Source organism: Herpailurus yagouaroundi, unplaced genomic scaffold, assembly GCF_014898765.1.
Source record: "Herpailurus yagouaroundi ecotype Mexico unplaced genomic scaffold, PumYag 221, whole genome shotgun sequence".
NCBI lineage: Eukaryota > Metazoa > Chordata > Mammalia > Carnivora > Felidae > Herpailurus > Herpailurus yagouaroundi.
This window is the reverse complement of record NW_024412452.1, coordinates 12,524,981-12,660,564: the sequence shown is the minus strand read 5'-3', so window position 1 is coordinate 12,660,564 and position 135,584 is coordinate 12,524,981. Positions and strand designations below refer to the sequence as shown.

The window sequence follows — 135,584 nt, the reverse complement described above, 5'->3', positions numbered from 1 at the left end:
TTCCTTCCTTCCTTCCTTCCTCTTTCTTTCTTTCTTTCTTTCTTTCTCTTTCTTTCTCTGTCCTTCCTTCCTTCCTTCCTCTTTCTTTCTTTCTTTCTTTCTTTCTTTCTTTCTTTCTTTCTTTCTTTTTCTTTCTTTCTCTTTCCTTCCTTCCTTCCTTCCTTCCTCTTTCTTTCTTTCTTTCTTTCTTTCTTTCTTTCTTTCTTTTTCTTTCTCTTTCCTTCCTTCCTTCCTTCCTTCCTCTTTCTTTCTTTCTTTCTTTCTTTCTTTCTTTCTTTCTTTTTCTTTCTCTTTCCTTCCTTCCTTCCTTCTTCCTCTTTCTTTCTTTCTTTCTTTCTTTCTTTCTTTCTTTCTTTCTTTTTATTTCTTTCTCTTTTCTTTCTTTCTTTCTTTCTTTCTTTCTCTTTCTTTCTCTGTCCTTCCTTCCTTCCTCTTTCTTTCTTTCTTTCTTTCTTTCTTTTTCTTTCTTTCTCTTTCCTTCCTTCCTTCCTTCCTCTTTCTTTCTTTCTTTCTTTCTTTCTTTCTTTCTTTTTCTTTCTTTCTCTTTCCTTCCTTCCTTCCTTCCTTCCTTCCTTCCTTCCTTCCTTCCTTCCTTCCGTGTGTCTTTTTGTTGCTGTTATTGTTCTCCCTCAATCACTGGTAAAATTCTTTTATGAAAATTGCAACTTCCTTCAGATGTAATTAGAGGGACTAAGGGAAGTTGGGCCTGCTTACCAAATGTTGAGACCCCCACTCTCACGCCCAGCCCTCTTCTCTCACTGGCCCCCAACCTGCTGGCAACCTGGCCTTTCCCTCCAAGCAGTGGACTGGGAGAAAGTTCTCTGGGGTATCCAACCAGCCCAGGAGAAGAATCTTCAAGGCAATGAAATTGACAGTTTTTCTGAAGGTTTTAAGAGGAATTTTAAGGGATTGGCAGTTTGAGGTTGGATTATTTCAAAGTACATAGAAAACTAAACAAATAAGAAAGAGAAAACAATTATTAAAAAAAAAAACAGTAGTGCCGGAAAGTATACTGTGAATAATAACGTTTATGTATTCATACTAATATAAATACTGAATTGATGTGCCAAATGCTACTTATTGGCTTGCAGTCCCCGTTTCCATTCCTGCTTTGTTCTCCCCCATATCACAGTGGGTGGATGGCTAGAAACCATATTTCAGACTTGCATAAAGCTTCAGATCTGATTGCGACTTCAGATTTGGTTGTTTTAGCTTGACCTAGCAACAACCTAGAAGTGTGATGCAGTCCCCCACTAGGGATGATGAATTTGTACATTTATTCCTGTAATTCCATCAGGTTTTGCTTTCTTGATAGAAGCTATGTTGAGCGCATGTTTAGAATTCTTATATCTTCTTGGTGAATTTGTCATTACCTAGTGTCCCTCACCATCCATAATGATGCTTTTTGCCTTAAAGTCCCATTGGTAGGATATTATTATGGCCACACCAGCTATTTATTTGTTTGCCTGATATATCTTTTTCCATCTCTCTCAGCTTTTTTGTGTCTTTATGCATTAGGTGTGTCTGTTTTAATAAACATAGAGCTAGGTTTGTTTATCTTCCTTTTTGGGTTCTTTCTCCAAAAGTGTTTTCAGTGCAGCTCATTCTACAGCACACACTGAGAAAAATGTTCACTGTGCCCCCCTCCTCTTTGAATGGCAATCTGCCTGGATATAAAATTCCAATTTCAAAAGTCTTTCCCTTGAATATTTAAAAACAAATTTTTATAACATTTATGTATTTTTGAGAGACAGAGAGAGACAGAGCGTGAGTGGGGGAGAGACAGAGAGAGAGGGAGACACAGAATCTGAAGCAGGCTCCAGGCTCTGAGCCATCAGCACAGAGCCCAACACGGGGCTCGAACTCACAAACTGTGAGATCATGACCTGAGCCAAAGTCAGACGCTTAACCAACCGAGCCACCCAGGCACCCCTCTCTTTAATATTTTAGAAGTGCTTTGTGATTGTTGTTTACATCCACCGCTACTATTGAAAACTCTGAGGTCAACCTGACCTAAGTGGACGTGACCTGCTCCTACTCTCTGGTAGCTTTTAGAATTTTCTCTTTGTCTTTGATATTCTTAAGTTTCATTATAACATATCTAGGAGTGAACTTTTTCCTCATCTCTCCTGTTTGGTACCATGTAAACCCTTTCCATTCAAGGTTGTTCGTCTTTTTAACATTTCAACAAATTTCTATTATTTCTCCAAAGGTGTCCTCTTCTGCATAGTTTTCTCTCTTTCTAGGACTCCTGTTATCTGGATCCTGGCACTTATACTTCTCCTGTCATACCTCTTGTAATCTAAGTTTCCTTATTATTTGTTCTTCACTGCTTCCTTCTGTGAGACTTCTCTAATTTGATCTTCCAACTCACTGTTGATTAATTGTGCCTCCTCCATTATAATTTACCCCATCTACTGTGTTCTTTATTTTGACTATTGCTCACATTTAATATTTCTCCCTGCTTTTTTATAATTCCTTGTTTTATATTATATTATTAATAACTTCCCCATCTCCTTACATATATGTATTGTGCTTATTTTAAATTATTGGCCCATCTATTCTAATATCTCAAAAGATACATATTGTCTCATTTGTTATTTGTTATTGTCTCATATTGTTATCTTTTGAGATACTTGTTCTCCTCAGGTGTCTAGTTATTTTGGCTTATGAAATCATATTCCCCACGAAATTCCAACCACTCTGTCTGGTAGTGAGTTTAGGGAAAGAACTGAAGTTCAAACCCTAGTCCTTGTCAGCCCTATGAGCACAAAAAAGAAGGGAGAAGATGAGCCTAAGATGAGCACTAGAGCATGAGTAATCACACCTGTGTTCTATCACCCCACTAGGCAACTTCTGAAGTCAAGACTTCAATTTCAGACCCCATGGAGAAGCAGCACTGGGTGGTGGTGGTTTTCCTAGGTTATGACCCACCAGCCCTGGGAGTGTAGAGGAGGAAAAGTAGAGAATAAATGCACGAGGCCAGTCAGTTCCCACTGATTTTCCCAACTACCCCAGCAAGGCCTGTTTTCTACTCTAATAGTACCCCATGGATACCTATCCAAGCTTAATGGGCCATTTTCACATATTAAGGAAGGACATGATGGTTTTCCCAAAGCAATAGAGTAGGCACAGGGCAAACAAAAATTAAAATACTATTCTGCCCCAAATTAAACTGAAACCTCCACCTCTTTGCGGCTTTTTAATGCCAGGGTTTGGGGGAATCGTTCCAGGTACACCTCAAAAATCACAGGCTCCTATTCTCCACTTCAGTGGAATTGCTTCCAGCGTTCAGCCAGTGAGCTCAAAGAAGCTCTTCACATACTGATAAGGAACCATTGTCAAAATATAAGTGAACAAGCAGGGTAGAGACCAGTGCAATATACTGCCGTTTGTGTAGAGAAGGTGGCTTTTGTGGGTGTGTGTGCTTTTACTAGTATACGTACAGAATATCCGTGGAAGGTTACACAAGAAATTAAAACTACTGAATGCCTCTGTGGAGGGTATCTGAGTGATGAGGGATGGCAGCTGATGAGGGAATTTAAGCTGTTAACACCTTTTTGTGTTATTTTATTTTAAAACATATTTTTAAGTTAACAAATATCTCAAATATGCACACGAATTACCTTCAGGTTCCAGGGTTCTCTCCCAGCCTGTGACTCTAATGTCTAGGTGGGTACAACACTGCCCATGTCAGCCTATTGGAATCCTCCTCATTTTCACACGCCATCAAAAAACGCCACTTCCGGGGCGCCTGGGTGGCTCAGTCGGTTAAGCGTCCGATTTCGGCTCAGGTCATGATCTCACAGTCCATGAGTTCGAGCCCCGCGTCAGGCTCTGTGCTGACAGCTCAGAGCCTGGAGCCTGCTTCGGATTCTGTGTCTCCCTCTCTCTCTGATCCTCCCCCCGTTCATGCTCTGTCTCTCTCTGTCTCAAAAATAAATAAACGTTAAAAAAATTAAAAAACAAAACAAAACGCCACTTCCTTCATTAAGCCCTCTCTGAACACCACAGCAAGAAGATATTCTCTCCTCTGAACTCTCGGCCCATGTTGGGGACAACCATCTTTATGTCCTGATTACTTTCTATGACACAATTTCATTATGTGTGTACCTATCATATCTCCCCTGCTCATTCATTTGGCCTTGAGGAATGCTACCTTGATGAAATGGGTCCAGTATCCAAACACCAGATTCCCAGTGGCATCCTCCACGCTCATTTTTAGACAATTCTAATTCACACACAAGTCACACACTTGCCCTTATGAATGTCCCCTAGTAGCCATTGTCCTGAACAGGGGTCCACCACATCCTAGGCCAGTGGCCTGAGGAGCACCAGAATCCCACATTCAGACAGGTGGATAAATTAATGGCCATAGGCCATTTCCTCCAACTTTACATATACGACAAAACTGAGCCACAGAAACCAACAATCCAAGGTGGCCAGATTTAGAGATGAGAGCAACAGCCTCTGACTCTCTTCTGTGACTGTTTTCCTAGAAAACAGTCCTCAGTCAGGGAAGTGCCTTCCATAGGACAGAAGAGGAGGCTAGGAAAGGCCTGTTCTCTTAATCTTTAGGGGGACCCACTTTCCCCAACATATTTGGTATTCTTGTTGTCATGTTTTTACCTGTTTGGTTAAAGATAACGATTGTCCTCTTACTTAAGTTGGCAAACACAGTAAAGAACTGTCGCCCGTGGTCGGAAAGGATCTAATCTCCTGCCACCTGTCAAGATGTAAGACGGGAAGCTCAGGAAAGAGACAAGTGTGACCTGGAACAAAGCAGACACAAATGCACACATCAGAACTGCTCCCCCTCCCCAGTCTCTCTTCCCAGGGCCCTTTTGCACAAGAAGGTTCCACCTGGTGGGCTTTTAGGGTCTACAATGCTCGTGCAGGTGCAACCTTTTGGTGACCTCTGACCTTCACGGTACCAGGCTTGTGCTTTACACTGCAGTTATTCTCGTATTGTCACTCTGTGTTAGTTGCTCCTATGTCTGTTTCCCCTACCGGACACCGAAAATGGAGACACTGAGGGGAGGAGGGCGGTGACGTCAGGCCACAGAGCAGCCTGGGGTGGGGGCTGCCATTGTTCACTAACGCAATGTGGGGGTATTCATCATCCTGGTACCGTCAAAACTCAGGAAGGACTTCAGAAACCAATACAGGACGCCTCTGTGGCCCCGACCACAGCTCTCTGGGATCCGTGTCTGGTCTTAAGGGGGCCCACGGTCCCGCCCCATTCCTACCCCAGAGGGGTGCAGAGGGACCGGGGTTAGGGAGAGCAGACTCCAGCACCCGGAGCAGACAGGTAAACCAGAGAAATGACACCCGCGATTAGCGTCTCGGGCCTTGTCCCCCCCCACTCCGGACCTCCACCCCTATCCTGGACCTGCACGGGCAGGATCGGAGAATCAAGAGGGCGGGCGCCCGTCACCCAGGGCGCATGCGCAGAGTGGGCGGAACGAGGCGAAGACCCATCGTCGCTTAAGCTCGCAACCAGCAGGGGGCGACACGAGGACGCCTCCCTGCTTGCGGCCGGGGAGCTAATGACTTCGCCGCTGGCGGGTGGGCTGGCACCGGACTGGGGGCTCAGGAAGAGAAGAGAAGCGGCCAGCCTCCAGGTAAAATTAGCGGAAAGATAGGACGTGGCAGTAGAGAGCATGCCTGGTGCGCCCCAAGTCGTCCCTGATACCCCGGACTTAATACTTACATGCTCGCCCCACCATGTGTGTGGTGCAGTAGTGGAGTCTCAGGCTTTGGCCTGAGACTGAAAGACTTTCAGCCTCACCGTTTACTGTGTAATTTGGGGCAAGTTATCGAGCCTGACTGAGCCTTGGGTTTCCTATCTATTAAATGGGGTAGTAGACCCTACCTCCTTGGTTCATTATGGAGCTCACAAGCACACAAGCAAGTGCTTAATAAATGTTAATCCTTATCAGCACTTTTCTTATTACATCACTATTGTCTGTCTGTGCATCTCCCTCCTCCCCTGGTATCCCCCCCCCCCCCCATAGAAGCTGATGCTGTGAGCTCCCCTGGACAGATAATGTGAGTCAGTCATCATGGTATTACCAGTGCACAGCACCAGCCCCTATAAAAAATAAAAATAAATAACTGCCCAGGGAGCCAGGGAGAAGCCAAGGAACTGAGTTGGGATGAAATTGTGAGGGGTCCACACAGGCACCTACAGAGCCCCTGCTCAAACATCCCTCCAAATCAGACCCTCAGACCCCAGCCCCATGGAGCCGAAAGGGTTTGCTCTATCCCAGCAGCCTGACCTCCCTGCCATGTGGAAGGATGGGCTGTTCCCTCCTCAAGTCCCCAGTGGTCCATCTAGCGCATCTTGGGTGTTTAGTCCACCTGAGAGAGCTTTGCCTGAGCCTGGGTCTCTACCCACTTATATCTCTGGCTCTGTCTGACTCTGTCTGTGCTATGTCTGTCACTGGGGCCGTAGATCAGAAAGGAAGATGAGGGAACACCACCTCTTTCTAGTTCCTGCCTCAACTGTCAGAAGTTGGTATATATAATTAGCCCTCCTCAACTCTCTCCCTAGAAAACAGCTGGAAGCTCAGCCCTTACCCCAACCTGTAGCCTGTGAAAATTCCTCTCTTCCGTTCACTGCACAGCCCCACTCAGGCTCAGCCCAAAGAGATAAGGAGTAGAATCTCCCCCAGAGAGCCTGGGCTGTCCTCCTTGAAGGACTGCTGGGAAGGAAAACATGTCCTATTCCGGAAGAGATGGCTGGTGAGAGAGAGGTCCTGGGGACCCTCCACTGGACAGTTTCCTTGGGGGGCCTGAGGCCAGGGAGCCCTGGGCTGTTTTCTTCCTTGTGACCCAAATTTAAGTCCACCTGTATAACCCATGCAGCACCCTTGTGAAAATTAGCTCAGGCTGGTTTTCATTCCCTACTTCCCATCTGGGCCACAACCTGCCCAAACTACATGAAAGAAAACTACATCCTGCTAGTCCCCATGGAGAGTAGAAACTCAGATTGTGAATAAGTCTGTGATCAGGCAGATGTCCACTTGTCTGCTCCTATACTCCAGGACCATGGTAGAGGCAGTGACTGTTCCTATGAGAACATAATGCTTCTTACTCCCATCAGGAGACCCACAACTCCCTGTGTCTCCCTCCAAAGCCTGACTCTGAAACTGATGGAGTCTATAGAGTAGCTTCAAAAAGCTGTGGCCTCCTGCCCCACTCTCTAGCATATCCTAGCCAAGATGGCTGACTACTCCTCTGTGCTCAGCTCTGTCTCCTGGGGACAATCCTCACTGCCTAACTACACCTGCAATGCTCTTTGTATATATCTAAAACCAGGAGCACCTGTCAATGATGCCTTCTTTCTTCCTAAACTCTTATCTATGACTGAGTCCCTGGTCCTCACTACCGACTTGAGGACCCTGTTATGTGTCCTCAAATGTGCATTCTAAATTAAAGATACCACTTCTATGACTTTACCTAAAGAAATTCTGCCACAGGGGCACCTGGGTGAAGTTGAGGGTCCAATTTCAGCTCAGGTTATTATCTAGCGGTTTATGGGTTTGAGTCCCACGTTGGGCTCCGATGACAGCTCGGAGCCTCGAACCTGCTTCAGATTCTGTGTCTCCCTCTCTCTCTGCATCTCTCCCGCTTGTTCTCTCTTGCGCGCTTGCTCGCTCTCGCTCTCTCTCAATAAATAAACATTTTTTAAAAAAGAAATTCTGCCACAAGTGCAAAGTTGTGTGTTCAAAGATGGTTATGGGAGCATTCGTTGTGGTACCAAAACCCCTCAAAGAGCCCAAATGCCCATTAATAGGGAAATGGCATAATACTTTATGGGTGACCCATACTGTGGACTTCCATGCAGCTAATAAAAGGATTTTCGAGATGTTTAAGTGAGGGAGGAAAATTGGAGGACAATATGAATAGTCATATCCATTTAGGATGTAAGGAACTAGAGGGCAAACATCTAACTAAATGCATAGGAACAGACCTAGGAAAGCCAAAAGGCCAACAAGCACTTGGGGAAATGCTTAAGATCACTGATAATCAGAGATGTGAACATTAAAAAAATAAAATATTCCTTTATGCTTTGCAGACTGGCACCCAGTGAGTGGAACACACCAAGTTCAATTCTGGAGCAGCCATTCTGGACAGCAAGCCAGCAGTGTTTCGGCAAGTTAGACATTTCATACTATGTGACCCAGAAATTCCACTCCTGGGTATAGATCCCAAAAGTATTTCCCACAGGTGCTTATAGAAACCTGTATGCGGAAGTTCATTGTGGCATTACTTGAGGTAGTAGGGGAGTTGAAGCCACCTAGGTATCTTTCCCTGGAAGAACAGACGAGTAAAACAAGGTGGTCACATACCATGGAATCTGAAGCAACAGATTGATGTGCACAAAGTAACAGGGATGTATCTTTACAAAAATAATGTAGTGAGTGCCACAGTGACCCAGCATGGGTGTTGGAATTTAAGCAGAAAGATGTTTACCATGGTTCAATACTAGATGTCCAAGCCCTGACAGGGTGAGAAGGGGCCCCACATTTGGGCCAAAGGTGGGGGAAAAGCAAGACAGCAACATAAACTGGTTACACATCAGGGGATTGATCACATAAACCTTCTGAGGATTATAGGAGCCAGGTTTCTCCCTGTCAGGGAAGGCAATTATGAATACAGAAAACTAAAAAGAGCCCTGTGATATTGCATTGTAATTGGAGTTCTTGGTATGAACTTATGGGTCTCAATAAATGTAAGTGTAAATGTGTTATATACATATTCATATGAGTATGTTCATATTCCCTGGCTCTGTCTACTAAGAGAGTCTTGTAGCTGCGACCCCTAGTAGCAATGGCCATAGCTAGAACCCAGATCTTGGCTTCTAAATAACATTATCCACTAAAAGGACCAGAATACCTTAGGGGGCAAAATGGTTGATTCAAGGGCTAGCACATGGAAAAGTACAATGGGAAATTGAAGTATCTTATGCCAGAAATGCTCAAATGATAAGGACATGTCAAAAGGAAAGAGGAATTTTTGACAAGGGTGCCAAGACAATTCAATGGAGAATTAACAAAGGTCTTTTCAACAAATGGTGCTGGAGTAACTAGATGTCCACAAGCAAAATACTGAAGTTGGACCCTTCCCTTACACCATATACAAAAATTAATTCGGGGTGCCTGGGTGGCTCAGTTGGTTGAGCGTCCGACTTCAGCTCAGGTCGTGATCTCACACTCCATGAGTTCGAGCCCCGCGTCAGGCTCTGTGCTGATGGCTCAGAGCCTGGAGCCTGCTTCAGATTCTGTGTCTCCCCCTCTCTCTGCCCCTCCCCTGCTCATGCTCTGTGTCTCTCTGTCTCAAAAATAAATAAAAAAAAACATTTAAAAATTTTTTTAAAAATTAATTCAAAATGAATCAAAGATCTAAATGTAAAAGCTAAAATTATAAACCTCTTAGAAGACAGTATAGGGCTAAATCTTCACAACCTTTGACTTGGCAGTGGTTTCTTAGATGCAATACCAAAAGCAACCAAATACCATAAGCAACCAAAAAAATAGATAATGACTTATGAAAAGTAAACACTTTTGTATTTCAAAGAATACTATCAGGAAAGTGACAAGACGACACACAGAATGGGAGAATAGATTTGCAAAGCATATATCTGATAAAGGACTTGTATCTAGAATATGCAAACAATTCTTACAACTCAATAATATAAAGACAAGTGACCCAATTAAAAATGGGCAAAAGTCATGATCTCATGGTTCGTGGGTTCAAGCCCCATTTTGGGCTCTGTGCTCTGTGCTGACAGCTCAGAGCCTGGAGCCTGCTTTGGATTCTGTGTTTCCCTCGCTCCCTGCCCCTCCCCCTGCTGGTGCTCTGTCTCTCTCTGTCTCTCTGTCTCTCTCAAAATAAAAAATAAATAAACATTAAATTAAATGTTTAAACAACCCAAATGTCCAACCACTGATAAGTGAATAAACAAAATATGGTATGTCCATGCAATGGGACATTCTTTGGCATTAATAAGGAATAAAGTGCATGCTATAAGGTGGATGAATCTTAAAAGCATCATGCTAAATGAAACAAGTCAGTCACAAAAGACCACATAGTGTACACTTCCATTTGTATGAAATGTCCAGGAAAGGCAAAGCTATAAGAGACAGGAAGTAGACTAATAATTGCCTGGGGCCTGGCAGCATGAGAAGATTGAGAGTAGAATGGTTAAAGTTTCTGGTTGGAGTGATGAAAATGTTCTAAAATTGATTGTGGGGATGGTTGAACAGCCCTGTGAGTATACTAAAAACCACTGAATTATACACATTAAATAGGTGAGTTGTATGGTATGTGAATTATATCTCAACAAAGCTGTCACAAAAAAAAAAAAGGGACTCAGAAGCCAGCTGAAGGGACTCCCACTGACTACCTGTGGGACAATTTGTAAATTACGTAAATAGTTATAGTAACAAGTTATAACCCATTGAATAAAATAGGAACCCGTTGTACTTATTGATATAAACAATGCATAGAAAATTTGATGAGTAGCAGGAGATATATGTAGTCTTAAATCCCTCCCTGAAAAACATTTATTAATTACAAAGGTAAAAAATACAAATTTTACAGAAAGAAGCTTAGCAGACACCATCTCACTCAAATGATCAAAGGTGACATCGCCACTAATGGGATAAATAAAAATCATGCCCCTTCTGATAGGATACAATGAAAGAATTCAGCACCATTTCAGTGGTGTTCCTGCCAAAGATGCATAATCTTAATTGAATCATGAGGAAATATCAAACAAACCCCTGCTGACGGACATTATATGTAATAACTGGCCATGGAAGTCAAGAAAAGACTGAAACTGTTACAGATTGAAGAATAAGGAGACAATGATAACTAAATAAAGCACCTAATCTTGCCTGGATCTTTTTGCTATAGAGATGTTGTCAGGACAACTGGCAAACCTTAATGAGGTCTGAGTAGTCCATGGAGAAAATGTTTACTTTATTATTTTGACGATTGTATCATGACTATGAGGGAGAATGTCCTTACTTGTTGGAAACAGAAAAGAAAGCATATGTCAGCAATTTATGCTCAATTGGGTCCTGGGCAGGGTGAGTTCTTTATACCTGACAATTTTTCTATAAGTTTCAGATTACTTAAAATAAAGCAAGAAAGCATAATACATATAAAACAACTGGCTCGTATTCTTCAAGAAATGTCTATGTTACAAAAAAGCAAAGAAAAGTTGATGAACTGTTTCCAGCTAATGGAGACTAACAGGAAGTGGAAAACTAAATACAATGAGTGATACTGGGTTAGATCCTAGACTAGAAAAAAAAAATGATAAAGGATGTTATTGGCACAATTGGCAAATTTTGAATATGATCTGAAGATTATATAACAGCACTGTTACCAATGTTGTTAAATGTCCTGATTTTGGTCATTGCACTGTGGTCATGTAAGTAAAGGACTTCTTTCTCTGGGCATGATGTCTGCCACTTATTCTCAAGTGCTTCAATAACCATAATTTAATAAATACATAGAGAAAGAGAACGATAAAGCAAATGCAGCTCAGAAACAGGTTTACTGAAGTTCTCTGTACTGTTCTTGTAACTTTTCCATAAATTTAAAATTCTTTAAAACTACACTTTTTAAAGTAACGTTTAAAAAACAAAATGAGGGGCGCCTGGGTGGCGCAGTCGGTTAAGCGTCCGACTTCAGCCAGGTCACGATCTCGCGGTCCGTGAGTTCGAGCCCCGCGTCAGGCTCTGGGCTGATGGCTCAGAGCCTGGAGCCTGTTTCCGATTCTGTGTCTCCCTCTCTCTCTGCCCCTCCCCCGTTCATGCTCTGTCTCTCTCTGTCCCAAAAATAAATAAACGTTGAAAAAAAAATTTTTTTAATAAAATAAAATAAAATAAAATAAAATAAAATAAAATAAAATAAAAAACAAAATGAAATATAAAACCCAATGTGCATGAGTGAAAAGCACACACACAAAACAATGCATATTTTGTGAGAAAGCATAACACAGACATACACACTAAGCACAACTCAGTGGTTCCTTACTGAGGGGGGCGGGAATGGGAGCGAGCGTGCAGGCTAAAGAGAACAAATAAAGCGATTCTTTTAAAGACTGGAGTTGTTGTCTAGAGGAACAAAAGCCAAATTTCTGACCTCAAACTTCTGAGGCATCAGGTGGGATAAGAGTGGAGGCAGGCATGAAGAGGGGAAACCAGACAAACACACTGTTTTGTGTTTTATTTTTATGTTTAGTATTGTTTGAATTGTTTTGTGATATAAAATTCATTCACGTATTATTTATGTAATTTTTGAAATAGAGAAAAAATGGAACATCCATATAATGCTATCTAGACAGCTATTAAAACTGAGATAGAGTGACGTCCACTGATATGTAAGAATGTGATGGCCTCTTGTTAAATCTGTTTTCCAATGGCAATTTGCAGAGTAGCGAGAATAGTGTAAACCGTTGTTGAAAAACACATAGCACATGCAACGCTGTAACTATCAGCTGCGCTACTTACGAAGGGAGGATTAAGAGAAGAACTTCTATACATCTCAGCCTGATTATTTTACAGTGAGTTTGTGTTAACTTATAATTTTTAACCACAAAATGCATGAATATATTCTCGTTATGGAAAATAATAAAATATGTATTGCTTTTAAGATACGTGTAATACTGTAGCTAAGGTAAGGAATTGTTTCTTAAAGGATAATTGGCATTTTTTTAAAGGAAACGTAACCTCCTTTTCAACAACACAACTTAAAACAATAATGATTATGTAATTACGCCTCTATTAATATAGCAACAGTTTAAAATCGTCCGAATGCCCCATGAGGAGATTGTCGGTTTCCAATTTCGGTTCCCGATTTCGCCACCCTCGCTTGACACTTCGCAAAGTATAAGCCACTGCGTGCCCCTGCAAACCCACAAAGCTCTCCAGATACCCAGCACATGAAGGTCCCTGTGTCCTTCCCTTAGTGTCTACCTAACAAACTTCAGCCTGAGGCTGTCGGGTCCTCACCTCCACTGGAAGGTCTTACCTTTCTCCAAGCCGGGGAAGGAACCTCCGTCCTCCTCTCCCCGAACCCCAACCTCACCACTCCACCCCACCAACCCCACGCCTTCCCCGACCTTCACAAGGCTTCCATTGTCTCACCTTCCCTCTCCCTAGAGGGCTCAGCACTTTGCGCGGTAACTCTTGTTCCGGAGACCAGTTTCAGCAGAGGCTTAGGGTATGGGGAAAATGCTTTAAGGCAGTTTGGCGCGATATTAAGAGCAATGAAAATGTCCCTACCCTGTTGAGCCAGTAACGATCCTAATGAAATAATCCTCCCCAAATAATTTGCTCCCCAAAGGAGCAAAGGATGCATTTGAAGATTTTTGTTTGAGCATCATTTTAATGCTGAAAAACTGGACACGGCGGACTATTTAACAATTGAACAGCTAAAGTAAATTACACTAACAAAATATCTCTCGGCCGTTGAAAAGTACGTATGAGGATCATAGCACACGGCAAATATTTAGGTGAGGCAAGTGGAAACTGCAGAATACAAAACTGCATGTTCACCATGACTGAAACGATGCAATTCAAGTGTGCACCGAAAATAAGTCTGAGTGATTATTTTTTTCGTCTTTTTTTAAGAAGAGAAAGTGGTGAATTTAGGTTTAGGCACTGGGATTCTTTTCCTTCTTTCAATTCTATTATTGTTCTGACTGTATGACTAGTGTGCAAAGACTGGAAGCGGCGTTAAAAAGAGCCTCAATATTGTCAATACGATTTAAAAACTGAGAAGTTATTTTCAGCAAGAGGACCGCATTTCTAATGGAGGGACTCTGGCACCTAGACCTGCGAGTGGGGGCTGGGAGCTGGGAACAGGAGTCGGGGTCTTTTAGAATAAAGCCACGACCACCGAGTGAACCTGGACGAACCGGTACGAAAGGGACCCGCGAAGGGTCGCCCACTACCCATCTTCTCCGCACCCGCGACTCGGGTCCGGCTGAGCGGAGCCGATTGCCCGTTCGTTGGTTGAGTGAGTGTATTTCTCCAGCGATCCATCCCTTTAGACTACCTTCCCCATTAGCAACCTGCACGTCCCCACCGAGACCAGCCGCCCTGCTGACCAAAGCGAGGGAATCGAGGGAATCCAGGGAAATTGCGGGAAAGGCAGATCACTCTCGGTGGAGACCCTGCGGCGCTTTGTTTGGGTCGCGCTTGGCCTCCCCATTTCCGGCCCCGCCCCTTCCCACTCTCCCGCCCCCTCTCCCTGACCCGGCTTTCCCTCCCGGGCTCCTGGCACCCTGCTTTCACGGCTTCTGTTCCCCTCTCCCCGGCCTCCTTCTTCCCTCTCTTTCCCTTTCTGCCAACGCCACACACACACACACACACACACACACACACACAGCGCCCTCATCACCACTACCTCCTGCACTGCCTTCACCACCACTGTCTCCCCAAGCATTTGCAATATTTGCCCCAGAGGAGCAGACTCTAAAGAGGGTTCCCCGCGGAAAATCAGCAGGACCCAATCCCAAGGGGCGGGCTTTCGCGAAGACCTGGACGCCTGCCTGAGCCTCCCGCCTCCATCACTCCAGGCGGCGGCCTCGCCCCCGGGGAAGGGAAGGCGAGAGGCAGCTCCCAGGGGAAGGAACGACCAAGCATCATCAAGGCCACTAGAGACGGCGACCAGGGTGGGGGCCACCTCCACTTAGTGCCGTTGAGCGCTATCCGTCGTCTGTCCGTTTATTGGGGTTTGGGGGTCACCTACCAAGGCCAGGACTTCAGACTGGCGAGCCCCCTTGGCCTATCTCCGAACTCCCAAGTTCTCCACGAGTATCAGGGGGAGGTGAGGGGAGAACGAGCTCAAGCAATACATTCTTGTTCTAAAATTCGTCGGGTCGGGCTCACAGAGTGACACACACTCCCCCAGCGCTCACTTCTTTCGGGGGAAGGGCTGTGCTTCCAGCTCTCCCTCCACACACGTACAGGACTCAGAGACGTGTGAAGGGTGGGTCGTGAGTATGTTTACACCAATGGTGTGACGCTCCCCTATTGCCCCACGGCGCAGGCCGAAGATGTCTGCCTCGGGAAGCGAGAGGGACAAGCCCTTGGCAAAACAAATTCCTTCTCACTGTCCGGGGCAGTCTGTTGAATTATTTGTTTGCCGAAGAGGTGTTCCTTGCCAAAAAGAAAAAAAAAAAAAAACATATATATAAATAAAAGGGAATGGGATTCAAACCTACAAGAAAAGTAGGTAAGCCTTGTTCCTCAGACACACAGGCGCACGCACGCGCACGCGCGTCGGGAGCTCGGGCACTTGTTCTCTTTATCCATTGAAATTGCCTCGGACTCGTTTCGGGGCTCACGTCGCTGTCCCCTCCTTTCGCGTGGCTGAGGCCCAGAAGCGGAGGTGTCTCAACGCCACGGCCGCCAGAACAGACGGCCCTCGCTCCAGAGCCTGCCGAACCCATCCACGCGCTCGGAACTCGGTCCGGCCTCCCGCGATCGCAATCCCCCTGCTGCCGTCCCCGCGCGCGGCGCGCTGCTACCAAGGACCTTGACCTCTCGCGGACCCCGTCGCCTCCTTTAGCTCTCCCTGACCTGCTTTTGAACCCGCTAATCCAGTCCGAACTCTCGCCCCGCAGCGAGCCTTCGCCCGGGCCCGGCGCGCTAATTCCCACTGACCCCCGCCGCCTCTCACCGTTCTGCAGGCTTTGAAGGGTGCGGCCTTCGCGTGCGGCGCTCTCCGGTGCACGGGCTCAGACCGCCCGGCCTCGCTGCAACCCACGTACACGCCCTGGGACCCAAACTAGCAGTCTCGAGTTGCAAACATTCTTTCCTTTCCTTTTTCTTTCTCTTGTTTCCCCTTACTTTAATTCGTTTCTTTAAGAAACCTACCAGACCCACAGAGATCAAAATTGTAGGTAACATACTGAGTTGGCGAGGCTGTTGGGGAAGCGGACACTTTCACACGAGGCTGGCAAGCAAGGAGGGCGCAGAAAGGGTAAGAGGAGTCGGGCTACCAAGGAGCAAGCACCTAGGGTGACGGCGGAAAGGGCAGGAGGGAGAACAGAGGACAGTGGTGACTTCATTCCTGTTTTTAGACGGGAGCGGGTATGTCCGACATGCGGCAAGAAATTGGGGCCTCTGTGATGGGGCTGAGGATCTGGAAACACACCTACTTGTCATTTTATAATCCTTTGTGCTGGTTAGAATTTTTTCCCCCTCAGATGAATGTTTTCCTTTTTTAAAACAAAATTAAAATATAAATTAAAAGTTAATGAAATTACTGGGGCGCTGGGTGGCTCAGTCAGTTGAACGTCTGACTTCAGCTCAGGTCCTGATATCGCTGGTGAGTCCCAGCCCCCGCATCGGGCTCCCTGTTGACAGCGTGGAGCCCGCTTCTCTTCCTGTCTCTCTCTCTCTCTCTGCCCCTCCCCAGCTTATGCTTTCTCGGTCTCAAAAATAAAAACATCAAAAAACAATTTTTTAAGTTAGTGAAATTAGTGCTCAACAAACACACTTACAAACAAAAGCCCCCCACCCCCCCCCCCCCCAAAAAAACACACACCTAAGGCATGGGTCTGCATGTTTGTTACGGGGGTTTTTTGTTTGTATGTTTGTTTTGCTTTTTTTTTTTTTCCCAGCCAACTGAACAGGAAAAAATGTGTTTCCTTTCTTAGATTTTTCTTTATTACAGAATCACTGAGGCTGCAGGAAAGCACCTCTTTAATGGAAGTTATTTTCAAGGGCCATTTTCTAGCCACCAAAACAAACCTGTGCTTAGGCACCAGGTGGTCTGTGTATCTCTTGCAAACCATCAGAGGTGGAGTGGCACCTCAAGATCAACTTCAGAGGTTCCCTGCCATGACTCCATTTTGGGTTTCACTATCCAAGAAGATGTTAGCTGTCTCCAGTAATGTAGGCTCCCTGACTGTGGGGATTTAGGTCTGTTTGGTTCACAAATGTCTCCTAGTGCCTGGCATCCTATTCAGAATATAGTAGTAGCTCAATAAATATTTGTTGGAAGAAGGATGTTCCAAAGAGTGCAGCAGCTCCCAGAGAATAGTTCCCAGTAGATATAAATTCTTGACAACATCTTGGGGGTAATGGAATAGGTGCCCTAAGGGACTATCTGGAGGGGACCTTGGCTAGTGCTCAGGGCCTTCCCAGCATTCCAACAAAGGCACACCAGTCACCCAACACAGGCTACCACACAGCTTCTTGCCCTTCCACTTCTGAAGTCCTTTCTCAAGGTCAGAAGATGGAGAATTCCTTCCTACAGGCTCACTCTCACAATCATCCCCAATTAACTCCCTGTTTGCGTGGCAGCAGGTGCCCGGCCACATAGTGGAGGGGCAGAAGACACTCTAATCTGGACCAGTCTGACCCAGAGAGCAAGGAAGCTTCTTTGGGTCGAAAAGTAGGGGAGTCCCCAGAGCCACGGTAACCACTGAAGGGGCGCCAGACATCATGCTTCCTGGCTTCCCTTTCCCCAGCTTAGTCTGGAATCCACCTTCGGGTGACGCTGATGGCAAATGACCCTTCTTAGGACAACAACATTCAAGACTAGCGAGTTCCCTGGCCCTGGGGACTTGGGACTGGGGTAGTTGGTGACCCTGAATGTGCAGTGTGGCAGCAAGCATAGCAAAGAGAAGAAGGAACCAAGTCTACAGGGTAAGTCGCTGTGGCAAGCTTTTCTGAGGCACAAAGCAGGGGAAGAACAAATGAGCATCTGCCCTTGATGCAGGCATCAGAACAAAACGCCTCTTCAAACTTATTCTAACAACATTTAAAAAATTATTTTACTAGATTCATTTGAATTGCGACACCCCAAAATTCAAAAGGCATGAAACGATATAAAAGCCACCATTGCTGGCCTCCAGGCCACTCCCCAAAGGCGGCCCAACGAGCCGCTCGGCTCTCCTGGCCAGGCCTGGGGGGAAATGCCTGGGAAAGGTGGGAGGCCAGGACACTGCCTGTGGGGAACCCCCTGTCCCCAGGCTGCGGGACGCAGATCCTTCTGGGGCTTGAGTTGCCATTCCTTCCACTCCCAAGCCATGGACCTACACCTTGGGAAGGACCATGGGCTGGCTGGGGTTCCCCAACAGGGAAGGGAAAATCTGGCTTGGGGTGGAAGCATGAGTGGCACTTTAAACACGGAAAACTCAGCAGTGTCCAGCAGTGTCCAGGATTGGATGACTGAAAGCAGGGTTCAAGTCTCGGCTGCACCGCCCACTGTCTTCACTGAGCTCGGTGTTTGCTTTCAAGAAACACGAGGTTGGATGAGAGCAGCTGATTAGCTATCCAGAGGCTTTGGCAGTGAAAAGCATTTCTCCTGCACCCCCACCCCCACCCCACTTAGGCAGCTGGAGTTGAAGGTCTGGAATCTGGATATGCAACCCCCAGGCCAGACAACCTTTCCCTGTCCCTTGGGCCATGGCTAACCTTTTCATTCTTTCATCCATCCAGGTGGAAGGGAAAGGGGGATGAACTAGTGCTACCTGTGAGCTCTGGCTCTAAGCCCTAAGTGATGAAAGCTTAAATTTACCTCCCTCTAGCACCCATTGAGGGCCAGGTATTAGATAAAGTGCTCCACACAGATTAACCTACTCCTCAAAACAACTCTGGGAGTTTGGTACTAACATTATCCCCATTTAATGGGTGAGGATGCTGAGGTACAGAGAGGTTAAGCAACCTATTAGCAAGTAGGTAGTGGTAGAACCAGGATTCTAACCCAACCTAGCCAAGAGTCAGGGCACTGAATTTTTACCACAGAGCCTCTAATTCCTACAAACCTCCCAGTCCAACCGTCTCCTCCTCACTGGACAGGAGTGGAAAGGGGGCTTCTAGAAGGTGACCTATTAGCTGGGGACAAATAGCCAGTGTGTGCCCTGTCCCTGAGCCTCACCATGCTCCTCCAGCTGCTCCCAGAAAACTTCCTACCTCTTCTGAGCTGCAAGTGGAGCACCCCAAACTAGGGGTACACCCACACTCCCACACAGATAAGGTAGAAACCACCCAAATGTCTATTAATAGTGAATGGATAAGCAAATGTGGTATAACCCATACAATGGAATGTTAATCAGCCATGAAAGGCATAAAGTACTCATATATGCTATAACATGAACGAACCTTGAAATATTATGCTAAGTGAAAGAAGCCAGGTGCAAAGGCCACTTATTGTATGATTCCATTTATATGAAAAATCCAGAATAGGCAAATCCATAGAAACAAAGTGGTTGGTTAGGTTGCTTGGGGCTGAGGTTGGGGTGGAAAGTTGGGTGATCGCTAAAGGGCACGGATTTCCTTTTGGGGTGATGAAAATGTCCTAAAATGTACTGTGCTGATGGCTGCACTGTACATCTGGACATAGGCTACATATTTTAGTATGTCGGTGAAAATACTAAAAACTTTTGAATCGTACAGTGTGTGAATTGTAGGATATGTACGTTATAGCTCACTAAAGCTGTTACCAAAACAACAAAAGCAAAACAACACATAGTGAACCCAGCCACGGTAAACTCAGGTTCTGCTCTTTGAAAGTCTGCATCCTCACAGTCCAGGTTTGTTTTGGTTTCTAGAGAGGCCACAGCTCCCCCTTGAATGTGCCAAGGTACTTCGTCACTCAATCTGAAAGTCCCCACCCCAGCGTCTCTGCGAGGAGCCAGGAGCCGCCAAGCAGTGCCAGGCTGGTGGAGTCCATCGCTGAGTGTGTGTGTGGGGGGGGGGGGCAGCCCAGTTCTCAGAGTGAAGTGGGAGGGAGGGGGAAGAGATTTTTGCCTTAGTAGCACCTTGGGAGCTGGCACCTGGGTGTCAAGCCACACAGACCAGGTTTGTGACCTTGGTCTGTTTCCTCCTCTGCACAAGGAAGCAACCAAGTCCCATCCTAAGGGTTGTCATGACTATTTCATGACAATGCAGCACCTTTTGGGGGCACTTAGGCCTGTATCTCTCGCCAGAAAACAAATAAAACGCTGATTTAAAGAACGATCCAGATAAAATCAGACTGCAGTAGGAGTGAGTGAATTTTGTTTGTTAAGAAAGAAGGAATATGTTTAGAAGATTCTTTCAAGTCTTTTCGTTGGTTCAAACTCTGCACCTGGATGGGATGGTAATGTCCTAAGAAAGACAAATAAAAGAGAGTGCTTCTGCCCCAGCACGGAGAGGGCTGATGGGAAATGGGGAATGTAGGAGCCAGCAAGGGGAGTCAGAGGGAGAGAGGATGGAGAGAAACAGCCACGGAGGCTGAGGGGCTGGGTGGGAAAGACCGCGCAGGGAAGGGAGGAAGGCTGGAGAACCAGAAGGAGAAAGGAGGCAGAAGGAGAAAGATGCGGTGGCAAATCACCAAAGGAGAGAAAGTTAGAAGATTCACAGGGCACTACCAGGAAGAGGAACAGGAAGCCAAGAAAGCTTTGGGGGAAATCTGTCTGGAGGAAAGCAGGTGAGAAGATCACCAAATTAGGAGTCCCCCCACCCTTCACACCAAGTCCCTGTCCTAGAACCTGGGGGCACCCATTCCTGCGCTAGTGGCTGACTCTACCTCCAGCCCTGCCCCGCCAGCCACTTCCTCTCCTCAAGAGAATCCCGAGTCCTATGGGTGAAGGGAGCTTTTCAGATCAGGTTGGACACCTTTGAGTTGGGTCCAGTTGTATCCTGACCAGGCCTGTTCACCCTCTCTGATCCTCCCACTGCCAACCTGCTCCCACCTTCCAGGTCTCTGCTGGTTTCCCTCCTCCCCCACCCACCCAAAAGCCTGGCTGAAATAACCATATCTCATTCCCTGGATTACCACATACTGACCACCCAAGACCTGGATGAAAGCTCCTGGCTTTCATCCAGCAATGCCTTCTTCCCCTACCCTTAGTCCAATACAAAAATTCCTTCGCCTGGAAGCCTCTTAACTATCAGAAACCCACTGGGGACCTGATTTGAAGTCATTAGACCTAAACTGAAGCTATGTGGTCTGCAGCCCAGCACTACTGATTTTTTTCTAAGTTACCCAGGTGATTTAATACATGGCAAGTTGAGAAATCCTTTGCCCCCTCCTGTAAGCCTTCCTGGCACTGGTCCAAAGCCAGAGGCAAGGCAGGAGTTGCCTACTGGTAGCCACTGGGTGGTTGGTACCTGGAAAATATTGTCAGCCCTGCCCTGCTTGCAGCTGTCACCCCAGTGTGGCCCTCTTTACAAACTAGACCCATAGCCTCCCCTGGGCAGCTCTCCCCATAGGCCTCAGGACTCACAGGCTCAAGAAAGTTACCAGCAGATTGTACCAGACTTGGCACTGGCAGATCTTGACAGCCCTAGAGCTCGGAAAGCCCGCCTGGGATCCTTGCCTAAGAAGAGGAGGCAAAACAAAGCAGGGGAGTGTTGCCTTGAGAGGCAAAGAGGTGGTGCCGCAGCTGGTGCCTCCCCCATCTCACCCTGTACCAGCCCACCCTAGCCCAGCTAACTTGGGTTCCCTGCTCTGCTCGAAGAGCTGACCTCTGCCCCCATGGTGGGCACCCCTAGGGCCCAGAGCGTCCTGTTCCCTGCAGAATCCTCAGAGGGCAACACTGGCATCCCGCAAAGACAGGCCTCGGGCATCTTGTATTGCCCGAAATTAGTCAGTGACTGACTTGCAGTGCCTGAGCCTGCAGGTGGTTAGCTACCTAGGAGGGGCCTAAACGCTGGGATCTGAGGAGCCTCACTCTGCCCCAGCACCTCTCCCACCAACCCCAGGAACAGGTGTCTCACCATTAGAGCACCCCTGCTCGGGTTTTAGCACCATTACTCTTCTTAGAAACGAACACACTGTATTGTCTTTTACAAAAATAACAAGGCTCATTGTAAAAATCAAAACAAAACAAAAACTCCAACAGCACCCTAGCTCCTTTTAAAATGCCAATCCCTTCCTATCAGAGAGGGGGACAATAGGTACCCTCTGAAGTGCCAGTACAGAGATCTGGCTCCCAGGCACATAGGGGTGCAGGCAGGGTCAGGGGAGGAAGTGATGCATGGATTTTTTTTTTTCTGCCAGCTTGGTCTTGTGCTCCCCAGCCGAATCTTCAAGGAGTGTCCTTCCCTATTCACCCAAACCCCTAACTCCCTTTAGCTGCAGGAGAAACCCATCCCAGCAGTAATAGCGGGGGGCCAGAAGAATGCCACCCAGCATCTCCCAGGGACCCTTATATGGGACCCCAAAACCAGAAAGAAGAAAGATAGACAGGAGACCCAGACCAAAAAAAAAAAAAGGATGAGGCAAGGCAGAAGAACCCGGACCTCCTGAGTTTCTAGGCCTTAGGGAAAGGACCGGGGAGAAGCACGGGGTTGAGAGAGGGGAGTAGGGAGGTAGAGACAGAGAGGCCAAGGATGAGTACAGGAAGGAAGCCAGCTGGGGAAGGCACCTGCAAAGGCTGCAAGCTCAACCCAGGCTTCTACCATGAGCCTCAGCAGAAGGAAGAGGCACCAGAAGGAGCAGGGCTGATCTGGGGCCAGGGCTCCAGGCCTGGAGGGCTGGTCTGATGCGCTTGCCAGAGCACTGTAGGGATACAGAAGAAGGGAGAATAACCAGACACAGAATGGGAACTCCAGCATTTCAGGTCCTGAGCACCAGAAGGCGATACTGAAGGCTCCAGCCAGAGCTGCAGGATCACTGTCAGTGAAGGACCAAAGGGCTTGACTGTGAGATACAGGTAGCATGTGGGGGAACCTAGGCCCCAACTCTCACCCAGCCATATGCACATGTTGGCTCCCCAGGATGGGTGGCACACTTCTGATCCTAGAGGACCTGCTGCCCAGCAGGGTGGAGGTAGGAGAACTATTTACCCCTAGGTGCTGGGGACCTAGCTCTCACAAGGACTCAGGCTTAGGAAGTCAGTCTCATTTGCTGAGCTGCTAGAAGGCCTGGTGAAGGTGGATGGGGAGGGCCTGGAGAGTCCCTGAATCTCTACACCAGGGGAAACCTCCCTCCACACCAGGGAGACTGAATCAAGTCCACACCAGGGGAATGAGTGGCAAGAATTGGAGACAGCAGTTAAGCAAGGTGCTAAGCAAGGCAACACCTGAGAGAGGACAGCCTCTTACCTCAACTCATGCCATTTTGGGGAAACCCTCTGGAGACCTAGTCCTAAGGAGTATCTGTGCAGAGGTGGGTTGGTGGAGCTCTTTCCTGACTGACGGTCTCCCTACTCCTGCAGCTGAGTGGAGGACCAGGACCACCATGTGGCCAGGGAACTCCTTGCAGCAGAGCATCATGGGACTCCAGCCCAGGATGCAGCAGTTCCTTGTGACCAGACCTGCTCATCCTGCAAAGCAGAAGCCCACTAATTCCCTGGGACCAGCAGAGGCCGGGACAGACACTGCTAGCAGGGATGGACCTTGGGCCACGAGCTGCTAAGGCCCTATGGGACCCAAAAAGGGCCAGATCAACACCTGGAGTTTGTCTACACTGGAGCCCTGGGAGCGACAGAGCCACTGAGAAAGCAAGTTTAGGCCATAGCCCTGCCCCCTATCTGCTGGGACTCCCTTACCGCCTGCCCCCCCCCCCACATGCCTCCCTGCTAAGGTTCCTGAATCACTTTATGAAAAAGGAGAGACACAGAGATTTTCCAGATCCCTGGGATCTTGCCCCGGTTGAGATGACTGTGAGACTGCGAGTGTAGACTGGCAGTGAAAACATAGGATATAGGACACATAGGCCATCCAATCCCGGATCCCACTGCGGGGTGAGGAATCCCAGATCCTAGTGAATTCTGGCCAGGCGGACTGCACCCCTGGAGCTCTGTGTCCAGCTTACCCCGAGGCAGGAGGATCTCCCAGAGCCAAATGGCATCCCAACATGTGAGCGCGCGCACACACTCAGCAAGGCCAACCCTGTATCTCGCTGCCACGTGGTCATACTCAGGTACTGGCGCGCCCAGCGATCCTCACCCAGCACACTCAGGAGGTAGACCCGAAGGATAAAGTCTCCAGAGAGAAAAGGATGCGGGTGGGAGCCCAGTGGTCCCGCACAACCTGCCTACTGGCTTGGCAGTGGGCCACGAGGCGCTAGGATGTCCTGGCAGGCATCTCCGTTGGGCCAGAGCCCGGGGCTGGGTGAGTAGATCCGACACGGCCAACCCCCTCTCCCCTGGCCCACATCCACACAAGCACACCGCACAGGTTCTCTGCTTCAGCATGCAGAACCCCTGAGTTCCTTACTCGCTGGTCATGGGTACAATCACCAGGAAGGGAGACCCACCTGCCAGGCCTGCGGAGAGGAGAGCGCCCGAATGCCCTCGGGACACCAAATCCCACCCCGCAAAGAGGGAAAGTGAGAGGGAAAAAAAAATAAAGGGCTGGAGAAAGAGAAAGAGTGGGACCTCCGGAGAACCAACCCTCCTCCTGTTCTCCCAGCAGGGCTCCCCGAAGCTAGGGAAGGGGAGTCCCCAAGTGCCTGGGTCCTGTCTCTGTGGGATTCTGCCTCACCAGACAGACTGGCCTGGATCACCCAGGAGGGTGCAGATGCCCGAAAACTGATCCCTGGACCTCAGAAGAGTTCGCTGGAGGGAGACTGGAGTTACCGGCACTGAGACCACTGAGATATGCTGTGAAATTGAAATTTAAAGGGCAAGAACAAACAAAACCCAGCAGGGCTCAGCAGGTGTCCTTGCCTTTTTCTTTGAACACAAACTCGGCCGTGAAAGTGGCAGGGGAAGAGTGAGGGCTGGGGAGCCGGGAAGGTTCCAGTCCAGTTTTTGCTTTCTGCTTCCTACTTGAATAATAAAAACAAGTAAACTTGAGAGAGGGGGCCAGAGAGGAGAAAGACAGGTGCAGAGCTGAGGCTGGATCCCGAGACCAGCATTCCACTGGTTTGTGGTGGAGGGCGTGCTGGCCTGTGTGGGTGGGGGTCTCTGAGGAGTTGGGCCCCTCCAGTGTGCACTGCAAGGGTCCTTCCAACCGAGATCGGTCCAGTTGGGTCACACTCCCTAGGTTCTCCTGTTACTATGAATTTCCTTTCTCCCAGCCCCCCAGGTGCCACCAACTGGCAGCACCCGCAGCTGGTCCAGACTGCTCTCCCTCTGCACAGCCTGTCCAGGATCCTGGCCACCAGCCTGTGCTCCTCTGCCCCACCCAAAGTACCTAGTGGCCAAGTTTTTTTCCTTCCTTCCTTCCTCCCCCCACCTTTCTGTTAGCAGGTAGCAGCAGTCCTCCTGCACTCTTTACCCTCCCCTCTTCCTAGTTCTCAACTCCTTCATTATCAGCCACCCAATTAAGTAATTGGGGCATCCAGCCCACCTGGCCTTCTGCAGGGGACATTCATGACTGGACACAAATACATGCACACTGGACACACGCTAAGGCAGTAACACACACACACATTCATACACTGGCTCACCCAAATCATGGAGGCTGCACCAGCAGCACGCTCAGCCCGGACAGTCACTTACCCCCTCACCTCACTACCCCCCCCCACACACGCACATCATGGGCCCTGCCCCCACAAACACTCAATCAGCCCCCCAGACAGACCGAAGCAACCTCGCTCACCCGGGAATGCGAGCCAGAAAAGAGAAGCAAAGTCTGCAATCAGGTGCTTTAGGGGAATGGTCATCGGCACTCCCGCCCACAAACAAGTTGAACACACATCTTCACTGGGGTCTCTCAATCTCTGTTCGAGCCCCTTTCTGAGTCAAAGTAAGGGAACGAAGGGCCCGGCCTCTCTTGGCGCTGGCAAGGCAGAAGCTAGACTCAGGCGGGCACGGGCTCCTCTGAAAGCGCTGGGGACTCGGAAGCCTCGGAGGGCCGAGCGCTCTGCACAGGAACCCCCACCACCTGGCTTCCCAGCCCAGCTGGCTTCTAGCCACGCTGACCTCCGCGCCTCGATTTTCCAGGGAAGGTGGGACCTGGGACCAGGGCTGGCTGGGGTAGGGGGCATCTCCACAGTAGCGGGGTGAGGCTGGCACAAGGAAACGCCCATCTGCTTCCCAAGTCTGAGGGTGCGGGCCCCGCGTGAGGGCCTCCAGGCCGTGGGGGAACCGGGCGTTTGCTGCCTACCACAGTCTCCGCCTCACTCGACCCTCTGGGCTCCTGGCCCCTCTCTGCACGTGTTTTCTCAACCCCCCGCGAGTGCGGGTCACTCCGTCAGTCCCCTGGCCTCTCTCGGGGTCATTTACCACATTCTAGGCCTTGCTCTCCCAGGATCGCCGGGACGCGCCTTCGGTCCCGCTGCGAATGCGGGTGGCGGTATGAGTCTGGGGGCAGGGGTGGGGCACTGAACCCCAGACCTGAGGCCCTGCCTCCAGCCTCCCCCCCCCTACCAGCCGAGCGCCCGAGCAAGGCCAACCTCCTGTTTTCTGCTGGGTCTCGCCGGGGTCGCCTTCCTGGAGCACTTTGGTTATTGATCCCGCCGAAAGAGCTGGAGCGCGGAGCCTGAGCGTCCCCGGGGAAGGAGGGAGTGGGGAGCACAGAAGGCAAGGGACTGGGGGAGGGAGTTGATAAACTTTAGGGGTGGCCGTAGGGCTAGGCCAGCACCCCCAGAATACCGCCCCAGCCTCCCTCTGCCGGACTGGGAGTGGGGCTAGATCGGGGGTGGAAGAGTGGGACCACCCTCCCATCCTTCGGCGCTGCTCCCTCGTGAGCCGCTGGGAGTCAGAGAACCCCGACTCGCGCCCAATCAGCAGGGATGGGTGGAGCAGCCGGGTAGGGGCGGGGCCCGAGGAGTAGGGGCCGGGCGGGGGGCGCGAGGGGCGGGGAGCCACGGGCTTGGCCAGCTCAGGCTGGCGGGGCGGTGGAGAAGGCGGCGGTGGCGGCCGGCATGGGCGATGGGGGCGCGGAGCGCGACCGCGGCCCGGCACGCCGGGAGTCGCGCGGCGGGCGCGGCGGGGACCGCGGCGGAGCGGAGGACTCGGGCGCCGATGCCGGCCGCCGCAGCCCAAGGGAGATTGCGGGGACCTCCGCCTCTAGCCCCGCGGGCTCCAGAGAGAGCGGCGCCGACAGCGACGGCCAGCCCGGGCTCGGAGAGGCAGACCACTGCCGCCGCATCCTGGTGCGAGGTAAGCGGACAGTTCTTGGTTCTGGCCCACCGGACCCCCACCCTAGCCCTTCGGCTGCCTCCACCTCCCAGTTCACACAGACAGCCAGTCATCAGTCAGTCATTCATTCAGCAAATACTATTTTGAGCTTCTATTGTGTGCTGAACACTGAGCTGAGTGCAGGGGACAAAGCGGCGAACGGGACCAAAGAGATGTCCGTGTCACTGCCTTACAGTTCTCAGCCTCTCGGGCCGGCCGCTCACCCTAGGCCCATCCCAGCTGGGTACGGCGGCGGGGACCGGGATACAAGTGCGGGGTGCGGACAGCCGGGTCCCCGCCCCGCGTCCCTCACGGGTGGTGCGGAGAAAAGCGTCACGAGCGCTCCGCGGGGTCAGGACGAGGAAGGACCAGCGTCCGGGACCGCGGGAGGGAAAGGCCGGCGCTCCGCTCAGCGGCCGGGACGCTTCCCGGCCGCCTGCCCAGCCTCGTTTCCCGTTCCCGGCGACGCAGACCGCACCGGTTGCTCGCGGGAGAGGGCATCGGAACGCGGAGGGCGGCGTGCGGCGCTTGCCCGCCTGGGCTTTGCTCTTTCGGCTCGCGCTTCCTCTCGGCGTCTGGGCCCAGCCGGCTCTCGGTGCGGCCTTCCCCCGGCCTGGCCTTTCGCGTGTCTCTCCCGTTCTCCCTCGCCCTTCGCCCTCCTCTCTTCTTTCCTGGCTTTTCGCTCCGCCGAGCTCTCCTTCCCAGCCCTCTTTTCCTGCAAGCGCTTCTGGACTGCGCTCGAGTACCCAGCTCTGCCTGGTCTCCTCGCCGCGAGGCCGACCCCTAAAGCCACCCTCACGCGAAGCTCTAGATCAGCTTTCGCCGGATCCGGGCCTCGCCCAGAGAGATGGAAGGAGAAAAGGGGATTCCGGGCACTTGCCTTCAGGCTGCCCCTAGGCCGCGGCCAGAGCCTGAGATCTGTTTCCCCCACTGTCTCTGAGCGCCGGCACCCGGAGACCGAGCGCCCAGAAGAGGCCACACGCGGGGAACGGCTCCCCCGACCTCCTTCTGCTACTGCCTGGCTCGGCTTCCTCCCGCTGCCCTTTTACTGCCTCAACTTCCGGAGCGCCCGCCTGCCAGCCGCGGGGCTTTGGGAGTCGACCGGCTAGAGCTGATTTCCGCAACCACCGCGGCCGCCTGGAGAAGAGGAACCAGCCTGAGACTGGCTCCAGGACCCTCCAGCGCCAGGATCCCGAGTTTGTCTGAGCTGAGCTGGGCCACCCACACTCAGACTGAGATACTGTGGCCCGGTTGCCCACGGCCTCCCCACGGCTGCTGAGTTTGGGTAGATCTGGGAATGGGGGACAGGGCCAGGGCAGAGCATGGAGGCAGCCCAATCTAAAGTCGGCTGATGACCGTCTTGGACACAGACTCAGCGACCCATGTCTTCCTGAAACACTCCTGGTGTCAGGTGTGGTCACCTGGAGATGGGGCGGTAATCGATGTTCAGGACACAGGCTGGGGTATGAGGGTGGTCCCCACCCGGCAGCAATTCCATCAGGTGTGTGGACCTGCTGGGCACCTGGGATTAAATCAGATCCCTTTTCATAGACTATGGGGAGTCCTGAATGCAAGATGTCAACAGCCACCTTGGAGCTCTATTGAGAAAATTTGCCTGGCTTCCAGAAATGGAGAAATCAGTCCCTTAAATTACCCACACTCCCTGTTTAAGACCCTCAAATCCCTGCCTGTGACACTCACCACCTCATACCCCATCTATGGGTATTTGTGAGTTGTGGAAAACTGAGAGTTCTGTGCCCACCTACTATCCCTTCCACTCTACTAACTCTGCTTGTATAACAAATAAGTTCTGTGTACAGATGTCAGTTTAGTAACTCCCAGGTGTAGACTTAGCGGAGGTAGGAGTCAAAAGTGACCCTCCACCCTGTGGGATGGGAGCCACCCATGCTAGGAGCAATCTAGAGCTGAGTAGAGATGGACACCACCCCCCCCCCCCCCACTGTATGTGAGATAGCTTGTGTGCATTGTCAGGAGATATACTTTTATAAATGCATGTATGCATACACAGCAATGCCATTATATTTGTACAATATAATGGTAATATAGTATAGAGGGTGTATTTACATGCCTAAAAGAAATAAAAGGTAAACAGGGCCCTCTGCCCTTTCTCATTTAATGAAAAGGCAGTTATTACAGGCCTGAGATACCAGGCATGTCATTTGGCACTAATCCCTCCCAGCCAGGGTCACCTGTGTCACTCCTGGCCCCACAGGGACTCAGGGTGGAGGCTCTGACAGATGAAAGGCCTGGTACTGGTGAAGGGAAGTCTGCAGCGCGTTGGCCTCCAGATGAAATGTCCCTCCAGTGTGCTCTTAGCAGAGAGTACATTTCACCCTTGGTCTCCCAGGACACATCCTCCCAAAGTACTTCTGGAGGAAACCATAAAAAGGTGGAAGGGAGGTTTCTGCCATCGCATCCTGTCAGGTTGTAGGGAAAGAGCCCCACTTCCCTTGGGTCTTTGCACTTCTTTCTGCCTCTTTTCCACTAGGGACTTGCTACCTGAGGGCCCCACCCCAGCATAGCCCATCTGTTGGGGGAGTTCCAAGGCACAGGGGAATAGAAGGAAAGTGTGGGGGGCTGGAATAAAGTGAAGTTGGTTTAGAGTCCTTTAAACTTGAGCCAGTTCCTTTGCCTCTCTGTGCCTCAGTTTCCACATCTGTACAGAGGAACCTATAGCTGTTACCTTGAAAGTCAGTGCTAAAGGTCAGAGGTGATGTCTATAAAACTGCAAACACCCAGCGGGACCTCTATAAATATTCTGTTGAATGAAAGGGGGTGCTCTGAGGTGACCCACAAACCACTCTGGGAATGGGCCCCCTTCCTCAGAAGCCTCCCCCAGCTCACCCCCGCCCCTTACAGACTCCAAGGACTCCACGCCTTTTCCCCTTGGCTAAATGCTGCCCTGCGTTGGGAGGTGGGCAGCCCTGGGGGGTTGAGAACAGCTGATGAAAGGAGGATTAGTGCCACCTTGCAGACCACGAGGTGTGGCCTTCCTCAATCCCCTTGGAGGAACCCCTCACTCCACCAATCACTCAAGTTTCCGGCTGCCTCCCCGAAATGCGGGTCAGGGAGCCAGGGAGGCCGACCGTGCTGCATCCCCGCCTCAAAATGGAGGCCACTTCGTGCCACACATGGACACAAACAAGGCCACAAGGATGACAGGGGCGTGTGCACACAGGCAGGCCAGCGCACCTCACCGCACACACAGCTAGGCTTCTACGGGACCAGACAGTGGCTTAGGCCACCCCACACCTCTGCGTGCACAGCCCATTGGCCAGTGACGGGTATGGATGGGGGTCCTTTTGTTTTATATTTAGGAAGGACGCACCAACTGCGAGGAGGAGGAGGAGGAGGAGGAGGAGGAGGAGGAGGAGGAGGCGGCGGCGGCGGCAGCCGGAACAAACAGGCCTCCTCCCAGCTGTGGCTCTAACCGCCCGCCCGGTGCAGCCGAGGTCAACGGCCTTTTCGGTGGAGCCGGGATACCGGCGGTTAGAAGAGGTGGACCAACTCTCACCCACAACTTCCTGCAACCTCAGTCTCTGCTGGCACCCGCGCACTCAGATGCGCCTACCTGATTCCCAGATTAATCCGGATGCAAATTCAACAATCCACCTGAATAGAGCCCGTAATGGCCGCCTGTTGGTGTTACCGAACTTTTATGAACAATGCACGGCGCTGCTACCTGCTCTCTTGAAACGGTCCCTCAGGCCTACGCATCTCAAAACGCCATTTGGGCCGCATCCTGTGTCCTCAGCCCTGTGGCCACCTTGACCCTGGTGAAGCAGGATCAGGCTGCCTCCAGAGGGCTCTCCCTTTTAAGAACTGCGGCCAGAGCTCCCCTCCTCATTTCCACACTTCTCTGGGAACAGGAGGGCAGGAAAAATTAGGGATCCCTTGGCTGAGTGAACAACCGGCCACCACACCACCACCCATTATCCGGAGTGCTTTCACCTGGGAGCTTTATGGATGCACCTGGGAGCTAAGGACGTAAGAAAGCCCACAAAGACCCAGACCTCCGGCTCTCTGGCAATTCTCCTTGTGGATGTGGGTGTGGGGAAGGGAAGCATTTAGCGGGGTCCACCGCTCCCCACCCCCATCGGAGAGCAGTGCTGGGGCAGTCCAGAACCGGGAGCCTCTGAACACTTACAGACTGCACAATGGTATACACCAGGCAGGGTCCTGGCAGCCAGACTCATCGGAAGACGCTGGGCAAGGGGCCAAGACTTCTAGGGCTTGAGCTGAGAGAGGCCTGGGGAAACAGACTCTCCCTCCCACTCCAGCAGCCAGATCTGGGTTTAGCGTCATTCCGAATCTGCTGGCTTTCTGCTTGGATTTACTGAAGCCACTGGACCTACAGGAGCTCAGCTGGGACTTTGCAGGCCTCACCCTGCAAGTCGCACGCAGTGGCTCTACAAGGGCACACCTACCCACTTGCCCAGTAGGCATTTTGGCAACTGTGAAGGTGGGGCAGATTGTTGTATCGAAATGAGCACTGGATTTGGGGTCACAGCTCTTCCACCCTGGATGGACCTCTGACCATAACCTCAATATGAGTCTCTTAATAGATACAATAACCAGGACCAGGCCTCAGGCAGCAGTTGAAAGGTTTGAACGGTTCATGCAAGGGACTGCACTTTGGAATTTTGTTTTTTATTTTCATTTTTGGTTTTGGGATTTGTGGGGGTATTAGGTTTCTTTTTTTTTTTTTTAAATTTTTCTGGGTTTGTTTTGTTTTAGGTTTGTTATGTTTTTCCTTTTGTTTTGTTTGTTTTTGGCAGAAGGACCCACATTCTCAGCAAGGGTCTGACTGGGCTCTATCGCTTTGGTCTTATTTTTTTCCCTTTGTTTACATGCGTGCTGCGCCCCCCTCTCCCCCCCCCCCCCCAACTCGCAAGCAGCCCAGCAACCAAATGTGTTGTCTTGTTGGTGTGTTTTGTGTGCACTGTTTTCATTTTCAGGGAACTATGCGTGGCTCCTTGTGTTCTCATGCTACTTTTGTTGTTCTGGGCAGTGGCTTGGACTCCGGTTCCGTGCACCCACTGCAGGGTCAGAGCTTCTAGGTGCCCCCCTCCACCTTCACCCGCTTTGACCCTGCTGGGCAAGGAGGCTGATTTTCCCCGAAGCTGGGGCGATGAGTGAGTACATGCACTGGCAAGGAGGAAGGGGACCACGGAAGCGTGTGTCCTTGGGCTTATATAGGTCGTTTGGATGTCGTTTGGGGCATTGGCCCACGGTGCACCACCTGTAGGGAGAGAGAATCTATGGGTCCTGTTGGCTCTATACCATTTCCTCAATTACCCCTGACTGAGCCTGGGGTCAGAGTAGCCCTGAGCTCCCTCCCTATATCTCTCCGATTTGTATTGGGGGTGGGGTGGGAATACGAATCATATTAATTTTGTTTCTATTTCCTGTTTGCTTAATATAAAATAAAGATTGGCCTTACGCTTCGTAAAGCCGGTAGCGGGTTACCGGCAGTGTATCCCGCCGAGTTCCCTACCCCAGTTTGAGAAACTGATAGAGGACACCGAGGCTGAGCGGGCCTGTCCAGGAATCCAATCCCTGGGAGCTGGGTAGTCTAGGCGCCTGGTTCGTCCCCCACCGCATCCAGGAGGGAGGTTGGAGGATCTGAAGGTGCCAGGGTGGCACTGAATACTGCGGAAAGAAATCTCGGCGCCAGGCCCGGATCTTGTCCCCAAAGCAGAGGAGTGGGCGGACCTGGGAAAGCCCGGGTGGCGAGCGCAGGAAGTGGGGAGTCGGTTGCAAGGTCCTAGTTGGGGCCCCCCCCCGCAAAGGCCTCTCAACCATCTCTCTCTGTCACCATGTTCACCCGCGGTCTTGCCGTCACACGTTGATTCTTTCCACAAACATTAATGAATACCTACTATGTGCCAGACCGACCCAGCAGGGGCTGCTGGCTCCCAGCTTCCCAACCGAGATCCTGTCTCTCTCTGAACACTGCAGGGTGCGGGCTTTCTGGTCACCCCCCCCCCCCCCCCCCCCGGGGCGGCCCGAGGAAGTGGCTGGGGAAGGGATGCCTGCGCTAAGTTCGAAGGGGGCAGGTGCCCGAGGCCGGGTTCCCTTGATGCCGCCCCCGCACCACAGAAGAGGCTGTCACCGCGCCCAGCCAAATCCATGATCTCCACAGATATGTTCTTGGCACAGTATACACTCACTAAATATTTGTCGAATGAGTGAAAGGAGACAAAACTGTCAACATCTCTCATTAGGTAAAAGACCGCAACGCCCTTTCCCCCCGGGGACGACGTTCGTCCGAGAGGACATCCTCATTTTTTGACGTTACAATGTTGTTCCTTACAACTGTTACAATATAAATTTGACCATGCCACATTTTTGGCATTTTGTGCAGTCCTCACTTTGGGAACCCCCGAAATATAAAACCTCAAATATGGTTCTTTTACTGGACGTGGAAAACCTCAAACACGGTTCTTTTACTGGTAGCTGGGTCGGCAGGGCCTCCAGCTGGGACTGGAGCAGGAGGTCGCTCCAGGAGCAGGGCGGCGAGCGGAGGGTAGTGAGGCTCCCGCCTGTCTGCGGCTGCTTAGTGGCTGCTTAGTGTGTGGTTCCACCAGCAAAGCCAGCCAGGGGGCGAGAAAGAAATAGCTGGATAAAACTGCGCCCCTCCTCCCCGCTCAATTCACAGGCCTCCAGTTATCCGCTGGAGCTTGAAATCACTGGGTGACTAAAGCCTGGGTTTGTTTGGTGGTTTGCTACCGCGGCCGCTGCCCAGCCACCCACCCTCGCGGGGACCAGTCGACTCGTGGAGCTGCGGGGAAGCCAGGGCTGGGCGTGCAGGGCCACATTTACAAAGTAGATAGGTAGCTAGAGGATTGGATTTCAAAAAGTTATGCGTGCTCAACATAAAACAAAACAAAACTGAACCCGAAGCGGTAGAAGGCTCCCCCAAGTAGCCACCATTCTCAGTTTCAGGTGGGCCCTTCCAGATTTTCCCACTCTCATATGTAAACATTAGCAAAAGTGGAATCCGTTTTGCAACTTACCTTTAAACAAAATTTAATCCGCAGGGGTCATCTTTTCGGGTCAACCATTTCGCGCTGTTCCGTGACTGTGACCGAACCGAAAGTATCCCTTTGGTTGGGGAAAGCCGAATTCTCCCCACCTCTGCAGGGAGGGTCCAGTTGGTTTTCCTTAATATAAACACTGTGGAATAAACTTCCAAGGCACAGGTCTTTGCGCACTTGAGTATTTCCGTGAAATAGATTCCTAGCAGTGGAATTGCTGTTTCAAAAGGTTTACCCACACTACAGTTTTTAAAAACGTGTTTTGCTTAATTTGAAAATGGTAATTAGCTCCTGTGATTCTGACATCACAGGATGTTGTTAAGTACACCGTGAAAAATCCCTCCCATCCCTGCCCTCTCTCTTCCAGTTCCCACCTGGCTCTAAGGCAGCCATTTTTTACTTTCTGGTTTGTCCTTCCAAAAGACATTCACGCTTATGCAAGTCAGGGCTGCTCTGTTGTTTTCTTGCTTTTATTTATTTATTTTTTACTCATATGTGACACCTCCCTATATTTTTCTGCACCTTGCTATTTTCACTTACCAGTACATTTGGGGATATAAAGAACGTCTTGTCCCTTTTTTCACAGATGTATAGTATTCCATTTATATGGACTGGGTGGGCCATAATGCATGTTGGATAACCCATGTCCTATTGGTGGAACAGTTAGCTTTTTTCTTATATGTTGCTATTATATACAATTCTGCAATAAACTTGTTCCTTGGTCATTTCCACGGGTGTAGGTATATGTCAGAGAAGTTCCTAAAAGATGGAAGAGTATGTTAGTTTGTAATTTAGAAGATAATGCCAAATTCCCTCCATAGATGATACACCACCCGTGCCTTATCTACCCACCTCTGCTCCCCCACCCCTCTCCCCAGTTCCAGCAGCAATGCCTGAAAGTGCTTGTAGCCCCAAATCTTGCCATCACAGTTTAGGCTTTATATCTTGAAAGATACTGTCAAGTTGCTCTTTGCGGGGGAAAGTTTGCAGTTTATATCCCCATCTTTTTCCTCTGCCCATATTGGGCATAGATATCTTTTCTACCTTTGCCAGTCATATAGGTGATAAGTAGTACCTCATTGACATTCTAATTTTTATTTCATTGATTATTAGTGAAGTTGACTATCTTCTCATATTTGCCGGCCAGGGTATTTCTTCTGGTGTTATCTAACAACTCATTTCCTTTGACCACTTTTAATTTTCAAATATTCCTTTCCTTACTGATTTGTAGAAACTCAGCATTAAGGATAGTAGCTCATTGCTTTCAATATGTGTTGCAGTTTTTTAAAGTTCATAATTTGCTTCTAATTTGTTTCTGGTGCCTTTTGTTTTCTAAAGTGTAAAATAACTTTCTAATTATAAATCTAACCATGTTTGTTTTGCCATATCATGTATAAACGGAAAGGTCTTCATTTTTTCCTGCATAAAGCATGTACACTCCCAAGATGGAACCAACCAAACACTCATTAGTAATTGAAAAAGATAAATATTTTCTTTTTGTAATATGTTGCAAAAGTGGGAAATTTTTTGCAAATTTTTTTCCATTTAATAAACATTTGTAGAAACCTTGCTTGCTGTCTAAAACTGCCTCATTCTTTTAACAGCTACATGGTATTCCATTCTGCAGATATCATTAATTTCACCAGTCTCCTATTGATGGGTATTTAAGTTGGTTCTACTTTTTCGCTATTACAAGCAATGTCTCAGTGAACATCTTTGGATCCTAATTTGGACAGATGGTTTTTTAAAGTCTCATTTATGAGACAATCTGAAAAATGTGTAACCAAGTGGGACTTTTTTATATTAAGGAATGATTGATAATGTCTTTGGTTGAGACAGTATTGTTGTTATTTTGCAAAGGAAGTTTTTTTTTCAGAGACACATATAAAAATTTTCTGGGTGAAATGATATGATGTCTGAGATTTGCTTAAAATTATGAGGATAGAGAAGACACAGGATTATTCATGAATTTATAATTGTTGAAGTTGGGGGATAGGTATGTCAGGGCTCATTATACTACTTTCTCTAATTTTGTGTATGTTTGAAATTTCTCATAATAAAATGTTTAAAATAATAGGCATTATTTCACACATATGTTAAAGTTGTGACAGATATTTCTGAATTCCATGCCCAAAATTTATACTCCCAGCAATTGTGTATAAATGTGTCATTTCACCTCACCCTCCCAACCGGGATATACTGAATCTTTTAGAGTGAGATCTTGTCAAGTGAAAAACATTTTAATTGGCATTTTTAATCACTAGTAAGGTTAAGCATATATATTCATGTACTTATTCTTCATCTTAATTTCCTCTTCTGTGAATTTTTTATTCATGTGCTTGGTTATTTCTCTATTGGTTTATTGTTTTCTTATAGTTGTGAATGCTACTTTTATACTAAGGAAGTAATCCCTTTTTCTGTGATATGTGCTGTAAACATGCCCAAATATTTTTCTTTTTTAATATTTTTTGCTTAATATTTTTTAATGTTTATTTATTATTTTGGAGAGAGAGAAGCAGACAGAGTGAGAGTGGGAAGCAGAGAGAGAGAGACAGACAGACAGACAGAATCTGAAGCAGGCTCCAGGCTCCAAGCTGTCAGCACAGAGCCCCATGGAGGGCTCGAACTCATGAACCATGAAACCATGACCTGAGCCAAAGTCAGTTGTTCAATCAACTGAGCCACCCAAGCAGCCCTCTTTTTCTTTTTTTAAACTTTGTTGTGAGGTGTTTTTTTTTTTTTTTTTTTTTTTACTGAACTCAAATTTAAATTGTAATCACATCTAATGGTCATTCCTTTTGGGGATTGTAGTTCTCTGTTAGAAAGGTCTTCTACCAAAGATAAAACTGCATTTTGCTACACAGTCTTTGTGACAAACCAAACAATAAAAATGTACACAAGGTAAGATAGAAGAAATCTTTCCTCCCTGACCAGCTTTCACTCCTAAACAGTGAAGAGAAGAGAGGTGTTCATCCTGCAGACTTGATCCTACACAAGCACAAGTTCACACACACACACACACACACACACACACACACACACACACAGTGTTGTTTTACTCGTTGTTCTTTAGAAAAATAGGTTTATACATACTTGCCGTTTTTATATAGCAGTATGTAATGGACATCCATCAAGTCAGTATATGGGGATGTACCTCATTCTTGTTAATGTCTACATAAAAACCAAAGGCATCACTAATACTGTTCCATTGATAAACATTCAACTCTTTCTTTTATTTTTCTCTTAAAAAACTATTCCACAAACAGTAAATCTATCTTTATCAAGTATATCAATATTTCTCTGGAGTCAAAACCTTTATAAAATTTCTAGGACAACAGAACTATGCCATTTTTAATTTAGCTAGGCATTGTGAAATTGCCCTCTAAAAATATTCTCAACAACAGAGCTTGAGAGAATCTTTATTTCCCCCAGCTTTGCCAGCACATTTTCTCTAGTCTGATAGGTAAAATACGGCATCTGGAAAAAAGAAAAAACTAGCTGTCATTTGCTGTTCTAACTTTTCATTTTCTCTGATTCTCTCTAAGCTTGAGTACCTTTTCATAGTTATTAGACACTTACATTTCTTCCTCTCTGAATAACCCAACCCATTCATATAATTTGCTCAGTTTCCCACTGGGTTGCTCGACTTTACTCCTTGGTCTATAGAGGCTGTGTATTTAGACATTAAGGCTCTGCTATGCATGTAGTATGAATATTTTCTCCTAATCTGTCCTTTGTCTTTTAACTGTCTCTCATCCTGCAGAAGCTTTTATTTCTAGGTGCTCAAATCTATCATTTATTTTTTAAAAATTTGTCTATGTGGGGCACCTGGGTGACTCAGTCAGTTAAGTGTCCAACTTCGGCTCAGGTCATGATCTCGTTGTCCAAGAGTTCAAGCCCTGCATTGGGCTCTGTGCTGACAGCTCAGAGCCTGGAGCCTGCTTTGGATTCTGTGTCTCCCTCTCTCTCTGCCCCTCCCCTGCTCTCTCTCTCTCTCTCTCTCTCTCTCTCTCTCTCCAAAATAAATAAATATTTAAAAAATTGTTTATGTATTTCTTTAATTTTTAGAGCTTATTTTTTATATTAAAATTTTTCTTCTATATTGTGTTTATTTTTACATGCAGTGTGAGATGAATTATTTCAAATAACGAGCTAATTGTCCAAAAGCCAGGTCTTTAATAATCCTATCTTTCCTCCCACTAACTGAAATGTCCTCATATATGCATGAATTTGCTTCCAAACTCTCATGCCAGCATCGTACCATTTTCATTGCCATAGATTTGTAATATATTTTGCTGTATGGTAATGCAAGTATTTTCTCCTCATTCTTTAACATTCTTTCCTTAACTGGTCTTCCATTTTCAATTTTCCTATTCAACTTGAGGATGAATTTTCCATAAGGAATTTTTATAATAATCACATCGTGGATCAAGGAAGGAAGGACTTTGTCACACGTAAAAATAAGCACATGAGCAGCTTGCCGTGCAAAGGAACTAGTCTGGTGCTGGGAGATGAAATCAGTTAGGGTTTTGTGGGAAGCTACTGGGAGGAATACCAGAAAAGGGTAATAGTTCATCCTAGAGGTCAGGGGCATTAGCTAGCCATTATCAGAGATCACCACCCCTCCCAAGGCAAAGGCTGGTTGGACAGAATCACCCTTTCCTGTCCCCCTAGGGCTCACTCCTCCTTGAGGAGACCAGAAAGGCAGCAAGACTCAGGAGTCATTCCCTTTAGACTCCTGCATTTTCACCCTACCCACAAAAAGGCCCTGGAATTAAATCTGTCCTTCCTTCCTGGTGCTTCCCCCAAACTCCACCCAGAAAAGGAACAATTCAGGAAAGGGGGCTGTGTCAGTAAGGATGGGCTAGGTTTTGCTGCAGAGACAACCCCAAATCTTAGAGTTTTAACAAAACACAGGTGTGTTTCTCACTCACATGATAAGTCTATCACGAGTGGGCATAGGCTCATCTTCATACTCAGAAATTCAGGCTGATGATGCTTCATCTTGACTCTTGATTCCAGGACCATCACAGTAGGGGGAAGAGGGTGTGGCAAATCATGAACCAGCTTTTAAAGTGTTCATCTGAAGGTGACTTCATCTTTTCATTTTGGCTGAAGTCATGTGGTCATATCTAATTTCAAAGGGCAGAAAATTAGTGCAACCCTACCATGTGCCTGGAAGGAGTTGGGAACACTGGTGAACAGCATTTATGATTTATCCACTATCTTAACCTTGATGAGTAGCCTTCTCTGGCTGTCATAGCTAAAATAGCAAACACACACACAATGGTTATTGGGTTTCGGTTATTTGGAGAGGGTCAGTAATATCCTCTTATCTTGTTTTATTGTCTTCCCAGCGTTTCTCATTACATTACACATTCATTTTTTTAATTTATTATCTTCCTCTCTCTGCAATAGAAGGCATATGGAAGCAAGGACCTTGTTTATTTTGCTCATTTCTATACCCTCCAGACCCTGGAAAAGTATTTGGTGCATAGTAAGTGCTCATCAAATATATGTTGAGTGGTTGAATATGCCTAGTTGTTTATTTACATAAATGGGATATTACTACATATTTTATCCTATAACTTTCTTTCTCTTCATGTCAGTTCATATCGATATTTTGTCATTCTTTTAAATTGCTACACAGTATTTTGTAGTATATGCATTAGTGTAATTTGTTCAGCCGTTTCCCTTGTGGGGAGCCGTGAGGTTGCTTTCAGATTTTCAGCATCTTGAACACTGCTGCAGCAAACATCTTTGAATATACCTTGGAGCAGATGAGCCCATGCTTTGTCTGGATAAATACTTACTAGAATAAAATTGTTAGGATAAAAGTTACATGCATTTAAGGTTGACAAATGCAACCTTAAAAGGTGGTGACAATTTACGGCCCTACCACCCTACCAACATTGAATGGGAGTGTGGAATCCCCTACAGCTCACCATTGATCTATTAATCATTTATTAATGTCTTTCCAATCCTCCAGGAAAGAAATGATTTTCTATTGTTGTGTGAGTTTACATCATCCTGATTTCTGTGAAGCTGTACTCATTTTTCATGTGTTTACTGGTCATTTGGCATCTTTTTCTGGGAATGGCCCACTTAAATTATTTGACCATTTTTCCTCCTGGACTATTTCCCTTTTAAAAAATCATTTATTTATAGTTGCATTATTTCTCATTTCTTTATCTTTTTAAAGTTTTTCCTTCAAGTTTGTTTCATTTTACTTTGGCTTTGGTACTTTTGTCATACAAAAGGGTTTAGCTTTAATATAGTTGGTTATATCCTTTGTCTATATGTCTCCATATATCCTTTGTCTTTATGGCTCCAGTTTTATATCTTGTTCTTCCCAAGCTTAGGATTATAAAAATATCATCCTATGTTTTCTTTTTTTTTAATTTTTTAAAGTTTTTATTTATTTTTGAGACAGAGAGAGACAGAGCATGAGCAGGGGAGGGGCAGAGAGAGGGGGAGACACAGAATCCGAAGCAGGCTCCAGACTCTGGGCTGTCAGCACAGAGCCCAATGCGGGGCTTGAACTCATGAATTCTGAGTTCATGACCTGAGCCAAAGTCAGATGCTTAACTGATTGAGCCACCCAGGTGCCCCTCATCCTGTATTTTCTTTTAGTGCTTTTATCATTTTATGGCCTATGATTTTCCCTCTAATCCATTTGAAACTTGTCATTTATGATGAAAGACAGGAATTTAACTTAATTTTATTACAAATAGGTAATTTATGGTTACCAATCTACGTAACTCCATTTATTGACTACGCTGATCTTTCTCCATTTAGAATGTTCCTGTTATCATAAATCCTATCAATACATATAGTGGGTCTAATTGTGCACTCTTGATTCCATTGTTTCCCACATTTCAATCACTTGAATATTCACCATTTCTGTTATGTTCCATTTATTTACTTAATATTTTAGCATAATACATTTAAGAAAATTTTTAATGTTTATCTATTCTTGAGAGAGAGAGAGACATAGTTCAAACAGGAGAGGGGCAGAGAGAGACAGAGGAAGACACAGAATCTGAAGTAGGCTCCAGGCTCTGAGCTGTCAGCACAGAGCCTGACACAGGGGTCAAACTCACAAACCGCGAGATCATGACCTGAGCCAAAGTTGGACGCCTAATCGACTGAGCCACCCAGGCACCCCAAGTGTAATACATTTTAAAATTAAATACCTACTTCTGCATCATCCTAAGCACATAAAATCATAGGTTTAAATTTTTTTCTAGTAAACATTAAAATAAGTGCATAACTTTTGAAGTAACAAATGTTTATGTAGCATTTAAAATCATCTTACAGACCACAAGTGGAATGCAGAGGCACTTTAGGGAAATGCTGTTGTTACTTTTTCCACTAATGGATTTGTTCATCTCTGTGACAAAACCTCATTGTAGCTTCATGGTATGTTCTGTTGTTGTTGATGTCTTATTTTGAAATCATTTTAGACTCACAAGAAGTTGTAAAAATAGTACAGAGAGGTTTGGCAGAGAGGTCCTGTGTACCCATCACCTTCTCTCGAAGGTGGCCACTTACGTATTTATAAAACATTGTCAAAATCAGGAAATTGACATTGGTACAATATAATTGACTAGACTACAGACCTTCCTCGAATTTCACCCATTTTTCCATGCACTCATTTTTTGTCTTCATATATAGTTCTATGAAACTTTTATATGAAGCCACATTTATAGACCTATATGACCACTACCACGATCAAAATACAGGACTGTTCTGTCACCATCAAGGAACTTCCTCAGGCTACCCCTTGACAGTCACACCCTCCCTTACCTAACTTCTGGCAACCATGGATCTGCTCTCTCCCTCTATAACTTTGTCATTGTGATAGTGTTCTATAAATGGACCCAGGCAGTACATAATCTTGAGAACTGACTTTGGTTTTCTCCACTCAGTAGAATTCCCTGGAGATTCACCCAAATTGTCACATCTGTCAATAGTCATTCCTTTTTATTGCTGAGTCATATTCCATAGTATAACTGTACCCCAGTTTGCTTAACCATTCACCTATTGAACATTTGGCTTGTTTCCATTTAGGGACTATTATAAATAAATAAAGCAGCTATGAGCATTCATGTATAGGTTTTGATGTGAACCTAAGATTTTGTTTCTCTCGGATAAATGCCCACGAGTGTGGTCACTGGGTTTTATGGTAAGTGTATGTTTAACTCTTTGAGAAACTGCCAGGTCGTTTTCCAGAGTGACTGCACCATTTACATTCCCACCAGCAGTGTAGAAAGATGTACTTTCTCTGTATCCTCACCAGCTTTTGACAGTCTCAGTATTATTTCTTTTAGCTATCCTAATATGTGTCTCTTGTGGTTTTAATTCATCTTTCCCTAATGGCTGGTGATGTTGAATATCTTTTCATATGCTCATTTTTATGGCACGTTTTGATATCTGGCGGGCAAGTTGCCTTTCTTATATGATTCCTGCCTTCCTTGACCCTGAGAGGAAGAGCTAACCTTGGCTGTTCCCTGAGGCAGGAATGCTTGTGTTAGCTCTTCCACAAAGAAGAAAGGGCGAGGGACATCTATGATTTGACCTCAGTGGTCTGGAACACAGGCTTAGAGCTCTAGGTGGGCTCCAGGAGGCTCTCTGGGAAGAGGATGTAAAACTTCCAGCACCACATACAACACCCACCACCCCTCCTCCAGTCCACACCCCCCCAAAACACTTCTAATAAAATCAGTGCCTTTGGATATGGAGTCATTTGGGTTTTGTGAGGGAAGTTCTGAGACTGGTCCCACAGTTGGAAATAACAGGATCTGAGCAAAGGGGACCCAGTTGATGGGGCCGCAAATATTACCCCACCTTTTCAGAATGTAGAAAGTACCGGAGAGGGAGAGCTTGAGTTGTCCCAAAAGGCCTGTGGGGTTTCCACCTCCACTCCAAGAGCTGGGCCCATGTCCATCTGATGTGCTCTGCCCAGTGTAGGGGGGAGGGCCACCTCTGAGAGTGACTGCATCCCCTGACCCAGACACATCTTCTTCCCATGGTTGACTGAGCACAAAGGTTCTTGAGAACCTCTGAGATCAGGGGCAGGACTTGCAAGCCAGGAGGAGCTAACACATACCGTGGAGGAGTAAATGTTAGCTGGCCGGGGCAGGAGCCAGGAAGAACCACTCTCATAAATCATATGGTGGAGGATTTGGAGGGAGAGATGTTAGACTCATTCTCTAAAGCAGGGATTCTAAAAGTAGAATCTATAGTGGTGAGGCTCACAGGAGCCTCCTGGCAGACAGCAACATTCCAAATGCAGGTCCTTTCCTATGTCTTCCAGGGCACTTGATGAACCCATCCAGAAGATTCCATTTTTTTACCCATGACCAAAGGTCTCTTCATTATAACCTATCCATTGAATCATTAAACATTGCTAAAAGAGGGTATTCGTAAAGGAAAATAAGGTTGTTTCTAGAGCTTATGGAACACTGTCAGTGTGACCTCGGGGAGGTTATTTAAAATGTGTTCCTCCATTTCCCTATCTGTAAAATGGGACTAATAATAGTTCCAGCTTCACTGAGAACATTGTTAAGTTTCAAGTCCTCAAAACCGTGCCTGGCCTCCAGCAAACACGGCCCAGGTGTCAGCTTTCCTTATGACTGAAACACGAGCAGCCAGGCCACTCGCTTCTGGCCACACAGCAGAATGTGTGACCCCCGGGGGAGGGTTAAAACTCCCCCAACCGTGGAGGGTTGCTCTGTCACCTGTGCTTGATCAGCAGTGCCTGCGTTGGTTGATCAGGGCTGCCTTGAGCTGGTGGGTTTTCTGCCGACACTCATCTTTCTCCCTAATGGTAAACTACTGTTAGTTCAGCTTCATTGTCAGCAGTGTCATGTGCTGGGAATGGTTTGCTAAGTCCTACAGAATACGAGACTGCATATTTCCATGTGCCAATTTTTGACACAAATAACTAATAACTAGATTTCCAGCTATCCGAGTGTGTGGTTCAAACATGTTATCATCTCTGCCCCTATTGCTAACGCTGATGTATATATACAGCCCACCCTCCCCCAAATCATATTTTACTTTTGCTGAACACTTTGTTGCCATTTCTCAGTTCTTTAAGTGGAAGTATCTGGTGAACGTAGGCTGCAAGATTTTCAATGTCTCTTAAGTAGCCTCCAAAATTTTGGAGACTCTGTGCATGGATGGCATTGGTTTAGGATCCAGGGGGGTGGCCTATTGTTCAGGACGACGTACGTGGGGAGTGGCAGAAATCTCCTCTGTAGAAGGCACCCCAGCAGCTTGATGTAGTGGCAATGGTCCTTGGACTCCTTCCTGGGGACCCCAGCTTCCCAGGCTGCCCTCCGCCCCTTACCAGCTAGCCTCTTCATGGAACCCAGGAGGGTCTGGGGACTCAGGTGCTCATGCATGCATACACACCCAGCACAGGACCTGGCTCAGGACATCTCCTCCAGTAAGCCTTACCTGCCTGGTCATACCCAATGCTAGCCCGTCCTTTCCTCTACACTTGAGGACTTAGTATATCTGTTTCCATTTATTCTTTTATTCTACTGAGGAAACAGAATCCTGGCTGGGTCAGAGTGAATTCTTTCTGCCCACGCTACGTGGTAGACTTGAAATTTGTAACAAGGCCCACTCACACACATATACCCAACAGACACGATATACTGCGTTGGATGATTAAAGAAGCTAGGTCCCGAGAGGGTAAGCAACTTGTCAGAGGTCACAGAGCCGGGCCCCGGCTCAACGAGCTCTCTGTTATATCACACTGCCTCCTATTAATATGACTGTTGGTGGCCTATATCCTTAATTAGTGAACTAACCTGCCTCTTGTCATGGCCCCTGCAGATGCCAAAGGGACCATCCGGGAGATTGTCCTGCCTAAGGGTTTGGACCTGGACCGGCCCAAGCGGACCCGCACATCCTTCACGGCTGAGCAGCTGTACCGCCTGGAAATGGAGTTCCAGCGCTGCCAGTATGTGGTGGGCCGAGAGCGCACCGAGCTGGCCCGCCAGCTGAACCTCTCCGAGACCCAGGTAAGAGTGCAGGGCCAGGCCACTCCACCCCTGCCCTACAGCCTGGGAACTTCGTGGGGTGTGAGGCCTATGGGCTGCTGCAGGGAGACCCAGCTTTTGAGGAGTTCAGACACGCATTAGGGAAAGGCTTGGAGTTATAGGCAAACCAGAGCAATGAATATAGCGCTGACAAGAGAGAGCTGGCATATGCCAACAGGGGGCCTTCCAGATACGTCAGGCACTTTGGATGGAACATGGGAAAAGGCCAGAGAAATAGGAAGGAGGGGCATCCAGGATGCAGGGAGTTACTCAGGGCTGTTGGTGCGTGAGGGATCCTGCAGGAAAGGACGGTGAGGGGTTGGCTTGCTGGGAGCAAAGGTTCCAGGGAAGAGAAGAAATGATCCAAAATTGGATAGGGGACTTCTCAATTCCCCCTCCTGGGCTTCCTCCCAATCCTCCGTACATGCCCTGCATCCCACTGTGCCTCAGGAGCTCTTGCTGGAGAGAAGGAGTCTGAACACCCCCTTTACTCAGGAATGCCTTCGCATTTTAACAATAATAAGCTTAACCCAAAGGAAAAGCTTTTGTAAAGTGAGCACCCCCTCTGCGCGAATGGAGGCATTTCAAGCTGGTAACAGAGACACATAATGATAACAATAATACTAATAATACCTAGTACTCACGGTGCGGAGGCAGGGCTCTAAGTGCTCTGCCTGCGGTAACTCACCAATGCCTCCCAACAACCCGATGATGTAGCTGCCTGTATTATCCCATTTTACAGAGGAGGAGAGATTATGCCCAAGGTCATACAAAGAATACGCTCCAGAGCTAGGATTGGACAAGCAGTCTGGCATCTTTATGCCACCCGTAAACTGGCAACCATCCTGGGGCTTATAAAGAATGACTCGAGACCCTTAGTCAAGCCACAGCTCTGGTAGCTTAGCCTCATATATGAGGGAGCTCATGGATAGATGTATTACAGACATGACCAAAACAGGACTTACACAGGGTAGAGGCGAGGAAGGAGAGAGTGGGCAGGCAGACAGTCTGGAAGGGTGCGCTTCCTGGAGAAGGCTGTGGTGGGATATGCAGGGGTCCCTTCTGTGCCTGCTGCCGTGCTTCCCTTGGCACCCCCACTGCAATTCAGTCAGGACCGGCTGCTGTCCTGCAGGCCCAGGCCGTCTCCACCTGGACCTGTTGTCCGGCAGAGCCCCAAACAACACAGCAGATGGCCTGGGGCAGCGGGGGCCCTCCCTCCAGTGACACTCAGTCAGGAGGCTGGAAAGCCAGGCTCTGCCAGAGAGAGGGCTGCGGTGGCTGGGCCCGGCCAGAGCTCCTGGGGGGACATCAGGCATAGAGTCACCCCTCAATACCTGCCCCTCTCGTCCTATCTGACCTCTGCCCAGCCTAGTTTTGCCAGCACACTCTACCCTGAAACTTTGCTCTCCAAAGGCACCTCAGATGCCCAGCCCAGCAGCTCCTTCCCTGTCCTCATCTTTCCCCTGCCCTGCCCCCTATACGCCCGACATTTATCTGCCCTTGGTGGTCAGGGCCAAGCCCCTCCTCTTCCAGGAAGACTTCTTGACTTCATCCCAAGAGACCCTTCCACATGTCTTGGTAAAGTGTGTGTGTGTGTGTGTGTGTGTGTGTGTGTGTGTGTACGTGGTGGGCACCAACTAGCACACACTTCCCAAGAACAAGAATGTGTCTGAAAGCCACATCTCCACTTCAGGCCTCCATGGGGAGCTCAGAACACAGCTGAGCAAACAGTGAGCCCTCAGTGAATCCTCAACTTACTGACTTGCTTACCACTCCCCTTTCTTTTTCCCCTGTCCCCGGGGTCTTACAGGTAACACATGGTACAGGAAACCTCCGTTGAGACCTTCCCCTATACCGGGCACTGCTCCAAGGGCTTGATGTGTCCTAACTCATTTATTCCTCTCACCACAATCTTATGGGATGGGAGTGAGGTTTTCTCCAGACAGCACTTCTGACACCAAATGTGTGGTGTTTTCTAACACCAACAGCAACCAAGTCCCCCTTTCTCAATCACCAACTGGTACTCAAACTATTCAATTCAATTCTGACACTGGCTCCTGGAGTTAGCACAGACACTATAGGTTACAGCTCAGTCTCACAGGACAGTCCCACATCAGATGCCAGTTGCATGTCCCTGGGGCCACCTGTACTTCCGACTGGCCAGCTGAAACATTGGGGGTTCCCTCATCTTCCTCCTCGGGCTTGTCAATTTGTTGGAATGACTCACAGAACTCAGGAAAACACTTTACTTTCCTTTACTCATTTATTGTAAAGGATACAACTCAGGGGGGCACCTGGGTGGCTCAGTTGGTTAAGCATCCAACTCTCGCTTTTGACTTGGGTCATGATTTTGCAGTTTGTGAATCTGAGCCCTGCACGAAGCTCTTAGCTGGTGGTGTGGAGCCTGCCTGAGATTCTCTCTCTCTCCCTCTCCCTCTGCCCCTCCCCCTGCTCTCTCAAAATAAAGGAATAAACTTAAAAAAAAAAAGGATACAACTTAGAAATAGCCAAATTTTTGGGGTGGGAGGGAGAGAAATAGCCAATTGGAGAGATGCATACAGCAAGATGTTGGGGTGCGGGTGTTCAACGAGCTTCTATACATTTTATGGATGTGCCACCCCCCAGAACTTCCTTGTGTTCAACCCAGAAGCTCTCTGAATCTCACTGTTCATGATTATTTATAACCCAGCCCCTCTCACCTCCCTGGGGAGCCAGGGTGGGGGTTCCAAACCTCTAATCACAGACGTGATCTTTTTGGAACCAGTGCACATCCTGAACTATATAAGGTCCACCCTGAGTCACCTTGTTAGCATAAACTCAGGTGTACTTTAAAGGGGCTTATTATGAATGACAAAGGGCACTCCTGTCACTCAGGAAATTCCAAGGGCTTTAGGGGCTCTGTATCAAGAATGAGAAACAAAAGTCAAATATGTACATGTTTTAATTTTTTTTTAAGTAGGCTTCACACCCAATACAGATCCCAACACACAGTTTGAATTCATCACCCTGAGATCAAGACCTGAGCTGAGTTCAAGACCTGAGCTAAGATCAAGAGTGGGACACTTAACCAACTGAGTCACCCAGGTGCCCCGAATATGTACACTTTTTAAATAACAGAATGCGGGACACCTGGGTGACTCAGCCAGCTGAGCCTCTGACTTGATTTCTGCTCAGGTCATGATCTCACAGTTTATGGGATTGGGCCTTGCGTCGGGTTCTGTGCACTGACAGAGTGGAGCCTGCTTGGGATTCTCTCTCTCTCTCTCTCTCTCTCTCTCTCTCTCTCTCTCTCTCTCTCTCTCTCTCCTTCTCTCTATACCCCTCCCGAAATTGTACTCTGTCTCTCCCTCTCAAAATTAATTAATTAAATAAATATTTTAAAAATACCAGAATAGGCCTTTATTATTTCTGTGTTAAAGAAAGGGAAACTGAGGCACAAAGAAATTAAATAACATGCTGAAAATTTAAAGCAGGAACATTTGGGGCACCTGGCTGGCTCAGTGGGTGGAACACATGACTCATGATCTCAGGATTGTGAGTTCGAGCCCCATGTTGGGCACAGAGATTACTTAAAAATAAAATATTAAAAAAAAAATAAAAATAAAGCAGGCACATTCATTAGCTCACCAGATTAATATTTATTAAAAGCTGGCTTTATGGGTAATATTATCCCCATTTCAGGAAACTCAGAAGGTTTATTAACTTGCCCTTGGTTACATAGCTAGAATTCTGTGGAATTCTCCATATATTCACCCATACGTTTGTTCAAAAATATTACTGCATACCTACTATATACTAGGTACTGTTCTAGGCACTGGGGATATATCCGAGAACAAAATAGATCAGGCACCTAGCCTCAGGCAGCTTCCATTCTGCATGAGAAAGACAAATAGCATTTATTTATTTTAATGTTTATTCTTCTTTTTTGAGAGAGAGAGAGACAGAGTGTGTGTGGGGGAGGGGCAGACAGAGAGGGAGACACAGAATATGAAGTAGGCTCCAGGCTCTGAAGTGTCAGCACGGAGCCTGACGAGGGGCTTGAACTCACAAGCTGTGAGATCATGACCTGAGACAAAGTCAGACGCTCAACCAACTGAGTCACCCAGGTGCCCTGACAAATAGCATTCAAAAGAGTGATGAGTACTAATGAGGCAGATAAAATGTGATATGATAGAGACTAGGAATCTTTGACTGAGGTCATCAGGAAAGGAGATGAATGACAGTGGGCTGAGGTGTGAATGACAGGGAAGAGACAGCCAGGACAAGCGCCAGAAGAGGAGTCAAGACACAGGGTAACAACTGTGAAGACATGGAGGTGGGAACTAGCATAGAATATTCTGGAAGTGTCTGAAGGCCAACGTGGCTGGAGTCGAAGCGTAATAGGGAAGGTAGGCGGCAGAGCATATAGTGTTTGGAGGCCATGATGAGGCGTTGAAGAGAGAGTGCCATGAGAGGACCAGCATTTTACAGAGCTCACTCTGGTCACCATCTGGAGAATGGTGAATGAGTGGATGAGGTGGGGGCCACTGCCATGTTGTCTTGAACTCTGAGTGATGGTGGAGGAGAGAAGTGAACTGATCTGAGATGTCATCTAATTTGGAGATAGAACTGTTAGGACTCGTTCATCATGACTTACGTGCACAGGGCAAGGGAAAGAGAAATGGTTTGGGCTCGAACTGGTGAATGGTGAGAAGTGGTCAGTGATGCCATGTAACAGGTTGAGAAAGCTGGGGAGGAGCAGGAAGGTGGGAGAGGAATCTGGAGTTTTGTTTTGCATCAGTTCAGTTTGAGATCCAAGTGGAGATGTCAGGAAGGTATGTCAGATATTTCTCCGGGGGCTGGTGTTTCTCTGATTTTACCTAGGAGTCTTGGTCAGGCCTCTTTTGTGGGAAAGGTAAGAGATTCCTTCAAGTGTGCTCAAATAATAGAGGGACTCCTAAGGGATAGAACAGGAGGCACAATCTTGTGTAAGTCCAAGAACAGGGACCACGGAGTAGCCAGGCCTCATAGCGACCGACCGAAAGCTGAAGACCATGTTGGATCCCAGGACTTCAACATCACATGCAGCTCTCCCCCTAGTGCTCTCCTGAATATGCCCCCAACTGCTCTCCAAGTGATTGCCTCCCTCTCTGTGTCCACTTCTTTTCCTCCTGCCAACCAGCATCTTTACCCCCTTCCTGGACATCAAGAGGGTCCTAATCCAGACAGACAAAATGAGGACTTACTCAGGACCCGTTCTCACTCCATATCTCTTCCTTAACCACTATGTGCCCAGTTAAGTTGTCTGCATTTTTATTATTTTTTTAATGCTTATTTTTATTTTGAGAGAGAGGGGGTGGTAGAGACAGAGTGAGAGAGTGGGGGAGGGGCATACAGAGAGAGAGAGAGAGAGAGAGAGAGAGAGAGAGAGAGAATGAGAGAGAGAGAGAATCCCAAGTAGGCCCCACACTGTCAGTGCAGAACTCCATGCGGGGCTCGAACTCACAAACAGTGAGATCATGACCCGAGCCGAAATCAAGAGTCAGATGCTTAACCGGAGCCACCCAGGTGCCCCAAGTTGTCTGCACTTTTAATGAGAACCCCCCTTATAGGACCTGGTGCGCAGAACCATGAAGCCTTCCCTTCCCACCACTTACAAAGTTCTGCAGGCTGAAGTGTCCTTCGGATATACGGACAGGGGCCCAGGCAGAATGCAACTGATCTCTGGGCCTGGCCTTGCCCAGACCCCCAGGCTGTGCATTACAGGGAGGCCCTAGAGTGCAAGGAAGGGGTCTCAGAGGGATCTAGTTCTTGGACACACCAGAATAACTCCCACCCCCCACCCCAGAGTGGCATGTGCTTTTCTCCAAATCTGAGAACAAGGATAGTCCCACTTAGTCTAGTTCTCCTTGTTTTTATACTTTATCACCCTGCTTTGTTTCAAGGAAAACATGTGGGGCTTAATTAAAGCAGTGTTTCTCAAAGTATGGTCTGCAGACCAGTTATATGTAGGACCCCTGGGGTTCTCATTAAAATACAGATTCCAGCTTAGATTCCATGCTCAGCCCCCAGGCTCCAGTCAGAGTTTCTAGGAAAGACCTGACAACCTCTATATTAACCTCTGTATAATCTCAAACTAGATTGACCACATTAACCACATTGCTTAAAAGACTTCAGTGTCTCCAGGCACTTTGCTAAATCCATGATTATAGCTCATTGAGTGATTACAACAAACCTAGCGAGGAGGCATGATTATAATCCCCATTTTACAGATAAGGAAACTGAGGTACAGAAAGGTTAAGGAACTTGCCCCATGCCATTCCAACTAATTAAGGAGAGAACCATAATTGACTCCAGGTTTGTCCGACCTCAGGATCTTTTCCACTATCTTGTTTGCTACTTCTACCAAAACACTTACTGTCTTGTAACACTTACTGACCTGTCCATTTCCCCCACTACTGGTGTCTGAGACCCACAGAGTTTTAGGCATTCCTGTTTTTTCAGCACCTGGCAATGCCTACACCTATTGGATGCTTGCTGTTCATGTGTTGTATGAGTGACCACAGTCAGAGCAGGAAACAAGAAAAGAAGATGTGGCAGTAGAGGAAGGAAAGGTGGGAGGCTGGCCCCAGGACTCCCCTCATTCTGCTGGCATGAGGGACTTTTTTAAGGCCAGGCTCCCAGGATCCAGGCTGAGGACAAACTGCCAAGTCCCAATACTGACAGCATCACCACTTGGCTTGGATAAGAGCAGCTCTGATTCTTCAGCAATTGTCCTCAGCCCCTTACCCATCACCTCTGCCCCAAGATGGCTTCTTCCAGAACAGCAGAATAGGCGGTACCTTCCAGATTACAAAAACCAGGGCCATCCCAGATACACAAGTGACATTCATAGGAATGTGCCCACAGTCACAGGAAGCAGCCTCTTAGAGATTCATGCCATTTCCAAATCAACAAGGAGGCTTGGGATTTAACACCAACCATGAGCCCAAAGAGAGTGATGGATGATCTCCCAGAAAATACCTCCCTAGTCCGGGCAGCCAGTTGAAAACCATGGCTCATGGACCACGGTGTGGTCTGGCAAGGGATTAGGGGGTGAAAGGTACCAAGCATTCACTGAGTTCCAGGGGAACCAGGAGAGGGAGGGGGCAAGAGGCAGCCCACAGGAAGACCACAGAAGGGCACCAAGAAGACAAACAGAGGCCAAAGCCTCCGAAAGTGTGCTTCTGGATAGCACCCCGGGCCTACTCAGCATGCAAATGAACTGGGCCTTGAAGGACCTGTACCCAGATTTAACCCTGAGAGAGGGTGACCCCTGTGGTGGAACTGAAAGCTTCCTGGAGGAGAGGAGGGATGAGCCCAGAGGCTCTGAGCCTGTCTCTCACTCAGTTTGTCCCTTGTTTGGTGAGCCTTATGAATCAGCCCTTTAGGGACTATGGGACTCATGGTAGGAGGTAGACGGGCAGGGTGCCTTTCCCCAACCTTTGCAGTTCTTTGAACTTCCATCACAGTTCACAGATTAGAATCACACACAGAACTTAAAAAAAAAAAAAAAAAAAAAAGGATACATAGGCCCCTCCCCCTAGAGATTTGGTGAGTAGGCATGTGGCATGGGCATTGGGATTTTGAAAAACATGACTCCAGATAATTTTAAAATGCAGCCCAGATTGACAAGCCCCAATGTAACTCATAAGGGCCCAAGACATAGGCCTGCCAGATCCCAGCCCCTGCCTCACTTCCTCTCCAGGAGCCTCCTCCTCCCAGAGCCACCCACATCCACCCTATCTTGTACCCCTGGAGCTGCAGAAGGACAAGACACTTTGCAAAAGCTTTGTCATTCCTTATTGGTCACACTCCTTATTACTGCCACTCCCTTTGTTGCTGGGAGTGGGTTAATGCCACCATCCCACTGGACCCTCAGCTTCCCCAGGACAGGAATCATGACTTCTGGGCCTGTCCTCTCCCACTAGTTCAGAGCTGTGAACAGAGAAGGGAGCAATAAATGATGACTTCAATTCAGGGTGGGCCAGGCACCACGTGAGGCCCTCTACCTGGACTTCCTTATCTGATCCCTTCAACAGCCCAGGTATTTTTGTCCCCATTTTTGAGATGAGAAACTGAAGCTGGGGAGTTCGTGGGGTGGTGCCTAGGTCCTAAAAGGGTGGCTGCTCACCGGGGCAGAGAAGCCAGGGGGGCTTCCCGGCAGGGGAGGGAATGCAACCACACACAGAGCCACTTTCCCAAGGATCTGGTGGGAGGAGCAATTGAGTTCCGGGAGTGACAAACATAGAGGGTTTTCTTCTTTCCAAACGCTTCCTTCAACCATATTTGGCCGCCTGTCCCTTGGCCTTCCCTTACTGCTATTTCCTTCAAATGTCACCTCTTCAGAGAGGCTATGTTTGCCACGCATTAATAAGCTAGTCCCCTCCCCGGCCACTCCCCTCTTTATCCTGCAGCCTTTTTCCAAACCAGTGCCTCTCAAAGGGTGGTTCTTGGGCTGCTGTGCACCCCGTTCTGTCCCCAGCAAACTCTTATCTGTCTAGGACAGGTTAAGTGCAGAGATGGAAGTAAGTGTGATCCATTTTCATCGTATTTGACAAAAACATTGGTCCACAACAGACTGGAAAACTTTAAAAAGTGGTTCCTCGGCACAAATAATTTGAGAGATGCTGCTCAAAGCACTCAGAGCCACCTGACAGTCACGGCTGTTTGTTTTCATTTCCTGTGCACCAGCCGCCTCCCTGTCTGTGCCGTCCCCTCCACATCAAGGATTCCCTCCACTCTCGTCACTGCTGATTCCCCGAGTCTAGAGCAGCACCCAGCAGGCAGCAGGCACTAGAGGGCGAGGGTCCCTTACTGGTTCACCCAGAGCAGGCTGGTGTGGAGAGACCTTAATGACACTCTGAATACTCTTCTTCCCCCTTTCACTCCACCCTTACTCCCCCCACTCTCTGTCCCCTTGCCCTCCACGCCCTTCCTCTTCTTTTCTCCTCCCACCTGACCCCACTTTGCTTTGCCTGTCCCCTCTCCCTTCCCGACACCCCTCCCTGTCCTCCACCCAAGGTGAAGGTCTGGTTCCAGAACCGCCGCACCAAGCAGAAGAAAGACCAGAGCAGAGACCTGGAGAAGCGGGCGTCCTCCTCGGCCTCCGAGGCCTTTGCCACATCCAACATCCTGCGGCTGCTGGAGCAGGGCCGGCTGCTGTCTGTGCCTAGGGCCCCCGGCCTCCTGGCGCTGACCCCTGGCCCACTGGGCCTGCCTGCCGGCCACAGGGGCACCTCACTGGGTGACCCCAGGAACTCCTCCCCGTGCCTCAACCCACTGACCTCAGCGTCGGCGTCCCCGCCCCTGCCACCCCCTCCACCGGCCCTCTGCTTTTCCACTGCCCCACTCCTGGACCTGTCTGCCTGCTATGAACTGGGCTCCTCGGCCTTCGCACCCTACAGCAGGCTAGAACGGAGAGTGGGCAGCCCCAGCGGCAGCGGCGGTGACAAGAAAGCCAACATTTAAGCCTCCACCTCCCTGCCACACCGAGTCCCCAAGCACGGCACCACCCCTGCCTCCCCTGCCCCATGGACTGCCCTGAGCAGGCTCCCAGAGAGGCGGGCAGCCTCACATCTGGCCCCACCTGCCTTTCAACTCAGAGACTGTTGCCCAGAAGGCCTTGGTCCCGCAGCTTGTGTGTGCGAGTGCAGTGTGCGTGTGTGTGCCTCTCACTGAAATAAAAGGAAAACAATGACAAGAAGGGAAACAGAGTCACCACAGCACCACCACTGCCCCTCGATCCCATCCCTCCCTCTCCTCACCGGGAAGGAAAATGGGCTGAGCCAGGAGACCTCTAATGGGAGGGAGAAAAACTGGAGCCATGTTCACAGTTACGGGGGATGGGGTACCACGCTCCTGCTCCCAATTAGAGCTTCTGCCTGGGCATTGCAAAGCCCATGATAGCCACATGGACGCTTCTGCTGGTTAAGCATTGCTCTTTGCAAGGTCCTCTTCGAAACATAAAAATATTTGAAAGGTAGAAATGTCAAATTCTTCAAGAGGGTAGACAATGACAGGTGCCTGGGTGGCTCAGTTGGTTAGGCCAGGCTGTTAAGCAACTCTTGGTTTCGGCTCAGGTCATGATCTCATGGTTCAAGAGGTCCAGCCCCACACTGGGTACCCTCCCCCTCACCCCAACAGCATGGAACCTGCCTGGGATTCTCTCTCTCCCTCTCTCTCTGCCCCTCCCTGGGCTTGCTTGCATTCTCTCTCTCTCTCTCTCTCTCTCTCTCTCAAAGTAAATTACAAAAAAAGGGGGGGACGCCTGGGTGACTCAGTCGGTTGAGCGACCGGCTTCGGCTCAGGTCATGATCTCATGGTTTGTGAGCTCAAGCCCCGCATCGGGCTCTGTGCTGATGGCTCAGAGCCTGGAGCCTGCTTCTGATTCTGTGTCTCCCTCTCTCTCTGTCCCTCCCCCACTCATGCTCTGTCTCTCTCTGTCTCAGAAATAAACATTAAAAAAAAAAAAAAAAGGAGGGCAGACAATGAAAGGTGAGATCAGGATCTAGAAGAGAGCCAGAGAATGGATATAAGAGGTAAATCCGGGCAAGATCCCACATGCCTAAGAGGGCGTGCTCATCACAATCCCCACAACACAAAGCACTTTTTAAAAAAAAATGTGGTTTTTTTCCCTCAAGTAAGACACTTGTATTTAACTTTTTGTTTTGCAATGACCGTGGATTTACGAGAGGTTACAAAGATACTTTAGAGAATTCCTTGTACCCTCCACCCAGTTTCCCCCAGTGGTTACATCTTCCATAACCAAAGTGTAATATCAAAACCAGGAAATTGACATTGGCACTGTGTGTGTGTGAGTGTGTGTGTGTGTGTGTGTGTGTGTAGTTCCCTGTCATTTTGGCCCCTGTGTAAGATCTGTGGAACCGCCACTGCGATCAAGATGTAGCACTGCCTATTACCACAAAGCTCTCCCCTTCATAGTCACCCCTGACCCACGAGACTTCTTTGAAAGAATGGAAATCGTGAGAGAGGGCCCAGGGACCAGAAATGGGTCCTCAAGTCAGAGGCCAGAGGTGACATTTCAACGCCATTCGGGAAAAAAGACGGGCACAGTCTGTTCCAGTCTGCTCTTGGAAACACGTTTGGTTTCAGATTGGCTGTCCTTAGTCACCCAGACAGGGATCCCCAAACAACTGTGCTTCCTCCCTTCCCTCTGCATTGGCAGTATAGTTTGGGGAGGTGCTTAGAAATGCCAGGACATCCTGAGTCTGGAATAAAACATGGGGTGACCAGGGCAGACCTTGGGTTCAGCCAGCCCCTAGTGTCTACCTTGCCTTGTCCAGCAGACCTGTGGAACACACAACTCCTTTAGCCACTCACACAAAGAGGGTTCCTCCATTTGTACTTTCTGTTCTGGGCTGAAAAATGTCAGGATAGACCTGCCCCATGAGACCGTACAGGTGAAATATAAAGAGGTAAGACAGAGTCCTCTGCCCAGATGGAGAGAGACCTGCCCTGCTTCCCTGGGAGTTCTGGATACTGTGAGAGAGAAAGGCTTAAAGAAACCCAAGTCTGATGCAGGAGACAAACTCAGTTCTTTGGGGGCTCAGAGCCTAGCAGCAGTGACAAGAGAGAATTCTCCAAAAGGGCATGACAAAGGAAAGACACCACATATGTGGTGAATCAGGAGTGCTGAGAAGGCTTCCTGTAGGAGGTGGCACTGAAGTTGGCACAAGAATGATCCTCTATAGATGTTCAAAAAAAGAAGGTGATGATTGAATTGTGCAGGGGAAGAAGTATGTAGGTATGGTTAGGGCAAGGGGTACAGGGTGAGGGCAGGTCAGGGGGAGGGGGGGCCGTAAGGAAAAGATGTGGAGAGAGGGCAGCCTGCCAGAAACTGCATGTGGTGGGGAGAACAGGATGAGATGTGGTATGGAGCAAGGGCCTGTGAGAGCGCCTGAGGTTCCAGGGGGAGGAGCTGAGTTCACACCAGCACCTCCTAGATCTGGAAGAGCTCCAGGGCCAGAGGCTGGTTTCCCTGTTTACAGTCAACTCCTGCAGGAGAGGAGGGGTGAGGGGAGGGGTGGCCACAGGGGCAGTCTGGTAAGCTCACTCCGGCTCCAGCTGGGCCCGAAGTGTTGCACTCACCACCAGCAGGCTCAGGCACTCGGGTCCGGCCTGCCACCTCGCCATGGCCACGAAGGCAGACAGTAGGCCCGGGGGGCTCCCCAGCGGTGGCTGTGACCTGGGCATAGCCCAAGAGCACATGCAAGCGGTCACCCGAAACTACATCACCCACCCCCGTGTCAGTGAGTACAAATCCCCAGAGGGTGAGGTTGGGGTGGGCTGCTGGGTCCCCAGGCTCTGCTTCTCAGGCTCAGGGAAAGGGGAGGACCGAGACTGAGGAAGACCCAAGGGGGCTCTTGGTCCAGCAGAGTGAGGTGGTGGACTGCCTGGACGAGGAGCGACCTCTGCAGATGGAGGGATGGGGTCCCCAGCCCAGGCTACCCCAGCGGAGAGGGCAGGGGTGTCCTTGCAGGAACCTCTCGGTCATCACCCTTATCCTGCTCTGAGACCCCAAGTTCAGAGAGAGCTCCCCACGGGCCCAAGTGTGTGTTTGTGATACACGCTCCTGTGTGAATATGTGCGTGTTTGGAGTACGAGCATGTGTACCAGAACATTCAGCATGAGGAAATGTATGATCAAGTGTTCTTAGGGAATATGTGTGGCAAGGCCAAGTATGTGCATTTTCAGGATGGAGAAATACATAACACTGTGTGTGTCACGTCAGTGGGCACATGTCATGTGTGCCTTACACGTGTCTGTGTGTATAATGCAGGGGAAGGACGTGTGTGCTCCCCCACTCGGGTGCGGATATGTGTAAATATGTGTGTGACAGCTTCCATGTGTGTATGATCAGAGTGAGGAAATGTGACCGTATATGTGCATGCTTTTACATTCAGACTGAGGGTGAATGTGTGTGTGTGTGCACGAGTGTGCGTGCTCATGGGGACAACATGGGTATGCGGTCAGGTGATGTCTTATGTCTGTGTATGTACAGTTGGGGGAGGGTAAGTGCCTGGCATGGCCATGGGTGCTGGATTATTTACCCTTGTAGGCTTCCTAGGTGTGCCCAGATGTCTGGGGCACAGAAAGCGGTGAGGTTCTGAGGACCAGAGGGAGAGCCCCCTCCATCTGTCCTTGCCAAGGTCATTCTCCAATTCTCAGATTCTCAGACAGCCCCACACTGGAGTAAACCGGCCTGGCCAGCACCAGCCAAGCAGAGCCAGAGGCTCCTAACAGGGTGTGTATGGAGAGAAGCTGGCCCTCTCTTGTTACCTAGGCCATAGTGGGAGTGACCTGACGGGGCAGCTCCGAGCTAGGTCTGCATTGAACGGAGTTGGCACCCACCCAGAACAGAGCAAGTACAGAGGGGGCAGGTCCAGAGAGGGCAGGTCTGGGGTGCTTAGGAGCAGAGCAGGGCGTGAGCAGGCACCTCCAGAGGCCTGAGGCAGGCACTGAGGGGTGGAGTGCATTCCAGCAAGGAGAAACTGAGTGAGACCGGATGTACCAAGGAGGCCCTGCAGGCCCTGCAGGCCCTGCGTCTTGGAGGTATGGGGGAGGGCAGAGATCCAGATTCTCCCCTGGGGCAAAGCAGGGGTCACGAAGGCCCAGAAATTCGCAGTGACTGGAGCCCCCTGGAGTCCAGAGCTCAGGCCTGGAGACCTGAGCCCAGTTGTCTCAAGTTGTCTAACTCTCATCCAGACCCAAGTGATGGCCCACCCCTGCGGGACCCTCCCCCCACCATCACTCCCTTCAGTGTGCCCTCCCAGGGACCCTGTGGGTGCAACCTCACCCCAGGGCCTCCTGCAGCCAGTTCCCTCCAGCCACGACCTTATTTAGAGTCAACAAGCCCTGGAGATTTGACCCAGACTGGAACCCAGGGGTGTCAGCGCCCCCATGCCTGCTTGTGTGTCACTCCATGTGGACCCCACCCAGGTGAATGTGTCACACCCAACAGCTGACCCAGAGACCAGAGTCTGCAGAGGGGGAGCCCCTCCACCACGACTCTGCTCCCTGTGTTAAAGATGTTCCCGCAGTGACAAAGGCTACCTGCGCTTTTGCTGCATACTAGTGTCCTCACAGGGCACCCCCAGGGGCCAGCCCCAGCCTGACAGCCTCCACCCCTCGGAGCATACTGAGTTCCTCAGGGTGCTTCTGCACCCACAGCTTTCTCTGTTTCCACCTTCCGCCTCTGGGGCCTGAGGGATTTCCTCTCTGAGGGGTGAGGACCAAAACCTAGAGCTGCTACCCTCAGTTGGCTGGAGGCAGGACTCCTGCCCTGGCCTCCTACCTGAGCACTGTATGCGCTCTGGGCAGGAGAACTTTATGCAGAGACAGAAAGAGCCCAGGAGGAGAGCTGGGGATCCCAGGGGGACAGGGGATGGGGCAGCTGGCTCCCAACTCCAGGGCTTCCTCAGCCATAGATGGGGTGAGTCCAATAGAAGGCTTCCTGGAGGAGGAAGTGAACCAAACAGGCCTGAGGCATTAAGGGTGATTTCACTGCAGTGGCTGAGGGAATGGGCCAGAAGGGAGGGGGCAGGGTAGAATAAAGTGGGGAGTGAACCCTAGCAATATCCACCCGGGGGCCGAAAGGAACTCCTTCTCCTCCTTCAGAGCTAGAACTCTCTCCCTGAGGGGAGGCGGCAGCTTGGGGCTTCATCCATTGTGTGGGGCAAAAGATGCTAGGTGGGGTGGGAGGGAAGGGGGGAGGGGAGTAGTGCGCAGCACGAGCAAAGGACGGATGTCAGGCTGTCAGCCCTGCTGGAGGGACACAGCCTGGTCAGATGATCACCCAGAGGCTGGAATGCCAAACCACTGAGGCAGGCTTTGCCGCCTGCCTCAGTTTCCTCAACTGAGAGGCCAGGAAGGTCACACTGAGTTTCACCAGGCAGGGTCTTGGGCTGATTCTAAGAAGCCTGGTCTTCCAGCCCCTGCCCTCCCTCCCCTAATCCCTCTGGAGGGGATCAGGGAGGAGGTTCGGGACCTACTGCCCCGGGCTTGCCCCCACCCCCACCTCACGCATGGGCGCCTGGCTCAGCCGGCTCCCAGGACGCTGCAGGTGTGGCTGGGCAGGCCCTAATTAGTGGGCTGCATGGAGCCCCGCTGAGCCTTTGACCGGGAAGGCAGTGGGGAGATGGGGGCAGGGAGGGGCTCCAGGCCTGCGGCCCTAAGTGCAACCCAAAGTGTCAGCTGGGACAATAGAGAAGGGGAGGGGGCAGAGCAGAGGGAGGGAGTGTCTGCAAAGTCTCAGGAAGGCCTATTGAGGGAGTGCCCCTCAGAGGTCTTCTGGGCCAGCCCACTGCCTCCAGCGCTACCCCCACCTTTCACCTCTCCAGGGTTGAAGGGTATGTCCAAAGGCTGGGGGAGTGCCACAGGAAGCAGACTGACTTGTGGTGTGCCCCAGGAGAAATCAGCCAACTTCTGGGCCTTAATTTGCCACTGCATGCAATGGACACAATCAGTTGGGGGTGGATGCAAACAAAAGGCCTGGCTTCATGTCAAGGACACTTTTGTTGCTTAGCCACCACCTTGGCGGTGTCCAAACTAGACAGCTTCTAAGAAAAGATACGGTCTAGTCTGACTGGGGAGGCACAGAGTTCTAGTCTGAGGGGAGAGACATGATCCATCTCATTAAGGACTGACAAGCTGGAGAACAGGACGCCTTCTACAGTGGCATGGCTGAGGGCTGTGGCACTTCAGTGGGGAGCAGAGCCAGTGGCTGCCAGAGTCAGTTAAGGGCAGGGCACTGAAGGACGTGAAAAGTCGGGTGATAAACAGAAACAGCCACAGTGGGGTATCTGCAGTAAAAGGTCTAGGCTGTGGAGTGATGGACTCCTCCAGCAAGCATTTGGGAAGTCTACTAGAGCGAGGCCCTAGGGCTCTGGAAATCCAGAAAGGCGGCTTATAGCTGAGGCTGGTGGGATAAGATAGAGGCTTACAGACCACATGCTGGGCACCCAGCCCAAGGGTCTGGCCAGCAAGCAGCACTTCGTCCTGGCCCCTAGGCTACTCCCTGCCACTCACTGCTGCCCTCCCAAGGTAGAGCTATTGGATGTCCAGGTTAACAGGCTTCCCTCAACAGAAGCTGTGAAATATGGGGAACCGCTGTGAAGGAAGAGAGGAAGTTGAAAGACCTGTCTCCTAGGTAGAACTGGAAAGCGTTCCCTGGGGCTTTCTGGACGTTGGGCTCCTTCCCCTCCCACACTCTCACCTCCCATCCAGCCTACCCACTCTGCATCTTGCTTCTGCCATCTCAGCCCTTTTGGCTGGTCTGGTATTTTCTCTATAGGGCCAGCAAGAGGCTTGTCCCAGTGCTTTTTAAAATGAGGCTCTGATCCAGTGTACCTGGTCCTGTGGGGTGGCCTAGAGAGAAGCCAGGTTGGAGAGTGCAAGGAGAGGGTGGAAGGTGGAGAAAGGAAGTTAGCAATGGAGCCCTACTTGCCAGAAGTTGGGCTGTGAAGGGCAGCAGCTTTGGAAGGACTGGGGCAGAGGGAGGGTTTTAAGATGGGAGATACCAGAGTTGCATGATGGAAGCGGCACAGAGAAGGAGGCACTGGCCTTCGGCCCTAGGGAGTAGTCATCTCTGGGGTCTGGGCCTCAGGACCAGGAGAGGCTGGCTTAGAGGGAAGGTTGGATACCTCCTCTATGGGAACTCGGAGGAAGCTGAAGGAGTTCCCCTGCTCCACGCCCAAGCCCTAGAAGAATGGATCTTCCGGCGCCTCTTGTTCTTGAGTGTTCCTAACAGTCCATAAGCTCAGAAGAGCCTTGCAAATATCCCCGCAGGGATCACCTTGCCCAGTCATCATCCTAGCCCATGCCCTGGTGAAAGGAATGCAGATCAGACAAAAACAGGGGGATGATCACTGAGCCCCATACTGGGGAAGGTGTGAGCTGGGGGCATTTAGTTTTCCTTGGTGTGGGGTGACTTGGCACCAGACTTGTATGAAAGCATGAGGGCTGGAAGCCAATGTGGTTTGACGGGAAGCAAGAGGTGGGGTCCCAGCCCCAGCTCTGCCACAAGCATGTTGGGTGACCCTGGCGTAGGTTTTCACCCTTCTGGACCCCATTCTCCTCCCCTTTTGAAAAGAGGCTTAGACCACTCTCTTCCCTTTGATGTCCTTCCAGTGAGTGACTCAGTGACCTCACGGACACTCTGGCCATCCTGCCATGCCACAGTCTCCGTGGTCTCATTCGTGCTTCACAGGGACCCCAGGGAAGAGCTAAGTCTCCCAGGTTGTAGTTGAGGGAGAGTCCCAGGATCTCTCAGCCAGCCCCTAGCAGAACCAAGATAGGCTTCCTGTCTGCCAGTCCATGGCTTTCCTATTGGGGTCCCCATCACTGGAGTTTGGGGCTCCCCAACACTGGAGTTAGAGGCTCCCTGTAAGCTGAGCTCATTTCCCCATTTGTGGATCTCTCCAGCCACTAGGGCTGGGACATTCTACTTCTTCCTCTTTCCTTGTCACTCTCTCCCCTCTCCCACAGGCACCCAGGGAGCCCAGGTTGTCCAGGCAGGGACTCTGGTTGGTTTTTCTCACCCATGCATGCACCAGCCCCCACCCCTCACACACCCAGACATGCGCACATGCACCATGCTCAATGAGTGTCAGGTGATGGAGGGAAGTGTGGTCCTGGTGGGGGGGCAGGGAGGGCAATTCTCTACCCATTTCTAGCTGGGGGCCAGAAGCTTTTGGAAAATGTTGTGGGTCAGAGATGTAAGATGGGGACTGAGGCCAGAGGGGAAGCAGCCTCAAGATAAGAAAGACCTCTTCGTAGTTGAGAGGGGAGGGGAGGATTCTGAGGGGCCTCTGCCCTTGCCCTGGCCCTCCCCCCAGCCTCCTGCAGGTGTCCAAGCCAGCAGGGAGCCCTGCGGGCAGGGGCATGACCCTTACAGCAATGGTGGCTGGCCCTGTCACAGCTAATGACCCTGACAGCCCAGACTGGGAAGGGGGTGGGGGTGGTGCATACAGGGAGAGAAAGCAGAAGATGCTTCTGTGTGTGTGTGTGTGTGTGTGTATGTCTGGGTGTGTGTCTGGGTGTGAGACCTCACCTACCTCCACTCCTCCCCCAGCCTACAGGACAGTGTGCAGCGTCAATGGGCCCTTGGTGGTGCTGGACCAGGTCAAGGTAAGATTCTTCCATATCTTCCCAGGCACCAAGGCCAAATCCCAGGGCTCCCCAGCCCCGAGTGCAGGATCTCTTCTAAACTGCGCTACCTCTAGCTGTCTGCCATGGGCCCATCTGTCCCTTCTAATTCCCTGTCCCCCATCCCCACACTCTTCCTCCCCAGCTGTCTCCCCCACCACCCTGGGTTTCCCTTCCTGCCTTTTCAGTGTCCCCCTCTGCCCGCTCTGGGCCCTCAGAGACCACTTTTTACTGCCAAGGGCCTGGGGGATCTGGGCTATTGTGCCTCTTTCTACAACGGTGGAATGGTTGTATTGAACTTCCTTACAAAGCTGGACGCTTTCACCTGCTGCTCCTGTGGGTCTTCTTTTAAAAGGAAGAGAAGGCAGAAGAACCATGCCAGCTAACTTTTCTCCAGAACTCAATGTTTTCAGAGGCTTTTGGACTATCTCAGCCTGGGAACCAGCAGTGCGGGTGGGAAGCGAAGCGGGCCTTACGGAAGGAGATGGGATGTGGGCTCCTTTGTGTCCCCTGGGGCACCGCAGGACCAGGGCAGACTGACGGCATTTTGAGTTTGGGGTTGGGGATTCTTAAGGCATAAAAGGCCCTGCAAAGGTGCCAGATCACTCTGCTGTCCCCCTTCCACCCAACAGTTCCACCTCTCAGGCTCCCGCCAGACACCACCCTCCCCAGCCTGGAAATCTGGGGCCACCCTTGTCCCTCCCTTCCTGGACCCCATCTGTCAGTATCAGTGATCTATCAGCAACCTCCTACCCCACTGCTCCCTGATAATAGCCATGGTCTCTGGATCCCCAGCCTGGTGCCCTGCCATCCTCCATGCTGCCCCCCTGCAGCATTGACCCCTTTGCTCCCCTGCTTCAAACTCACCTAGCACGCACAGCACCTTCACTTTATAGGCCCCACGTTCTGTAAGGGTCCCTCCACACTTTTCCACTCTCATGACGCATCCTCTCCTTCCCCGACGCCCACTGTGCCACTACTTGGAAACCCACCCTGCCTCTGCATGGAGCTGCCTTTTGATGTCTCTAGGCCTTTGCTCCTACTTTTCCCTCTGCCTCTCCAACTACCTTTCCTCCATACCCTTTCTTCCTCTGACTCCTCCCCAAGGCTAGCTGAGAGGTCACTTCTTCTGGGAGTTTCACCCAGGCCCCTGGACAATGAGCCTGTCCCTCCTCTCCCTCTTCTGTACTGTCTTGTTGGCAGCATCCATCAAGGCATCAATAGGATCACCACCTGGCCACATGTCTCCTCCCTGCCCCCACAATGTCTCTCCTATTGGGTATTACTCTTGAGCCCCCAGAGTCCCATACCGCACTTTTACTGAACACCCAGTCCACTGTAGGTGCTCAGTTTGTTCAGAGGAAGGGTGAGTAAGTGAATGAGATGAATGAATAAGTGTTAGAATGACTAAACCAGACCCTCTTGTTTCTGGAAACCAGATCTCAAGTGCATAGAGACCTTACAGTCTGACCCACTAGTGCTGGGGATGCCCTGGGGGGAAGTGTGATGGAGTGGTTATGCGTGTATGCACGGGGCTCACAAGGTCTGATTCAGACCTCTTCTGTTTTCACCTCAGCTCCATCTAGCTACCTTCTACTAGCTACCTGACAACCTAGATTGGCAGCATCAGCACAGAACTCGTTAGAAATACAGGTTCTGGGGCCCCTACCCCGGACCAACAGAATCAGGAACTTTAGAGAGCTGGGGAGATACAGAAGTCAGACTTTAAAAGCCCTCCAGGTGATGTGATGCTTCCTGAAGTTTGAGAAGCAGCTGTTTAGGTTTTCAAATCCTAGTTTCCTCATCTAATATAGAAGAGAGTTGTGAGGACCAAATCAGATAAATGTATTTTTACTATTCCTCCTTGAGAACAGCTAGCGTTAGCTCTGCCTGGAAGACAGAAATGCTAATATGCTGGAGTAAACAGCTGGTGCCATCTGCCGCCCCCACTCATAGTATGGAGAGTCAGTACTTATGACATCCACTTTCCCAACTATAAAATGGGGCTAGACTGGGAAACGAGATAGACCCCCAGACCTATGGTTCTGTGATTATTGGATGCATCTCTCTCATAGAACAGAGTAACTGGGTAATGGAGATACCCAGGGGACCTGGACTTGCAGAGGGCAGGAAAAGAAGCAGTAACGTGTAGTCTCTTAAGTTCAAGAGGTGGAGAAGACAGCTTTATGTACTCCTCTCTGCGGCCCCACATCCCTATCCCCAGTCTAGAGTTGCTTGGGTAAAATACCCCAATTCGTCCTCTACAGCGCCACCTTCTGCCCAAATTGAATCATACCCGCAATTAGGCCTCCCACTTCCATCCTTCCGAAATGGAAAAATTCTTGGGGGAAAAGTTTTGTGTAGATCAGAGGTTCTGAGCCCAGGCAATAAGGGACTCGAAATCGTATGCAAACCTTTGAAGCTGGGTATTCATGTGTCTGTACATTTTTCTAGGGACAGTTTCCATGATTTCATCTGATTTTTGGAGGTCTGAGTGTAGAGCATAAAATGTTAAAGCCTAAATCCCTGAGTGTAGAGTGTAAAAATGACTCCTCCAGATTATTAAACAGCCCCAATATGACAAACAATTACACAGGAGTTTCACAGGCATTAAAGAGGAGTCTGGTTAGCTGACATCCACCTGCCTGGGATATATTAGATTTCACTTGAGCAGTGGTTTTTGAACTAGAGCATGCATGAGAATCCCCTGGAAGAACCCAAAGTTCTGATTCATCAGTCTGAGGTTGGGGCCCAGGAATCTGCATTTCTGACAAGCTCCCAAGCTGCTGCTGCTGCTGCTGCTGCTGCTCGCCTGGGGCCCACACTTGAAGATCCCCTGCTCTACAAGATCTTCCGACTGCCGTATTTTGAGAAACAGCAGTCCTTACTGAGACTTGGAGAAAGCTCTCCCCTTATCCACCAGACTTGGCTCCAAGTGTCTGTGGCCACTTCCAAACTTTTAAAAGAAAAAGCTTTCAGAAGTATGTGTATCAGCTCTGAAGACAGTTTCTGAAGAGGGGCTCCAAATTGCCCTGGGCATTGGCAGAAAGAGAGGCCTTGGAGGCCAGGGCTTCCCTGTACAAGTCCTGCCAGGCTTGCCAAGAACTTCCCAGTCCTCCGAGTGTGTAGAGCAGCTCCCCTCTGCCCTCCCTGCCCTGGCTGGCTGAGAACTCAGTGAAGCACAGAAGGTTGTACTGAACCATCCCCACCCTCTGCGGTCCTCCTAGTAACCAAGAATGGGAGGTGAGAGTATCAGGCTCTGAAATGGGGCTCCTTTGAGTATAAACTCATTGTTGCATCCTGGAATTCTCCCCCTGCACTCCCTGTCCCAACTGGCTATGGGCATCCCTGCCCCAAATAACTCACGCACACACACACAGAGCCTAGTATTCTCTTCCTAAAGGATTCCAAACTATACACCCTCCATGACTGGGTGTGATGGTTCTGATAGTTCTTTCAGGCATCTGACTGTAATCTCTCTGCTATTTAAAGTTCGTTTCCTCTGATTTCACCTCTCAGGGACACACAGGGCGCCACCTCCTCCACTCTCCTTTCCTTCCGCCCTCCGTCCCCCACATAAACCCACATGAAAAATGATGGCTTTTTATCACCCGGCTGCCCGGTTTCTATTGGGCCCATGGCCTGATTTCTTTGGGGCCCAACCTGGCCTGTGCTCTCTCCAGCAGTTTTCCTCCTGAGGTTAACAGCCCACCATGCAAGGAGGCCAGTGGCTGCGTCAGGTGGACAGGCCTACAGAGCGGCAGAGGAATGCCCCGACTTTTTTAAAACTTCTTTCCGCGGGGGCCTTCCGGCCCTTGCTCTTGGGCCCCCTCTTGTGGTTGATGAGCCAAAGACCGCTAGACGTGAGCTGCCCCGCCGACCTCAGCGCATTCCTCCTGGGGGGGAGCCCAGCTCTCTCAGCAACCCCACTCAGAGGGGCTGGTTTAGGGGGCAACGGAGGTCGCCTTCCTGGCATCCTTTTCACAGGACAAGGAGGGGCCCAAGCTGGAGCTTCCTCCAGTGACTTGTCAGAACTGCAAACCCTCCTGTCTCAGGTTTGACGCACCCCCCACCCTCCCTCGCAGGGATGCAGTGAGGGAATGCCCCCCACCCTGTCACACCCCACTGGGTGTGAGTCATAAGCCCTCCCTCCCAGACACTTAAAGTCACTATTTTGGGTAGAGCGGGGATTTAGTGATAGTAATGATGGTGGTAACCAGTCGCACTGTACTTGAACATCCCAAATTTTTATCACATTTTAATTACCAAAAAAAAAAAAAAAAAAAAGAAAAGAAAAAGAAAAAAAAAGCTCCTTATTACTAGTGAAACAAAAGACACGCAAATTTAACTATTTGTCCCTAACCTCCTTCCTCCCAGCCTCTTGAGACAGCCACTATAAAGATCCTGCTGTAAAGGGGCAAATAGATAGTATGTTAGAGGTTTACATTGGTGTTAGTCTCTTAAAACATATCAAGGATTCCCTCCATGTCAGTAGTTGCCCATTTTATTCATTCTTCTCAAGAGCAACATAGTAGGCGATAGCATGGATGTGCTGTGGTTTATTCAATGGTTCCATTTTTTTAATGGTTCCATTATTGATAGACATTCAGTGTGTTACCAGGCTTTGCTATTGCAAATGGTACAGCAAAATAGAGCCCCTTTACACTAGTGCCTTTATTGCTATAAGATAGATCCTCCGCAGGGGCGCCTGGGTGGCGCAGTCGGTTAAGCGTCCAACTTCAGCCAGGTCACCATCTCGCGGTCCGTGAGTTCGAGCTCCGCGTCAGGCTCTGGGCTGATGGCTCGGAGCCTGGAGCCTGCTTCCGATTCTGTGTCTCCCTCTCTCTCTGCCCCTCCCCCGTTCATGCTCTGTCTCTCTCTGTCCCAAAAAAAAAAAAAAAAAAAAAAACGGTGGGGAAAAAAAAAAAAGATAGATCCTCCGGAATGAAGTTGCTGGTTCAAAGTGTATACTGATTTTAAAATAGATTTCAAATAGATATTGATGATTTGGGGCAACACTGCTAGCCCGGCAAGGTTGTGGTGATTCACATTCCAGTCAACCGTGTGTTAAAGGACCCACCCTCCAGCATCCTTGCCAGCCCTGAATATGTTCTTTCCTGGAATTTTGTCTATCTAATTGATGAAAACTAGTACCTTCCTGTTTTTATTTACATTTGAGGATCTTTTTATAAGTTTGGATTTTACTTTGTCCTCTGTGAAATCTTCCTACATACTGAGGTGTACATTTTGAGCTATGGGTGCTCCTTTTTTATTGTTCACGTTTGTTTTTGGTATTTTGCCATGCAGACATTTCAAATGTTTGTACAATCAAATATGTCTATTTTTGCATTTATGGCTTCTGGATTCCATACCTTGCTTAAAGACATCTCTCTTATCCAGCTTTTCTAGGAAAGCTGAGAAAAGGAAAGAAGAAAAACTTCTGGTTTTCTGTTTGTTTTAGCTTTGTATTTAAAGGTTTTATATTCCTGAATGTATTTCTGTTTATGACGTGGGTATCTTCTAAGTCGATACCCAGTTACGTCAGCACCCTTTGGTCAACAGATTTTGGTTTTCCCCATGAAGTAATATACCGCATTTGTTCTATAACAGTTTCATAAAATCTGGGATCTGTTTCTGGACTCTAATCTCTCCCACTTCTCTGTCTGCTTCGCACCAACACTGAACCATTTGACTTTGGCAGTTTTAGAACACGTTTTAATATCTGATACATCAAATACTCCACCTTGACTATTTTTGGATATTCTCAAACACTTATGAATTTTAAGATGTTTATTAAGTTCCAGAAGAAACAGCAATTTGCTGGAAATGCATTTAATTTCTATGCTTTTGAAAATGATTTATATTTTTATGACAGTAAGTCATTCTGTCTTGGAAAACACTATTGTTCTCCATTTGTTCAGGGCTTGCTTTATATCCTCAGTAAGATTTTATTATTTTCTTGTACCTTTCCTGTTAAATTTTTTTCCAGATATTGTATGGCTTTGGGCCCTATTGTGAATGGAATGTTTTCCCTAATTTCCTCTTTCGTTTATGGCTGGAATAGAAAAAAAAAAAAAAGAGTTGTTGGTTTTTTTTAAATCAGTGTATAGGTGACAGTGGTACAACAGATGGATTTTTATATATTTATCTTGTATACAACCAACTTCTTTTATTAATTCTGGGCATTTTTTGTTTTGTTTTTTAAGTAGAGCCTCTTGGGTTTTTCTAGGTATACAGTATCATCTGCAAATGAAGGGAATTATGTCTGCTTTTCTATTGGCAGACTTTAATTTTACTTGTGATTTTGAAGCAATTTCAAATTTATAAAAAGTCGCAAAAATAAAAATAGTGCTAGGAACATGCATATGGCTAACTGTTAACACTTTATTCCATTTGTTGTATCTTCTGCTCTGAGTGTGTGTATGTGTGTGTGCATAATTTTTTCCTAGGTCTTTTAAGGGTAAGTCATCCCCCAAAACTCCAGCATTTATTTGCAAAGAATACGGATATTCTCTTACATAACAACAGTAATTGTCAATATCTGAAATTTACACTGATACTTTTACCTAATCTACATCTATATTCCAGTTTATCAGCTGACCTAATAAAGTCTTTTATAGCATTTTTTCCCCTCCAGCAGGGGATCCAGCCTCATCATGTCTGTTTAGCCTTCTGTAATCTGGCACATGTTCACAGCCTTTCTTTGACATTTCTGAAGAATACAATCTCCTCTCACTACCTTTAAAAAATAAATAAATAAATAAATAAATAAATAAATAAATAAATAAAGCATTTTCTATTTATGTTTATTGGTATACTTTTTCTTTTTTCTTTTTTGGTCTTATTGTATAAACTACAATTTCCAAAACACATTAAATAACAATGGTGATACAGACATCTCTGTGTGTTATTGATTTTATTAGAAATAAAAATGGATTTAACATTTCACCATTTAGAAGCTTATTGAAGTTTGTTTTGTAAATAGTCTAGTGTTCAAGGAGTTGCCTTCCATTCCTGTCCTACACAGGATTGTATAAGAAACGCTGCCAAATTTTATCAAAGGCCTCTGTGGTTTCTATTTACATAATTCTGTAGCGTTTCTCTTATAATTCATACGTACAAACTCCCTATTATGAATTATATTGTCAAATGTTGAGATTGCCAGAAGTTGATTGATCTAGGCTTGCATTCTTTTAATAAACCCTATTTGGTCAAACTTGTTTGTTTATTTAATACACTATTTGATTTCACTGGCTAATAGTTTATTTATAACCTCTGCATCCATAAGAGAAATTGGTCTATGGGTTTTTGGGGGGTCCTATCTTTACTGGATTTGGGGTTGGGGGAGTTTTCTATTTTAGGTTTTGTTTCCTTCTAATGTTTATTTTCTGTTCCTCTTATTATTTTGGCTAGTTCTTCCAGTGTAATGCTGAACAGAATGATGATAGCAGGCATTATTGTTTTGCTCCTAATTTTAAAGGGAATGTTTTATACATTATATCAGAGTATGGTATTTTCTGTGTTTTGTGGATGCTTATTGGAGTTAAGGAATTTCCCTTTTAGTTTTTGAGAGTTTTGTTCTTTAATCATGGATATCATGATTCCCTAATCATCAAAATGTTTTAATCAGGGATAGTTTTTTTTTAAGCTTTTTCTAGAATGTTTTAAGATGATCACAGGTTTTTTTAAAATCTTTGAATCCATTAATAAGGTAAATTACATTATTAGATTTCTAATATTAGACTAACCTTGAATTCCTAGAATAATTCCAACATGGTCTTTTTAATTTTTATTTGTGTGTGTGTGTGTGTGTGTGTGTGTGTGTGTCTTCATTTTTTGTTTTTTGATATTTTTCTTTTATCATTTGGTTTGTAACTTGACCTTTTTATACTTTTCTGGATTTGATTTGTAAGTATTTTGGTTAGGACTTTTTCATCTATATTCATATGTGAGATTGTGTATAATTTTCTCATAATTATATTATTTTGTATCAAGGTTATCCTTGCCCCATAAATTAAAGACCATCTCTTTTCCATTAGTCTTTTTTTTTTAATATGAAATTTATTGGCAAATTGGTTTCTATACAACACCCAGTGCTCATCCCAACAGGTGCCCTCCTCGATGTCCATCATCTACTTTCCCCTCCCTCCCACCCTCCCATCAACCCTCAGTTTATTCTCAGTTTTTAAGAGTCTCTTATGGTTTGCCTCCCTCCCTCTCTAACTTTTTTTTTCTCTTCCCCTTCCCCATGGTCTTCTGTTAAGTTTATCAAGATCCACATAAGAGTGAAAACATATGGTATCTGTCTTTCTCTGTATGACTTATTCCACTTAGAATAACACTCTCCAGTTCCATCCATGTTGCTACAAAAGGCCATATTTCATTCTTTCCCATTGCCAAGTAGTATTCCATTGTATATATAAACCACAACTTCTTTATCCATTTGTCAGTTAATGGACATTTAAGCTCTTTCCATAATTTAGCTATTGTTGACAGTGCTGCTATAAACATTGGGGTACAAGTGCCCCTATGCATCAGCACTCCTGTATCCCTTGGGTAAATTCCTAGCAGTGCTATTGCTGGGTCATAGAGTAGATCTATTTTTAATTTTTTGAGGAACCTCCAAACTGTTTTCCAGAGCGGCTGCACCAGTTTGCATTCCCACCAACAGTGCAAGAAGGTTCCCGTTTCTCCACATCCTTGTCAGCATCTATAGTCTCCTGATGTGTTCATTTTAGCCACTCTGACTGGTGTGAGGTGGTATCTCAGTGTGGTTTTGATTTGTATTTCCCTCACGAGGAGTGACGTTGAGCATCTTTTCATGTGCCTGTTGGCCATCTGGATGTCTTCTTTAGAGAAGTGTCTATTCATGTCTTCTGCCCATTTCTTCACTGGATTATTTGTTTTTCAGGTGTGAAATTTGGTGAGTTCTTTATAGATTTTGGATACTAGCCCTTTGTCCGATATGTCATTTGCAAATATCTTTTCCCATTCTGTCAGTTGCCTTTTAGTTTTGTTGATTGTTTCCTTTGTAGTGCAGAAGCTTTTTATCTTCATGAGGTCCCAATAGTTCATTTTTGCTTTTAATTCCCTTGCCTTTGGAGATGTGTCAAGTAAGAAACTGCTGAGGCTGAGGTCAGAGAGGTTTTTTCCTGCTTTCTCGTCTAGGGTTTTGATGGTTTCCTGTCTCACATTTAGGTCCTTCATCCATTTTTAATTTTTGTGAATGGTGTAAGAAAGTGGTCTAGTTTCATTCTTCTGCATGTTGCTGTCCAGTTCCCCCAGCACCATTTGTTAAAGAAACTGTCTTTTTTCCATGGGATATTTTTTCCTGTTTTGTCAAAGATTAGTTGGCCATACATTTGTGGGTCTAATTCTGGAGTCTCCATTCTATTCCATTGGTCTATATGTCTGTTTTTGTGCCAATACCATGCTGTCTTGATGATTACAGCTTTGTAGTAGAGGCTAAAGTCTGGGATTGTGATGCCTCCCACTTTGGTCTTCTTCAATATTATTTTGGCTATTCGGGGTCTTTTATGGTTCCATACAAATTTTAGGATTGCTTGTTCTAGCTTCGAGAAGAATGCTGGTGCAATTTTGACTGGGATTGCATTGAATGTGTAGATTGCTTTGGGTAGTATTGACATTTTAACAATATTTATTCTTCCAATCCATGAGCACAGAATGTTTTTCCATTTCTTTGTATCTTCTTCAATTTCCTTCATACGCTTTCTATAGTTTTCAGCATACAGATCTTTTACATCTTTGGTTAGGTTTATTCCTATGTACTTTATGATTCTTGGTGCAATTGTGAATGGGATCAGTTTCTTTGTCTTTCTATTGCTTCATTATTAGTGTATAAGAATGCAACTGATTTTTGTACATTAATTTTGTATCCTGCAACTTTGCTGAATTCATGTATCAGTTATCCATTACTTTTGACGAGCTCAAGTAAATTTCAAATTATTTGTTCTTTGATTGTCAGAACTCACTTATAAAACTCTCTGGGACTGGTGTTTTCTTTGTGGAAAGATTTTACCTATGCAGTATCTTAAAAACTGTAGGACTATTGCAGCTTTCTGTTTAGTTTTTGATTGGTTTTGGTTTGAGTTGTATTCTTTTGGGACTTTATCCATTTCATCTAAGTTCCAAACTGTATCGCATAAAGTTGTTTATAATTCCTTTTTGTTACTTTTTAATATTATCAGTATAGCTAGTTTTGGCTTTTTTATTCCAACAATTATTTATGTCTTTACCCTTTTCTTAATGAGTGTTGCTAGAGATTTGTCTAGTTTTTTTTTTTAATGTTTATTTATTTTTGAGAGAGAGACAGAGCATGAGCCAGGGAGGGGCAGAGAGAGGGAGACACAGAATCTGAAGCAGGCTCTAGGCTCTGAGCTGTCAGCACAGGGCCCGATGCAGGGCTTGAACCCACAAACTGTGAGATCATGACCTGAGCTGAAATCAGACGCTTAACCAACTGAGCCACCAAGGCGCCCCTAGAGATTTGTCTATTTTATGAGGCTTTTCAAAGAACCAATTTGGATTTTGATCTTCCTTGTTATATATTTGTTCTCTGTATTAATGATTTCTGCCCTTCTAATATTTCTTTTACTATAGTTTTTTTTAAGGATTTTCTTTTAATTCCATTTAGTTAACATACAGTGTTATATTAGTTTCAGGTGTACAACTAGTGATTCAACAATTCTGTACCTCAGCCGGTGCTCATCACAAGTGTCCTCCCTAATCCCCATTCCCTATTTCACCCATCCCCCCACCCTACTTTATTGGGGGTTTTAATGCTGTTCTTTTTTCTAACTTTTCATGTTGCATACTCTTAAACTTCCTCAATTTTTTTTTTCTTTTTTAATGTAAGCATTCAAAGCTTAAATGCATCACAGATGTTGATATATAGTTTTTCTTTTTTTTTTATTAAAAAAAATTTTTTTAACGTTTATTTATTTTTTTGGGACAGAGAGAGACAGAGCATGAACGGGGGAGGGGCAGAGAGAGAGGGAGACACAGAATCAGAAACAGGCTCCAGGCTCTGAGCCATCAGCCCAGAGCCCGACGCGGGGCTCGAACTCACGGACCGCGAGATCGTGACCTGGCTGAAGTCGGCCGCTTAACCGACTGCGCCACCCAGGCGCCCCTAGTTTTTCATTATTAGTACAAAATATGTTCTAATTCTACATTCTCTATATTAGGTGTTTAAATTTCCAAATATATGTTTTTTTCTAACTATCTTTTTATTATTGATTTCAAACCTATTTTGATTATGGTCAGAAAACATGGTACAGCTTGATTTATTCTATAGGTCATGACATGAAGTGATACCCTTTTTCATTCTTTTCTATTTCATTTATCATTTAAGTTTTTATTTCCTCTGATATCCAAAGGAGTTATTTAGAGGAGTACATTAACTTCTAGGAACACTGTGGGGAGTGGGGATAAAAAAATATCATATTTTTATCATTTATCTTTATCAAATTATGATTATGGGGGTGCCTGGGTGGCTCAGTTGGTTAAGCATCTGATCTGCTCAGGTCATGATCTCGTGGTTCATGAGTTCAAGCCCCCACATCTGGCTCTGCACTGACAGTGCAGAGCCTGCTTCGGATATTCTCTCTCTCTCTTCCCCTGTCCCACTTGTGCTAGTTCTCTCTCTCTCTCTCTCTCTCTCTCTCTCTCTCTCTCTCTCTCTCTCTTTCTTTCTCAAAATAAATATATAAACTTAAAAAAAAAGATTATGATTATGACTTACTCCCTGAAGTAAATCAACCACCTGGGAAGCAAGGTGAGGGAGCCTGAAGGATGCTATGCATTCTCTCCGGTACCTCCACAGAAAGAAAGTGCAAGTACAGGTACAGGGCTTAGCTCTCTTGGTGCTGACAGCCAGTGTCAGTGGGGAGGGTCTGCTCTCTCAGCCCAGACTCCTTGGCCCAGCTCATAGCCTCTTCTAGATGTGGGGAAAGACCAGGAACCTGGTTTCCTGAGCATGTGCAGACTGCAGAGCTCAGGATTCCCTTGGGGCAGACCTCCACCTGCCCGACCTGCTGCCTATGGTCCTGGAGGGACAGCCTAACCATTTTTTAATTAAATTATAATTCACATATCATAACCTTCATTCTTTTAAAGTGCACAGTCCAGTGGCTTTTCGTATATACACAGAGTTATGCAACCATCACGACTACTTGATTCCAGAACATTTTCATCTCCTCCAAAAGAACACCTGTACCTGTTAGTCATCACCCCCAATCCTCTCTCTATCCAGCCCCCAGCAACCCCTAATCTTTCTATCTTCATGGATTTGGCTATTTCAGACACTTCATTTCAATGGAATCATATGAGACGTGGCCTGTTGTGTCTGGCTTCTCTTAGCATGTTTCAAGGCTCATCTATGTTGCAGCATATTATCATATTTCATTCCTTTTTAAGGCTGAATAATATTCCATGCTACAGATACACCATCTTTTGTTTAACCATTCATCAGTTTGTGGACATTTGGGTTGTTTTCACTTTAGGGCTATTATGAATAATGAGGCTACTTAATTATGAACACCTATATGCTTTCATACACCAGTTTCTGTGTGGTCATGTGTTTTCATTCCTCTTGGGTTTAATACCTGGGAGTGTAATTGCTGGCTCATCCAGTATCTCTGTATTTAACCTTTCGAGGAAGTGCTAGACTGTGTTCCAGAGTGGTGGCACCATTTTACATTCCCACCAGCAGTGTCCGAGGGTTCCAAATTCTCCACACCCTCAACAACACTCATGATCATCTGTCTTTTTTATTACAGCCACATTCGTGAGTGTGAAGTGGCATCTCATTGGTCTGCATTTCTTTAGTGGCTAATGACGTTGAGCATCAACATGTGCTTATGTGCTTACTGGTTGTTTGCATATCTTCTTCAGAGAAATATGTATTTAGATCCTTTGCCCATTTTTTAAGGTAGGGTATTTGTATTTTTACTTTTGAGTTGTAAGAGTTCTTTATATATTCTAGATATTAGCCTGGTTCTTTTTTTTTTTTTAATTTTTTTTTCAACATTTATTTATTTTTGGGACAGAGAGAGACAGAGCATGAACGGGGGAGGGGCAGAGAGAGAGGGAGACACAGAATCGGAAACAGGCTCCAGGCTCTGAGCCATCAGCCCAGAGCCTGACGCGGGGCTCGAACTCATGGGCCGCGAGATCGTGACCTGGCTGAAGTCGGACGCTCAACCGACTGCGCCACCCAGGCGCCCCTAGCCTGGTTCTTTTTAAACTGACAAGAAAAGATACTACACTTGATCATAGCCAAAAGAGAAGTGATTGCCTCATTCTTTTTATTCCTGAACGCTGTGAGGATGACATGTGAATCAACCCCAGCCCCATAGCTAGGGAAAGACTGCCACTGGCACAAGGGGACACCTGGCAGCCCAGGAGAGCACTGTGCCAGTGTTTTCACCATTAGTCCCCAGGGGCAGAAACAACTGTCCACAGGACCTGAACAGCCGTAATAACTACTACATTTTACAGAGCTGTTACAAGGTGCCGGGCACCAGCTAATGACTTTACACATATCACTTTCTCTCCAAACAAGCTCTTTGAAGTAGGTATTATTATCATCCCCATTTGAAAGATGAGGCTCAGAGACATTAAGGAACTTCCACAAGGTCACACAGCTTCTAAGCATCAGAGCTTCAATTCTCACCCTGGTCTCCCAACTCTAAAGTTGACACCCCTACCCATCCAGGTACACTGACTCCCAAACAGAATTCAAACGTTGCACTTCCCAGCCCCTCAAGCTCACTTCCAAGAGGGGAGATAGAAGCTTGAGACAGGGTCAGGGAGGGATGGGGGGAGACAGGGACTTCACCTCTGGTCTCACCATTGCTCTGGTCTCATGTCTACTCTCCTCTCCTGCTAGTTTGCCCAGTACGCTGAGATTGTCAACTTCACCCTCCCTGATGGGACTCAGAGAAGCGGGCAGGTGCTTGAGGTGTCAGGGACCAAGGCAATTGTTCAGGTAAGTGGTGTCAGTGCCATGTTGGCTGAATAAATGAACAGACCCAAAGTTCCTGACTATCTTATAAGCTCGGAAGGCAAAAAAAAGTCCTATTTTCCCAGAGTGTCTTGCCTAGAGCTGGGTTCCAAGGGAGCATAGAATGGAAGGCCCCATTGTCCCCAGCAAGCCCCTTATTAGAGTAACCTCTTGTCCCGTAGGTGTTTGAAGGAACCTCTGGGATCGATGCCCAGAAGACCACCTGCGAATTCACAGGGGACATCCTACGGACTCCAGTGTCAGAGGACATGCTAGGTAAGGGTGGGGGTAAGGTGGGACGGGGAGCTCCTGTGTCCTCCCAGCCTAGCTTCCCTAACCACACACTTAGCACTGCATAGCCATTGACTCTTTGCATGTCTGCCTCCCTGTGAGTTCGTACAGGTCAGAGGTTTTGTCCTCTCTTTGACCCCCAGCTCCAGCTCAGGGCTGGACATGCAGCAGATGTCCAGTAAATGAGGAAGGCAGTTTCAATAAACTGGAGGCACAGTAGGTAACCATCTATTTGTGGTTAGGCTGAAACAGAGTGCACATCCTCCAACTTTCTCCCAAGATCTGCCATACCTGGACCTCTCCTCTTTCCAGCCCTAAAACCCTCCATTAGAGTCATTTCCTGGGCCAAGACCTCTGCTGTAAAGATTTCCAGGCAAGGAGGGAAGATCCCCAAGGAAACAGTCACTGTAGCCAGCTCTCTGGGGATAACGGAGGGTTGAGGGGAGAGGGACATGTAAGAGGCAGGTGGGAGCCGGTGGTGGTGTGGATGGTGAGCAGCAGTGAGGGAGACGTGGGGCTGGCCCTAAGCATTTCCCAACATCCTCCCCCACCCTCAGGTCGGGTTTTCAATGGCTCCGGTAAGCCCATTGACAAGGGGCCAGTGGTCATGGCAGAGGACTTCCTGGACATCAATGGTGAGTGACCAGAGAGGCTCTGGACAGCTTTCAGGACCCAGCTTCCAACCACCTTCCCCACCCCTAGCCATCACCTTTGCCACCTTGCCCTTGGAAGTTCTGCCCCAGACACAGGCCAGGGGCAATTGGCCAGGGCTCACCTCCAAAGGCTGGTCAGACTACCAGGCAGATCAGGTGTGCTCTGAGAACTGTAGAGGCCTGTCTGTCCCCAAATCTGCCACAGAGCCTGAGATACTGCCGTAAGCCCTTCATATCCAGTTCCTTTAAATGCCATCATCATGTGCAAAGTTCCATGTGTGCCCCAGGACCATCACTCTCCTGCCTTCCAGTTCCCTGTCCCCACCCCTCAGAGCTGCCTGGGGTGGCTTGCAGAAGCAAACACAGCCCCTTCCCGGTGGGAGGCCATCCTGAGTCCTCCAATCCTGTCAGTTCTGAGGACAAGATGGAGGCCCACAGAGGCCTGTGGCTGGCCCCAAACCACTCAGCAAGTCAGAGGCAGAGCGGAGCAAACACATCCACTCAGGTCATCCTCAGTTCCTTTGTGCCCCACAAAACACCTGCTCAGCCTGGACTCCTCCCACCTGCCTGTTGCTTCCAATGTGCCAGGTAGTGCTATCCAAGGGAGTACTGAACTGTGGCTATTTAAATATGAATTAATTCAAATGGAATCAACTTTCATTTCAAAACCACATCTCATGTGCCCAATGCCACATGTGGCTAGGGCTAGTGTAACTGGGCAGTGTAGTTAGAGCACATTTTCATCACCACATAAAATTCTGTCAAATAGTGCTGCTCTGGAGTCTGGAGCAGGGTTGGGGGAGGGCAGGGAGGGACTGGAGCCCTTGAGCATGGGTCCATGATCGTCCTCTCCCAGGCCAGCCCATCAACCCCCATGACCGCATCTACCCTGAAGAGATGATTCAGACGGGCATCTCTCCCATTGATGTCATGAATAGCATTGCCCGTGGTCAGAAGATCCCTATCTTCTCAGCAGCCGGGCTCCCCCACAATGAGGTGAGGCCTGCGGGCTCCTACAGACATGACCAAGAGGAAGGGATGAGGCAGAGGCCAGGGCTGGTGGGCCAGTGAGGACGGTCTCCTGTGTCAAGCAGTCAGGGGCCAGCCAAGCAGGGGTCTTCGCCATCCAGACTGACAGTTGTCCTCTGGCAGCTCATGGACTTGGAGCTGCATAGGCCTCCTCATTGTCCCCAAGCAGGTCTTCAAGCCTCCACCCTGGGAAAGGCTGTAGGGCCTGGGGCAGCCCTTTCGTTTTCTGCTCTGGGATCCCTCCTGCCAAAGGCCTTGGCAGGAGGATGGATTGGAAATTGCTCCATCCATCATCCCCAATGGTGCGGAGTGGGCTGGACTCTGGGTCTGGGCTCTGGTTCTGACGTTCTTCCTCCCAATCCACTCCACCCCAGATTGCTGCCCAGATCTGCCGCCAGGCTGGGCTGGTGAAGAAGTCCAAGGCTGTGCTGGATTATCATGATGACAACTTTGCCATTGTCTTTGCAGCCATGGGGGTAAGAGGAGCTGGGCAGATTGGCAAGTTCTGGCAGCCTTGTCTCCCTTGGACCCTGGCTCTGTCTGATCTGATGAGGGAGGCATAATCCTTCTCCCTGAGAAGCTGTCAGAGTCCAGGCCTGTCTGGTGGGAGAGGCAAAAGCATGACTGAAGGTGGGCTCAGTGACTAGGACAGTGTGTCCCTCAAGCCATCCCAAAGGACATGGCAGCTATAAGATGAGCCCAGGATGACCTGGAGGAGGGAGAAGCCAGGGAATTTGGGGAGACAAGACACCTTCAGAGAGGGGATATGATGGAGCCCTCAGAGGGCCAGAGGAGGGTTTTAGCAGGGGAGCAGCTGGCTAAGTAAGGGGTTGGGATGGCACTGAGCAGAGCTCAACCTGAAGAAATCTGAACTCTTTGAGAACCTGATGAGATCCCAAAGATGAGAGCAACCCAGCCCCTGCCCTCTCAAGTGCAGGGTCATCCCAGGAACTATTAGCCAGTCAGTCAATAGGCTTTACTGAGAAGAGATGGGAGGGGCCAGGGCCCCTGCCCTTAGGCTGCAGGAACCCCTCTCCAGCCCTCCCTGCTGTGTGTCCAGGTGAACATGGAGACAGCCAGGTTCTTCAAGTCCGACTTCGAGCAGAACGGTACCATGGGGAACGTCTGCCTCTTCCTGAACTTGGCCAACGACCCCACGTGAGCCATCCCCTGGTACCCAGACTGCCTTCAGGCAGCAGGCCCCGTCCCCTCCCAAAATCCAGAGTACCAGGGCTCAGAAGTATCCCAGAACCACAGCCATTGGCCCAACCCCTGGTTGTGCAGAGGGGAAAACTGAGGCTCGGTAAGGGGTAGGGACAGCCCACAACCCTGCCTGCCACCTGCAGTCCTCTGTCCTTCCTATAGTCTGCATCCAGCCACTGTCCCAAGTCAGGGCTCCTCATCCTTGCACCACCACCAAAGTCCCCACTATAGACAGATTTCCTTAAATGCTTTGTTTGCATTTTTTTTATTTGAGTTGACATATACTGTCACGTTAGTTTTAGGTGTGCAACATTGTGACTGAATTTCTCTACAGGGTATGCTGTGCTCACAAGTGTAGCTGCCATCTGTCCCCAAGAAACATCGTTACCATACCATTGACTATATTCCCTCCGCTGTGCCTTTCATCCCTGTGACTTATTCATTCCATAACTGGAAGCCTGGATCTCCCGCTCCCCTTCACCCATTTCACCCACCTCCCCACCCCTTCCCTCTAGCAACCATTCGTTTATTCTCTGTATGTATAGGTCTGATTCTGCTTTTTTGTTTGTTTATTCATCTGGAAAAACTGCTATTTTTAAAGTTTAGGAAATGTGAGTTTAAATCAGTAGGTCAGGTGGATGAAGAAAAAACATCTAATAAGCTGTCCTGGGTACTGAAGGTATTCCTAAAAGTAAGTAACAGAATTCTGGAGGCCAGGATGATGTCACCAGAGGAAAGGCCCACAGGCTCAGAGCTTGAGGATTGAGGGCACCTGGAGTCAGAGGAAGGGATTCAGGAGAGCTCCAAGTGGAAGGGGGCTGCCAAGCGGGCAGGGCAAGTGTACAGAGCATGCCCACTACGTGTGCTCTGGAGTAGTGAGGGGAACCTTACAGAAAGAATCCAGAGGGTGCCCCAGCTGAGCCAAGTGCAGGGGGATGAGGGGGCAGGGGAGGCTGGGGAAGAGAGAGCTACAGCAGGAGCCCTGCCCCTGCCTAGCTCTGATGGGCCAGAGCCCCTAATTTTCGGGCCCGCAGGGACAGGGTGCTGTCACCCTTGCCAGACACTCCTGGCCCTGCCTGGCCCACTCTCACCCAACTCTCTGCCTGTCCCAGGCCCCCTACCCCTTCCTACCTTGAACAGGAAGGAGGAGTGTCAGGATCGGCGGACTGTCCACCCCCAAGAACCATAGCTGTGACCTGGGGGCTGGGAGCAGAGGCTCATCTTGTCTACTCCTCTGCTGCTATGCACGGTTCCCTTTCCACTCAGCACTGGGGCTAAACGGACCTCTGAGCTCTCTAAACACTGGCTGTACCTCCAGGATCGAGCGGATCATCACCCCACGCCTGGCACTGACCACTGCTGAATTTCTCGCCTACCAGTGTGAGAAGCACGTGCTGGTCATACTGACCGACATGAGTTCCTACGCAGAGGCCTTGCGGGAGGTGAGGCAGCTGGTGAAGGGTGTCAGGGTCACGCCTGCCTCTCCCTGGTCCCTACACCCCAAAGCTCTCCCACCCAGGCCTGCCCCTATTCCATTTCTCATAGTCACTGAACCTCCCACTCACCCTTCCTTGTATTAGCCTCTTGCCCCCTTCCTTACCCCAGTGACACTGGTATCGCAGGTCTCCGCTGCCAGAGAGGAGGTGCCCGGGCGCCGAGGCTTCCCAGGATACATGTACACAGACCTGGCCACCATCTATGAGCGGGCAGGCCGTGTGGAGGGCCGGGGAGGATCCATCACTCAGATCCCCATCCTCACCATGCCCAATGATGGTGAGCCTCCTCACTGCCCAATACCCTCTGCAGCCCTACTGCCCTACTTTCCCACCGGGATGCTTAAAGGGCTCGCGGTTTTTTGCATAGATGTGCAGTAGCTCTGTTCATCCATCAAGGAGTTCACTGTCTTTTCCTCGCCTCCACATGCCCCATCACTCCCATGAGAGGAATAGAACCCACATGGCCCTGATTGGGTGGAGATGTGGGCCGTGTCTACACTGAGACCAGTGCATTTCTTTGCAGATATCACCCACCCAATCCCAGACCTGACGGGTTTCATCACAGAGGGACAGATCTATGTGGACAGACAGCTTCATAACAGACAGGTACTGTCCCCTCCCTACCCACCTAGTGCTCTCCTCACCACCCCCAGAGACACTGGCTGTCTGATGCCCCATCACCTGCCGTGCTTGATTTCTCTGTGAATTAGGAGGGGCCAGGCAAGGCTAGCTCCAAAGAGGAGATGACCTGGGAAGACTGTGTGGTTCACAGACACAAGACAAGTCTGGCTAGAATCCAGCCTACCTGACTGGAACCTTGAGAAAATAATCTTTCTGATCCTAGGTTTCCTTACTTATAAAATAGAAATAATAGTATTTATCACACAGTGGAGTGCGTGGCGGCATGTAGAAAGCATCCAGCAGATAGTAGATACTAAATGAATACCACTTCTCTTTCCTTTCCGGTAATTTGCTTTGGTGAACAAAACAATGGGTAACTGACACAAGTAGATGGTGAATAATGTGCTAACAGGTGAGAAAATGTGTCTGTCCCATCTGAGGTTAGAGGCAACCCCTGTGACTTTTTCCTCTTTGCTTAGTAGGTTCCTTCTTTGCAGCTATTAACTAGGAAGCTTTAACCTGGTTTTTGTCCAAATAACCAAAAGTTTTTAAGTAGTGACTTTCATTACCTAATGTCATGTCATCTCCACCTTCCACCCTCCTGTCCAGGAGCACACCTATAGACACCCGCATCCCAAGCCCTAGAATCTGTGGGCCATAAAGGAGGGCAGGGTATGAGCAGCCCACCTCTCTGTCAGATGAGTGAGGACCAGTCTCTTAAGATTCTCAGGGGGAGGAGAGACCAGTAGGGGTAGGAAGGAAAGGAAAGTTTGGACCCTGCCTTCTGCCACTCGTTTCTTTTGCTCCCCCAGATCTATCCCCCCATCAATGTGCTCCCTTCCCTGTCGAGGCTAATGAAGTCCGCCATTGGGGAGGGCATGACGAGAAAGGACCATGGAGATGTCTCCAACCAACTGGTAAGAAGGAGAGGGCCCAGGGGCTGGCGGGTAAGTTAGTTTCAGAAGCTGTAGGTTTGTGCCGGTACCCAGACCACGAGCTTTTCTCTGGCAAAATCCCTCCCCCTTTGGGGTCCCCACACAGCCAAATTGGGAGCCATTGGACTTCTGTGATATGCCTGCGATAACCGATGGACCGTCCCTCCCCCCTTCACCCAGTATGCTTGCTATGCCATCGGGAAGGATGTGCAGGCCATGAAGGCGGTGGTGGGGGAGGAGGCGCTCACTTCCGAGGACCTGCTCTACCTGGAATTCCTGCAGAAGTTCGAGAAGAACTTCATCAACCAGGGTGAGGCGCATTGGGGGTGGTCAGGCAGTAACTCCCTTACCTGGCTACGTATGCACGCACGCACGCACATGCACACACTCCTACTCTGTCCCTAGGTCCCTACGAGAACCGCTCCGTGTTTGAGTCCTTGGACCTGGGCTGGAAGCTGTTGCGCATCTTCCCCAAGGAGATGCTGAAGCGCATCCCTCAGAGCGTGTTGGATGAGTTCTACTCCCGCGAGGGGGCGCCGCAGGACCCCGCGTCAGACACAGCGCTCTAGCCCTGCCCACAGTCAGACCCCAGACTGTGTCCTGGGACCCCCGCTACACCCGTTCTACGCACGCCTCGAGTTCCACACAGCCAACCAACCGCTTGAGTGCTCACGGTCCGCACCCCGCCCACTCCCACGCTTCATCCCTCTGCCTGGAGTCCCTGCACTGGGCAAGAACAAAAGGTTGTTAAGCCTGTATCAAGCACTTGAGAATCACCTAGAGAACTTTGCAAAATACCAAGGCCCAGGCTCCAACCAGATCAATTAATACGAATCTGTAGGCAGAAGTCCTCTGCATCAGTATTTTTCCCCCAGGTACAGCCAGATGGCAACCACTGGTATAGAGACTGTAAGATAACCCAAGGAAGGATAATTAAGGTTGACACACTCTCTAACCCCAACACATACATAGGGCTTGCTGTCATTCTTAGGATCCTAGCACCCCAGAAACAACAGCCCACAGAATCCCCCAACTGCCAGGACCTCCTCAAGCTTTGTCCCTGCAACGCATTGTCACTTTATCTTAATTTGTTCATTAGAAGCCAGTTGTTAAGGCCCCACCTGGGGAAGGTATCCAGTAGAATTTGCTGGCTTTTAAGGTGCATAGGAGGGGTGCTGACGCCTTTGGATCACTGGGGTTGGGAAGGCAAGTGGGCTACCAGAAGAGGTTTCCCTGGAATGAGGGAGAGCTGCTTCAGGGTGGAGAATCTGCATTTTTGTCCCTCCCTGTAGGTCTCTGTGGTCTTGGGAGAAACTGCGCCCCCCTTCTTAGATTTCTCTGGGGGAAATACCAGGAATGATGTGGCACAGAGGGGAGAAGGTAGTCAGAAGTGGGTGGTATGGTCGGGTATATTTACATTTGACCCTGGGGCCTCAGTAAACCTCTGATAAGCTTGGGGTCATTCCCCCCTGAGAAGGGATGGAATGTGGATATGGTTCAGTAACACTCAACAGTGACTCAAGCAACACTGATGGCCTGACTGCCATGTATTATAAAAACTTAAAAAGGCAAACTGAGGAAAACATTGACAGCAAAATATGTATAAAGGGTTACTATGTTAATAGGTTTTACAAATCAGTAAGAAACACTTTTAGGACCCTCAAAGAACAATGTGAATAAACAGATGATTCCCAGAAGAGAAAAACACTGATGATTATTTAACTCTTGGTAGTAATCAGGAAGTCAAATAAGAACATTCCCACTACCAAATTAACAAATGTTTATTTAAAGTCATACTATTCAGTGCTGGTGATGATGGTTCAAGTATTTGCTTTTAATAATAGCAAATTCATAGATAGCTGGCCCAGTCTCGCTGCTCCAATTCCCTCCCTCCTTGTTTGGTAGGTGGTATTATTCCCATTTTGCCAGTGCAGAAACTAACACACAGAGGTCAAGTAACTCATCCAAAGTCACACAGGTGATGTGCAGTGAACCTGCTTGACTGCAGGTAGAAGTATAAATGAAGGGGGGCCTGCGAGTCTCAGTTGGTTAAGTGATCTCGGCTCAGGTTTCTTGCATGGGGGCTGGTGTGGGTTCCAGCCTGGGTCGGACTCTGTGCTGACAGCTTGGAGCCTGCAGCCTGCTTCACATTCTGTGTCTCCCTCTCCCTCTGCCCCTCCCCTGCTCAAGCTCATGCACGCATGCGCTCTCTCTCTCTCAAACACAAATAAACATTAAAAAAAAAAAAAAATGAAGTGTAAATGAATATGAAACCTTGCCGGCGGGCAGTTAGGAAACACATACCAACCCTTTAAGAATGTTCATTCCTTTTTACCTAGTAATTCCACTTCCAGGAATTCATCCTAAGGAAACAACGAAGATGAATCATTGTTTTCCAACGCACATGTGAAATGATAGCATGTCCATTATGATGCTGGGTTGCGGTTGTGTCATAATGTACGTTTAGTACGTGGCATGACAGCGGGGGCCAGTTCATGATAAAACGCTAAACGAAAAGAAGTCCAAAAAAATATCTATATGATATGTACATACGTATCGTAACAGACTGTGGTTTCTGTGGGTGGTTGGATTCTGATTTTCTCATCTTTTTCTCTGTTTTTACAATCAGCACTTATTAATTTTATAATCAGAAACAAAACCTCTGTGTCTTTTGGTTTGTGTGTGGTTGATGCTGTTTCCAAGGCGCGCAGGGCGGCGGGGATCCCGCGGCAGGATCTCCTGAAGACGGCCTGCCCGGCCGAGATAGCCAGGGACGCTAACGGGTCTTCGCCGCCCGGGAGCCGGCGGTTACTAAGTCGCGAGGTGGCGCGGCTCCTCGGAGGAGCGGCGCTGCCCAGAGCGCAAGTTCGAACACCCTCGGGAGGGTGGCGCGGGCGGGGGCAGTCCCCGCAAACAAGTGTCGCCATGCCGCCAGCGAAGAAATTCTCCCACAAGGTCTCCTGGGGTGGTTCGTCGCCCAAGCAGCCCAGGTGAGCCGGGGATGAGGTGGTCCCGGGCTGCAGGGCCTCCCAGGAGGGGCAGGGCTCAGTTGGGGTGGGGGCCTTGTGCAGGAGCCTGAGGAGCCCGAGAGCCGGGCTGGGGTCCGGGCTTGCCTCCGGAGAGGTGCCCGGGGACAGTGGCTTCCTCATTGCCCTGCTGACCAGCGAACCCTGGCCTGGCCTCCAGAAACACCCCGGTGCTCAGTGACAGCCCTCGCCGTCACGCACGTCCCCTCTGCAGGGCCTCCGGCCCAGACCGGGACTCCGCTTTCTCACTCACCTCCTCGCTTCCAACCCTCCACTTGCGCTACAACTCTAACCCGGATGAGTGGGACAAGAGGGCCATAGGGAGCTACTACGAGTTGTACGCGGCGGCACTGGGCAACCTGGAATGGTTGCGGTTCTGTCTGAGTCGGCACCGTGAGGAAATCCCGGCAGATGACAAGGTGAGGCCTTGGAGCTTGGGGGCAAGACCTTAAGTCCTCTGCACTCACAAAAATCTCCTGACATACTTGTTCCCTGGCAAAGATGTGCCTATGCAGCATCCGCAGATGTCCTTTTCTGTGTAGATTGTCCTAATTCACCTTGCTACTGTGGGAGAGCCATTTGGGGGCAGCCAGCAAGGGTGCACACATATGGGGCTGGGGGGTGGGAAAGGAGTGTGAGCAAGGGATCCCTGGGGGTCAGGGAAGAGGGATGGGTAATCCTAAGGAATTGCTCTCTAGGATAGGTCGTGAGCCCTGCTCAGTCTTCTCCTGTCCTCCTCTGGTCTCCACAGGGTTTCACTGCCATCCACTTCGCAGCCCAGAGTGGCAAGCTTGCATGCCTGAAGGTCTTGGTAGAGGAGTACAAGTTTCCGGTGGACCTGCCCACCAACAATGGTCAGACACCCCTGCACCTGGCCATCCACAAGGACAACAAGACCATGATCCTCCCCTGCATTCACTACCTGCTTAAGCAAGGGGCGGCCCTCAACACGTGAGTCCAGCCTGTGTCCAGAAAGTCTCTTGGAGCGTGGGCAGATAGGAACCCCACTTCCAGGTAGGCAGATCCATGCAGGACAGGGAGAGGGCTATGGGGTGACAAGGATTGGGTCCCACATAATGCAGCCAACGAGCCCACATAGTGTGGTAAGGAGATCAGGCTCTGGGAGAGGACAGGCCTAGTTCACATCCCAGCTTTGCTATCTGCTAGCAAACGGAAAGACCTCAGGGAAGCCACTCGACCCTTAGCCTCAGTGCTCTGGTTCCCCAGCTTGTCAGTACACTAGAGTCACCTGTGGAGCTTCACAAATACCAGTGCCTGTGGTTTCAATCAAAGGTTGAAATTGGTATGGGGTGTGGTCTGGGCCTTGGAAAGCCTAAAATATCCCCAAGTATTTCTAATTTGCAGCAAAGTTTGGGAACTATTTCCTTGGTGTTTTCAACTGAAATTTGAGAGGATGACATGAGACTATTGTGATAATGGAGGAAGTACATGAAAAGGGCATGGATGGCATATGAGGGACTGCACTCATTCATATACACAGAGCGCCAAGCCAGAGTTGAGGAATAGAGCAGTGAAGACATAGAAACGGTCCCTGCTCTTATGAAGCTGATATACTAGTGCAGGAGCAGACAGGAAGTTAACTAATAAATGATCAAAATGACAATGTAGTGAGTGGTTACAAGAAATAAACAGGGTGATGAGGTGGTGAGTAAAAGAGGCAGGGAGAGGATCCATCTTGGAAGGGGAAGTCACCTCTAAGGACATGACATTTAAATTGCAGCCTGAAAACTGGGAGCAAGCCAGCCATGCAAAGAACCAGGGAAAAGTGTCCCAGGCAGAGGGAATATGATGCGCAAAGATCACATGTTGGCAAAGAGTGGGGCAAGGTCAGAAGATGAGGCTGAGGTGGAGGCAGAGCTCAGGTCATTCAGGCCTTGTGCGTCACGGCCAGGCAGGGGTAGGTACAGGAGGGCTGACTGACTTATGAACCAGTAAGGTTAGTGCCTCTAAGCTCCAGCCAACCCAGCTCTTCTTCCAGCAGTTCTTAACAGTTGCATTTCCGTATAATGAGACTTTTATCATTCACTTAGTCCAAACCCTCCTTCCACAGTTGAGGAAACTGAAGCTTAGGGAGGAGAAGGGATGTGCCAGAGTCACCCAGTGGGCTGGTGGCAGAGCAAGTCTGGAAGCCAGTTTGCCCACCTCTCTGATGGGCAGATGCCCTTTGTCCCTCCTCTCTGCCCTCTTCCCCCCTGGTGGGGCCCTCTACAGTCAGACGTGCAATGGCTCCACACCCCTCCACCTGGCGGCCTGCCAGGGCCTGCTGAAATGTGTGAAGGTCCTGGTGCAAAATGGGGCCGATGTCCATGCCCAAGATGCCATGGGCTGCAAACCCATCGACTATTGCAAAATATGGAATCACCGCGACTGTGCCAGGTGAGAGAGTGAGAACCACCCACAGCCTGCCGCCCTTCCCCTGGGGCCCTCACCTAAGAACTTTTGAGAGGGGGGTCCAGGCTGGGAGAGAAGTCTGCTGAGGAGACTCCTGCCCAGGATATTATTCCCAGGGCTTTCCGCAGGGCCTCACTCCTTTGGGTTTAGCATTACCCTTCCTTGCCCAGAGGCCCTGGGTCCTCAGCAGGAGGATGGTGATCAGACCATCAGTCACTTTCCTCTCTCACCTCAAATGACAGCAGTTAGTCAGAGGGGCCTTGAGCAGTGGAGGAATGTGTCTCTGGTGGCTCCTCTCACCCATATCAGGCCTTCAGCAGCCAATCTTCCCAGCCTTGGCTAAAGCTCAGTCATCAGAAGGATGACACACACCCCTGCCTTGGCACCAGGTTCTTGAAGGATGCCATGTGGAAACGGGACAAGAAGGACTTTGCTTGTGAGATGGGGAAATTGAAGACGCTCAAGGACCAGCTGGCCCTCATGGAACAGGACTACCTGACTGAGTATCAAGTAAGCGGGAGGGGTGGACAGGGGTTCCCAGCAGCCACTGCTATCCAAGCATGTGAGCAGAGGACAAGTGCACTCACATGCACAGTTATTTAGAAGAGTGGCTGGTAGCAATCCCACCCAGAAAAATCCTCCCTCTCCCCATCCTCTGAAATTCCACCCTTAAAAGCCACTCCTTTACGTCAAAAGTCCTGTTTTGTGTTAGAAAGCAAATACAGCTTAAATTAGCAAGAATTTATGGCACCCCTCCCTAGTGCATTGCCTCCTTCTGGATTAGGAGGAAAATCTCTAATGAGACCCATTCCCTGCATATACTGGGATTCACATTGGTTAAACAGACCCATCCTTTGGGGCACCTGGCTGGCTCAATCCGTGGAGCATGTGACTCTTGATCTCAGGGTTGTGAATTCAAGCCCCACATTGATTGTAGAGATTACTTAAAAATAAAATCTTAAAAATATGCATCCTTTCCAACAGACACTGTACTCTGTGCTAGGAACCTGCTGGACCCTGAGGCGCCAAAGAAAAATGAGATGTGGTCCCCTCACTCAAGAAGCTTAGGGTCTAGTAAAGGAGGTGGGTTATATTCCCACAGAGGAGGAAGGGTCCAGGAAGATGCCAGAGAGATAATGCTTAAGAGGATCTTTAAAGATGGGCAGCAGTTGGCCATAAGAAGAAGGGAAGGGGTAACCAAACAGAAGGAACGGACAGCCCTGTGGACAGGCCTAGAGGTACAGGAGAATGTGGTATATGCTGAGAGTAGGGGATCAGATGTGAGTTGGAGATTGACAAACTAGAGACTTGGCAGGGGCTCAGATCTATCATGGACCTGGGCTGGGGAAGAATGGGGAAGTAGCTAAAGGATTTTAAGCAGGTGTCATTATATAGGATGCGAGTCCAAAAAACCAAAAAGAAGATCCTGGGAATCCTAAGTGAATCCATAAGTGGAAGGGCATCAGGCCTGGCAAAATCCAGTACTCCAGCTTGGTTCCAGCTGCATTTTTCTCCAGCTTTCTCAACCCTACCCTCTTCTGTTGTTAGTGTCACCCAGTCCCATGTGCCCAGAGGAGGCAAAGCTCATCCATTCCCATGACTCTAAACTTTCCCAAAAGCCCCTTGCAGCTCTCCCCTTATCTCTTACTGGCCTCATTGGATCATATGTCCATTCTTGCTCCAATCCCTAGAGGTAAAGGAAAGCCATGTGCTGGCTGACCTGGGTCTGGGGCAAGGCTGATGGAATTATTATGATTGGCTTAGCCTAATCAGAGCCTATCTCCCAAGCTGGGTCAATCTCCATACCACTTGATGGCTTAGCAACAATCTGGGAAGTGAGACACTGAAACAAGGGTGTGGAAAGGGGGCAGTTCTGTGACAAGTTGAAGGTTCAGTTCTAGTAGAGGCAGAAACAGAGAGGTAGGCTGAGTCATCACCACCCGGTGCAAAGAGCCAGCCAACTATATACCCTGACATACAAGGCCTACCACTTCAAGAAGCCTGCCCAGATCGACTCCCCTGGTTCCAGACCTTCCAAACCTTTCTTTCTCCTTCCAGAGTCAAGGATTTGCCTTTCCCCCCATCAAACCAGAGGTTCTCTTAGGGCAGGACATATCTCCACTACCAGACTGGGGGCTTATTTGGGGGTGGAGGCTTGTCTCCCCCAGGAGACTTGAGGTTCCCCATAGGGCAGGGACTGTATCTCCCACTCACGCTGGAGACCTAGGGCAGAGGCTGTGTCAGATTGGAGGTCTCCTCTATGGGAGAGGGTCTATCTGCCCCATCAGCCCAGGGGCTCCCATAGGGTAATAGTTGTCTCCCTGTCAGAACAAGGGCTCCCATAAGGCAGGAGTTCCTCCCATCAGACTTAGGTTTCCCCTGGGGCAGCACTGTATGATGGGTGGCCAATGACACCTGAGGTTTTCGAGGGCTATAGCCACAGGGCCCCCTTCCACAGAAGCGGGGAGGGGGCAGCCCTCCACGAATATCTTGTACCCTCTGATGTTGCAGAAAGAGCACCAAATTCTGAGAGAAGCTAATTTCAAGAAGTGGCTCCACTGCAAGCAGCTGCTCCGAGGCCAATCCCTGATCCGGACCGCCAAGCGAGAGCCTTGTACCCCACGCCAGGCTATGGCCCTCTCCAAGGCCACCAAGTACCAGGGACTGAGGCCTCCCAAGAGCTTCTACCCCTCCCCAGAGGGGCGCCTGCGAGAGACACCGCGGCCCAAGCTGCAGCCCTTGAGGACACACACGCCCATCTACATGCAGCCCATGGTCAGGCGGCCCAAGTCATGGAATGTTAGCAACAATCCTGCCAGATCACCCACCACCCAGATCGGCTACACGCAGGGCATCCGCCTGGGTGTGCATCCAGACCCCAGCTCAGAGCATGACTTCCGCAGCTTCCTCAAGGTGAGGTCCGACAGGCACGGTAGTGCCAAACTGTGCACAGTGGCCGGCAACCAGGTGGCACCTGTGCCCCAGCTGCCTTTCGAGGTGATGGTCCAAGAGCTGTACCCTTCGGTGCGACCATACAGGATGAAAGTGCCCCAGGGCTTTTGCTCTGTCAGCATGAAGGATGTGCCCCAGAAGCGGCACTTGGGTGGTAACTTCTGGACCGACGCTCTGGCCATGAGCCTGCGCGAGACATTTGATGAAGCCTTCCTGGCAGCTGTGCAAGCCCATCAAAGGCTCCCCACTCGACCCTACCTGAAAAGTCCCCCATAAACTTATTTTGGTAGGCTCTCTACCTGAGGCAGCCCAACGGAGGCTGAGATGTGATTCATGGTGTGGACGGAGGACAGGGAGAAAAGTGCCCACAGGCTTCCCACTCTCCAGCACAAAGATCTGAGCTTCTCTCAACAAAAGCCTATATCCCAGGTCTCCCTTCTCCACAAAGAAATTTCTTGGACCCCCCCAGGAGATTTAAATCCCCCAGGAGATTTAAGTTAGGGAAAAGGCCTCAGAGTGGGGATCAGTCTCTATCCTGGGCCCTAGCATTGTAAAAGTGACACTTGGGTGTCCCCAATACCTCTCCTCCCTCTCAGCCCACCAGGAACAAGGCTTCCAGGATGAGGGACCGCTGGAAAATTCTGCCTCTTGTTCAGATTAAGTCCTTCAAGGTTTCTGTAGATCAGGGAGGCACAAGCAGCATATCTCGGGGGAAAGGAGGGAGGACATGTGGCTTCAGTTCGAGACTATAGAAGCACTTGCACTTCCTCCAGGTAGCTATCCTGGATCCCCTGCTATCCCCTGTACACATCACTACAAACCATTCATTAAACAAACATTTATTGAGTGCTTTCTATGTACCAGGCACCAAGCCAGGCACTGTTGATACAAAAACTGAAGGACAGTCCCTGCCCTCAAGGAGCTTACAGTCTAGTGGGGAAATAGACCAGTAAGCAGGCAAGTAAGCCTAGAGTGAATTGTATGGTGTGCTGGGGGGGGGAGAGGGAACATTTCAGAGGTAATGAAACCTAAGTTGAGAAGGTACCCAGGTGAGCAGAAGAAAGGGGAATCAAAGTGGCATCTCTGAATACAGGAGGCTGGAGCACATGGTGCAAGGTGGCAAGTGATGAGACCAGAGGCGAGCAGTAACCAGATATCACAAGTCTCACAAGCCATGCTAAGGGGTCTGGACTTTATCCTGAGAGCAGTAGGGAGCCATGAAAGGTTGTAGGCCAGGGAGTGACCTGATCAACTATACATTTTAAAGACAACTCTGGCTGTGGGACAGAGAAGCAGAAGGAGGCTGTCACAATAATCCAGGTATGAGTTGATGACAGTGGCAGTGGCTTGAATCAAGAGATGTTAGGAAAGTAAATTTAACAGTTTTTAGAGACTGAATGGGGGTGGGGAGGGGCCAAAAAAGAAAGCAGGGCTAGAAAGCTGGTTTCTGGTCTGGCTCCTGAGAGGTCTTGGGGCCACAGCAGGTACCCAAAAGAGGCAGGTTTACAGAGGACAGCAACAAGTGCTCTCTGGCCCATGAGAGTTGTCTGTGCACCCAAAGGCAGAACTATGTAGTTCAGAAGACCAGGAGGGACATCGGGGCTGGAGGTCAACTCTCAATTCCTTGGCAAAGAGTCCTTGAAGCCATCAGCATGGATGGGCTCCTCCAGGGAGCCCACAACAGAACCCTGAGAAACCCCATGTGTGGGGGGCAAATGGAGAGGCCTGTGCAGGAAACTGAAAGGAAGAGCCAGAGGTAGGAGGAAAACCAGCCAGAGGAGTGCCAGTAAAGTGCAACTCAAGGAGCTGGGGGTGGTCAGCCCTGTCAGATGCTGCAGAGATCCAGTAGGATATGAGAGGACTTAGCACAAAGCCACCGGCAACCCCCAGGCGAGAAGCCATATCATCATGGTGAGGAACAAAGAAGTGGATGGCAAGGGAGAGCAGGGCCAGCCGCTGACCCACAGTGAAGATGGTATCGGCCTCCTGCGTCTTCCACCTTGTCCTCCCTTGTCTGCATAGGATAAAAAGGCCCGGCCATCTCCTCCCCACGAAGAAAAAACCAAAATGTGCTACTCCTCTCAGGGAAAGGGACAGGCTGGTATTTTTAAGAGAACAGGAAACACTAACGTCAGGAGATGCAGGGCTGTGGTGGGACTTGAGGCAGGATATAGAAAATTTCAAGCACAGACGCCTTCCCCGGCTTAAAGGTACCACAGGTGCACTGTCCATCTCCGCACCCGCCAGCCTCGCTCTGAGGTAGAGGACGTGGCTAGGAACGGCTCTCGGGGGGGCTGCACGCCAACGTGTACGGCTGAGTACTTGCAAGGCACTGTAGCTGGAGTGCAAAGTCAGCATATACTGGTCTGTGCCAGGATCTGGCCTGCCTTCTTACAAGACTGAGGTCATCTCCTCAGGAGCCAAGAGCACACAGAAGAGAGGGCCAGCCCTCGTGTGCTCTTAGAGTGACAAACCATTTCTCCCCTCAGTCCCAGTTCTTAAAAATTAGGCTGTAACCCAGGCTGCCTGGAAGCCAATTTCTATTTTGTTTCTCCTCAGGCCTGAGACAGAATTCGGCCAGAAACCACTCCTTTTCCCCAGGGGAAGACTTGCAAGTAGGATATTGCAGATATTCTGAAAATCCAACCCAGTCCCAAACTGTGCCTCTCTGTTCCCAGTTGTGACAGCCGTGGAGCCGCAGGTAAAGAAGAGATGGATGAAAAGGGAGGGGGCATGAGAAAGGCCGCCTCCACCCCAACTCCCCTGATCTGGCTCAGCTCCTCAGCTCCTCATCGCTGCTCATTTCCCACAAAAGGCCATGACAGCAGTCCCTTCGAGAGGGCAAGACCCAAACCCAGAAAAGGAGCCACTGGAACAGAAAAGCCCATCCAGTCCAGGGCAGAAGAGCAATAGGAAGAAAGGGAGATGAACTTTCAGGGTATTAAGGCAAACAGTGCCACCTAGAATCTTTATTCAAATGGGAATCAGCACTTGGACAGAAATCACAGTTCAACAGCAAAAACGATTTCTCTTGGAAGTGCCAAGCCATGGCCCCTCCCCACGGCCATCTGCCCAGAGAACTTATCCCTATTTGCTCTCCAGCTTCACAGCCCCTGCCCCGCCTGCCCAGGCTGAGCCAGAACCTCCTGACCCACCACAGAAGCCGGCAGGAGGGTCGCAGGGAGCTCAGCTTCCGCATAACCAGGTGGACCATGGCCTCCTGGCTAAGCAGGCTCTGCCATCCCCCCGGTGCCCTCTGAGGTCACGCCCTCTAGCAACGTCAGATCTGAGCCAAGCTGAGCCCCTCGAGGAAGGTGGGGACGAGGGCTTCAGGGAGAGTCAAGGGAACGAGGGCCAGGGCTGGGGGAAGGTGCCTTCCAGGCTCACGGCCCCCACCTAGTGCAGAGGCCCAGGGGCCTGACTCTCCTGATCTTGCTCCCACATCCCCTCCCCAAGGGGTTCAGTATATCTTCTGACGACTGGGTAGAATGGCCTCTTTGATGAAGGAGAAGACAACCAGGATCCCTAAGCGTTTGCCCCGCTTGCCTTTGGTGAAGTAATTGGAGACCACGTCATCTGTGGAGACATAGGCAGGGAGATGAGTGTGTGTGTCTAAATGTGAACACGGCTCTCCCCACCTGGAGCCCAAGTGTCTCCCTCACAGGGCTGGGCTCTGGCTCCCCGTGTAGATCCAGGTCTTCCTGGTGTCATCCCACCATGACCCCTGACAAACCCCTTCTCACCTCCTGGCTGCATGGTGGAGGGCAGGATGTTTTCCCCAGCTGACAGCGACACAAAGAACGCAAACGGGATTATCCACAGACAGAAAGTGAAATAGGCCAGGACCTGGCAACAAGAGACACTGAAAAGAGGGTGCCCCGTAGGTGCCAAGGGTGGGCCGGACATGGTCACTGTGTATCTTACAGAGGCGCTCAAGGGTGCACAGAAGGCCCCACACCTGATCTCTGAAGGAGGCCAGGGCCCAGGAAGCAGAGACAAGACAACCTCAGACACGGAGATAATTCAGTGGGGAAAGGTGAAGGCTGAGGATGGCTGAGTGTGACCACAATCCCCAAATCCTGGTCACTAGGACAAGCAATTCCTCTGAACTAAAGGAGGCAGATGGAGGGCAAAACCATGGCTGACCCATATTCCCCAAAACAGTGACCCTGTTCTTCCTGAGGGTCAGAACTGCAGCAGCAGGGTGTGGAGGGACCCAGAGAGGAGAAAGGCTTGGTGGGCCACTGGGAGGAGCCGGGCTTCAGGACCGCAACCTGCCCAGCTCCGTGAGATGTGCATCAGCCAAGGCCACCCCCCTGCCCCATCCTGACCTCAGGTGATCCTGGGAGAACCAAAGGACTTCCCGTGGGAGAGCAGTGTCCTCCCCACCTCTGCCAAAGGGTTCCCTGGCTCCTCATCCACACTGCTTTCTAAAATCATCAGTACTATTTTTTTAAAATGTGTTATCCCTAAATAGACTGTTTCAAATCATAGGTAAGTTCACAAAGCAAATAATGCAAGTCCCCTTTACTTCCCTTGGCCCTGCTAATGGTTCGACGTACTGAACACTTCTTACCTCTGAGAAAGGATAATATTCCTCTGCAAAAAACTGAAACGCTAGGTAGTGATTCACCACCACTAGCCCTGTTGAGGGAATAAAGAGTCAGTCAGTTTGGGGAGAATAACATAAAGCTAGACTTTTAACCTTCAAAAGGCCCCTGGGAGTGGGGAGCCCTGAGTCTCAGTCCTGATTTTACACCCATCTCACAGTATGGCTATAAGCCAAGCACACCACCCTCCAGAACTCAGTTTTCCATCTGTTAAAATGGGAGCATTAGCTCCTGCCTGCCCACTGCAGAAGGCATTTATGAGCAAAATTAGAAGGCATTAAGAAAGCTCTTTGAATGGTTTAAAAATGAGACTTTAATGTTACCTAATTCAAAGCACTGTGACAATCAACCTGGTTTTAAGTGGACGTGAGTCCTGAAGAGTGCTCTCCCATGGGCGTGGGTGCAGGAAATCATGGGTGTGCAGGTACCAAACATACTGCCAACAGATTCTACTCTGAACTGGGCAGCAGGGAGAGGGCCTCAAATAAAAAGGCTCTCTCTCCTCAGGAATAAAAGGGCACAGTTTGCCAGGCACACTTTTAGGGATCCTCCAGATTCTGGGGGAAGGGGCCCTTCCTCGTTCTGTCCCAGGGTAGGGCTCCCTGGTCTAAACTAGTATGTTCTGGACAGACACCCACCTCCTTAGTGTACACCCACATTCACGGAGGGAGAGGTAACGTGTAGATCCCGGGGACGGGCTGCTCAGAGACAGGCATCCCTGCCTGTTCTCACAGTGAGGTGAAGGGCGGGCACCAGAACAAAGCGCAGCCTCAAACTGAACGCCCCGCACAAACACGTCACAGCCCAGTGCCATGTCTTGCTTCTCTTTCCTCCTCTCTGGTGTCTCCCTTTCTAAGGGAGAGCTCCACCATACCTACCCATACTCTAGAAATGAGGCGAAACTGGAAGACAGACGGTGCCTAATGCCCACACATCTTCAGACGAACTCTCTCGGGCATCTAAAGGGCAGGTTGGGGGAATGACAAAGGGAAGCCAAGAGGGCCTGCTGCTGTGGGGGGATGGGGAGGGTTCTATCCCCTGGGAAGATGCAGGAGGGGTCTTGTCTCCAGACTCCCCACACCAACCTCCACTGAACACATCCTCTGGTGGAATCAAACCAAGGTGCTCAGGGAAGAGGCCAGTCCTTGCTTTAATGCTATGCCCTCCTTGTGGATAACATTCTCTTTCCAGATTATCCCACAGAAATAGTAAAGTGGCTCTAAGAAACCCCCAATTACATCTCATATCCTGACCAAAGGCTAGATGACCAGTAATGTTTAATGGGAGAAAAGGCAATCCTGGTAACCAAACACTTCCCGGAATCTTTTCCGGGAATATCTATAATCGCCTACCGTGTGTCACTGGAGTCCATCATCTTTAAACAGATTGAGAAGCTAAGGCCAGAGAGGAGAAATGACTCTCAGGACCAGAAAGTAGTGCCAGGTCAAAAACAGAAAAGTCAGGGTCCTCCAAACACATCTGTCTACCCCAAGGCAGGTGCCTGCAGGGGGACCCAAAGACCCTTGTATTAAGACTTCGGGGCAGGGGCGCCTGGGTGGCGCAGTCGGTTAAGCGTCCAACTTCAGCCAGGTCACGATCTTGCGGTCCCTGAGTTCGAGCCCCACGTCAGGCTCTGGGCTGATGGCTCGGAGCCTGGAGCCTGTTTCCGATTCTGTGTCTCCCTCTCTCTCTGCCCCTCCCCCGTTCATGTTCTGTCTCTCTCTGTCCCAAAAATAAATGTTGGAAAAAAAAAAAAGACTTCGGGGCAGACGACTAGCTGGCGAGCTACCTGCCTTGCCAGGGTGGGGCCCTGGGCTTTTCCTGACTAAGTGGTTTCTTAGGAGCCATAACTATGCAGCAAACTCACCTTTTCTCCATTCTCAAACTTACCTCCCTGGGAAAGCCCTCCCTGTCTGAGTATCCCACCCCTACCACCCCATCCCCCCAAATTCTAGTCACTAGAGCCAAGGTTCACTCTAGGCTCCTCAAGTGTGAGCACCCCAAGTTCCCCATCAGCCTGGCCTCCTGGAGGACCTCAGTGGTTTTGCCTCTTTTCTCTATATCCCCACAGTGCGCCTGACTGAGCTGGGCACATGCGACCACCTCAACTGCCTCCCCAACTCTGCCCCCTCTCACCGCACGAAAGGATGAAGTTAGGTGAGGTCAGCATGATGAAGGGGAAGGTCTGGAGGAGGCCAAAGTAGACGAGGTTGGTGAAGAGGCCCACGCCAATCATGAAGGTGGGGAAGCGTTCAAAAACGTACAGGCCAATCAGCACAGCCGTGGAGAACTGAAACAACCAGAGGTACACAGTGCAGGGAGCCTCTTCCAGGCAGCCTTCTTGGTCTCACTAACCCCCAGCCCACTCCGGGGAACACTAGGTTCATATGCTTCAGTCTCCTCCTGTTTCACAGTCACAGGTCTGGCCTCCCCAACTTGTCTCTCAGCTCCCAAAGGGCAGCGTCTTTTCACGCCATTCTCAAAAAGTTGACAGCAACCCACCATAAAGGAAAAGAAAAGAGTTTACAGATCAAAGTTCAAACTTCAATTCTAGTCTTTTCTGTTTTCCTTAAAATGCTGATCATGACCTACTGAATTGGTTACACAACCCAATAGTGAATGACACCTGCAGTTTGAAAAAACACTGTTCTGAAGGACTTATAGCTGTCAGCACTTAACAAATGGCAGTTGGCGGAATGAAGCTATAATTCCTATAGCAACACCCACAAACCAGGCCCCTGAACCCAGAGCTGAGAGCTATGGTCTTGTCTCCACTATTAACCCTCCACCCCAAGCCGTGCCCAGAGTGGCTGTTGACACCAGGTGACTTGAGCGGCACTGGGCTTCTCCCGTCCAAATATATGCCCCATCCCCGGCCCTTCCTGCAGCCGGCAGGAATCTGACCGCGCCAGCAGGCACTCTGGTAGCTTTGACATCAATGGCAAGGATTGTGTCCTCAGGAACAGAAGCCTTCCATGAAAGCTCTGGAGGGCAGGGCTTGGGCAGGCTTCCCTCTCTTAGGACAAGCCACTTGACCCAGTCAGAAAGAGGGCAATGAGTACTCTAACTCAAGTACTCAAAACTGTCCTTAGGTCCTTCTTAGTTCTAAATGCCATGAGCAGAGCAAGGGGCTACAGACAATGGGAAACAACCAAGCAAAGGCCAGGCCGTGGTGCTGTCAACAGAGATGGCACTCAGCTGTCACCTGAAGGAACTGAGTGAAGCAATGCCACTTGGGGAAGGAGGTGAGGGAACACCTGTTCCAGACAGCACACTCAGGAGCCCAGGTGCAAGTTGAGGGGATAGGGGTGGCACCCTCAGGAAACAGCAGGGACACAGGTCTCATTATCCATGCCAAACTTTCCCCACTTCCTCCTTTGGAGGCAAAAGGGGAAATCCTGGGAAATCTGCCACTTACCCAGATCATGTATTTTATGATCCTGCTGGTGGCCACTGTGTATTCTTCTATCAGTTCTGCCAGGTAATAGAGTCCAGCAGCTGAGGGGGTTAAGAAGAGGAACAAGCGGGGAGAACATTAGCCAGAGTCACTTCACCATCCTGGTCGTTCCTCTCTCTGCAGCTGGTCCCCACTGACCCTTCATGAACTCCAGCACGTAAGGAAAAACCAAACATCCCATGTGGTGTCCTCCCCTGAAAAGCAAAACCGTCAGGGCAACTAAGGAGACTTCATAAAACTGAATGAAAGCCTGTATTTGACGCCTCAGCACAATGCTAACCTCTGGTTCGTAAAGGACAAGTTCATTCATTCATTCAATAATATCTGTGGGCACCCGGCACGGGCGAGGTGCTGGGCTGAGTAATGAGAGTACAGAATAAGACAGACAAGGTCCCTTCCTTGACCCAGCGTGGGTAGGTGGGTAGTAGGCAAAGGAATCAGATGATCCCAGTGTGATAAGCCCTACTTCCGAGAAAGCAGAGGGCACCACCAAACCCCATAAGGAGAGCTTCCTTGAGGAGATGACATCTCAGCTGGGACCAAGAGTAGGAACCAGCCGGATGGAAAGAGAAAGCGTGTCAAACTCCGAGAGAGTAGGCAGTACAAAGGGCCGGAGGCGAAAGAGCGGCGATAAGCCTGGAAAAGTTCAGCTCCGTAGGCCCGCGAGGGTGGGACCCGCAGCGGCTGGCAGTGCGCGAGCTCGGGCAAGGGGCAATGGAGTTAGCCACTCCCAGGCATTGCCGGGGTGCATTTTGTGACACCGGGAAGGACCCGCGGTCCCGAGGGCTGCTGGGTTCAGCAAGAGAGGGCAAGACCTGACGGGACGAGGAAGGAGAGAGATGCGAGGGCCCGGAGCACCGGACAGAAGTCCCCCGGGTGGCTCCGGCGACCCGTGAAGCGACCACCCTCGAGATGCGATCCCCGGCCAGCACAGATGCCGGACGGGAGCCCGCGCGGATCCGGGTCGCGCACTCTCACCGACGGCCAGCGTGATGAAGGCCACCTGGATGAAGAGCGACAGCCAGCTCAGCACGTACATGAACCACATGGCGCCCCCGCCCCACCCGCCCCCCGACCGCCAGGACGGGCCTGCGCGCTTCGGCTCCGGCGACACGGAGCCGCCGCCACCGTCGCCGCGTCCCCGCCCCGCGGACAGCGGGACGACCGTACGCCGCCGCCGAGAGAAGCCCGGTCGGGGCGTAGCCCCCTGCCGAATCCGGCCTAGCGCCGCCTGCCGGCGCGGAGGACCAACCGCCGCGGCCGCGTACAGCACAGCTCTCGGGGAGCTGCATCCCCGGGGCTGCACCAAGGGGACGGCCGGCAACGCACGGCCGGCGACGCAGCTCGCTGAGGCAGGACTGTCCCGGGGGACAGGGAAGCGGCGCCTGCCGGAGGGACAGCCTTCGGTGTGGTCCCTGGGCTCTCCCGCTTCCAGCGTGGAGGGGTCCAGGGCGCGAGAGGGCCGCCTGACCGCTCCCCAAACAAGCACCGACCAGAAACCTCTAGGCAGGTTTGCCTACAGCACTTTATCTCGCTACCGCAGGTAACCGGGACACAATTGTTGCATGCCTAACGCGTGCCCGGCACTGTGATTAAAGGCTACGCTGCATTTTCGAATTGGAAGCTGATTGGATGACGTAGATCATTTTATGGATAGGGAAGCTGGGGCCAAGGAAGGTTACCTTGCCTCAGGTCATACATCTAGGAAGCGGCACAGGCAGAAGTTGGGGCGCCTTTAAATCAGTCATCTTCAGGCGTAACTCTCCCTTTAGGCTGAGTTCCTTTAGGGTACTTTCTTCACCTTTGTATCGCCTGCACACCGCCACTGGCTGGCACGCAAGGCGCCCAGTTGCAGCCGAATGCATTTACTATCTACCATGGAGTGAGTTACCGAGGGGGAGGAAGGAGCAGGGCAGCCCTTGTTAAGAAGTTCTCCATCTAGTGGCCAAGACAGGCATGCAAACTGAAGTGTGCGGGATTCGGCCAGGCTACTCCTCTCAGAATAACCTTTACATGCATAAACGTAAATACAAAATTAAACATTAATCAAAAATTAAATATAGAATTACTATATGGTCCATCAATTACACTCCTGGGTATATACCCCGAAATATTGAAAGCAATGACTCAAAAGAGTTATGTATACACCAATGTTCACAGCAGCATTTGGTAGGCTCCTGGATAGGATAGGGCTGGTCACCAGAAAGACCAAGCCATGATTAGAAGCTTGGAACTTTTGGTCTCATCCCCCATCCTCCACAGAGGTGAGAGGGGCTAGAGATTGAGTTAATAATCAGTCATGCCTCTGTGATGAAGTCTCCCTAAAAATCCCAATACTGTGGGGTTCAGACGTTGGTGAACGCATCCCCGTGCTTGGAGGATGGCACACCCCAACTGCACAGAGACAGATGCTCCTGAGCTGGGGACCCTTCCAGACCTTGCCCTATGTGCTTCTTAACCTGGCTGTTCATCTGTATCTTTATAATATCCTTTGTAATAAACTGGTAAATGTAAGTAAATGTTTCAGAGTTTTGTCAGCCAATTACCTTTGAGTCGTCATTTCCAAGTTTCGTCTAGCAAATTACCCAACCTGAGGAAGGTGATGTGGGAACCCCCTACTTTGTAGCCAAGTTGGACAGAAGCGTAGGTCCCCTGGAGACCCGTGACTGTAACTGGCATCTGACTTGAGGGCAGTCTTGTGGGACTGAGCCCTTTAACTTGCAAAATCTCACACCAACTCCGTGTGGTTAGTATCAGAATTGAATAAAATTATAGGACACCGAGTCTGTGTACAGGTTGTTGGAAAATTGGTTGATGTGAGGGGAAAAGCCCACATGTTTGGTGTCATAAGGGTTGTGAGTAGAGAAACAGTTTTCCTTTATTACCACAATGACAAAGTATGAATGAACGTAAATGATGTTTCAAATTACCTTCAATCATGTGAGAGAGTTAGGGATATTACTAACAAGTACTATGAGTCTGTTGCCTTTATTCACCATGGAGGGAAATATTTAGTTTCAGTTAGAGGTTATTAGTGCAAATAAGATGGAATTTTTTTTCCTTCCAATTTTCCAGGGTTCTGGAGTTGATCTCCCTGAATTCTATGTCCACTGTTGACTTCTAAGGTGTCCCAAACCCCTGCTTAAGAATTCCTGAGAAGGGGGGCCTGGATGGCTCAGTCAGTTAAGCGTTCGGCTCAGGTGATGATCTCACGGTTCATGAGTTCAAGCCCCACAGTTGGACTCTCTGCTGACAGCTGGGAGCCTGGAGCCTGCTTCCAATTCTGTGTCTCCCTCTCTCTCTCTGCCCCTCCCCTGCTCTCTCTCTCTCTCTCTCAAAGATAAATAAACATTTTTTTAATTTAAAAAAAAGAATTACTGAGGAATATGTATAAGGGACAGTGGGAGCTTAAAGGGCTGTGTGCCTGTTTATAAGCCTCTTTGTTGCAGCATGGGGAAACAATGAAAATGAAAGTTTATTAATAGGAAATTGGATAAAGTACCTTTTGATACATCATACAGTAAAGCCATAAAAACAAATGAGGATGGAATAAGTCACGGGGATGAAAGGTACAGCAGAGGGAATACAGTCAATGGTATTATAATAGCGTTGTACGGTGACAGATGGTGGCTACACTTACGGTGAGCAGAGCATAGTGTGTAGACTTGCTGAAATCACGATGTTGTATACCTGAAGCCGATGGAACATTGAGTGTCACCCATACTTTAATAAAAAAGAAAAGAGTAGAAACGAACAACAAAAATGAGGATATTCTTTATGTACCCATGTAAGAGGATCCCCCTTTTGAATAAAGTAAAAGACTGGGGAAAAACAATCTAGGTATTCTTTATTTAGGTATTTCTTTACATAAAACATTTCTGAAAGGATACATTACAAAATGATAACATTTTAAAAAATGGTAACATTATGGGGTGCCTGGGTGGCTTAGTCGGTTAAGTGTCCGACTGTGGCTCAGGTCATGATCTTGTGGTTCATGAGTTCAAGCCCTGCGTCAGGCTCTGTGCTGACGGCTCAGAGCCTGAAGCCTGCTTTGGATTCTGTGTCTCCCTCTCTCTCTGCCCCTCCCCCGCTATCTCTCTCTCTCTCTCTCTCTCTCTCTCCCTCTCTCTCTCAAAAATGAATAAATATTAAAAAAAATTTTTTTAATGGTAACATTGCTTTCTTCCTAGGAAGAGAGGGTGGGGTTCAAGAGTAAGAGAGAGCCTTTCCACTGTATGTCTTTTTGTCTTCTTAATACATGAAACTATGTAAGTATATGTAAACACATTACCTATTCATAAATTAAGTTTAAAATTAAAATTTTCATAGTATGCTGGATCTTCTGGGAGGGCTCAGGTTTCCTGTTTCACCCCATCCCTTTGTGAGAAAAGCCACCATGTAGTGGCTTACAGGGAAGATGCCTAACCTTGGATCATGTGGCCTGGTCACCTGGGAGTTTGAATTTGAGACACAGATGCATCAGTGAGTAGAGGCACAATAAAATATCAATTGTTCTTATTTTTCCTAAATATTATCTTCCCTGGGAGGGAGAAGAATATAAAAGTATTCTCCCAGTCCTCCCAGAACTATACATCAGGGGAATTTGAGGGCCACAAAGTAAAGCGCGTTGTGGTGACTGACGCGTGGTTGTTGCTGCAGAGCTGGGTACCTTCACTTCCCAGCACTCTTAGGGCCCAATTGGCCCCAGGAACCAAGGCTTGAGCACTGGCATTTCCTCCCACAGCAGGAGAAGCCATAATTTCCTGAGAGCAGTGAGAAGCAAGCCCAAGGAACTGGCTCCCGTCTGCCCCACCTGACCCAACAGGGCTGGACCGGGCTCAGGGAGGCTCTTTTTAAAAATTTTTTTTTTCAACGTTTATTTATTTTTGGGACAGAGAGAGACAGAGCATGAACGGGGGAGGAGCAGAGAGAGAGGGAGACACAGAATCGGAAACAGGCTCCAGGCTCCGAGCCATCAGCCCAGAGCCTGACACGGGGCTCGAACTCACGGACCACGAGATCGTGACCTGGCTGAAGTTGGACGCTTAACCGACTGCGCCACCCAGGCGCCCCTCGGGGAGGCTCTTCAGGAACGATGCTTAGTAGGCAGGAGGTCACAGGGGAGAGCAAACCCAGCCTCCCTTGAAGGAGGGTTGGGAGGAAGCAGGAGGGCTTCCCACCTTCAGTTCAAGGGACTCAAGAGTGAAAGGGTCTGTAGATTCAGAAGTTGGTTGATTTACATATTGACAATAAGTATATACACTTATTCCAATGTTACACACAGTCCTTTAACTTTTACTAGTTCACACACTCATGTGTTACCATTTAATGCTGGCGTGTGTGGGGACCAATTTCCATACATGTCATGAGGATGTTCTAGGGGACATTAGCTTTCAACATCATATGGATCTCTTCCTCAAAACACTTAACTGCTAGCATTTATAGTGTTCTTACTCTGTGCCAGGCACTGTTCTAAATGATTTGTATGTATAAACCCATTTAATGTTCACATCTACCACAAGAGATAGTGCTTCTATTATGTCCTTTCCACAGAGAAGAAACCTGAGTCATAGACACCTTGTCTATGGTCACACAGCTAGTACTTAGGAGAGGCGGGGTTTGAATCTGGGCAGTCTGGCTCCAGAGCCACTGTTTTTTCTGGTCTCTTAAAAGTCACTTGCTTTGTTGTGAGAGTGATTCTGCCTGTCTTGTCACCATCTGCCATTTGGCTAGTGGGCTGGATCCTGCTTTATCTCCCTGCAGCCTGCTGGACCTCTGGGTCTTCCTCTTTTCCCTCTACCTTTATCCTTATGAGAGCTGATGAACACACCTCCAGGTTCTGGTCACTTCCCATCCCTTCCTGAATCTTCACTCTGACACTCTCACAGCCTTACACTTTCCCTGAGCCCCAGGCCAGGGATGGGAACTTAGCTGGTTCTGTGGTCCCACTGGCCCACACAGCTGGGGCGGGCACATCCCCAGGGGCTGGGAAGAGCAGGACGATTCGGAAGGAAAAGGCTGGGGAGGGCAGCAGTGTGCAGCTTCAGTTCTGCGTCTTGGCTGCTGCCCTCTAGTGGCAGCCAGAGGAGCTGCAGAGGACCAAAGCCAGGGCTAGTTCAAAGTCTATTGAAGGAGTTTTGAGAGACCGTGGGAAGCCGTATCACCAGTGTTAAGTGTGGGCCAGGAGGGCACGCCAGGAGAACACACACACACACACACACACTACACACAGATGGAGACAAAGTGCACATCGGCATCTGGGCCTCTGCTGCCCCTGCCTGGCCTGGCCTGGTTGTGTGAGAGACACAGTGAAGTCAGAGACAGACGGTGGCAGGCCTGGAGAACCAAGCCCCTCTTCCTTTCTGATCTTCTTCTCCCCCTGTGGAGCTCCTTCCTACCCCTTTCCCTGTCAGCACCCCAGCCCCAAAGGAAGCACAGTTATGCCCCCCATTGTACCCTCACACATACAATGTCACTGAATGATATCCCCTCTCCAAGATGCCCATGTCCTAGGGGAAATTTTTCCTAGGATGGTCTGTGTAATCAGCAGCTTTATTGTTTGACATCTCACCCCTCTGGTCTTTGTTTTGCTACAGCTTAGCCAGAGCAAAATTTGGTTAAGAAACAAACCACAAACAATGAAAAACAATGACCCCTGCTATGTTCACATAATCTATACGTCCCAGGATTCTAGGCCTCCTGACCCTGTTTCTCTGCTCTGCCTCCCCCACCCCAAACAGCTGCCCTGGTGTTCCTGGCACCCCTGTCACATGCCTGGGGCCCCAACTCAAGTGGCTGAATTAAAGGGCCTTCTAATGACAAGTCCTCAAAGGGCTCTATTAATTGCCTTTCATTAAGCTACTAGGCCTGAGAGGACCACGTGGGAGGTGAGGGTGAGGGGGTGAGGCTGGGGAATAACAGGAAAGAATAAGGTGGGGGAAGGGAAGCAGTCTGGGACTTCGTACAGATCACATGAGACCCTTGCTGACCTCTCTCTCTCTTGTCTCTCCCTGGCTCTGTCTGTCTCTGTGTGTGTGTGTGTGTGTGTGTGTGTGTCTCTCACACACACACACACACACACACACACACACACACACACACACACACAGCAGAGCCCCTGAGCAGGGTTGTGGGGAAGCAGCCAGCTAACGGAAGCCCAACCAGGGCTGGGAGCTCCTCTCCAAGGAAGGAGGCAGCCCCATCGGCCAGGACAGCAGAGAGCTATTCGTTTGTGTCTGTCTTTAGCATAACACAGATTATTGGAATCATGGCTGGAATGTCTCCCCATCTTTATTCAAGCAGCTCTGAGTGGTCTACCAGACCAGGAATTGCTGATTAGAAGAAAAGAAACTGCTCTCTCTGATAAGCTAGCTCCCCTCCTTGGGGGTGGGGGAGGAAGGGGGGAAGGAAAAGGATGAAATGAATATATCACAAGACTAAGGTTTTTCAGGACCAGGAGATGGCTAGTTCTACCATCCACTTCACAAAGCAGGCCTAACATTAGCCTATATTTGAACACCTTAGCAAATCACTATCCCCAGTCTATAAGGAAATTTTTCCTTCTACTGGGCAGATTGGTCCAGTTTTCTCCCTTGGGACCACCCAGAAAACGTCTATATCTAATATAATATTGTTATTAATGGCTAATGTTTGTTGAACATATCTTTGTGCTAGGCACTGAGCTATGTCCTTTACACAAACTCTCTTGTTTAACCCCCACAAAAATTCTATAAAGTAGGTATTATTTTTATACCCATTTTACAGGTAAGGAATCTGAGGCACAGAGAAGTTAGCAAATTGATCAAGTTCACTCTGCTGGTAAGCCCCAGCCCACTCTGCCGGGCGACCAACCATGCTGATATACTCAGCACAGGGGATTTCAGCGCTAACCAGGAAAGTCACAGGCAAACTGGGATGCGACCAGTCCCTAGTCTTCCGGGCATGAGCTACCCACATGCTTAACCACTGAGATACTGTCGAGCAGAGCGCCGTGCAGCAGGAACCAGTGCCAAGGGAGGACTCCAACTACAAGGAGGGTAGCCAAGGCCATCACAATGCGAGCCACCAGGACCAGAAATCCAAACACTGCCCACTGCATCTTGGTGTTGGACTCACCAAAGAAAACATCACAGTCAAGCACTGGATGGAACAACACTTTACTCACATAGAAAAGAGAAGATCAGGGGCGCCTGGGTGGCGCAGTCGGTTAAGCGTCCGACTTCAGCCAGGTCACGATCTCGCGGTCCGTGAGTTCGAGCCCCGCGTCGGGCTCTGGGCTGATGGCTCAGAGCCTGGAGCCTGTTTCCGATTCTGTGTCTCCCTCTCTCTCTGCCCCTCCCCCGTTCATGCTCTGTCTCTCTCTGTCCCAAAAATAAAAAATAAAAATAAAAACGTTGAAAAGAAAAGAGAAGATCAGTTTCAGCAGTGAGCATCTGTCCCTCATGGCCAGCGGGTGCCCCCAACAACGGATGCAGCCGGCAGGGCATTTGACTTCCGCGCAGCCATCTCCTACCACAGCAGAAGGCCCCAACTCCTCCCTGGACTTTGAAATATGGAAGGCTGGGGGTGTGCCCGAGGGCTATTGACACACCGCTTGGGCAGAACAAAGAGGCACACATCCAGTCTGAAACAGGGAAAGACATTCTCACGAGAGGTGATAAACCCAGCATAGCTCTGTGGGCTTTTTGTCTCTTGGTGAGGAAGTGGTCTGGGCCTGAGGCTTGTTCTTAGGCACACACGGACGCCTTTCCCCAGGATACTTGGCCTCAGAACACCCATTCTTCAGATGCTTCACATGCACACACTCCCGCACGGCCTCTCCTTCCAGCCAGTCTCATATGTGACACTCTTCCTCCACTTTGACAAACTTTTCATCACCTCCCTCGTGGCCCTGCGGTGGTCTGAGTCAGGTGCTTACAATAAAGAGGAATGGCCACATGTAGGCTGAGCAGGCTACTGCCAGACCTCCTCCTTGCCTTGTCCTCTCCTGCCAGAACCCCTATTTTGTTTAGGGCAGCAACGGTGCCCTGCTTTTCAAAACAAAACAAAACTCTCTGTTATCAGCCATGGGGGGCGGGGGCAGGCAGGAGAAGCAGGAAGAGGAGGTGGAGGTGTGATGCAATTCAAATCCAACAACCTGTAAACGTAAAGCCCCTCTGGGGAGCCCTCCTTGCCTCGGCATGCCCCCTCTCTGCTCACACAGACAAGAGAGAGAGAAAGAGAGAGAGAGAGGAGAGGTTTCTTCTCTTTCCGTGCTTTCTTGCCTCAGATGCAGACTCCAGCCTTGCTCGTTTCTATATGTGCTCATTTCTATACCCCAGCACCTGGCATGGGGCCTAGCATGAAGAGGGGCTTCTGGTGGGCAAATCTATCCCACTTACGGCCATATTTCTGCTGGGTGATACTGCACCCCTGGAGAGGTAGAGCCTTGACCCAAGCTAGCCAAACTGATCCTCTTTTTTTTTAAATTTTTTCTACTTCTTCAACGTTTTTATTTATTTTTGAGACAGAGAGAGACAGAGCATGAACAGGGGAGGGGCAGAGAGAGAGGGAGACACAGAATCCGAAACAGGCTGCAGGCTCTGAGCGGTCAGCACAGAGCCCGATGCGGGGCTCGAACCCACGGACCGTGAGATCATGACCTGAGCCAAAGTCGGACGCTCAACCGACCAAGCCACCCAGGCGCCCCTGATCCTCTTTACCTAAGCTAGCCAAACTCATCATTATCTCCCAGAACTGGAAAGGTGCCTGAGAGAAAGCAGGACCAGCCTGTGTGTGGTGTGTGGCACTTGGTCATTAAGGGGTCAACTTGCAGGCCTATCATGTGGATGACAACAAAGGAAGCCAGGCCACCATGAGAAGGCCCAGGCTGATGTGTTCTTAGAGTACAGTCAGTGGAGCATGGCCTGGGCCTTCCAGATCCTAGTTCCAGGCCCTTCCCTTCCCAGCTACCTTCTTATCCTTGGTTCTGTGAGGCACCACTGAGTTTCTGTTTCTTGCAACTCCAGAATTCTAAGTGTCCCAGGGGAAGAGGTTCCCAGGGCTCAATAGTGCTGACCCCAAGTTTGGGCCCTTTCCATCCCATGGCCAGCTGGACTGACCCTTCCCCCTCCTTGTCCAACACTGAGTCAAATGGTTCTTGGTCCTGGTCACACAATGTAATGACCTCAGACTGATGGAATCAGACGCTCTGGCTGGGACCTGGGTGGCAGCAAGTCTCCTGTTTGCACAGGGTTTCCTCAGGGCAGCTGGATGGGAACTTCTATCCTAGGGGAAAGGAGAGCACAGGAGATGGTGGGGTCACAAGAGTCCTGAGCACTCATACCCACCTCCTCCTCTCAGCTGCCCTACCCAGCCTGCCTTTCTTCATCCTCCTCTCATCCCTACTCAGCCAAGGACAGCTCTCTGGAGCTTTCCTGGCCCTACTCCCAACCCCCACATGAGACATTTTGAGCCATGGCTCTAGAACCCTAAAGAATCCCACGCATCCTGACCCCTGCCCTGCAAAGACTCTCCTACTCACCCTTCTTACTTCACAGTGCTCTTCCTGCCCCTTCTCTCTGCCTGTCCAGTCAGTTCCTACCAGTCTTTCAGGACCCAGGCAGCATCCCTCCTCCACAAAAGCCTTGCTGAGAGTTCTAGGCCACTCTAACCCCTTTCTTCTCTGACCTCCTGTTTAAACTGAGTCCACAGCCCTCATCAGTCTCATCTGCTGCCTCCCTGTGACTTCTGAGCTTCTGAGTGAACTTTCTAGGAGGTGACGCCTTGCCTGCCCAGCCAGTCTGTGAGACCCACGTCTGTCCACCTGCAGCCTGGTTCAAGCCCTGGCAGGCACGTAGAGGTGCTCAGAAGCGATGCGCTGGTTGCCACTAGGAGCCCCTTTCCCTCACTTCTGTGTGTCAGATTTTCAGGGAGGGGTTCCCACCCCTGGGAGAGTCCTAAAGGGGCCGGGTTAGAAGGGAGCAGGCTCACCCTCACACGGAGCCACAACTGTAGCTGGCAAAACCGGTTAAATTGGGGAAGAGGGCCAGATTACCTCTTAATTTCCTCCCAAATCTGAAATCTGAGCCCAACATACTGGATGAACTGCTGTCCCAGCCAGCCTGCCTGCCCTTCCTCATCCCCAGCCTCCACACTCCTTCAGCGTGGGCAGCAACAGTGACGAGAGCCTGAAGCCATAGCCAGAGGCCAGTAAGAGGCCAGAATCAGCATGCCACTGGTCTGGCTAGCTGTGGCAGCGGGAGTGGGGGTGGGGTGGGTGGCAACATGTAGGCAAAGCTAAGTGCAAATCTCTGCCAGCCAACAGCAGCAGAATCACATCTCCAAGAACTACGAGTCTCCTTGCCACCCTGTCTACAGCCTTGACAAGAGTGGAGCAGGCAGCTTCTCCCCAGAGCCTTAGGGCCAGGCTAAGGAACAGGGTGGTACAGACCTCAGAGGCTGACAGGTGACAAACCTCAAGACAACTCGCCCACTCATGCCCAGAAAGGCATGTACACATAGAGGCCCCCACACAGCCTGCATGTTCAGGGGCCACAGAGGGGCCCACAGGCAGACATATAGGCACATGGGACTCACTCACAGACACGTGAACAATCAGAAAGGTACCAGACTGACCTAGATATCAAAAGCACACATGCACAAGTAGACCCACAGACACAGCTCCCAGTGAGACACATGGACACAGGCTCCATGCCTGACATCATCCTGGGAAACCCAAGTCAATCTTCCACGGTGGCAGGAAGGCTTTGGCTGGTTTGGCAAGGCAATAACAGTGTTTCCCACCCAACCACCTCCCTTTCCTTTCTTTCACCTGCCCTTTCCTGGAGGTCTCCTGAGCAGGGCACAGCTCAGCTTCCCCTCCTGAGCTAATGAGGCTCTCTGTTCCAGGGCTGTGGGATTTAGACAATAGAAGGCAAGGTCTGAAGCTGGCTCTTGGCCTCTTTGCTGGGAGCTGGATCCTGCCTTGTTTGTGAAGAGGGATTGGGCAAGACAGCAAGGGCTGGAGAGGCCACCAGCTTCCCTCTTTTCCACCCTGGTTGCTACACAATGCCAGACCTCCGAAGGGGAGCCTGGGCTGGATCCCCAGTGTTCCCCTCCAGCCTCTCAGCCATCACATCACACCGACCTGCCAGCAGGTCCTACACATCACGCCAGTTGCCTCTGGCTACTAGGATGAGACCAGTTTCAGGCTCTGGTTTTAGGGCTGGGAGGGTCCTGTTTTCTCTTCCTGGGCAATGGCTTCCTGTGGCTGGCACTATATGGGCACAATTGGATTGGCAGAGCTGAGGGGACTGTGCCTGGGGACAGTCGGGACCCGCACAAGTAGAGAGGTCTCTGTGTGCTCGACCCTGGGACTGGATTTGGGGGAGGGTCAGAATTACCCCTTAGAGCTGAGCTGGGCAAATAGATTTTTACCCAGAGGGCTGTCCCACTGTCTGGACCATCAGATGTCTCCACAGCTGTGGAATCCCCCTTTTCCTCCTGTCCACGCCATGCACACCGGCAGCGTGGTAGAATTCTAACTCCCCTTGCTCTGTCCCCGATGCCCGCCATCTGTCTACAGCCATCCTCCTCCTGATATTCAACAGGCTGCCATCATTTAGGTGAAGGTCACCTCTTCAGAGGGGTCCTCCCTGATCACACTCTCAAATAACTCCCCTACCCCATTTCCTGTTTTACCTTTCCCCGTGGCACTTACTACTGTGCTTCCACATAGATGTTTATTTGTTTCTTTTTTGTCTCTCCCACTAGAATGGAAGCCCCATGAGGGCAGAGACTTTGGCCCGTTTAGTCTCAGAATGCCCAAGTGCACACGAAGTCGGCATGAAGTGGACACACAAAGTACGTTAAATGAACGAAACGTGCTGAACGAACATGAGCAGGCAGGCACACAGACACACAAGTCCTCCATTGTGAGTGTGCGCATGAGCACTCACAACCACGCACATGGGCGCAGGCACAGGCAGAGGCATGCGTGCTCACGTGCCCGGCTCCCCAGAGCCCAGGGGGAAGCGTTATCACCCATGTTCCCCCATCCAGGCAGCCTCCAGCAGGACTCCACTCAGCCCTCCCGGTGCTAACTCAGCCTGACACGCCGGTTGCACGTGGGGCTTCCCGTGGAAGCTGCGGCAAGCCCACCGCCATCGTGGTGGCCGCTAATTGGCTCTGTGTTGGGCCTTGGGTCACCGCTCGGTCAGCCATGGCTGATACCTTCTTCCCACTTGTCTCAGGAAAGGCACTGCTGTCCCCTCTGCTTAGGCCTCAGCCGGCCACTGAACCGCACATGCCCGGCCATGTGGGACCGGCTGGGCCAGCGAGGCCCTCTGACGGTGGCCCCCGCTCCTCTCACTCCCGAAAGGGAGCAGAGATATCTCAGCAAACAGGATTGGCCGTGGGGTGGGCATGTGCCTAAGGGCTGTGGTGTGATAACAGGGGTATGGGGAAGATTCCAAGCCCAAAGATCTCTGTCACAGCACCTGAAATGCCACCATCGGACATTGGGCCCGCTAGGTCAATCCTTGCTCTCCCACAGGGTTTCTGTTAAAGTACACATCCCCTGATATGGTGGGGGGGGGGGGGGGGTAGGTCCTGAAAGGTGGGAAGAAAAAACACCGCTAACTCAAACAGTAAAATCGATCCTTGCTTGTATCCATCTGTCAGGGCCGTAAGCTTGATACGCTTATGCTCTCAACACCCCATTGCCAGGGATTTTCAGTGAACCGTTTTTAGAGTAGAAGCAGCTGCCCTAGCTTAATGCCACCACACCCCATTTCTGAGATATTAGGGTTTGGGTGAAGATAAAGTGGATTTTCCTCAGCCGTGTCTGGGATCCTGGGTGGGTGCTGGGTTATCTGACTTTCTTCCCAGACAGTGGGGTTGTGCCTGGGCCTTGAGAAAGCTCAAGACCTGGTTTCCTGTACAGAGGTGCTCTCCTTGCTCCCACTTTTCATTCTTCCAGATCCTAACTTATATCCTTTCACAGTTTTGCCAGGCCCCAAGCTTCCTTCCAGTTTGGGACTGTAATATCTGTCACTCTCCATGCCATCCTCCAATGCTGCCTCCTCCAGGGAGGCCCCTCTACTGGTGCTCTGGCCTGGTTTTGCAACCAACCTGTGGCCACACCCTTGCCTGATCTGCCCCATGTAGGGGACTGCAGAGCTCAGGGAGGATTGGAGCAGCACCATCCCTCTCCTGTCTTTCTTCCCCCAGTGCCCCAGCTGGGGATTTATGACTGCACAAACCCCATCTGGTCAACAACTCCAGTGACCTCCTTTGATATATTCCACCACCCAGAGAGAGGCAGTGTGCTAGAGAAGGTCCACAACAGGCTCTGGGCCTCCCAGGCCAGCCCTGACCCCTGCTCTGGGTCTGGAGAGCTGACAGCCACCTTGCCCCTCTACTTAGGAGGAAAAGGCAGGGGCAGGCCAAGGTCTTACTGACCCGGAATCTGGGCTGCCCCAGGGAAGGAGGAGTGGAGGACAACCAGCCCCTCCTCCTACCCTGCAAGGCAAGAGGATGATCCAAGGCTTCTGGTGGTTCCAGCCCAGAGAGAATCAAAGCCCAAGCCTGAGGCCTTAGGGTGAAGAGCGGAAAAGTCCAGCATTTAAAAGACAATGGATTATTAAAGAAAAAGAGAGAGAGAGAGAGAGAGAGAGAGAGAGAGAGAGAGAGAAATTCAACACGAATGGACATTACACTTCTAACTGGATTATCTTTAAAGTCTGCCCATGGGATTACTGAGTTGGTACAGGCCCTCCAGGAGCATGAAGTGGGTGATCCTATAGATCTATGTTCTTTTCCAGAGTTTTCCAGTCTGGAATTATGAGAAAATTTGTATGTGTTGGGTGAAAGCATTTGCAGCGGGGGTAAAGACAAGGCTCCTTCTGTGCAAATAGCCTTGTTTATTGAGCCATTAAACAGGATGAAACAGGTTTCTCTCCCTTGGGGCTTTTCTGAGCCTTAATGTACTGACAGGCAGCAGAACTCTCCACGGTTAGGGTATGGCAGGCGGACGGATGGTAGAGGACTGTGTTCCCAAGAATCACAGGAAGTCTTTGTTCTGGAATTACCAGTTAACATCTCCTGAGGAAACAGCATTTGGGAAACATTCCGGAATTGCTCTGTGGGTAATACTTCATTCTGTTATTTGCTGTCACATGTAAATCCTGCTCTCCTAAAGTACTGGAAGACAATTCTATAGAGCTGAAATCTGAACATTTCTCCTAAAAAATACTTGAGTCATATAATGTGTCATGGATCGTTGGGGCAGCCCCTTCAGACTTGCTCTAGGATGGCCCTCTCCAGAAAGGATTGTTTTTAAAGGGTGACCAACTCATCCCATTTTTACAACTGCAAGTCCCATATCCCAGGACCTCCCTCAGTCCTGCACAAACCAGACCACTGGTTTCATTGCTTCTTTGCAGGTATTTCAACATATTTCAATAGCAGGGGTCAGCTCCAAGGAGCTCAGGAGCTCTCTGAGCCCTGCATGGCACCCTGCAAGAGGCCTGTTTCAACTGATTAGGCTACTGCTCAGCCTTCTTCTTCCTTCTGTTTAGTCTTCTGCCCCACAGGTCACACTGGCCAGGTCACACTGGCCGGGGAAGGGAAGTTACCCGCCCTCACAAGACACTCTGCATCCTGGCTCTGGAATCCTAAAGAATCCCACTCATCCTGGCCCCTGCCCTGCAGAGACTCTCCTACTCACCCCTCTTACTTCATTTACAGTGCTCTTCCTGCCCCTTCTGCCTGTCCAGTCAGTTCCTACCAGTCTTTCAAGACCCAGGTGGCATCCCTCCTCCACAAAAGCCTTGCTGAGAGTTCTAGGCCACTCTAACCCCTTTCTTCTCTGACCTCTGTTTGTACTGAGTCCACAGTCCTCAACAGACTCATCTGCTGCCTCCCTGTGACTTCTGAGCTTCTGAGTGAACTTTCTAGGAGGTGACGCCTTGCCTGCCCAGCCAGTCTGTGAGACCCACGTCTGTCCACCCGCAGCCTGGTTCAAGCCCTGGCAGGCACGTAGAGGTGCTCAGAAGCGATGCGCTGGTTGCCACTAGGAGCCCCTTTCCCTCACTTCTGTGTGTCAGATTTTCAGGGAGGGGTTCCCACCCTTGGGAGAGTCCTAAAGGGGCCGGGTTAGAAGGGAGCAGGCTCACCCTCACACACAGATGCAACTCTGGCCGATAGAAAGGGTAAGTTGAGGAGGAGGTTGAAAACCCTCAGGATTCTGGGAGGAGGGAGCTTGGGCTGGAAGGGAAGTCTTTTGGGCACCTGTAGGGAGTGGCAGAGCCAGTCAGGACACCTGGCTGCCCTGGAGCAAATCTCCCAGCCTGTGCTTTCCTCACTTCTCTCCCTCTACCTGACTCAGGGGACCACCCCTTCTCTCATGGGCTCTCCCTGGAGGTCCTGTGCCAGTCCAAGGCTTGAGCTGCTTACTGTGTGTCCAAACACAGACACTTAGTGCCTGATAAGAGGATCCTAGCCAGGCTCAGCTCCGGGAGACAAAGCCCCAGAGGTCTGGGTCCTGAATTCCCACCTCCTTCCAGGAGCCCTGCTGGCAGAGGCCTGTCTGATCCTAGGACTGCCCTTGCACTTGCCCCATCCCCAGGCAGCAGTTGGTGCTGGTGGGGACTTGCTCTGAGGGGGGTCCCTGCCCAGCCTCTACTGGCTCCGGACAGCCTCCTCTGTCCAAAAGAAGTCAGAGTAGAAAGAGAGGCCCTTGTCTAGACAGGTGCTAGTCTGGCAGAGGTTTATTTACCTCTTCTCCCTTCTGAGGTACCAACACCTGCAGGCTTGGGACACTGGGCTCTGCTCAGCCCCTTCCCAGAAAACAGTCCCACCCAGCCTGGGGACAAATACTCAGCCACTAGTGCTCAAGGGTGGGTGCCAAAACATGGAGTTTCTCCTTATTTTCCAGATTCTTCTGTGGGGCTCAAGGATTTGCAGATAAGGAGCCACAACTTTATAACCTTTATGTCCATTATATAGGATTTTGTATGTGGGAAATATTTCACTAGAAAGAAATGCACTCCATCCAAATGGTGGAATGCTACTCAGCAATGGGAAGGAGCTATTGAGACATACGACAACTTGAATGAGCCTCCAGGGAACTGTGCTTTGTGAAAAAAGCTTCCGTTTATATCACATTCTTGAAATTACAAGGTTATGGAAAATGAAGAACAAACTAGTGGTTGTCAGGATCAGGAAAGGGGATGGAGGAAGGGAGGGAGTGTGGATAAAAAAGGGGCACTTTGTGGGATCCTTGTGGAGACGGGACCGTGGCAGCCGACATATGGACCTACAATTGTGATGAAACTACACAGAACTAACACACATACACACACATGTGCACACACGAAAGCAGGTACAGGGAAACTGGGAAAATCTGGGAGACTGATAGATCTGTGTCAATATCTGGGTGTGATATTGTGCTACAGGCCCTGGGATCTCTCTGTAGTATTGCTTACAATTGCTACAGTTGTCTCAATAAAAACTACAATTCTTTATTTTTGGAAAAAGAAGTAATTTTATTAAAGGGGGTGTCTGGTTTCCCTACATTTGCATATAGGCAAGGCAGGGGCCTGGAAGAGATGAGGCTTCCCCTCTACCCGCCTCTCCCTTGCAATGGAGGGACCTCTTCCCTCCTGGGAGCATCTGACCTCAGGGCTTGTCTGCCTAACCCACCCCACCCTCAGTGGTTTGCCCTTCCCTCCTGGGACACAGACTGTCGGCAGCTCAGAAAGTTCTGGGTCCAGAGCTCCAGCTAGGTGCCAAAGAACAAATCCTGAGAAAGGAATGGGACAGGCTGGGGAGTGGAAGTTGGTGAGACTCATCCCCCTCCGCCCACCCCTTTACGTGTCTCAGACTCCCTACAGGGTCAGCCTCCTGGCCCTCGCTCCGGGTACACTTATTTCTGGATTTCCTGCTGTACCACAGCGTCAGGGCAGGTAACAACAGTTGGTACAAAGTCAGATGACGGAATTTGGAATTCTATGATTTATTGAGCATCAGTGGCCTAAGGCATCCTGACCAAAAGTATGTACCAAGTGCCCCTAATCTGCTGAGAATTGGGGCCATCTGGTAGAGTGGAAAGGCTTTAGAGTCAGAAAGAACTGGGTTCAAACCCCAGCTTGGCCCTCTGTGAGGCCCTTGACCTATGGGCATTTTGGTCTCTATGAGATGGGCTTGCAGTTTATCTTATGGGTGTTGTGTAGTTAGGTGACATGATGCTCCTCTTCCCCCCCCCCCCCACCCCATTAATCCTGGAGGCGGCATCCTGGAGGGAGAGTCCAGGAGCCCAGGAGGAAGGAAACTAACCCCTCTGAACCGGACAAGAGGACATGTTCCAAAAATGGCAGTCTAGACTGAACAACTAGAGGCCTGGAAAAATCTCAGGAGAGGGAGACTGGTTAGAGGCCCTCACAAGAGAACTGGGCATCTTGGCAGCTGGTATGGCCGCGCCTCTTCACGCTGCTGCATGTTATTTAACCCTGGCCCTCAGATGCAAACCTGGGGAACTATTGTGGGAGGGGGGCGCAAGTGTTTGGTCTACACTGAAACCTGAAATGACTGAGTTCACCTGTACATGATTAGATTAATAGTGGAGGACTGAGACAGGAATTAATCTTAGTTGTAGGAAATGAGTTGCAGTTTAGCACCCCTGAGTTTGTGGTCTATCAAAAAGTGAACCCACTACACAGGTACATACTTTCATACATGTACTTCTTTTTTTGTTTATCTATTTATTTTTGAGAGAGACAGAGCATGAGCGGGGGAGGGGCAGAGAGAGAGGGAGCCACCGAATCTGAAGCAGGGCACAGGCTCTGAGCTGTCAGCGCAGGCCTTGACACAGGGCTCGAAACCACAAACTGTGAGATCATAACCTGAGGTGAAGTTGGACGCTTAATGGACTGAGCCACCCAGGTGCCCCATCATATATGTACTTTTATGTACATATATGTACTGATACACACAGAGCACAGATGTCTCATACACACATAAAACATATATACCCAGTGTGAGCTGGTAAGTGTTTAGCAGTCAGCTTTCTGGAAAACAACAACCTGATTTATAGCAGTTATTGATTTCTGTGTTGTAAATATCCCCACCATGGCAATTTCGAGCTATAATGTGATTATCACCTAATGCAAGTTAGAAAGATGTGCACAATTAGTTCTTTGTGAGCTAGTGTAAGACAGTTCCAGCATAGCACTGCAAAGTTACATTTATACATCTATGTGTCTGCTCAGAGGTGCCTACGTATCCAGGATTGCTTAGGTTCCTTTAAGAATTGAAATTCTAGGGGTGCCTAGGTGGCTCAGTCAGTTAAGTGGCTCAGGTCATGATCTCATGGTTAGTGAGTTCGAGCCCCACATCAGGCTTTGTGCTGCCAGCTCCGAGCCTGGAGCCTGCTTCAGATTCTGTCTTCCTCTCTCTCTGCCCCCCTCCCACTCGCACGTACGTACTCTCTCTCTCTCTCTCAAAAAATAAACATCAAAAAAAAAGAATTGAAATTCTAATTGTAATTTGATATGTACACTAAGTACAGAAAAATGCATAAAGATATTGTCTCAAATACATGTGCTTGTAAACACAGAAGTCACTTAGAAGCCTATACAGGTCCAAATATATAAATAAATATATATACACCTACATATAGGTAGGTACACGTAGGCCAAACACAGACACCCACACACTCAGGAAGAAGGAATAAACCAACCTGATTTTCTGGGATGGCTGCACTGGCCTAAGACCCCACATCTTCAGGTCGAGGGCAGGAGACTAGAAGATCAGATAGGTTATTTATAGTCAACCATCTACACCTGCTTCTGCACTCTGTCTCTCATACCCCTCCTCACATCTTCTGACTGTCCTGCAGGTCTGGAAGAGCCTGTCTCTTGCCTTACCAGCCCTGGAGTCCCACCTCCATCCTTAGTAAGGGAGCTCCTTACCTGTCTTCTTTCACTGTGGGAAAGTGAACTCCAGCTTCTGTCTCTGCCCTCATCCCAGATCAACAGAGGGAGAGGTCAGCAGGACCTCTTGGATCTCTCCTCCTGACTTCTGCTCTACCTTATCCCTTATCAATTCCTTGTTCATCTCATTCTTGCCTGGGCCACTGCCCCCGCTTTCTAAATGTCTCCCTGCTCCAGGTTCTTCCCTTCCATTTGTCCTGGTATAAGGAACCTGCCAGATTAATAATCCTAAGCAGTGCTGAGGTCACACTTGTGCTGGCAGCTTCCCAATTCAGGACAAATTAGGGCTGGATCCCTTTGAGGCCCCTTGACCACTTCTCCAACTCTTGCTCCCCCAGGCCAGTTTCCCTTCTGTTTTCTCCAAACATCTTTCTCTCCTCAATCAGTTCTGCAAATTGTCTGTGCTACAGAAACAGCTTGGGGGCACCTAGGTGGCTCAGTTGGTTAGGTGTCTGACTTCAGCTCAGGTCATGATCTCAAGGTTTATGGGTTTGAGCCCCACACCGGGCTTTTTGCTGACAGCACAGAGCCTGCTTTGGATTCTGTCTTCCTTTCTCTCTCTCAAAAACATTGAAAACAAAACAAAACAAAATTGTTTGTTTCCTTCTTTCGTTCACAGTGGGGCATTTACTACCTCTCATGACTGCAGTACAGTGCTTTATAGTTTATAAGCACGCTCAAAACTACCCTGCCCTGCACTGAGGTTAGCCCTGTACTCCTCTCACCTGCCCTGTACTGAGGTTAGCCCTGGAAATACAGTGGTTAGTGATGTGGAAATGTGGGGGTTAGGAGCCAATGGCCAAGAAAGAATTCTTGACACATCTTTAGTGCAAAAAGGTGGTTTTATTAAAGCACGGGGACAAGACCCGTGGACACAAAGAGCTGCCCTGGGATTATGAGGAGTGACTGATTATATATGATTTTCTACCCTATGGAGGGGAGGGTGATGACAGGGTCCCAGGACTTTGAATCTATAGGTTTCTGGAAGTTTGGCTATTGATAAGATCGCTTTTTTTTCTTGTAAATCATTAAGACAGTTGCAAACTGATACAGACTCAAGTCCTGCCTGACTGTGATCTCTGTCAGTTAACCACTAGTTTACTGTGATCTTTATCAGTTAACCACTTGTTTCTCCCTCCAGCAAAGCATTAAGACAATTGGGTGTTCCTGGAGAAATGTTATACTCTGCCTGTTTCAAGTATTTGTCAAGTATTTGCTGCAGGTTATAAGGAAATTTATCTACATTTCTTTTACCTTTGTTATCCACATCAGTGACTAAAAACAGTTGTTGTGCCTTGAAGTCAACATAACCTGTTGAGGACCTTGGGCCCCAAAGTCCTCTGCCCCAAGATCATAAGTGGATTTGGGAGAGAAGATATTTTCCTACTGTCCCCTTTGCCTGCCCCAATCCCCACTCCCAATGGAAATATGGCCTCCCTGGACTCACAGGGACAAAAAAGGGAAGACAGAGAACAAGACTGTGGCTTGCAGAAGAGGACTTTACCAACCACATGAGCATCACAGGAGGGGCTGTTGGGATGTTGCAAGCCCAGTATAACGGGCCATTAAACTTTTACAAAGCTAAATAGAGGTTAACACTTGTCTCTATTGCAACATCTTTATTTCCTTCCCATAACTACCACACCCATAGTAAGGAACATTTATTTGTGTAAGCCTAAACTAATACTTTGGTTTCAGAGCCTCAGTTTCCTCAGTTGTAATATGTGGTTAGAAGTCTCTGGTATTTTCATGGGGTTGGTAAAATGATCAAACGAGATAAAGGTACATGTAAGAGTTTTATGGAACTATAACGTACAATGCTGTCAAAAGTTCAGAAATAACAGAAGTAAAACCAATGAGTCATTGAAGTAGTAAAAGTTTACTGTGCACACTCCAAAATAAAGAGTTTGCAAACTAGGAGCACTCAAACCAAAACATGGAATGAGGTTCACTGTTGTCACATATTGGTATAAAACAGCTTGTTTAGTGACAAAACAGTGACTGTTTATTCTTTACTGTGATTGGTTATTTATGGTGTCTAAATGGGGTATCTGTCTTGATAGATGGGGCCTCCAAAATGTGGGGCAAAGATCAGGTGGAAGCTGCTGGCTCGGGAGGTGAAAGAATTCACCTTCAGCAAACAAAGGAAACAGGTTATTGAATACACCACAAGGGAGAAGCAGGCAAAACAGCAAAGGAGAGGCTGTGGACAACAAGGCAGTGGGTGGGGGCTGTTTTTAAAGGGGGAAGATGAGGTACGGCCACGTATGGAATTCTCCCTTTTTTGGTAACTATGCCTGGTTGTAAGTAGCCCACTGGTCAGTTAGGGCCTATGGATATTTTGAGGTGGGTGGCCCAATGCGCCTGTCTGTACTCAGCCAGGGAGCCCTTGTGGGCCTTTTCTACATTCCATTGCTCAAGCCTGTTTGCCTACAAGTGGCCTCTGCTGTTATAACATTAAAATTTTCTTAAATGATAGGGAATTGGTCAGTGGTTACTTCTTATGAACCTTGGGAAACAGTTTGCTTATGATTTCTAGAGGAAAAAGCAAGAAATGACCCAGGTCAAGTTAGTCTTGCAAAGTAAGCTAAATTAAGCCTTGTTTGTTTGACTAGACTGGTTTTGTCCTCTCAGGGAGTTTTCAAAGCTGGTCTCTGTTTGTTAGCTTATTTTGAAATCCTGTATTTTACAATTACAGCACATCTCATTTTGGACTAGCCACATTTCAAGTGTTCAGAAGTCCCATATGGCTAGCGTGCTGGACAGCACATGGTAATTAACTATGTAAATAAAAATTAGTTAAAATCTGTGTACTTCAAGGGTTCCAAAATTCTTCTGATATTTATTTAAATTCTGTGTTATTCTGGGGAGGTGGATGTTTAGCATTTCCATTTTGTAGATGAGAAGCGGCAGCAATTGTGTGTAATTCACCCAAGGTCATCAGCTAATTTGTGGTGAACTTAATCCTTGCATTGGAATCTTGGAATCTGGGCACTTTCTCTTCTGCTTCCTTTTCTAAACAAGCAGTACAAAGGGAAACTTTGTCACACATACAAGTCCCAAAGCTGACTGCACTAGTGTGCAAAAAGGCACAGTCCTTTCAAATCCACCTGTAATCTCCTCTCCTCTAAAAATCCTGCCCAGTTTAATCCCACCAGAATCTATGAATTCCATTATTCTAAAAACGTGTGTTAGATTAAGCACTTCCCAGCTCAGATGTTCTAGGAACGTGAATGATACAAATTGGCATACAAAAACCCTCTCTCTGATATTCTCTATGACGCAGTGATTTACATTTTAACTACACTTGAAGGGTCCAATGTGGGTTTCAGCGTCCCAAATAGGTAAGACATGAGATAAAGACTCCTCTCTTCCAGTCTAAAAAAGCACATATATGCCAAAGGTTGACACCAAAACATAACCAGACCCAACTGGCTATCAGGGAAAGAAGCTACTAATGCAGGGTTTCTCTAGAAGGAGATGCAAGTTACGTCGCGGGGAGGGGGGGCGGGCAGAGCAGGGACCAGGCTAGGACTCCTCCCTAAGGCTGAAGAGATGCCAAAGGCAGCTGACTTCCCTCCTGACCTGACAAGCTGTCCCATCGTGGGCCCCGAGCAGCCTGGAGGAGTCTGCTGAGTGCTGCAGGAGCCCCAGCCCGGCTCCTAACCATGGCTAGTATTCCCCGCCCCCCTCCCCTTCTCGCTCTTTACCTTTTCCAGTTCCGTGTAAAGGAGAGTGGGGTGGTAGTTGGAGGGCAACAAAAGTTTTGTAGTCTATGTCCCCGCAAATACCCTCCCTGCACAAAGACTTGAACTGAGCGGGTACTAAGAGCTGACCGCCCCCTTATCCGGGTTGCAAGGACAGCCTCGAGGGCTCTTCTTTCCCAGCCCAATTCTAGTTACTTCCGGTTACGCACATTCGGCACGAGCGCAGCAAAAAGTCTGCGTGGTGCTTGTACGCGCAAGCGTGACTTTTGCCATCCCCAGGCAGGTGCCGGGTTGGCCATCCTAATTTTTAACGCAGTGCCCCTAACTTGTGCGCTCAGCGCCCCGGGGACCCACATCCACTCAGGGAACTGGTCGCACCTCAGTCTCAGAGTCCGTCACCGACAGCCAACGTGGCTCACAGGCTGTGCGCACGCGCGAGGCGGGGCTGCCAGCAACTTCCGGGCGCTGGGGGGTGGGCAGGGCACTGACGTATCCAGCAGGTGGGAACCGGACACACCTTTCTGGCTCCTTCATTTGGGATCTGGTATCATCTCCGGAGGCAGGGTCCAATTGGTGGGGAGGGATCCGGCCGGGGTCCGGAGTTGCCGCAGAGGCCCTCACTGGTTCCGCCCGAGGCTAGCGGCGGCTCGCTGCGCCACGCCCCGCGCAGTCAGCTGGACGGCGCGGACGTTCACGTGACGCGGGGCGGGGCGGAGCGGGCAGGTGGGCGGGAGGAAACCGAACAGCGGGATCGGCGGCTGCGGCGGCGCACTACCAGCATGGCCGCTCTCTACGGGGGTGTAGAGGGGTGAGTGCGGCCCGGCGGAGGGAACCCGGGAGGGGCGGCTTGGAAAAGGTCGGAGGGCGGAAGGAAGCCCGTGCCCAGGCTGGCAGGCTGGGGACCTCCCACTTTAGGGTCTGGCCACTTTAGGCTTCTGAAGTGCGGGGGCCTTGCGGAGGAGGGGTGTGTGCAAGCGCAGCGATGCCTTTCCGCGCGGGATCGTGTGCCGTGGCCACAGCCGGGGCGCGGGGTCTTTTATGTTTCACGGTGGAACCACACCTCTTTTTCCCATGAAGACCCACTCCACCGGCCCCAGCTAGAGAAGTTCCTTTTCCTCATTCCCGACCCTGGAGAGAGTTTGGCTGAACTGGTGTCAGGTGTGAAGTTGCTGGACTGGGGTGGGGAGTGGGAGTGTGGTGGAAGCCAGGACAAAGACCTTTGCCAGAGGGTAGCCCAAGTGCTAGCCTGTACTAGTGTCTGGAACCCCTCTGTTCTTGTCGGCACTTCAGGCTCCTCGCGCTAGATCGAGCCCTCTGTCATTCTTGGATTTTTCCTGCTTAAAAGCTCGTTTACTGGATTTTTTGTAATAATGCTTCCTGTATGACTGTGGGCAAGACTTTGGCCCTATTTGGGCTTTTATCACATGTGTAAAGTGAGAAGAGGGATGAATGAGAGGATTGCCAAGTCCCCTGCCAGTGAAAGCATTCTGTGGATGTGGGTGTGTCAAACCCGAGCTTAATAGAGGGTGGCTCTTGTCTCAGCCCAGGTACTTACTTTTGAATCTGAAATTGGGATTACCTCTGTGGCAGCCACATCCCACTGCTGGCTCGCAACTCAATGTCTTTTTTTTTTTTTTAAACATGAATTTTTAAGGTTGATCTCCCCCATCCTATCTGTTAAAAAAAAAAAGTACAGGAGCTTGTGTTTATCCATGTTCTATTCATGTGTAAGATAATGACCTATTTTTCTAGTTTGTCAAATTCTTTTGGATACTGAATCTGCCACCTCATGCATTGACTACACCCTTGAAACTTCTTGTCGTCTTTGAGTTTGAACAGTGGGACGTTTGGTGTCCTCTTCTGATATTCCCAAGAGTACTGATCGATAAAGAAACGTACATCACACCACCACAGACCTCTCACCAAACTACCAATGACCATTTCCCCCATTAATAAGCATTTTGCCATTTGGTTGCCTAAGTAGGCATAAACTCTCCCTGCCATCTGACCAGTGTTTCTCCCAAGGGTTTCTTGAAGAACTGGGAACTGGACCTTGAAAGGCAGCCTTTAGCTATTGTGAAAGAAGCAGAGATGTGTGCCATTCCCTTTAGTCACATTTACTGAGTCTGGCTGTGCCAGGCATGAGGGTGGACACATGATCCAGAGCTTGGCCCCTTGGAGCTGGTAGTCTAGTGAGAGGCAGAAAGGAAAACATCTAAACATTCTTAACAGAATCTTGAAAATTATGGGGGCACTGATACGGCTTAACTGAGGCAGCCGTGGGGATTGGGGTGGGCCACATGTCAGAGGTCTCAAGGACCAGGTGATCGAGAAGTAGGGTCTTGCAGGATAAGTAGGACATTCCCAAGGGAGGCTGAGCAGGAACGTTTCACTTCGGTAGCACATCAAACACCAAACCACAGAAGTGGGCTTGGGCACGGGACTTGGGTTTGCCGAAGCTGCCTCCATCTCACTGGACTCTGCCTGTGACAAGGACTGCATAAGCTTAGCCATACCTGCAGGTTTGTCTGAGTAAGACTGAGTGCTGCCTTGTGTTCTGTAGGGGAGGCTCACAGTCCAAGGTCCTTTTACTCTCAGAGGATGGGCAGATCCTGGCAGAAGCGGATGGACTCAGCACAAACCACTGGGTAAAGACCACAGTGAGGGACCAGTGGGTTTGGTTGTGCTTTTATTCTCTGTAGCTCCCATTAAGGTGGTGGTTGGGGCCACTTAACAGCAGCCTCTAGGGGCAACACAGGTCATGTAAGCCTTTGTAACTTCTCTTCCCTTGCTTGGGGCCAGCTGATCGGGAAAGACAAGTGTTTGGAGAGGATCAACGAGATGGTGAACAGGGCCAAGATGAAAGCGGGGGTGGATCCTCTGGTCCCTCTACGAAGCTTGGTGAGTCTGGGATAGAGCCTGGGAATTAAGTCACAGAAACACAGCAATTTTCACTAGATGAGTCTGATAACGACAGAGTGAAAGGCCTTGAGGGCTTAGTCTCTGGTGTAGAAACACAGATTCTCACCTGTTCTTGTGGCTCAGCACAGAGCTTGACCTATAAGCATTCATTAAATGTTAGCTGTTATTCTTAGCTCAGATGTTTCTCTCAAGTTGCTGTAGTGCTGACCACTCCCTGGCCATAGCCTCAGTGAGATGTTCTGCAGGCCCAGCTAAACCCCATGTGTTCCAAACCAAGTCTGTCTCCTCTGCTTGCTCTTCCGCCTGTTCAGGGCACTACTGACCCTCCCATGCTACAAACCTGGCATTGTTGAATCGCCTCTTTGGGTTCATTCCCAGATCAGGTTCCTCTTGCAGCCACAGCCCTCTGATGGGTCATGTTTAGGGTAGAAGGAGGACTTACGCCCCGACGTAGAGAGAAGGGACAGACACCATGAAGGGAGGGGGTTGCGAAAGGAGCTGAGTCTAGGGTGCTGCTCGCTAACTCACCTCCCCTGCGGCCTAGGGCCTGTCCCTGAGCGGAGGGGAGCAGGAGGACGCGGTGAAGATGCTGACGGAGGAGCTGAGGGACCGATTTCCCTACCTGAGTGAAAGCTATTTAATCACCACCGATGCTGCCGGCTCCATCGCCACGGCTACGCAGGATGGTGAGGAGAAGGGAGGGGTGAGATTGAGAACTGGTTTTCTTGGGAAAGCCCCTTCAGGATAGCCAGCAGAACTTGTCTTACAATATCTGGAAGGCAGGCGTCAGCATACCCCGTTTCCTTCTCCCTGTTCTTTTTATTGGCTCAAGTTCCTGTCAGAGCAAGGCCCGGACAGAAGGTGGGAGGGCAGAACAGTATCTTGATGGGAGGCAAGAGTGAAACCTAAGAGTGTACTGCAGAGGAGGGAGCCCCTGGGGCAGCGCGGGGATGAGGATGGCTGGGAAAGCAGTTAAGTGCTAAAAAGAAAATGGGAGGAGCTCTGTGGTAGCAGTGTAAAAGGGCCTTGGTATTATTGCAAGATCAGCATTTCAATCTCTGTTCCTATTTTGCCAGCGTACCATCTTGGAGAAGTTCTAGAACTCTCTGAGTTTCAATTTCCTCCACTCTAAAATGGGGCAGTTGTATTCACAAATGTAGTTTGGGATGTTGAATCAGTATCACTGTGTGAACAGGATCTGGCATAATCCCTGGCTCATAATAGGCACTCAGTAAGGCAGGTAGTCTCTTGGCTGGGAGAGGAGACAGGCTCGTGTTCCTCTTGTCTTCCAGAGAAGGGCTCTGTGTAGACTGGAGCTTCTTTGAGACTCAGGCCCTCCACTTTCAGGCAGGAAGCTAGCTGGGCTCGGTTATGTCTACAAGATTGGGTGGTGAGCCCAGGGCTGGTTTCTGTCCTGTCTTTCCTCAGAAGCTGTGTGCTCCGTGGGGGGCCTTGACTACACTGAGCCTCCCATGCCCTTTCCCCAGGTGGGATCGTGCTCATCTCTGGGACAGGTTCCAACTGCAGGCTCATCAACCCGGATGGCTCCGAGAGTGGCTGTGGCGGCTGGGGCCACATGATGGGGGACGAGGGCTCAGGTGAGCTCATGCTAACTGGGCCTGGCTCTGGCTCGGGGTCCTGGACCCTTCTCTTCCTTCACCTCCCCATCTTCCTCTCCCCTGCCCTTGGCCCCCGACCCCTTGGGGCTTTCTCAGACAGCTCCTGAAAAATTGTTCTGAGTACAGGATAATGACTGAGAGGTGCCAGACTAGTGGTTGACCTTAGTCCTCAGCAGTGATCTGTATCCAGATTCAGATTCCTGCCTCAGCGTAATAGTTGTTGCCTACCTGTGTTCACTTTTGGAGTCCTTTGGGAGAAACTGACACTATGAAAGTTAAGGCCATAGGTGCCAGGACATCCTGTATCAGTCTGCTAGTAGGAGAGAGGTATAGAAGCTCCTCCTGCATGACCTCTTCATAGGTAGCAGGTGTATATTTTCATAGGGGTCTTTGGGGTCAGCTCATGGCAGTGACTACAGTGGTTTGTGTGACAGCTGACCGACTTTATTTTGGGGTAGGAGCTAGTGTGACACAGCTTCCGCTGTCCTGTCTTCCCCCTAGCTTTCCCTTAGTGGATTGGTCAGGTACAGTTTAAACTGAGGCCCCAAGGCTGGGAGTTGGGGCACCTAATTTGCTGTAATACCCATGCTAATCATTGACCTGTCTAGGTCTGAGTTTCCCTATCTGTGAACCCAGGGAGACTGCCCCATCTACTTAGTCCTCTCTGCTTTCCACAGCCTACTGGATTGCACACCAAGCAGTGAAAATAGTGTTTGACTCTATTGACAACCTAGAGGCGGCTCCTCATGACATTGGCTACATCAAACAGGCAATGTTCAACTATTTCCAGGTACTTCCCCCTGCCTCTGGTAAACATGCACACCTGGGATGGGCAATGGCTGCTGAGCAGGAGGGAATGTAGATGGATGAGCCACAGGGACGTTGGGGTGAGTTGTGGGTCAGAGCTGGAGGATGGAAAAGTTCCAAGTGAGGACAGGATTCATAATGATGTAGGTGATACATTCCATGAGGTTGTCAGGCATGAGGAATAGGTAGGCTGGGGACAAGTGGTTAGCTAGAATTCATTCTTGGGCAGCTAGACCCTGCTGGGAGATGAAGGCAGATGCCATTTTAGGCTTGAATGAGAAGTGCAGGGTGAGATCAGGAGACTGTGTACTCAGAGACAGCAGGTGAAGGTTGCACAGGTGTGTTGGACAATGAGCTGTCTCTGGCCTGTAGGGGTCAGGGAGGACAGCTTATTAAAGAGTTGGGCAGGGAAAGTTCTGAGGGAGGTATAATCTCCTACCCAGGGCATTAGGGACTGACTTTTCCTCTGTCTGGGCCATGCTTACTTGTAGTGGGTTAGGAAACAGCTGCCTTTAGCTGAACCTAAGGTAAAGGGGGAGACAAGGAAGAGAAATCTATTTGATAGACACCTCTGAGTGGGAGCTGCTTTACAGGGGCTAGGGATCAGCTCAGTGAAGGAAATTAGAGTTGCTGGAAGATAGGACCTGTGTTTTCAAAGTTCATGGATTGATGATTAAAGAGAAACTCTGGGGGCGCCTGGGTGGCGCAGTCGGTTAAGCGTCCGACTTCAGCCAGGTCACGATCTCGCGGTCTGTGAGTTCGAGCCCCGCGTCGGGCTCTGGGCTGATGGCTCAGAGCCTGGAGCCTGTTTCCGATTCTGTGTCTCCCTCTCTCTCTGCCCCTCGCCCGTTCATGCTCTGTCTCTCTCTGTCCCAAAAATAAATAAATGTTGAAAAAAAAATTAAAAAAAAAAAAAAAAAAGAGAAACTCTGGCCAGGGCCAAGGTGAGGGATGGGGAAGGACCAGGAAGAGAAATTACTTTGGATAGCAGTTGCCGTGGAAAGTGGAGTTAAGCTACCCTGACCCAACAGATTGGTTCTACACCCACCGATATATCTGCCACTCCCTCTTTTGTCCTTTAGTCATTCTTCTAAAGTCATTTCAAAGATTAAGAGAGACCATGTTCATAACATGCTTAATATATTGTTGTAGGTGCCCAAATTGTAGCCCCCTTGTTCCATTTTCGTAGTGTATTCTGGGGAAGCACTGGTTCCTCAGGACCTGCAGAGGCGGTTTGTTGAGGTGAAAGAAGGGAGAGAAGTTTGTGGTCAGAGAAGTTTGGGAGAAACAAATAGATTTCTTGGTTCTGGACTTCACAGGGCCTTTAATTTGCTAATGTGCACTGTGACTCAGGGTTGCAATGTGTGATAGTCCTTAGATTCCTTTCCCCAAAGAAATCTTTTCATGAGCAACTCACGGAACTACTGAACACACCTTGGTGAGCCCAGATCTGTGATATGTGCTGTATGTATCCAAGCTAAGGACAAGGAGCGATGGAATCCATGTGGGGAAAACAACTTTTTTCAAATGAGAAATCTCAAATCTTTATATTCTCTAGAACTTAAGAAACAAACATTATTCCAGCTTTCCAAACAGAGACATCAGGAAGGTCAACTTGGGTGGGCCAGCTGGTTATTTTCCTTTGCTTCTGATAACTATCTGTGCCCTTTCTCTGTCTCTCAGGTGCCAGATCGTCTAGGAATCCTCACCCACCTGTATAGGGACTTTGATAAATGCAGGTTTGCTGGGTTTTGCCGGAAAATTGCAGAAGGTACTAGATAGAGGTGGGGCAGGGTTTTATTTAGTTTGTTTCTCAAAGACCTCCCTAATTGCGGGATAGAATGGGGTTCGTATGGAAACTGGAAGCTAATTTCCCTTTGACCAAGTGATTTCATTTCTCTGCCCCCGTGTGCCTTGGTACTGGTGGGCCTTGGAATGGAGCCTGAAGGACACGTGGGTTGTATGAAAATTATATTATCTATGTTTCTCTTCTTGACAGCTGTTATGGCTTGTGCAGGCTATGTGTCTGTTTCTGAGAAATTTATGAAGCAATTCTTTGGTCACATCTATAATTAAAACAAAACAAACAAAACAAAACAACTAATGATACCCAAAAACCTAGGAGGTCATAGAGAGGTTTGGCCTATTGGGTTGGGTGTCAGGAGAAACTAAACCATAGGGCTTGCTTGCCTGCACATTGCTTCTCCACTATAAGGTTCATACTCCTTTCATTTGATTCCTAAGGCCTCATGGCATTATAGGGCCCTCTTAGGTCTTGCTGGACTGAGACCTTTTCAGAGCAGAGCTAGGGAGGGGCTGACCAACAGCAGGCTGTTGGATGGGGGCTTGGGGGACGGGGAGGCAGGAGCACCAGTCAGCTGCCCAAGTAAGGTCTTGGGTCCCTAGAGGTGAGAGACCTTCAGGGATAGACTCAGTAACTGTGTAACCTGGAGTACAGACCAGGTGGCACTGTGCTCTTCCGGGGCGGTGGGGGGGCTGCCCCTTCTCATGCACGTGGGATGAACCTCCTCCATACAGGACACCCCTCCTAAGGTGGGAGTATGTGGTGTGGGCAGGGGAGTAAGGATGGAGAGACCGATTTGGAGGCTTGCTTACCTACATGCCAATGAGGTGGGCATCCATTCCTACTTTGCTAGCTATGGGTACTCCTGTTGCTGCCCTGCAACAGAGGGAATAGCAGAGGACAGGCAGCTCGCTAGGTATTCACCAGCTCCCTTCCCTCCCCTCTCCCCCAGGTGCTCAGCAAGGAGATCCCCTTTCCCGTTTTATCTTCAGGAAGGCTGGGGAGATGCTGGGCAGACACATTGTGGCTGTGTTGCCTGAGGTTGACCCGGTGAGTTGAGGTGGGAAATGAATCCTCATTTATCCCCGCAGGTGGGATGCTGCAGGGCCAGATTTGACTCTTTCTCATTAGGGTTGAGACTGTCCTATCAAACTCTGTAAATGGGGCGCAATTTTAAATGAGCTTAGGGTATGAGAAAAATTCCGTATGAAGTCTGTAACACATGGAAATTCTTTGGTCCAGAGCCTCCCCTCTGTGGCCGGCCTACAACCTGTATTTGTATATAGTAAATTGGTTTAATGTGGTGCATGTTTTTGTCGATTTCCATCTCTTCCCTTCCCTCCTCTGTATTGTTGCTTAACCCTTTTTCCTTTCCTTTCCCTCCCTTGGTTTTATGAATCCCCCTGTTTTTCTCCCTTATTTTCCATACACCTTGGCTAGAGGGAGAATAACTGGGATAGGGTAGGCTGGACTTAAGAAACTACCCCACTTCGGCACTGGATAGGTTTGGTTGCCCCCAGTAGCCATTTCTGCTCTCCGCCAGGCCTTGTTCCAGAGGGAGATGGGCCTCCCCATCCTGTGTGTGGGCTCTGTGTGGAACAGCTGGGAGCTGCTAAGGGAAGGTGAGTATAGGGTGGGTGGCAGAAGGGGGTGCTTGGGAAAGCTGCCTGCCCAGGGAGGACTTGGGACCTGGGCCCAGAGGCTTGGATAGGCCATAGCCCTTAGCCTTCACTCTGCCATGGAGCCCTGATACAATGTCCCATCCAGCTTCCTTGAACTCTTTAAACGATGTTCTTTTTAAAGGATTTATTAAATATGCACCACTTTTTAAAAACACTTTATTTTATTTTTTGAGAGACAGAGACAGAGTATGGGCAGGGGAGGGGCAGAGAGAGAGGGAGACAGAGAATCCAAAGCAGACTTCAGGCTCTTAAGCTGTCAGCACAGAGCCCATTGTGTGGCTAGAACCCATGAACTCGAGATCATGACCTGAGCCGAAGTTGGACACTCAACCAGCTGAGCCACCCAGGCGCCCCTAATATGCACCACTTTTTAAAAATTAAAGATAAGCCTCACTTAAAATGAGAGCTTCTGACCAGCATGTGGTGACATTTGTAGTCAACACAGTCCCAGCCAGAAGGAAACCAACCCAGCATTGGTTGGTTCGGGTAACTGTGGTTTCCATTAGACATTCTGAAGTAGTTCAAGGACCCCATTGCTTCCTTGGAGTTCCTGGCATTGGGTGCTTGGTGGCTGCAGGCTCTAGGACCCCACAGCCATTACTGGGCTCCTGTACCCTGCTGCCCTGTTAGGGATTTGGCATGTGGGCCCCTCGAAGACCTGTGTGGGAATGCCTCAGGGCCTGGACCTCTTCTTTCCCTGTCTTTGTACCACCTTCTCCTGGTCTCAACCACAGGGTGCTGGTCTGCTGTCACCTCCGTCATCTGCCCTCTTTCCCTCCAGGTTTCATTCTGGCACTGACCCGGGGCAGAGAGAAACAGGCCCAGAACTCCTTCTCCAGCTTCACCCTGATGAAGCTGCAACACTCCTCTGCCCTGGGCGGGGCCAGCCTAGGGGCCAGGCATATTGGGCACCTCCTCCCCATGGACTACACTGCCAATGCCATTGCCTTCTACTCCTACACCTTCTCCTAGGGGGCTGGCCCTGGCTCTACCACTACAAGCCCAGTGGACACTGAGTATTGGAAAGGAGGAGGCTTTTTTCCTTTTCCTTTTTTTTTTTTTTTTTTTTTTTTAAAGAAAAACACATATGAAAGAAAATAAACACACTTTACCCACTCCCCTATTGGATTGTGTTATCAAGCACACTTGCTGTGTACATCCTCAGGGCACCTGCCAGTAGGTATCCTATAAAGCTCAGGAATGGTTTTAGTCTAGGATTTAAAGCCCTGTGCCCAGGTACTTGGCCTGTGGTTTGCGATCTGCTTGCCACGCAGTTGCACAGAACATTCACGTGTGCCATCCCTCCCCCCCCCCCCCAACATTAGCATATGTACATGCTGTGCGGCTGCCAGTTAAACAGTGACCTCAGTTGTCTCCTGTCAAAATGGGTAATGATGCCTGTACAGCCATTTTTAAGGAGCTAAAGGTTTTCTGTGGAGAACATCACAGGGACTAACCTTAGACACACCCTCACCTCCTGAGAGCCCCGGTAGGGTTTAGGGGACAGTACCATTCTGGTCTCAGAGAATTACCTCACTGGATTTGGTGCCTCTAGGTAAACAGCACATTTTGCAGTTTTTCCCCACGAATGAGTTCTTGAGAGGTTATGAGGATGACTTAGATCCAAGAAGGCCAATTAGACACAACTAGGTGGCCTCCATATTCCTGGTAACTCCTAGCCTGGCTCTGGTTATAGAAGACATTTTGCATTTGTTGTGTGACACATAATAATGAACATCGGTGAAGAGCAGATAGGATTCCTGTCCCCTGGATACTGTTGGTTTGATCAGTAAAGACCAGGCCAAAGCTTCCTGTTTTGCTGCCCATGCTGCTTGGTGAAGACCAAAGACGGAGTCTCTGTCCACAATGGCTGCTTCTGTAGATGTTCAGAGTGTAAGCTGTTAGAAGGCATGGACCATGTATCAGACATTGGTTCTCAAGCTTATGTGCATCAGTTATTCTAGGTTGTGCTATCAACACAAAAGAATTTTGTCTTTCTCTTCTATAAGGTGTCTGATTCAGTAGGTCAAAGAAGAGGTGGAAATGTTCATTTTTGCTGAATACCTCGGGTGATTTGTGCTGCAGAGGTGCAGCACATGTAAAAAACTTTGAGAAGTTTTTTTTACATGATCTCAGGACCAGGATCAATCAGTATTTTGGATTTAGAATCTAAAACTTCATTGGTGGAGAGTGTACAAATAGAACATAAATATATGAGTTCATATTCAAGAATATGGCCATCCCTCTTCCTTACCATTCATTGTCTAGGCTCTGCTATTCCAGTGGGACACTACAGGTTTTAGAGGCAAGCAAGGAGCACATCTTAATTGATTTTTTAGTCCCCGTGCATAAGGGTTGAATAAATGTTAGTTGAGAAAAATAAAGGCAATATTAAAGTGCACAAGGTCAAATGTGTTCCTGTCTCCTCATCCAGTGTAATTTTCCAGCAGGAGGGCCCTGTTACCAGAGGTTGTGGTGCAGAAAGTCATAGTGATTTTTGTTGAGTTTCTCCACCTTTTATTTAAACTTGTAATCTCCTTCCCTAATAAGATACCAGGAGTAACTAATGGGATTCCATGCTATGAAGGCGTTAGAGATGGATATATTTATCTCTCCTGAGCCTCAAACAGCCTTGTGACCAAGCAAAAGCATGGAACAAGAACGGGACTCAAATGAAGCCAGCACTGCTTTACTCTACCTGTGGGATTTCAGCAACAGCACAGCCTCATCTAGATCATTCATTCAGCAAGCACTGAATGTCTCGTGGCTGTGATGGGTGCTCTGAGGATTAAAAATGAGTACCCCCCTATACCTCCTACCAGCTGAGAACTTGACAAAAATTTATGGAACTGCATGTTTACAATATCTGCTTTTCTGTAATCCACTTCAGTTAAGTTTAATAAAATGTTTTAGTGAACGAATACAACATTCCCATCTTCAAGGATGTGAATAAATGAATAGACATAACTATAGTATTTCAAAAAGGTCTAAACAGGCAAATCAGCTCAGATT

The 135,584-nt window shown here is 49.3% G+C and overlaps 5 protein-coding genes and 1 long non-coding RNA gene across 10 annotated transcripts; 4 read left to right on the top strand and 2 right to left on the bottom strand.

Annotated features, from left to right (window-relative positions):
- The first annotated feature begins 26,754 nt into the window (after window positions 1–26,754).
- On the top strand, window positions 26,755–54,891 carry VAX2 (ventral anterior homeobox 2). Its single transcript, XM_040458591.1, has 3 exons — window positions 26,755–27,025; window positions 44,956–45,143; window positions 54,204–54,891. The coding sequence occupies exons 1-3, from the start codon at window positions 26,788–26,790 to the stop codon at window positions 54,648–54,650; spliced, it is 873 nt and encodes a 290-aa protein (XP_040314525.1). The 5' UTR covers window positions 26,755–26,787; the 3' UTR covers window positions 54,651–54,891.
- A 2,442-nt stretch (window positions 54,892–57,333) lies between these two features.
- On the top strand, window positions 57,334–85,239 carry ATP6V1B1 (ATPase H+ transporting V1 subunit B1). The gene is made up of 14 exons (XM_040458586.1): window positions 57,334–57,451; window positions 63,274–63,329; window positions 77,260–77,358; window positions 77,556–77,649; window positions 78,222–78,299; window positions 79,174–79,313; window positions 79,721–79,822; window positions 80,407–80,504; window positions 81,868–81,991; window positions 82,172–82,322; window positions 82,569–82,651; window positions 83,479–83,583; window positions 83,782–83,911; window positions 84,007–85,239. Exons 1-14 carry the CDS (start codon window positions 57,334–57,336, stop codon window positions 84,168–84,170), a joined length of 1,542 nt encoding a protein of 513 aa, XP_040314520.1. The 3' UTR covers window positions 84,171–85,239.
- A 1,244-nt stretch (window positions 85,240–86,483) lies between these two features.
- ANKRD53 (ankyrin repeat domain 53) lies at window positions 86,484–92,304 on the top strand. The gene is made up of 6 exons (XM_040458588.1): window positions 86,484–86,591; window positions 86,842–87,046; window positions 87,379–87,578; window positions 88,860–89,024; window positions 89,429–89,549; window positions 91,551–92,304. Exons 1-6 carry the CDS (start codon window positions 86,527–86,529, stop codon window positions 92,265–92,267), a joined length of 1,473 nt encoding a protein of 490 aa, XP_040314522.1. The 5' UTR covers window positions 86,484–86,526; the 3' UTR covers window positions 92,268–92,304.
- Window positions 92,305–92,814: 510 nt separating this feature from the next.
- On the bottom strand, window positions 92,815–101,865 carry TEX261 (testis expressed 261). Of its 3 annotated transcripts, none has more exons than XM_040458593.1 (6): window positions 101,741–101,865; window positions 100,020–100,099; window positions 98,738–98,891; window positions 96,568–96,635; window positions 95,735–95,837; window positions 92,815–95,567 (listed from the first exon to the last, which is right to left on the bottom strand). In XM_040458593.1, the coding sequence occupies exons 1-6, from the start codon at window positions 101,757–101,759 to the stop codon at window positions 95,452–95,454; spliced, it is 540 nt and encodes a 179-aa protein (XP_040314527.1). In that variant the 5' UTR covers window positions 101,760–101,865; the 3' UTR covers window positions 92,815–95,451. The 3 variants fall into 3 exon arrangements, with proteins under 3 accessions (XP_040314527.1, XP_040314526.1, XP_040314528.1); XM_040458592.1 differs by lacking the exon at window positions 101,741–101,865 and adding an exon at window positions 101,037–101,157; XM_040458594.1 differs by lacking the exon at window positions 101,741–101,865 and adding an exon at window positions 101,037–101,157 and having other exon boundaries at window positions 95,735–95,741.
- A 13,076-nt stretch (window positions 101,866–114,941) lies between these two features.
- On the bottom strand, window positions 114,942–124,404 carry LOC121019281 (uncharacterized). Of its 2 annotated transcripts, none has more exons than XR_005785521.1 (3): window positions 124,256–124,404; window positions 119,779–119,840; window positions 114,942–115,142 (listed from the first exon to the last, which is right to left on the bottom strand). It is a non-coding gene; the product is annotated as an uncharacterized LOC121019281 (long non-coding RNA). The 2 variants fall into 2 exon arrangements; XR_005785520.1 differs by lacking the exon at window positions 124,256–124,404 and adding an exon at window positions 124,117–124,249.
- Window positions 124,314–135,498, top strand: NAGK (N-acetylglucosamine kinase). 2 transcript variants are annotated; one of them, XM_040458589.1, is made up of 10 exons: window positions 124,314–124,546; window positions 126,302–126,386; window positions 126,541–126,639; window positions 127,205–127,346; window positions 128,148–128,258; window positions 128,957–129,069; window positions 130,770–130,857; window positions 131,843–131,940; window positions 132,434–132,512; window positions 133,354–135,498. In XM_040458589.1, the coding sequence occupies exons 1-10, from the start codon at window positions 124,518–124,520 to the stop codon at window positions 133,542–133,544; spliced, it is 1,035 nt and encodes a 344-aa protein (XP_040314523.1). In that variant the 5' UTR covers window positions 124,314–124,517; the 3' UTR covers window positions 133,545–135,498. The 2 variants fall into 2 exon arrangements, with proteins under 2 accessions (XP_040314523.1, XP_040314524.1); XM_040458590.1 differs by lacking the exon at window positions 126,302–126,386 and having other exon boundaries at window positions 124,411–124,546.
- The last annotated feature ends 86 nt before the right edge of the window (window positions 135,499–135,584 follow it).

Bases quoted from the DNA above. Each gene is read 5' to 3' on its own strand.
- TEX261 (XM_040458592.1), bottom strand. From the start codon at position 101,106: ATGTGGTTCATGTACGTGCTGAGCTGGCTGTCGCTCTTCATCCAGGTG. The intron at 100,100-101,036 runs GTGAGAGTGCGC...TAACCCCCTCAG, and splicing joins CTTCATCACGCTGGCCGTCG to CTGCTGGACTCTATTACCTG. The intron at 95,838-96,567 runs GTAAGAAGTGTT...TCTTGTTGCCAG, and splicing joins AATATTATCCTTTCTCAGAG to GTCCTGGCCTATTTCACTTT.
- ATP6V1B1 (XM_040458586.1), top strand. From the start codon at position 57,334: ATGGCCACGAAGGCAGACAGTAGGCCCGGGGGGCTCCCCAGCGGTGGC. The intron at 79,823-80,406 runs GTAAGAGGAGCT...CTGTGTGTCCAG, and splicing joins TTGTCTTTGCAGCCATGGGG to GTGAACATGGAGACAGCCAG. The intron at 82,323-82,568 runs GTGAGCCTCCTC...ATTTCTTTGCAG, and splicing joins CCTCACCATGCCCAATGATG to ATATCACCCACCCAATCCCA.
- NAGK (XM_040458589.1), top strand. From the start codon at position 124,518: ATGGCCGCTCTCTACGGGGGTGTAGAGGG. The intron at 126,387-126,540 runs GTAAAGACCACA...GCTTGGGGCCAG, and splicing joins GACTCAGCACAAACCACTGG to CTGATCGGGAAAGACAAGTG. The intron at 129,070-130,769 runs GTACTTCCCCCT...TCTGTCTCTCAG, and splicing joins CAATGTTCAACTATTTCCAG to GTGCCAGATCGTCTAGGAAT.
- VAX2 (XM_040458591.1), top strand. From the start codon at position 26,788: ATGGGCGATGGGGGCGCGGAGCGCGACCGCGGCCCGGCACGCCGGGAG. The intron at 27,026-44,955 runs GTAAGCGGACAG...TGGCCCCTGCAG, and splicing joins CCGCCGCATCCTGGTGCGAG to ATGCCAAAGGGACCATCCGG. The intron at 45,144-54,203 runs GTAAGAGTGCAG...CCTCCACCCAAG, and splicing joins TGAACCTCTCCGAGACCCAG to GTGAAGGTCTGGTTCCAGAA.
- ANKRD53 (XM_040458588.1), top strand. From the start codon at position 86,527: ATGCCGCCAGCGAAGAAATTCTCCCACAAGGTCTCCTGGGGTGGTTCG. The intron at 86,592-86,841 runs GTGAGCCGGGGA...TCCCCTCTGCAG, and splicing joins TCGTCGCCCAAGCAGCCCAG to GGCCTCCGGCCCAGACCGGG. The intron at 87,047-87,378 runs GTGAGGCCTTGG...TGGTCTCCACAG, and splicing joins AAATCCCGGCAGATGACAAG to GGTTTCACTGCCATCCACTT.